This window comes from Xiphophorus maculatus, chromosome 9, assembly GCF_002775205.1.
Source record: "Xiphophorus maculatus strain JP 163 A chromosome 9, X_maculatus-5.0-male, whole genome shotgun sequence".
Classification (NCBI taxonomy): Eukaryota; Metazoa; Chordata; class Actinopteri; order Cyprinodontiformes; family Poeciliidae; genus Xiphophorus; species Xiphophorus maculatus.
The window spans coordinates 26,482,821-26,626,999 of NC_036451.1; the positions used below are offsets into that span (position 1 = coordinate 26,482,821).

The 144,179-nt window shown below is 39.9% G+C and overlaps 1 protein-coding gene across 1 annotated transcript; it reads right to left on the minus strand.

The window, feature by feature from the left end:
- Positions 1-12,675: 12,675 nt before the first annotated feature.
- On the minus strand, positions 12,676-109,435 carry LOC111609660. The gene is made up of 5 exons (XM_023339122.1): positions 109,020-109,435; positions 100,828-100,949; positions 90,083-90,130; positions 23,244-23,449; positions 12,676-14,442 (listed from the first exon to the last, which is right to left on the minus strand). Exons 1-5 carry the CDS (start codon positions 109,075-109,077, stop codon positions 14,250-14,252), a joined length of 627 nt encoding a protein of 208 aa, XP_023194890.1. The 5' UTR covers positions 109,078-109,435; the 3' UTR covers positions 12,676-14,249.
- Between the last annotated feature and the right edge of the window lie 34,744 nt (positions 109,436-144,179).

Here is a 144,179-nt window from a genome sequence, read left to right on the forward strand (position 1 = left end):
CTGGTGGAGCGCGTGCGTGCGCGCGCGCGGGTGTGTGTCAGGCTGGTGATGTTAGTTAGCTGCCTCTGAAAAATATAAAGTGCATCATATTGATCAATGTCATCGAGCGCTGCACTGACTTAGATATTGAACTGAGTGCAGTGTGCTAACAGGCGTTAGAGCGCCATCAATACAGGTAGTGCTCTTTCTCCGGTCCTGTTCATCAATTATGATAAATGCGCTGAAGAGAGCCTTGGATGGCATTCTGAGTCTGTAATGGTGTCACTGCAGGTCGTGCTCAGAACAGGGTGGTTTGCAAAAGTCTCACAGAGTCAATTTGATTCAGGTTTTAACTTTGACTACGTTATATTAAAGGGGCAGTATGCAAAATTGACTTTTGAGCTACTACATGTTAAAAATGTTATTCCTTCATCAAAAGCATAAAGTGCTGCTTTGATTCTTTCAAGCACTTTTGAGAAATCTTTTAATCTCCCATGGCAACCACATAGCGACCTGGGTGGACCTAGCTCCGCTCTCGAGGACGAAGCTCCTCCCTCCTCTGAGTTGCAGCATCCCAGCTTCCGCCCCACAGAGCGCCCCTCCCTCAGCTCCTTCAGACTAGCCAGCAGCAATTAGCAAACACCTGGTGGAGCTGCACATTAAGTGAGCTCCTTATAGGAGCTTCTTCTCAGTGAAATGCCTGGAAAATACATAATACTGCCCCTTCAACACTGATCTAAACCACTGCACTGTATCTCTGGTTGTGAGTTCAGTGTTGTTGTCCTGGTGGAAAATAAGGGTGCGTTCACAGCAGCCCTGTTCAGTTTGTGTTAATCAAGCTCTACTTTATTTGACAAGAAGGTCCGGTTCATTTTGTGGGTGTAAATGCCTAAACAAACTCTGATTTGGACCAAAAACACAAACTCTGATCCACCTACAAATCTAATTCTCGGTTCGAATGCATATGTGAGCACCAAGCGGAGCTGACACCGCTCCAAAAGCAGGAAGAAAAATAAATACATTTCAAGGCATTCTAGGTAAATGCAACCAAAACAAAGATGCGATTATAGCAGTTGCGTGAGAAATGGCTCATGGTCTTTTACCGATGACAAAATAGAAATCCTACAACCACTAAAGTCTGACGCCACTCCATTTGTGTTTACATTTTGTGAAGAAGGAAGTTGTGCTCAGTGTCTTTGGAGCTTACTGGATTACATCTACTTCAGAGGTTTCCATGTTGTTTCTTTCAGTGATTCCTGGTGCAGCGCCACCACAGGCGAGGAGGGGAACAGGAGGTTCAAAGAGTTGGTTCGTTTGACACCGAGTGAACAGCACCAGCGGTTCACTGTGTGAAAATGGATCAAACGTTGCAATTTTGGTCCCCAGTTGAACTGAATCTACCAGACTATCAGGTGTGAAAACAGTCTAAAGCTCTGACACAGTTTCAGGTCTTCATGAAATGGGTTTTCTTCTAGCTATCAAATTTTTATATATTAAAAGGAATCATTTATAAAGGGCATTATAAATAAAATTGATTATTATTATTTAACCTCCCTATCTCCACAGTTGATACTGCTGCCCCTCTTTCCACCATTGGGGTGGTATGTTAGTTTTCTGCCACATGAGGCAATTTTCATGTCGACCCAACAGTAGAATCTTGGCTTCATCTTACCAGCATATTTCTATCACTTGGTGTGACCCCAACATGGCTTGTGGTAAAATACAAATTTGACTTCTAAAGATTTCTTCTTTTTTTTTTTTCAATCTAATAAAGGCCAAATATTGTAATCGTTCATTTAAACTCAATTCAGCTGTGTAAACAGTGACAATTTACAAGAGTTGTCATCTCAAGGCGCCTTACAAGACAATCAGAAATATATGATCGAATTAATCCAAACACAAAGACATTTTGGCTGTAGAGCTCACTGGGAGCAGCCATCTGTCACAACCGAGGGAGGGCTGACTGAGAACACAGAAGCATCAGTCCAGGACCATTTTCTATTGAATTATAATGAGAAGAGTGATCTAGGTGAGAAACAACTAAACAGATTAGCTCTAGACCAGTGGAAACATCCATGGCAGCAATAGCTTCTTTAACTGTTGAGAAACAGGATTAAGCCCTAAAAGGAAGGACCAAACATATCATTTATACAAAGCGAATGTGAAGTCAGCCCAGTCCATTGGCGTCTTGGCTGCTTCTCTGATGAATGCTCTTCTTGTCTGGCCAATTTAGATGCATATCCGAGTCTTCATGGGTTTACAACTGTGCCATGCTCGATTTACAAGCTGCTGAACTTTTTAAAGACATCTGCTTGTGCTGGAGTTTATTCGACGACAATACGCATAAAAGAGGCTGAATATAAATGCACAGCGAACTTGTCAGGTTTTGGTGTTTAAAAAAGCTCAAAGAACCATGGTATATCAAATAGAACTATAGGGCCAGGACTTTATGACATTTATTTGAATAAATTACTTGCATGGTTTTTAAATTTTAATGCAAATAATCCCTTTTTTTTTTCTTGCAAAGGTTCCGGTTGGATTCAGTTTCAGATTGAGAAGTCTGAGCCGGAGCCCAGAAGGCAGACTTCTTAGTCTAAAAAGTAACAGGTACAAGCACTCAGCAATTTCTCTCTTTAATGCAGGACTCGGTAAGGGGACTCGCACCTGATTGTTAGTGTTCGTAGCAACTGTCGGTCAACAATGATACGCTCCTGCTCTTTCTGAAACTTCAGGAAGACAACATACACTGCCGTACTCTTACCATTATGTATTGAACCTTTGGACCTTTGTATTTCCATGTTTCTGGTACTCCTGTCAACCAATCAATTTATCTATCAATCAATCAATCAAATTTTATTTGTATAGCACTTTTCAGCAGCAAGGCATTTCAAAGTGCTTTACATCATAAACACAAAAACACAAAGTCATGCAACATAGAATCAACAATCAAAACATGACATTAAGTCAAATGCCATCGTTAAATTCGTAATGGATTAAATCTGACGTACAAGCGACATCCTCAAAATGCAACGGACGACAAATCTGCTTCTCTTGGCCAACTGGGAGTTAATTTTTGCTTCAATTAATGATCTGATGGGACTCTGGAAAAAATACTATTCAAGTTGTGCTAAAGGGCGTTAGCCTATCAGTGAAGCTATTGAAGCCTAAAACAGCATCTCAATGCTAAACATGTTGCAGCTAGCACCGATGTCCCCCAAACGTTGATGTGAGCGTCCACAGCCCACATTTCTAAAGAATTTTTTTTTAAAGAAGTCCCATTAATGCAGCGTTTCTCAATTCCGGTCCTCAGGCCTCCCTGCCCTGCATGTTTTAGGTGTTTCCCTTCTGCTACACACCTGGATTGAATCTATGGGTGATCAACAGGTTTCTGCAGCACTTTTTGGTCATGCAATCATTTGAATCAGCTGCTCTGGAATAGAGACACATCTAAAACATGCAGAGCAGGGGGGCCTGAGGACTGGAATTGAGAAGCACTGCATTAATGAAACACTGGAAGGCTGAATGGGTAGAGTAACATGTTGCAACAATCTCATGGTTGAATAACCTCAAAGTTGAGCTCATGTGTCTATTTATCCTATAAATTAGCAGCAAAAACAGAGTTTTGGGATCGAACATGTTGCTCATGTGTCGTTTCTGACCGAGATGTGATTAGTTAATTACAGGCCCTGAGCAATTAACTCGATTAAAAATTTCTATCAAGTCCCATCACTAAACATTATCGGATGTGAATACTTTGATAATCAGCGTCTGGATGAAGACGAAGCATCTGACGGTGAATGTTTGTCAAACGTCCTAAGAGCTATACTCCCCTAATCATCGCGCTTGTGTGGATGATATTTTCCCTCCCTTTCTGTTTTGAGGCTGGATCCTCTTTATACCAGTTCAGCCGAGCAGAGCTGCGATTAACTTTCAAAGGTCATTTAAAATAGCTCTGCGATCAAACCTGGTCGAGCGTCTGGAAATGACGTACTCACCACCACCACCACCACCATCAAGCGAATACACTTCACGCCCCAATACCAACCCATGCCGATGGCGAGCAGAAATCATCCAGGCACATGTATCTGCAGACACACACACACACACACACACACACACACACACACACACACACACACACACACACACACACAAAATACAGGCCATCTCAAGCCAGCATCAAGATCCCTTTAAATGAGACTTACCATGTGTCCAATTGCACCTTTCTTGACCTACCTCAGACGCAAAAAGGTTAACCCATGACAGGGTTAAAAACTTATCTGGCCTTGGTGGTCACATAACATCCCAATTACTTTAACAATCTCATGTTGAATGGAGGCGGCGGTGGTGAAGTGAATAAGGTGGGAGAAGTGGGGGGGTGTATGCGTGTGTGTGTATGTGTGTGTGTGGAGAAGGACAAGAAGGAAGGGGAGGGGGGGGTGAGTTGCTGCGCAATGAGATGGGGGAAGAAGAAAAATACAATAGATAAAGTCTGTCTCAGAGTAAAAGATAAGTTCTTATCTTAATCTAATGACTCCACAGCCTTAATTTGTCAGACCTGGCTCTGCCGGAAGAAAGCAGAAAAAGGTGGGGTGTGTGGGGGGAATCGGGTTTGGGAGTAGGGGGGGGTGGGTGTTTCGGAGGGAGATTTTCTTGTACGTGGTGTTAATAAGGGACATCTCTCAAGTCGCGGTGAAAGAAGAAAAAGGATCATCATCAGCAGAACATTCAGTGGCAAGATGTGCTTCATTCTGTAGACGTGCTTTTTTCCCCCCCCGCTTTTTTTTCTTTCCTACTTGAGCTAACAGTCGCTAATTAGCACCTTATCACCCTCCAAGTAGCTCCATACTGCCGAGACGCCAAGCACACTAGTATTTATAACCCAGTGACTGAGGAGATAAACAGCTCCGCGTGGCCAGCAGCCAGATCAAGCGTTTCTTTGCTGTTCTTATGGAACTGTTTAGCTGCTTTACACCAGACAAAGGAAACAACGTTAATTTCCTCTGAACTTGGCGCTCCAAAGGTCACTTCGTACTCGAGTGTTCATGCCTTGACAATACGTACGTGTCATGTTTTCCTTCTATAAGCCAAACCTTTCCTGCCGTAATGATGCTGTGATTTTATTTATTTGCTCTATGGGAAGGGTCGACTACACTTTGAAATCTGGCTCTCGTGGCGACGCGCTCTGCTAACGGGACCACACAGGAGCAACCTGATGCAAGCATAAAGAAAAAAAACAAACAAACAATAACAACAAAAAACAAGATGAAGAAAATAACAAAAACACGGCTCTTGAGCTGCGGCTTCTTTGGTGAGAGAAAATAGAAAGTGAGCATTGTGTGAGAGCAAATCTCAACAGATTAATTTGAAGTGCTCACTGAATTGTGATTCCTTTTAATTAATGACAAAATTAACTGCTTTGTTAATGCGTTCCTGGAGGAAATGAGCTGCCGGCAATTTCTGCGGCGAACAAAAGGAGGGCACGTCTCTCTTGACATTTATGCAAGTTTGCCGGGGCCGGGATACACACGGCTCGTGGTGAGCAAAATTGGTCTTGAAGGAATGCTTTTGTTCGCTGTTTGGGAGACACGGATTTCAAGATCGCCGCTGTTTTGGAAATCAATAAATGCTGGAACCAATTTAAAAAATGTTTTCATGGGCCGTTGAGGGGACATGTAAAAAAAAAGAAAAAAAAAAGATGTGATATATGTAGGGAATAAAAATCCCTTCCTTCATGGTTCCTTTCACCTTCAACAGTTTCCTAATGTTCTCCAATGACTTGGCTAGACTTTAGATTTAGTCAAAACAACATTTGACACCATTAATCATTCCTTAAAATAACAACAGTGTCTACTTTATTGAACTTGAAAGTTATTGGCCTGTCTGTGTATGAGAACCCTGACGACAGATTTCAAAGATTTCTCCCAAGTTAAGACAAATTTGGTTTCATTTAGAAACCCCAAAAAGCTGTTATACAATTCACACTGACCTGTAAATATTACCATGGATTATTAATGTTCAGCATGGTCTGTATGGTTTATCAACTGTATTAATTACAAGCAGCTGAGTTTGGAGACTTAGACAGACTCTATTAAGAACTGGTCATGCTTTTAACATTTGGTTGCGTTTCATTGAAATAAAGTAGCTATTACGACATAAACGTAGGTTATAAAATGTCTGGCTTCAGGATTCTGAATCTTTAGCCATTTATTTATTAGTGTTTAAGTACTGCTTGTTTGTTTGCTTCTTGTTTATGTCGGTTTCATTTCTATTTGTTTTGGACCCAGCTAACATCAAACGTTCACACAGCGTCCTGCTGAACGTCGCCATCAACATTCGTCAAACATCCGCAGACGCTGTCCGTCGAATGTCAACATGAAACACCATTAAATATTCAGCAAACGTGTAACCAATCAGAAAAATGATTTTAGTCAATTAATATTAAATTTGATTCCTGATTCCAGTGCTTAGAAGTTATGGTAAATGGCTAGTACTTGTATAGTGCTTTATAAAGTTCAGACGACTCCAAAGTCATTCACCCCTTTGCACATACATTCATATAGTGATGGTGGAAAGCTACTGAATAGAGGCTGGCATGCACCAGCGCCACCTGTTGGACCCTCTGATGACCACCAGCAGGCAAGGCGCGTGGAGCATCTTGCCCAAGAACCCAACAACTTGGGACAGCCACAAGGTCGACACCTACCTCCGTCAACAGTCATTGAGAAATGATTCAAGATTATTTATAATTTGAAGAAATCAAGAATAATTCTGACTGTGGCTGCAAGGTGGTGCAGTTGGTAGCAGTGTTGCCCTGTAGCAAGAAGGTCCTGGGTTTGAATCCCGGCCTGAAGTGTTTCGGCATGAGTTTGAATGTTCTCCCCGATCCTGTGTGGGTGTTTTCCAGGTTTCGGTTTCTTGGTCTTTCTAGATTGCAATCTAGTTAATTGTGCATGGATAATTGTCCTGAATATAACTGTGTTGGCCTGGCAACCTGTCCAGGGTGTAGCCCGCCTCTCATCCAATAAATGCTGGAGACAGGTGCCAATGACTACGCCAAGACAAGCAGGTGTAGAAAATGGATGGAAAAATCTTGAAAAAAAAGACTGAAATCTGATGGGCATCAGAGTGGAAGGGTCTGATTATAAATGTGCACCACACTTTCTAGATTTGTATGTGTCATTTTTGGGTTGTTTTCTTTTCACTTACCAGCTATGCAGTGTTTTGTGTTGGTCTAAAAGATGCAATACCATTGAAATGCATTGAGGTCATTGATTGTGATATGATGAAACACAGAAATTGTGAAGAAGTGTGAATACTTTTCCGAGGTACTGTAAATCTCCTTGAAGCAACTCACAAATAATAATAATAATTTAAAAAAAACTTATTATTATTATTTTTTGCCTCAGTCAAACCTAACACCCAGCATTCTCAGAAGATGACGAGGCCAGGAGCGGATGAGCTAATTTATGTGGCCTGAGATCATCTTGTGCGTAGGAAGCACATTAAGGCAGAAATGTATCATTAATATTATGAGCACCATCCCTGCAGTGGTTCCTGAAACACGCTGAATTACAATGTGTCGATGACCAAAGTCAGTGTAAATCCAACCAAGACCCCGGATGAAGCTGGAGGAAGAGAGAGAGCGAGGGGTCCGGTGTCATTCGGTCCCTGGAACATTCTGGGTCGTGTTTCTCCGCTCGAGTTTTAGATCTGCATCCGTACTCCGAGCAGACTCCAGATGGGTGTTTACTCAGTAAAAGCAGCACGCTGTGCCCCCGGGGTGTTTAATGATAGCACACTGTGCTCTTTTAAAAGGGCAGGTGACGTGTGCAACTCCAAATTTCACCACTTTCAAGTCTTTTCTGATTCATTGGCAGAGACGTAAGCCCTTGGCAGAGGATTTGAACAACGGGCCTCGCCGAGCGTCGGCTGGCACGCGGGAGTAGGGGGTAAGCAGGCGCGCGCTCCGGTAAAATGTCACCTTGCGTTAGCCGTGCCTCCCCCCCCCACAACCCCCACCTCATCTCCCGCTGAAAACAACAACAAAACAAACAAACTACAGCTGCATATTTCCGTACCAGGCACCGGCCTGTCGAGTGTGATGTACGCAACCGACCGGTATCTTCCCCAGCAGAGCTCAGATAGTTTTGATATTTTTATTAAGATGTCCTCAATCATAAATCACCTCAAGGGGAGTGTGGGGGGGTGGGGGTGGGAAGTGAGGCCCTTCCCTTCCACTCTGCACAGCATCAGATTACAAGTGGAAAACGGAGTTATCGGACGTCTCACCACGTGTCTCCCGTTTAACACTTCTTCCAGTGTCAAGACTTAAATTCCGATTACTTTCAAACATTAGGAGGAGATAGAATATAATATCCATAACATTATGTAAATGGGCTCTTGTGTCAAGGGCTTGGACTGTAAAGCAGCCTTCTATCCTTCATCTGCTTTTATCAAAGCTTGAGGTAGAAACGGTCGGACAGGCCGGAAGCACTTCTTGCAGTGTCAGGGTTTGCTGTCATATCGTTTTAAATAGGACATCACTGCGTGCTATTGTGCATCTCACCGTGTTATCGCCTCAAAAAGGGGGCACGTTAATGCGTTGTTTAGGGACAATACCGTGTCCATTTGCATCACAATAAGGTTTCTCTTTCTCTCTCTCTCTCCGGACTCCTCAGCAGCCGCTCGGTGCTCCTGACTCAGGCCCGGCCGAGGCTTTCCGCCACCGCACACGTTTCCGTGTCGTGGTAACTTGCCAGTGTGCGCAAAACTGTCAGGCTCCCTTAAAGGCTCTGGATGCTATGTGTAATTCCTTTAACACGAGACTGTGCAGATATTGTTATCATTGAGGGGAATGGCGTGCTCATGCCACCCTGCATCCCGCGAGCCTGCACGAGGCAGCTGGTAATTCATTTAATTTATTCAGGCTGACCCGCAGTGTGCTTCTTCTGCCTGCGTCCGGGGCCGGGATGTACGGCCGCCTGGACGCTTGACCGGACGACGGCCGGGTCATGTGCCGGTTTGTGACAAAACAGAAAGTACAGCAGCATCCATGTTCCCTATCACAAACAGAACAAGATGAGTTATGATAATACGGATCAACTTTATTTAAGCAGGCTTGTCCCATTGAGATAAAAAAAATCTCTTTTACAAGAGCAACAACTTGTGGGCAATGAGATCTATCATGGTCTTAAATACATTCAGAGATACTAGTGTTCTAAGTAAGAAGTTTTGATTGCAAACTGTTCCAGGAGGTTGGAGTAGAAAAGCTGAAAGCGTTCTTCCCCAGTTGTGTTCTGACACTAGGAACGCTAAAATTTACAGTCTTGTGATGAGAGGCTGTAGGCCTGTTGTTCAAAAGGGCAATATTATGTATTTTCTAGGCATATAGAACCATTTTATAGCACAATCAAGTAACTACGTTACCTTCAGTTGTCATAATATGCAACGTATATCAGATATGACTTAAAATAAATTAGACTTTTCTAATTTAATGCCTTGAATTTGGGCCTCTAACAGTTTAAAAACTAATTTTCTTTCTGAAACTACTCCTTCCGTAAGTCATCACAACATGACTCCTCTGTGAACCACTTAACAATGTTTTTACCAGCATTGTGCTGAGAGGTAGCTCCTATAATGAGCTCAGCAGGTCTGGAGTTCTACTAGGTGTTTGCTAATGGCTGCTGGCTAGTCTGAAGGAGCTTAGCGGGGGCTGCTCTGTGAGGTGGAAGCTCAAAGCCTGGAAACTGCAGCTCCAAGGAAGAGCTGTGCCACAAAGGCGGGGCTAGGTCCACCCAGGCGTTTTGCACAGCTGAATGGTTGCCACGGGAGAGTAAAGGATTTCTTATACATGCATGAAAAATATCAAAGCAACACTCCAGGTATGTTTTTGATGAGGGAATAACATTACAACATGATGCAAAGCTAAAATAAATAATAATACTGCTCCTTTAGATTGAACAAAGATGAAAGAGAAGGTGCTGTCAACTTAACAATGGCTTTATAAATAAAAACATACCAATGGCCGATCCAGCAGACATGCGAAGACGGCCATTTTACCTTATCCTACAGTGATAGAGACGGTGATGAACTCCCACATCATCATCATCTGCATTGTGTCTAATCCTCCTCAACAGATAGTCAAACCCAAAGCGGATCCTCTTGGCTCTCACAGCCGACCACATTCGGCACTCTGACTTGCAGCTGAATGAGTTGTTGCTTTAAAGCGAACGTTACTGTTCCCATGCAGTCTGAGGGGCTGTGGGTGTGTTCCTCTGGATCTCCAGTCAGTGCAGAGCAGGAGCTTTATCTCCCCTCATGGATCAGGCCACTCATTATGAGGTGGACTCGTCTAATGAGCTACGACTCGACAAAGGCCTTGGCTTGGGTTCAATTCAATATGAGGTTAGGGGGTGATAATAAGGTCGAGTCGAGTTCTGTATCCGTGCTCAATAGGAATATGTTTTGCAAACTGACTGATGCGTGACAACTTGTGCATCTTTTATGAGCCTGTGTTTAATTATTTTTAATTTCTAGCTAATTAGATAAAAAACATCATGATAATCATAAAGACTCACATTGATGAAGAGAGTTAGATAAACTGGGAAACTCAGGCAAAGCATTTCTTATTATTTGGATTAGCCTACACTTTAGATAAGTGTTCTGTACTATGTATGCTTGAGGTATGTTTTGTAGTTTATCATTATAAGACAATTTAAACTTGGAGTATAACAAAAACACTCGCTAACACTAAGCTAATACCCAATCATATTTCAGTGGACTCTCGCCTGTTCGTAGTGGATTTTCTGTGGACCGTAACGCCACGTTGTTTGCAGAAAACTTAGCTATTTGCTGTTTTTTTGTAGCGCATATGTAAAATATTGACAATAAAGTGCAGCTTGACGAGCTAAACTACCAAGGAACAATGCTACTTGACACACTGTTGACTAGCATTAGCAAAACAGCCAATCCAGGAGCAACATGGCGTTGATTACCTGCATCTCCAAGAACGGAAATAAGGAAAAAAGTGAATGTTAGCTTCTGCTGTACTGCTGAGATGGTTTCCACTCTGCGTATTAATTCACCTTAAATTTGGTATTTGAACCATGAAAATAGGCCGATATGAGTGTTTTGTGTTTTTAGGGCGGCTGTCAAGTCTTGGTGGATCTTAGTTATTCGCAGGCAGCTGTGGTCTCTAACCCAAACGAATACTGTGTTTTACAGATGTAAACCATATAGAAGTTGCATATAAATATACAAGGCTGTAACCCTTGAGTTCAGGTGGAGTGCAGCAGATGTCACGGTCGGACAGCAGGGAAGCAGGGGGTGGGCTGTCCTGTCAGATGGTACGTTTCTTAAACCAAACACACAAAAACAACTTGTAAAAAAGCATGCAGGTTCAATGCGACCCCGCCAGACAGCACACAGGGTAAAAGGCTTCCGGGGTTCAATTGACCCCGCGGGAGGGCAAATACATTACAGCTGTCCAATACTATATATCTGATGCAATAGCATTTGCAATTGATCTTAAGCAGAGCAACAGTTTTAATGGAAAATGGAAAACAATGCTACTTCTGGGAGGTATGGTGGAAGAAAGATGTGCTTTGGAAGGTTTTCGTGCTTGAATGTTCCACCAGGAAGCCTACATTCACCTCAAAATGGGTGTAGGGCGTTGTACAAGGGCAAAGAATACAGTTATTTGAATTCATCAATGCATTACCTTTGATCTGTTCATTTTTCGGTTTGGGGCAAAGGTGGCGATGGCGTTAGGAGTTTGTCTTGTAAATGGTGGGTTGCCGGTTTGAATCACTGTGCTCTCTGTCTCAGTTGTTGTGTCCTTGGGCTAGACACTTCACCTGCCCTGCCAACTGGTGGGGGTCAGAGGGATCAACGGCACTGGCCAGCCTTGTTTCTGTCAAACTACAATGTAGCTCACTACCATCAGGGTGTGAATGACAATGTCATACGAAGAGCTTTCAAGTCCTCTGGACTAGACAAAGTGCTGTACAAGTACATTTTGGTTCACGTGTAGTAATAATAAAACGTCTTAAACAAAATGGTCTCTTTAAGTCTCTGTCGGGATTCAGAGAGGCGTTCGTCCCGTAGGAGATCGTAACCTTTCTTTCTCCTACTTGTGGTGAAGCCTCGTCGGCGGATGAAGGTACAAAACAACCCGGTGGAGGTGCGTTCTGCCCACATACCCACCTGTTTCACTTCCCACAGTCTGCTGCACCATGTGGACCCCCAGATGTAGCCTGCAGAATAATCCACATTTGCACACTCGTGAAAGTGTCCATCTGGCTGCGCAGGCACTCGGTAAGCCTCAGTACCACACAGGCCCGGTGGTCACTGTTGCCGTGGCATTTAGGAGAACACATCTACTCTGTCTCTGGAAAGGCCTGAAGTTGAGGTGGTGCCGGGCTAAGAGTGACCCGGTTGGTGACAGGGAGCTAAAATAGGGAGGAACGGATCAGAACTCGCAGGAAAAAAAAAATCACAAGAAGTGTGATTGGACTGCACTAGCTGTGCCTCAGGCTCCAGCTTGGCACCAGAGGCGCCACTCTACAGCTCCGCGTCACAGCTGCCAATGTTTAAACAATCAAAATTAAAAGTTCCCTTTGCAGAAGAGGATATTATTTCCTGTATCTTCCACTGACTGAACACAGACAGACCTGAGAAGCATTCAATGTAAACAGTTTTTATTTGTTTCCTCTTAGAAAAACTTTTCCACATAGTGGTTCAGCACTGCCATACAGAGAAAACATTCAACCTTTTCACAAACAGAACAACTTCCTATGCAGGTAGATTAAATATTCTTTTATAAAAGCAAACAATAGGTAATAATATAACCCACATTTTGCCATACATTCATCAATGGTGTAGATGACACATTCACATTGATTTTGGACTCTGAAATATCATTTTTTTCCAATGTGGACTGATAAAAGATGCAGCTTCACTGAATCTTAAAAACAAGAATTTTGTTCATTTTATGACTTTGGGTTAGTCCAAGTCGCTCTCTGAAGTAACCCATTCACTTACAAAATGTCCCACAAAAAAAAAAGAATCCTGTGGATTCAAGACCTGCATCCTTTGGAAGACCACATCATTCCTCTCTCCAGGTCTGGCGTATCCTTTAAATACCTCAGGATTCTAATCAGATGGCTTGTTAAAACTTTACTCATTTGCACAGACATGCTTTTTAATCTAATTTTTGCAAAAACTGTGTTTATTCAATCAGTTCTTTAATTAAAAAAATAAAAACAAGAAAAAAACCCTCAATCTTCTTCTTTCCCAGCTTCTGTTTAGAACTGTAATGGTTGCCAAGCGACACAATATACACCCAGGTAAGGGCGGGAAGACATTTACATCGGTCGACGAAGAACCTGGTCAGCCGGGTAGGACGCGTCCTTCAAACGTTTTAACCCCTGAAATAGGACACACCCTACAACGACTCCAAGAAAGTTAGCTTCAACTTCCAAGCTTTAGGCATCGGAAAAGCCGAACTATCTCTTTAACCTCAGTTTAGTGGGGAAAAAGTAAAGAATACATTGATAAGCCTTAACGGTGCTTGAACTGTGCAGCTACGTTGTTCCCATTTGATGGATAAAGACATATCCCAACGTCTAACCTGTTGCGTTACGCTAGGCTAAGCTAATACATTATTTAAGTATTTAAGTGAAGGCTAAGGAGATCCATGGAGCAGCAGCTACGCCCACCAAAAACTACACAGCAGCTGCTGACGCCGTAGCTGCTGTGTGAAGATAATCTGTAGCGAATCTGATGATAATATAACATGAGGGCGACTTGTTAGCACTTTTCTGTCTGTCTCATAATGGTTTATGTTTCCTCGGCTCGTGTCTCTCTGGGAAGCGTTCCTCTCATTTGTGGGGCAGCAGCGGGACAGACGTTGCTCTCGCCCCCGTCCTCGTCACCACTTCACGGGCTATTCAATTAGCACAAGAAGCATGGGAGATGGAGCCATAATGGAGCTGATGAGATGCACAAGGACAGGTGACACTAATCAGAGCGGCGCCCCATTGTCTCTGTGTGGGCATCATTAAGGAAAGAGAGCGATTTCAGGCTCTTTTCTCCTCTCTCCCAGCACGTACACACTTTCTCTCTCTTATCATCGGCTTGCAACTCGTGCAAATGTGCTTTCTGAACAAAGTGTGAGGATTTGACAAAGGAGAAAACAGTAAATGGGTGACGCTGTTTTCAGCAGGCGGCACCCAGAAGAGTCAGGGTTTTGTGAGATCCCTTTTGATTCAGAAGACGGCGAGGCATTCGCTCTTCACCACGTCCGGGTTCTTGTCGTCCCCTCCGCCGGTTGACATTTGACCCGCCGCAGCTGATGCTTCAGATTTTTCCCAGCATTCCCCCCGTCTGCTTCTTGGCTGAACTGTGAAGGAGCTCCTCTCTGCCTGCTGGTACCGACCGCTGAGGTAACTCGACAGACACCTGGGAAAACACCACGCACAAGCCATCAACGTTTCCACAGGGCCCACTTTAACGGCCACAACTTTCAAAGTACTTTCAATCGGAAAGACAATAAAACGTGACATTTTGAAGGTCTTGCAAAATCAGAAATGTGGTGTAAATTTTTACGTCACCTATTTAGTAAAGAGACTCCACCTGTGTTTGATGTGATCTCAGTTCTTTGAGGACTTTAGAGGTTTGTCCAAGAACATTAATGAACAAATAGAATGATGAAAACCACGGAACACAGCAGACAAGTCAGAGATAAAGCGTTGGAGAACTTTACAGCGATACTTTGTGATATATTGTTTAAAATAGGTAACTGTTGCTGTGAGAGCATGGCAAAGCCTTCATAGAGCCACAAACTCGTATACTGCTCTTGGAAAACATTCCAATATGAAACAGGCTTTTTCAGGAGCCGATATCCGACATTAAACTGCACACAGTAACTGCATTTAGTCGTGTTTTTGAGTTTACTGGCATTTATTGATGCTCTTGTGGAGCAAACCACAAAAAAAAGAGTAAAAAGTAACATTTCTGATCATATTGTCAGTTTTATTTTTTATTTCCCATCAATAATTGGTGTTTATCATGAGAACTATAAATCAAAATTCTTCTCAGGACAAGAAGTTTTTCACGATAAATGATAAACAACATGATAAATGCCCACCCGTAGCTGACAGGGCTGTCCAACTGGGACATATGCCTCCTCTAAGACCGCAGGAGGGTTAAAGGTATGAATAAACAGGAAGTCAACCAAAGACACAAAAGTTTCTTGTAAAAATCTGCATTTGTAATAGAATTTTTAAAAAATCCCATCCACACAGACACATCTTCCTCCTATTCTGCCGGTTTCCATTTCCCTCCGTTCCTCCCCAGAATGTGGTTTTACATTGTCTAAGCCCCAGCAAGGCAATGTATTTCTGTCTAATTAGCTACATTCAAAATGAGATCAAATGACTTTATTAGTGGAACAACATAATCCTAATCTTATTAATAAGAGTATTTCCTCTTATTGAGAGGGTCTTTAGAGTGTTTGGGAGACTCCTGCTGAATTCATTCTGCTTTAACTTGCACGATGTGGCCATTCAGTTGAAGTTACCAAATATTAAAGGAAACTGTGGCCATTTCCTTCTGTAAAGGAAATCAGTGCCATTGTACACAATGATCTTTTCTTCATTTGCTTTGTAGCTTGAGATTGAGATTGGTTTGGAAGTATTTCATTTGTTTAAATGAAATCAATAATTATCAATGTCGACTGATATGAAACGCTTACATGCTGATGTTTTTCAGCATATAAAACACATGCTGAAGGGTGTAGGGTAATGTTCTACCCTACACTGTTTACTTAACTTGTGGCCTAAAAACTAAAGCAGTAAAATCAGAATTAAAGCACGTAGGGTTCACTTCAAACGATCATTAAAGTTAATCAGTCGGGTCGGATCAGGTTGGATGTTTTAGGTCTGATCTGAACCGCACTGGTGTTGCGCGCCAGCACCAACCAGTGAAAGCAGATGAATGTCCACTTACCACCAACAGCACTTGTTTGGAACAGTGGGGGAAAAAAAGTCAGACTGTCTGGCGTATAACACGAACCAATAAAGGGCGAGGAAAATGATTGCGCGGTCGCTTCCACAGTCACAGTATCCGCAACGGAGGAAATCCGTCTTCAGTCATGATGAAAGAGCTCTGTGCCATTCATGCTGCTGCATACTAACTATCTCAGCAATCAGTTCATTATCATTAGGTCCATGTGACTGATGGAAGGGCTAATCGCGATAGCTTGACTCCGAGGTGGTCGAGCAGCAACACTTTGTATCGTTTCCTGCAATCAGCAGCCACTTAATATCAAGACATGCACCTTTCAGTGCTGCCTGGCACCCTGATGGAAGGCCGGCCAAATCAGGACTCATTATTTCCAACCGGACTATTTGAACTATGAGAGTTAATATGTTTTAATTTAACATTTTTAGGAGCTGAAAAGCACAGCGGATGAAGGCAGAGAGAGAGAGAGAGAAAAAACAAACTCCCCCGGTAGATTGAGAGAATGGATAACCTCGGCCCACATAGTAATTGGCTGCAGAGGCAAATCAATGGCCTGCATCAGAATTGAAGCATTCTGCTTGTTTACAACATCTATCATTTGTTCTTATCAAGCGTGATCAGAGCAATTTTCCCTCCCTTAATATAGGTTTGATGGCACAAAGAAAAGCTCAATTCTCCCAGAATTGGAAAACACATTTCTTGCGCTTTGTTGGTAACTAAACTGTCAACAGATAAGAGAGTCCACAGTATCAACTCGGTGGGGTTGGGGGGTGTACTGGGGGGGTGATTCATCTTCCAATTGCGCTGCTGTGTTTTCCTCTGGAACAGCTGGAAATGTAGTCCCGAAGAGAAGCCTTCGCTTCAGAGCGTTTCCGCTCAGAGTCGGCTCCAACTCACAAGGATGTGCAGTTGCCACTTGGAAAAGGCCCCCATTTTTATTTTATTTTTTTTTGCTCTTGCACATCTACAGAAGGGCGACCCGTCCTCAGGCGGCTCTCCAAACTGCTGGAGACAGTAGCGTGAGGTGAGAGAGCAGTGTAGGCCACTTTGTATCATGTCAGCGCTTGTGCTTAGACGCCGTCTCCACAGTGTCCCTTGTCACCAATCACATCCTTTTAAACCACCCAGGGAGCTCGACGCCACCCCACCCGCGCACACACACACACACACACACACACACGCACACACGCACGCACTCCTTATCTGTCAATGCCGCTTAAATAATGTAATTAATGACTTAATTAACATTTCCATAATCTATTTTAATAAATCTAACACGGCATAATGAGAGTTTCTAACCTCCGGGCGGTGGCATATAAAAATTCACAGCGCGGCGCTGCGCGGTCAGGGCACTGTCTCAGCGCCGCACACTCTCACCATGACAGCAAAGGAAGGAGAGGGCGCATATTGTGTGACAGCCTTCCGAAAGGCGGTTCCAGGCTGACAAATGTCATGTGACTCTGTGAATGTGTCCACTGGGCGACCTGCGGCGGGAAGAGGAGGGCGAACCGAAGGACTGGTTTGGAGGCACGAGGGCAGCCACGGCAAAAAAAAAAAAAAAAAGTTGCCGATGACCAGAAACTGAAGGAATGAGACGTTTTACTCTGAAAACACAGTTTTTTGGGGGTTTTTTAAATGCAGGTTAAACAGTAATCAGGAGTGTTTAATGTAAAGTGGTCACAGGAGTCTATTTTTAAGATGAAATGAAGAAAACTTATCCACATACAGAAATCAAATGTAACGTTAGCATAGCATGTTTACTTTTTAATTCAAATAAACAGCTAAAATCATATGAAGTTATGTAACTTTAATAAAAAATATATTTTTTAAAATATTTGTTCAAACTGTCACTATGTTGTGGCTGTATAATATCAGACAGATAATCTGTGAAAAAAGATCCAGGTCCTCGCAGAGCTAACTAGAAACAACCAATCAGAACCAGGAGGCGGGTCTTAGCGCTGTCAGTCACCCTCGCATTGGCCTGATCATTCCGGTTCTGATCTGGATCTTCCTGATAGCATAGCTTCCGGACGAAGCTATGTTAATTAGCATCGCAACCGATTACCACAGATAAACTGTTTTCCTGTACAGAGAGTACACAAGATTGATTGACAGCGCTAAGCCCCTCCTCCTGGCTCTGATTGGTTGTTTTTGTTGGGAAGCATTTCTTCAGATGGCAGTAGCTGAGGGAAGAGCTGGAGGAGATAGATCTTTTCACCGATCATCTATCATAACAAATCATCACCATGGTGATAATTTTAGGGAATGTGTAAATAAAAGTTATATACAGAAGCTTTAAAAACAAGTTAAATACTGATAGAATGTGATGTGTAACTACAGTAGGTCAGACCTTCCTGTGGGATTCTGGGATATCTGCAGCGTTCTTCCACAAAGTGTGTCATCCTGTGAAATTAATGAAGATATTTTCTTTATAGGGTGTTTAATTCTGTGTTGATTGTTTTTCAAATTTTAATGAGTTGACCCTTAAAGGCCACCGTAAACTTGACAGAAACTGATAATGCAGATCTGTACGAATTAATTTATCCACTTAAACAAAATCACAACAAATGTACTTGAGCATTAATCATGTTAAAGATGATTTTTAGCATAAAACCTCCCTATAAATGTGGTTTTTATAAAGTTTCCTATGTTTTGTGGAAAATCTGTAAGAGACACAACCCTGTCAAAGCTTCTAGCCGGATGACGACCACCTGAAATATCCACATGCTGTAAAAAGGAAATAAATAAAACAGAATGTTGTGGGAAAAAAAGAATGGTGTGTTACCTTTGTCCTCAAAACTCTTCCTGTTCCAGTAAAAAACTCAACTTTTACTCAGTTTGAGGTCAGAATAAAAGTGGGAATTTGGAAGTTTCTTCTTGTCCCTGATCTTAAACTCCAATATGGCTGCCTCTTGTCTCATAACTACAGTAATAAGTGGTTTAATTTGTGCATCTTATTGTTTGAAACACATTCAGGTTGGATCTGGTATTAAAATAGAATATATGATTCTTTTTTTTTTACATTTAATTAAATGTTTTACCATAAGGTCAAAACATGTCATTATACAAGATACCAGAAGTTAGTTAAATGTTGCATAAAACTTAAAATATAAAACAGAAAGAAGAAGAAGAAGAATTACTTTATTCATCCCAGCAGGGAAATTATTTCGCAGTTACAGCAAGAAAGTGCACTAACTGCACACAGTTGTGTTATTAAAGGAAATAGTTCCCATTTACTCATTTATAACTCATTTATATGCATAAATTGAGAAAAATACATTAAGCACTTGTTTTAAAGCACAGTTTTGGTCAAGAATAAACCTGTTGATAGAAGCAACTTTAGTTCTTTAAGAGCTATAAACAAAGAATTTAAAAACTTTTTGTTTCAGTCATAATTTATAAGAGCAGGAGTGACATCTATCCTGCTTTACATCAGTCGCTGTAAAGCAGGACTTTATTTTTCAGACAAAGACTGTATCTATGGAGCTGAAGTTTTAAACTACCAAGCAATTAGCATCTTAAATCAACTATAGCATTACATAGTTAGCTCTACTAGCGTAGCAGTCTCCATGTGTAGACCTATATGTTTTCTTTGAGATTTCCAAAACCCTGCCAACATTTCCAAATCTCATGTTTCATGAAACTCAGGGATTGAAAACTCAAAAGGTTTGTAACCGGAACAACTTCCGGTTCTAAAGCCAAAAGTGGTGTCGTCCAATCAGGTTTCCCTCTGACATCTAATGCTGTGTTTTCTTAATTTGTAGTTGTGCTTAATGTTGTGTTTTGAATATGTTGTTTAGGCCTGTCACAACAAGCAGTAAATCAACTAATTGCACAATAAATTAAAATGAGCTCAATAATTATCATTTTTCTCTTTCTGATAAAAAAAATCCAGTTTTTTTATCATCCAAAAACTGGATGATAAAAGTTCTCAGTCTGGTCTTCTGGTCTCCACCAGCCCTTCCTTTGAAGGGCAATTTTACTTACAATTCACAGTTCATTTTATTATTGTTTCTGTTTTGTTTATGTATTTTGGATATTTAAAATGTCTTCTAGTTCCAATTGTTCATTAGGATTTAAAGTTTATTGATCGTTGAGAATTTGTTCTTGCATCATTATGCCACTGAGACTTGAAAATGTTCTCCAAACAATAATATTTATCACAATAACGTCTGGGACAATTTACTGTCCAGCAAGTATTGCTATGGTGACAGGCCTATTGCTGTTGTGTTCTTCACTTTGTCGTTGCGTTTGGTGATTTGTGGATGCGGTTTGAACTCGAGGGCCACCGTCTGAACGAGTGGAGGACATGAGCAACAGCGAGGCATTGTGGAGGGTTTGCTTGTTGATCCTGCTCTCGTCCTCCTTTGGGAGATTAGAAGGCGGAGTGACGGGTGGGGGTGAAGGGGTCGAGGGAGGAGGGGCCGCTCCTTACAAGGCCTCCCAACCCTGGGGCTGACGTGTGATTGAGATACACACTGACAGGGGGCAGCAGGAGGCTGGCACATCCCAGGCAGAACGAGCACCACGCGGGGGCCACGGGGTCTTTAAAGACCACCAATCGTAATGAGGGTGTCCTATTATTCTGGTAATAACACAACAAAGCATCAGTCAGCGGAGAAACCTGCGCGGAGCACTTTATACAGAAGAGTTTCCCCCCGCTGTTCCCCCCAACAACCCTGAGGCTCTGTTCTTTTCCTCACAAGAAACTCAATGCTTTTTTGTTTTTGTTTTGGGTTTTTTTTTTTTTTGTCACGGATTCTTACAAAAAAAGAAGGTGTTTGCTTTTCAACTGCGGCACATCCTCGCCGCGCTCCGGGAGCGGCTAGAATACCTGCGGAGGAGAAGTGCCAAGAATGTGGCCTGTTGGAGGCGGCTGAACACGCTGTAAACAAACCCGTTTCCTGTCATAAAATTACAGCTCATTAGTAGCGTGGACAAGGCCTTCAACAACATAATGATGCAGAAGCTCTCCACCGCTGCCACCGCATTTATTAATTACCAGCTGACTTGCCGCATTCCTCGCAAAGGCAGTTAATAGGCAGAGAGGGAGAAGTTATGGGCCTTGTTGAGTTAATTACAAACAGCCTCTCTTCCTCCAATTTGTGACAAAACACCGAAGGAAGGACGCACGCACGCAGAAGACAAGTTTTAGTTCCTCTACTGGCACAAGAGGCGGTTGCAGTTTATCCGAAGGTCCTCTCTGCTGTTGCAAAAAAAAAAAACAACACAAAAAAAACATTAACTGGGGATTTTTTTTCACAAAGAGCGCCGCTTATCTAAATCTCGGCTATCGCTTGTCGCGGGGAAAGGTGGAGAGGTCACAACGAAAACATAGATTGATTTTCAAAAACAAGTATAATGAATTGAAGTTCTAAGTATCCCCACTGAGTAACTGAGAGTACGGCAATTACTGATTACATAAAACGTTTTTTTTTTCCCCTCTCTCTCTTTTAATCTGATTACGGCGTCCACCATATGTTGCTTTTCTAATCAGAGAGTAGATATCTAATGTAATATTTACGAGGCGGATGTTAATAAAAACAGACTGTTCATTTACTAATGGTGTACAGTACAGCAGGCATCAATCCAATTAGCGATATCATAATAAGGGAAACGCTAAAAATAAAGCGGAGGGGCGATGCTGTGGCTAGTGGTCAGAACTAACATGTTTTTGCAGTACTTTGGATGAGGAAGACATCGTGTAAACATAAACAAGCATGTTATTAATAAGTGTTCTTTACATAAAGTGTAATTAAGGAAAATTAATTCCTAATAATTGATTAGAAGTGTAACAGGATGAGATCGCTCTACATTAAAACATTGTATTTCTTGCCAAAGCGAAGTCTTTATTTGTGTGACTTTTTGTCTTTTAAAGTAATTGTGAGCTTGCATCAGTTTGAAGGCATGCGCGTTGTTTTAGGACTTTTATTTTGAAGTACGAAAGGAAGCAGCTTTTCGGTTGCGCGGAAGTTGCAAACCCATTCAAGGCCTCCTCCAACATCTTACACCATCTTCACTCAAATGCTTTGGGTAATCAGTAAAGTAAAATGTTCTAGATAAGATTGAAAACTGTCTGTGACGTCCGGAACACATTTATGTCGGCAGACATGAAGAAAAGCGTCTGACTCTGTTTTGAGTTACATCTATGCCAGTGGGTGATGCAGTGAGAAAAGTGAGAAACACCAAGATTCAAACTCTGGACCTTGTTGCTACCAGCTGCCTCATCCCTTCATTTCAGCTCCCAAAATAAGTTAAAGCAGCTCATAGTAGGGTTTGTTAAGGGATAAGGTTTAAAATTAGCCGTAAGGACAAACAATACAGGATTTGACGTCTTAATCGATAACAAAGAAAAGTTCCTGCTGGACTAAATAGCATTGGTGAAAGAAATAACACTTTCAGTTTTTAGATGCTTTTCTAAAAACATCTAAAAGCTTTTCTTTGTCTGTCGGAGACTTGACTTAATTTTATGAGCAACTTTAGCTGCTAATAAAGTTAAAGTCGGTAACTGTTAAGCCCGAGTCTGGACTGATCAAAATCTAAAGTACTTCAAACCAGAAAAAGATCATTCTGGACTCAGCAGCCAAGTTTTAAATCAGAGCTTAAGGTTTATAAAACGAAGCAACAAAAAAATGCCATTCTTCATTTTCTCAAGGCGATTGCTCATCTCGCAAGTTGAATGTGTAATTACACCCATATACGTACAATTAGAGATATAATAGTTTTGCTGTTTTCATTATATTTTATTTTAATTTGTTGTGACTTTTTATTGCCTGTTTCATTTAGTTTTAATTAGATTTTAGAATGGGCTTTTTGGTTTTTATTAGTTAAATATTGTTTCGTTTTTCCATGCTTCGGTTCATATTTAGGTGCAGAATTCAAAAAGGTCAAATTATTATTATTAACTGTCTAGTTTTTTAAATTACAGCCGTAATTTGCCAGCAGCTGCCTTAAACTGCTTGCGTTGGGACAAAAGAAACAAAAATCAATTTCCCATCAGTTCGAAAAGCTAATAAATAAATTCATAAATATGATAACAAAGGGCATCATATCGATAACTTCAGTATGTTTTAGTTGGTTGTATAAACACGATATAGTTCCAGTTAGCTACTGCTTTCCCCCGTTAATTACCGTATTTATTTCAGGTAATGAAAAGGTTTTCTCAGTTTCAGTCTTGGTTATTGGGTTAGCTTTGGTTAGCTGTAGTAGCCTTGGCTACTGTATGATAAAATACTCACATGATGAGCAGCAGCTCCGTCAGGAAGCCGAATAGGGCCGCTGCCACTTTAAAGGTGATGGGAGGTGAAGGGTCATGGAAGGCCGTCATCAGGCAGTGGACCACGAAAGGCGCCAGTCCCATCAGAAGCAGCACGATGATCAGGACCAGCCACGTCCTCCACTGGGAGCTGAGCGATCGCCACGGAGACGTCCTCTGCAGCTGGTACTGGAGAAGAGAGCAAGAGGGATCATCGCATCATCTCACATGTCTGATTTCACTAATCACCGCAAACTTTGTGAACTAAAGGAAGAATAACAAAAGAGGTTTTTAAAAAAAATGTTGTTAAGTTAGGGAGCCAATTAAATGGGGCTCAAAAATGTAGCTTCAAATTATTTAAAAAAATTTGTTTGGTGTTAACTTTGTTATCATTAACAAAATGTTTTCCAGTTGCTTTATCAGCTCCACCATACAGTCCTTACTCTTTAACCTCAGAGTAGAATGTAGAAGTTCATCTTGCAGCAGGAGAAATAATCTTAATATACAACCAGAACCACAGCAGAATGGTGTAGATTCTGTAATAAATGACTAAATATATTCATGTGTTAGAATCTAACTGAGAGGTTTTAACAGGACTGACAAAGTCTGACAAAGCTTGGGTTATTTTGTAAAGAACACAGAGCAATGACTTCAGTGCCTAGCAAAGCAAGCAAAATGTATTTAGCTCTGGGTCAAAGTATGCCACACTTTTCAGTTTTTTTTTTATATTGAAAACCATGTATTATTTTCCTTCTAATTCACAATGATGTTCCTCACTTCATTGGTCTATCACAAAAATATCAACTCAAGATTTGTGCTTTTTAATGTGAAAAAAATATAAAAGCTACAGCGATGTGCATACTTTAGCAACATTAGTTCACATTAGCCTTCTGCAGCTAACAGATTTAAGATTATAATAATAATCAGTTTCATTTATAATGCTTTTATATTTCAAACTGAGCTCTCAAAGGCCACATCCACACAATGATGATGGCTAGCTACCGTATTGCAGCCTATAAACATGCTAACATTTTTTGGTAGTTAGCTGTTAGCAGAAGCTATTTACATGGAAATATTTGTAGTTTACGTCCATAAATCTACTGTCACTTCAAGTCAACTCTAATAAGATGTAAACAGCTATTGATAAATCTGGAAACACATTAGAAATAGTGATTTATTTATCTTTTTTTTTAGCCGTCTCATTTAGCATACAGTTACAAAACTGAGAAACTGCAGGCAGAGATTCTTTATTAAACTACTAAACGTATCGCCTACCTACTTACAGAGCGCTTTACACAAATAGCTCCAGACCACTGGCCGTCTATATTTTTAAAAAACTTCAAACATCCGGTGCGCTGCAGCTTCAAACAGTAAACATGCTGTGAGTTACAGAGCTAAAGTGGAATATAAAGTTCCTATAAGACGACCTCCTGTTCAATGTAGCATGACCCCATGGTAATAAACCCCCATTGGAATAAATTTAAACTAACAGAACTTTCCTTTAGGTTTAGAATTGTTATATATAACACACACACAAAAAAAAAATTAAAAACACATACTCATGCATAAAAAACACTGAGAGATGCATGCAGTCATTAAGCCCGCCTGCAAACACCGCCTTAAGTCCTGGGCAAATATGGCTTTGCTCTGGAGACAAACCAAACCACTTAAACAATGTTTGATTAGCGTCTGGAATTCATCTGCAAATGCACACTCGCCTCAACCTCTTTCATGGCGGCTATTCATTAATTAGATTCTTTGTGCAACTGAGCTATCCTCAATGTTTAAGGTTACATCAGGCCCCACTAAGTGGCTGGCTGATAACAGAATGCATCCATCTTCATTACTCAGGCCGCTGTGTCTGGGCTTGCTCCTCCAGCAGTGCTCTGTGTCAGTGGGCTCTAAAGAACTCAAACATTTCATCGCACACGGATCCTGAACTTTTTGCCTCCTTGGATTTTAGTCACTCTGACTAAATTAGCGGATTGTAGTTTTTAATTCTTTTGATTCAGACTGATAAACAGAGGCGTTGTGTGCAGGTTGTTAGAAAAGGTGTCGTCCTTCTAAATCAGTGTTTCTCCAACTTTTTCCAAGCGAGGACCAATTGACCCGTCTAACAAACACTCACGGACCACCTCACTCGAAACTGCCGCTGCAACAACACAACATCTTAGTATGCAACCTGAAATTAAAATTTGAGTCTCTTAATGAACTTGTTGTTAATGAGAAGGGTGGTGCTGTTTTGTAAATCGGGAACAAGTCTACTGAAAGAGTGGAATCCAACAGTTTCCTGTCAGCCCAACGTAAAGAATGATTTTATGTTAGGTGTTACAGATAATCAGTCAGCAGGGGGCGCAGCGCTGCTCGCCGTCTCATTGCTGTCATATTGCTGCGCAGTATAGCCCCCCAGGGCTAACTGGGGTGGAAAAAAGTTAATTTACTAGGTGACAAAAACTGATTCGTTATATCCTGTGATCATCCATCTATATTGTTAAACCAGTAACACTCCCACTGCGAGCCAGTTCCTTGTTCTTTGGGTTGGCATTAGGGGAATTAGAGCACTAAACGGAAAATCTTCTTAATAGACCAACAGCAAAAAGTCATGAAACCAATGATATGACTACAATTCAAACTTTATGTGACATTATGTTGCTTTGATTGGTCGATCTTTTATAGGAGAACTACCACTCTTATAAAAGCGCAATTGAAATTATGAGCAGGATAACTTATTCCTGTAAATAAATGCATAAAATGTAACCCCAACTCATTACCATCACCATCAGTGTGTGCAGCATTACTATAAAAATTAAATGCCTAAAAGGTTTTAAAAAGTCGTAAAGCACAAATAATTGTATGGCGTTCCAAGAAAGAGTATATAAGGAGGTGGAGGGAGGTCGGGGGGGACATTATGTATGTTCCAGACACATAGAGTCATTTTATACCACAATGAAGTAACTGTTGCCTTCAGTCGTTGTGAAAATGCTGCATATATATAAAAAGCAACTTGAAAGAAATTGGACTTTGCAGAACATCCACATGCGAGGCCTTAAAACTGATTTGAAATTGTCTTAAAATGAAGTCCTTGGCTTTTCTAAAAACCCTCTAGTTTCATTTACTGGATCCGACGTGAAATGCCATCTGACTTTCAGACATATTTGAGATTTTAGATAGACTGCAGCAGGTAACATTTTCAACAGAAAATTCACAAACCAGATGAAGGCCAGCTGCAGAGGGGCCGATAACTGAGTGGATTTTCATGTTTGTTTGAATCAAAAATTCATGTATGTGAATTTCTCTGAACATGAATTAAGTGCTGTGGTGTTTTTCAGTATGTTTACAGTAAAATACTATTTGCCTTTATGCATATATTGAAAGAAGGGGGAGGAGGGAGGAAATGTCTCCATCAGGTAGACAAGGTTTTAATCTGAGCCTCCAATTGAGACTATTTTTACTGTTTTTACTGTTTTTACTGGGTTCACGTCAACGTTTGATTGCGTTGTAACAGACTAACCTTCACATTTTTAGCAATTCAAACTTTAGAAACTTGCCTTAGTTTCACCTTAAATATAACTTCAGGTTGTCTGACTTTTAGGTTTCAAACTGAGCCTCCAATCATATATATATATATATATATATATATATATATATATATATATATATATATATATATATATATATATATATATATATATATATATATATATATTTAAATTAACAAGACTCAAGTCATTGAGTACAACATTGCATATTGTCTTGAAGTTGTTCAAAATTCAAACATTTGAATTGCCAACCAACACACTTTAAGAAAGACTAACTCTGGTTCTGAGTGTTGCTGGTCATGTGGTTGATTGTAGTATTGTAAAGATATTTTAAATTTATATTCAAGTTGAAATTTAAAAAGTGTTTCCTTACACTAAAGTTATCTAAACCAGCATTTTCTGTCCTGTGACAGACGGTTAAATAGACTTACTTTCTCTCGTAAAGCAGGCCAGCTTTTGTAAACTCACTGCTCGGTTATCATGTTTTGTTGGTTTGTCTTTGCCATCAGAGGACTGTCTTCTTCTTTGCGCTATATTTTCCTCAGCTGAAGAAAACCAGAACAAGCCAGAACAAATGTTCTTACTGGTTGTGCAGGTAGAGCACATTCATCAGCTGTCGACTGGGTTTCACAGCATCTGGTTGTCACAGAGATCATCCCTGGACGCAGCTTGGACTAAACAGGTAACACGGTCGTGTTTCCACCCCCACAAATAAGTGTTGCAGATAAGGTTTTTCTCCTGAATCGCTGTTGCCTCCCAGATATCTCAGAGGAATCTTTAATAATGTTCAATGTTGCATTTGTTTAAATGATGGGTCAAAAATTCTGGCTGTGACTTTTTGGGTATAGTACTGTCTCGCCTTTGGTTTCACAGTGTGGCAGCTGCTGTTTATTAATGATCTCCTTTCATGTGTGTGCGCGTGTGTGTGTGTCTACTTCTGGATGAAGAGGGACTTATGTGGAAATATGCAGAAATTGTATTTGTGTTGCCCAACCAGCTATTAATATTGATTGTACATAGTGACCCCACTTTTAGAATATGTGGATTTAAACAAACCCAATACGGATTCTTCGCTCCTCTATTGATTGATTGGTTTAGTCTTTAAAGGTCAAAGTCACAAAACATGAGTGTGTAAATAAACAGTGTCGACTTTTAAAGTTATCCAAGGTTTTCCAATTATCGTTTGAATCTATGACAACCATAGCTCATATGACTGCTATCAATATACAGATGACAGGTTTTAGCAGGAAGGTTGAGAACTCAAAAATTTCACATTGCAGTGAAAAAACCTAAAATGACTATTTTGTTTCCTCTGACATCCTGACTGATGCCTTGATTCTGTGGAAAAATGCAGTTCTTCAAATTTCTGGAAACAATTTCCCTTTTCCATTCAGTGTAATATAAAACGATTAAAAAGCAATAGGCTACATCCTTACTTGTGCAGCTCTAATTTACTCTGTTTTGGCCTTGGTGTCACTGAAAGAGGTTCTGTTGTGTGATACAGCACCACATTTTTTCAGGAATGTCTTAAAAGGCTAAATTGCTTCCTAGAAAACACATTTTAAATACAAAACACAATATAAAGGTTCAGTCCTGGTAGAACATTCACTTCACTTAAATGCTTTCTTTTTCTTCCAAAGTTATCAGTAACTTTGCAGTATTTTTCTTTTTGCAAATAATTTAAAGGGGGGATATTATATAAAATCGACTTTTCTTTTTAAGCTTCACATCATGTTATAATGTTGTACATTAAAAACAGAGTGTTGCTTTGGCTCATGAATGTTTGAATCTCCACTGGCAGCCATTCAGGCGTGCCTTACCGCCGGCTCATACGAAGCACCGCCTATTTCCACAAAGCTCCGCCTCCCCAGCTCAGTTCATGCTCCACTCAGCTCCACCAGACTAGCGGCAGCAGCAATTGGCAAACACCTGGTGGAACCGCCCGACTCTTGAGCCAATAATACAAATCAACACTCAGTCCAACGTTCCTAAGAACAGCTGTAAACGGCCGAATGGAGAAGTACTGTTGTGATGACTCGCTGAAGGGGGAGTATTGGAAAAAGTAGGAGGTTCTTAAAGAGACAGGCCAATCTCCAGGTGTCAGATGATGCAAATATACATTTCTTTAAATATTGCAGCATTTTCACCACAACTGTAGGCAACATCGTTTCTTGATTCTGCAATAATATGCCACAGCTATTATTGTCTGGAAAACACATAATATGGCCATTGGTGAAAGGAGTTAAACTCTTTACCACTTCAGTTGGTTTAAACCTTTTGTTATCCACTCGGTGAAAATCTTTAAAACGTTATTTTACGTTATATAAAAATACAACTTTTTTACCCCAACTGTCTGATATTAAATCAGATTCAGCTTTTCTTGAAATCTTTTCCTTTATGTCCTTGGAAGTTAGTTTTGACTTGTTTCAAGTGAACTAAGATATTTGCACTAGAAAGTAGAACAAAATTACTTGATAATATTTAGTGTTTTTTCAGTGAGGACAAAGGAGGATGTTCGTAAGTTTGGGGCGGGGAGAGGGACTGGTGCACTTCACAAAATAGTTGGCATAATGAGGGAAGAACATGGAAATATTGAAGATACGCCTCAAGACCTTAGCCACAAAGCAAAAGCTTGGGCACAAATTGGTCTTTCAAATACACAAATACCCTTGTAACTCCGCCACATTAGTTATAGTGACATAAGAGCGACAATGTCAATGCTGGCTTCACAACTTTGAAATAAAACCTCTTCTTTTGAATTATACATTTTTGTTTGCTAACCTTCTAGAGTTAGAGAAAATTAGCAAACATGAGAATCTGAGTTCATAATGACCAAGCAGTTGTCTCTGTGTTGCCCTGCAACAGATTGGCGACCTGTCCAGGGTGACCCCACCTGTCGCCCGGAATGTCAGCTGGAGATAGGCACCAGCAGCCCTGCTGACTCCAATAAGGACAAGGGCGTTAGAAAATGGATGGATGGATGTCCATGCAGTCTGCTGTAAGGAAGGTCAAAGCTGTAGTGGCAACATATGAAGATTTTAAGCAGAAAATGTTTACAGTCCATGTTGAGCATACTAGGGATGATGCCGTGGACAAGTAGCTAAGTGAAGGACAGAGGACATCCGCCCAATCTGTTGTGGTATGGACAAGAGCTAAAGGCACGTCAACCGGTAAATAACGGTGCTTTTCAGGAAAAAAACCCAAGAAAAAACAAAAAGCCATCCATAAAAAAACACAATATTCCTTGAAGTTCCACATAAAATCATAGAAACATGGAGACATAATCACATAAAAAGTTAAAACGAAAATTGAACAAAAGACGAAAATCCCTGCAGTAAGAACATGATGGAGACCAATCATTTGAGCAAATTGTACAGAACGAGTGCTTTAAACTTTTACACGTGTACCACAATTATGTGCAGAACTAAAGTGGGGAACTCTATGTTCTGCCTCGCAACCTTTAAAAGTTACACATAAAACAAAACCAGAACGACACGCATGACGAGGATGGATAAATCAGAACATGAGGACTCTGTGCTATCATTAAAGTGTGGGAACATTACTGTTTCTCACTGGAATACAGTGATGTTTGATGTTTTTAAAAAAAGGCATCATCCAAATTTAAACCTGCAGCTCTGGAACATCTAACCAAATAAGACCAGGACGAAGCCTCGATAAATGCCGTAGGAGTCTTTAAGGCAACAAATCTGACCATACTGGATTACTGAAAACACCTGTTTTCAACACTTGCTAAAGCTATGCTACATGCTGCACAGTTTCCACTCATTAGCATTTTAGGCAGCAGACTGAAGCAGTTATAAAAGAATCCTTAGAGTCCAGTTGTATTTGACCTATCCAAAGTGTCAGTACATTCTAAGCAGAATGCTGAAACAGCACCTGTCAAGTAAATGTCATTTATTTTATACTTTTACTCTTCTGTTTTTATTTTGTAAGAAATTGTTCCGCCTCACTGTTTACTCTTAAAATTAAATGTAAGCAAAATAACAATATTCTACTCAGCAAAAAAAAGGAAGTCCATTCTAGAACTTTTACCAAGAAAAGCAGGAACACTATCAGTTTCTTTTAATTAAAAAAAAAGACCTCATTCATATCCTCAAGTGTAACCATGGGTTACTCCATCAGCAGAGATAACAACAGACCCGTCTCTTTTGCCTCAGCTTTAGCAAACCCTGGCTCAGCACTGTAGGAAATGGTGACACATCTGCTAATGTGCTCGTTCTTTTGCTAACTTTTCAAAATGTTTACCGAATCTAGCTTCCACTACATTCATTTACCAGATAAATTCTAAAGCAATAATTTACTTGGCTGTTTCCCAAACTTTCAGTTGAATAAAGTTCGACCGCTGTGTTGAAGTTTTGGTTTATCAACTGTTAAGAAATCTTCAGTCAGTCGTTTATATTAATGCTCTTACTTTGAAGTGGGTGAAAACTGTTTACGCAGCTGTTCCATTTCCTCTCCTCCGTTTCTCTCCCCTCCCGTTCTCAAGGGTTGGACGTTTGCCCTTGACATATTGTGTCAAGGACATAATAAGTCGTATTACCTTGATATCACACATGTAAGTCTACCACACTATACCCAAGAAAGCATTTCTTGTTACGGTACTTCTAACTACTTACAAAGATCCACACAGTGCCTGCAGTTGTGGAGATCTGGAACGCTTTTTTCTATTCTGTTTTGGTACTTAGTAACCTTTAACTGGCTCTTATGGGCATATCGACAGTCTCTTGTTAGATCTCCTGGTTTCAGGTGCAACATAAATTAACTGTGTAATGTGGAAATGCCAGGCCGCTCCTGAGACTCTTCTGTCTGTCTCCCGTGTACATGCCGTTTGTTTGCTAACATCAGGGATGAAGTTCCACTTGGACAAGACCAAACTCGAAAGTCTATTAACTTATTGAGATTAAATGCCTGATGCCTTTCCTTCCCATTTGCTCCCCTCATCCCGCGTGGCCACCCCTCCTGACCGGCAGCACACCTCCAAAGCAGAAAGGTGATTGATGAGACCCATCAGGCTGATCGGAATCTCTCCTCTCATTAGACTCCTTATGCATCTAAGCAGTTTCAACACACACGGGGAGTTGAAAGTAGGGGGTGAGGAGCAAAAGGTTCATCCGTTATTTGACTTTTCAGATGATAAGTACCCTTACTAAAATTTTACCCCACGTGTTAATGGAAGTTCACTTGAAGTTTTTTGGGGTGGAAAACAAGTAACAAGGCGTAAGATTTCTGCTTCCTGTGTGTCATGGCTGGTGAACGCTCTTTGTTTCTAAGCGGTTCCATGACGGTTGCGGTGGATCCTCTCATTGACGATCCTCTTGATGAGGGAAGGTACGTTGGAAAGACACAAAGGAAAGAAGACTTAGGAAGTTTATATATACGCGCAACGCTAACAGATGTGCTCAATCACATTAATGCAAGTGCTGCACATTATAATGAACTAATTGCCCAGGGAGGCTGGATTCACTACAGTTTCCTGGTGATTGCATCGCTGCAAATAAAGTGAGGTTCCAGCGCGTTCAGATAAATAACCTAATTTTATCTGACAATAACTAAGATAAATAGTCTGAACTGGAGCCCTTTATTGAGCGTGTGCTGCAGCTGTTTCATGTTTACTATTCAGCCCTTACCCCTTTAGGGTTTTATTTTTTTCAGGCAACAAGTTTGATGAATCTACTAGAGATGATGTTGGAGCAGCATTCAAACATTACAAAAAGAAAAACAGTGTGTAAATATCTAACTATTCACTGAACTACACAAAGTGTAGTAGGATTTTATTAGCATATTTCATTAGTTACCATCTTCTAGGGATGTGATGAGGCATCGTGGCATAAAGTTAAGAAGTTTAAGCTCGACAACTTGTTGCTGTTCACGTGTGAGAATCTTATTTTGAAGGAAAAGGGGAGTATTTCCTGTTTTACTGTGCTGTGTTGACGGAGCGTGCTCACAAAGCACCTCCATGGGTGCTGAAAAAGCAACCCAACTGAAAAAGCACTGGAGGCTTAGTCTTTATTCCAATATATCATGATTTCTGATGATTTTGATGACAACATTTGAAAAATGTCATGTTTTCATCATGTGATGTCATCATGCACCTTGAAATGCCTTATTGCTGAAATGTGTTACACAAATTCTCTTAACGGTCAGAGGAGCTCCATCTGACACGCACTGACCTTTGTTATGAGTAATTCAACAAAATTATTTAGCCATGTGGATTGTGTATGGAATATTGAACTTTCATCTGTATGACTAGGTATGAAAAACAGACTGATAAAGCTACTCTACTTCTCTACTGCCTCAAATCTTTTCCCAGCCTTGAATGGATCGCGGTTCAGTAACGTACACCATCTGGCCATTATAGAACAGAAGCATTTTACACCCATAATCCCAATATGCACACAAACACAATTTGAAACACAGTACCATCAGAAGTGACATGCATACTTTACAGACATACAAGGACTTTTTTTCAGACAATGTGCTGAGATCGCTGTTCAAAAAAAGAAACGGGATTCAGGATTTTCATGTCAGCTGAAGCTCAGTTTGTGATCTGAGTCTGGATGTGAGATGAGCAAAACGAACCGTAAAGAAATTATGTCAACAAACATGATGATGAATTAAAGAAAATGCCACTTATAATACTGGCTCATTTTAGCCAGTGGTCTGATTTTTGCACGCTCCCTGTTCAGCGCATCAACTATAAAAACTATAAACCCATCTTTCTTTCAGGAATAATTCTGTCCTGCCAGTAAAATGCTAACCGCAGACGAGACGCTTCCAGTCCTGCTTATTAGAAAATATATATATGTACAGTACAGACCAAATGTTTGGACACACTTTCTCATTGAATTCAATGGGGTCTGCTCTGTCCCTTCTCATAGACACTTCACTGTTGCGTCTCCTGTCCAGCTTGTTGTCCAGTTGAACACCGAAGTGTTTATATTCCTCAACCACCTCCACTTCTTCTCCCATGATGGAAACAGGGTTTGATCTGATCCTGTTCATTCTGATATCAACAATCATCTTCTTTGTTGGAAGAACATTTGAACTTGTTCATAATAATAATAACAACAACAATAAAAATTTGAAGTAGCAATAATAATAACGGATAACATTAGTATTGATATACTAGTAATAATACAAATGTTTTAATATTAGTATATTAATACAAATATTTAAAATTATTGTTATTACTACTACAAATTTTATTGTTATTAATAATATTAATAGTAAATTAATGCTAATATTAGTATTAATATACTATCATATATATATATATATATATACTGTATATATATATACTGTATATATATATATACTGCTTCATTTTGTTATGTCTTGACCCACATATAAAATGTTTTAACTGTGCTGAGCTGTATGTTTCAAAAACAATTTTTCAATTACAAATGTGAGCAAATCCTTGTCGGTATGCGGCTACCGTCTAAAATAAAATCCCAATTTTGCAATTGTGGTGTTTCCATTAAATAAAAAAAATCATTTTAAATCAAATGTGAATAAACTTGTTCACATAATAAGTCAGTAAGACTCATGGTGATGACAAATGTAAACACTTCTGAGATATATTCATAGTTCAGTCATGGCTCTTCATATATCAACCATTGGAGGTGACGTCGGCGTCTTATTCAGGCGATGGAGCGACAAGCCCCGCCTACTTGAGAACGGCTACGTATGCAACGTTCTGGACAAATTGTAGTCGGCGATTGTACAGGAAAGCTACGGATTGAACACTTTTGAATGACAAACTCAACTTTCGATGATGCACATTGTCCAAGTGCCTCCAAATAAGCAACTTGCTGCTGTGAAAAACCACCTCAACATTTTTTTTTATCAAAAAACTTCTGTTTTTTAATTGCTGTGTATCCACTGAGCAAAATTCTTAGTATTATTTTTTTTCCCCAATTTTGTACAATTTCATGGTCAATAGAAACACAGTGGACCCCACACCATTTTCAGGAGCGTATCTGAAATAAACCAAATACAAATGCAATGGTACTTGACAAGCTATTGGCTGTTGTTTACAAAGCAGCCAATGAAAGGCCGCCATTTATTTTCCTTGGTGCTAATCGGCTTTACAATCAAGAGCAGAGATGAAGAAGAAGACCATGCTAGCTTCTGAGGTAGTGCCAAGGTGGTTTCCACTTTGAGTGTTTATGCATGGTAAGGCAGGTTTGGTGTTTGACCTATTAAAAAAGGCAGATATAAGCATATTTAGAAGGGGTCTCATGTATTTGTGGATTTTAGCTGTTCACAGGCAGCGGCTAACTGCCATAGTACCGGGGATCCACTCTATACCTGCAGGCATTAGTGCTACCTGTCAGATCTGGATTAGGCGAAATATCGAAATCAGAGTTAAATCCGGCTGTTTGATCAATCTGTGAAGTGCACCGGTGCCGCATGGGAATATTGGCAGGGGTCCTGTTGAACGGACGATGGAGGCCGTGTCTGCATCGCTGTGGGAAAATCCAAGACAGTGCATGTGAGCAGAGCAACAGAGGACGCATTGTGTGAGGGGTTTTAGGTGTCGGAGACGAGAAGAAGCAGACTTTGTCTGTACAGGGTGGGGTTCTGGTCATCTGCCATCGGATAAGATATCCTGACAAGGCAATCGGAGGGAAACAAATTCTGCAGCCGCACGGGTTCAACGCTCTCCTTCCTCACCCTGATGAGCTTTTGAAAAATGGAGTGCGGCTGGAATTGGTTTTGTATGAGGGGCTTCGGATCTGTCTGCTGTCAGGATTATTGCCACCTGTCTTCATTGGCTGCAAAGGTCTTTTAATTAATCTGCCTCTCCTTCTTAGTGGCCAAAGAGGACAGAGTGAACGGCAAGCTGTCGGCTCTTCTCAGCACCAACGTGTCAGACCTGCTGCAAATAAGCACGTCTGGTTTAGCAGGAGACAACTGTGATGCAGCAACTCCAGGATCAACAAAATATCTCTTCTTTCATTTCAACAGCAGGGTGATAATTAGGTATCTTATTTAATTTAGGTAATTAAAGTGGGATTTTTTTCCCCTGTTTGCTGTATGGTGATTTACAATAGTGTATTAGGGCCACTGTAGATAAAAAAAGGAGTATATTTCTGCTAAACTATCTAATATCCAGAAAAAACAAGGAAGTTGAGTTTGAAACAACTTTGAGTTTGAAAACGTGAAAATTTGCTGGGAAAAAACCCCTCAAATTTTGACATTAATCTCAGAAATGTTATAGAAAAAACATGGAAATTTTCAGAGTTTGAAAAGTTTGCTAGAACAAACTGAAACTTTGAGATCAAGCTCAAGAAATTTTCCAGAAAACAACTTGGAGATTTGAAGTTTGAAGAGTCGCTACACAGAAGCTTGGAAACCTTCTACAAAAAACCCCAAAATATTTGTTTTGTTTTAAAAGCCTAAAATTTTAAACTTTTCAAACTCAGAAATTTTCAGGATTTTTTTCTAGAAAAATGTGAATTAATCTCAAAGCGAGTTTTTCCCTAAGAAATTTGTACTTTTCCAGACTCAGAAATGTCCCTTGTTTTTTTCTAGAAAGTTTCAGATTTATATTCAAATTTTTATCTAGAAATGTTTTGACTTTTCAAACTTTTTTTTCTTGTTTTTTGGCGTAAATACACTCGATTAAAAAAAAAAAAAAAAAAAAAATCCATCTACAATGTCCCTTACACACCATCGTAATAATTTCCCTTCTGGTCAGTGAATCTGCAAACGGAGCTCTTGGGAGATTCCCTTTCGTCTGAGCGTTAACATCTGCAAAATAAAAAAAAACTAACTATTTCTACGACATGTTTCCACAGGAAGGTGACCCCGATATCAGCAGATGTGAGCAGAAGCTGTGAGCTAGGAGCTACAGAATGAGATGTAGCGTTGATGGAAGGATGCAGAAGGATTAAAACGGTACTGGAAACCCACGCCAAGCTCATCAGTGTAAAAGTGTTATTACACAACCATCAGCTTTGTTGCTGGAGCAGGAGAGGGTAGATGGATTCACAAGCATGGAATACAGCAGGCATCAAGACAGGAGTGTGTTTGGAGGGGAGGTGGTGGGGGAGTGCACAGCCTCAATAAACCTCTTTCTTTTTTGTTCCTTGGGGCCCCGTGAGGCGGCTCCAGAGACCTGCCACCGGCCCCGACCTCGCACAGTGTCAGGTTGATCAAGAGTTTGTTGGGTTTGCAGGGGGGAGGATGAGAGAATCTGCACCTGTGCGTTCCTCTGAGCGTTGCGATCACTTCGGATTTCCTGGAGTGAAGTTTGAGCTCGGCTCGATGTCTGCGTCTCGGGGCATGCCCGGACACGCCCGACGGAGAGCGGTTTGTGTTGTACACACTCTCCGCCGTTTCCTGTGGAATGTAAGCTGCCCGCCGTACGGCGAGGCCGGGGGTTATGTTGTGGCGCAGGTGCAGTTTGGGAAGAGGGACTGGAAACCAGGTCGCAGCACGCAGGTCATTAAACCGCCTGAGAGGTCTCTCTTGGACTTTCGCCGCAAACACAACGGAGCTTTATGTTTTCTGAACGAAGACAATCGGATAAGTCTCATCGCGTTCTCCTCGCCCTGAACGCGTGCCAGAGCGCTCTTAATCAGCAGCACTTTTCTATACGTTTGATTAAAGCAAGAATGAGCTGTTGCATCTCTAAGGACTTCTTTTCAAGTGAAGAACACTTTTTCATTTGGCAGATGCTCGTATGCGGCGCAGCGCCGTTGCCGCCCACAGGTATAATCAAGCAGAAAATTAATAATCCTTCTGCAGGACTACAATAAATCACTGCGCTTTGGACAATTAATAAAGGAGGCGAAGCTCGGGGTGTCTGATTACAATAGTTATGATGCATATCATCAGGACTTAAATCCAGCATTTTACAGTGGAGCTTCAGACACCACTGCACATTACTGATGTTTAAATTGGGAATAAGGGAAGGTCATGGGCCATGAAGGATGTTGTGCATCTCCATCTTACACTCTGGCCAAACTGCATGTGTTTACCTCCTGCATATCTCATTTATAACCATTAGCACAGAGTCAAAGCACAGCGAAAGTATGTTGGAGTAGGAAACCACTGCAGAAGTCTCAACATACAAAAATACATTTCTACAGAAGAAGAAACATTAAGTTAAAGTTTGATCCTATAAAATATGTGAGGTAAACATTGTCCAAACAGTTTTAATCATGAGATTTTATTACTGCTCAAGCAAATTTAACCGTATTAGTTGATGATAACCTTGTTTAAACATCAATAAGTGGTGAGAGAGCATAGAAACCAATGAAACAGAGCACCGTGAACATACTGTCAGAGTTTTCAATACAACATGCATGGTTCTGTGTAGTGTGAAGACAGAACGTCTCTGCACAACACCAACTTTTAGCTCTAGGGTCATGTGAATTATTAAAATATCATAAATAATCTAATCTTAATCGGCAACCTAACCTGAAGATTTCCATAAAACAGCAAGCGTTATTGTGTTATTTTTTACTAAACAAAGATGAAGTCAGTATGAAAATGCAAAAAAGAAATTTTTGCATTTGATCTGCAGAACTTCAGAGGGGGAATATCAGCCATATGCTGCTAATAAAACGGATTTGAAAGTGAGACGTGTTGGCAGCTGCTTACCTGGAGCATACGGGTGGTCGATCAGTGCTGAAGCTGAAAGACATTAGCAACGACCTTCCAGAAGTAGTTACTGCTGTACGTCAACCTCAGAGGAGTTTTAGGGCCATTTTCAAACAATTTAAGAGCAAATTTCTATCTTGTGAAAGACTATTTAACAGTAAAATATATCAAACGGTTCCCGGGCCTTTCAGGACCGAAGGTCCCGGCATATTCACAGAAAAGCCGAGGCTGCACAACTCTCAGGAAATTAAAGTAAAAAGGTAAAGAAAAACAAGAGTTCTATTTTACACTCAGTTAGAGAGTCAACCTACTGAAGGTCAGAGTGAAACTCAGAACGGACGGATGAGTGTGGTGTAGATGTTGGACTGTAATGCACAGCTGCACGTTGTTGATACTGAAAAATCATGTTAGCAAATACATGTGACACCAACTCTTAAGCATGATAGTCGACGTGTAGTGATCCGGACAGTCATTTTTTCCATGTACGTCTCTGTCTACCACAGTTATCTCTTGCCATCTGCTAAACAGCAGATGGCAACCCTAAAACGACAACTGATCTACCACAGAATGAAAAGGACCAAGGTGTGACAATGGCCCTGTCAAAGTCTACACCCTCAATGTGATTGTTCGGCTTTAGGAGAGAGGAACATAAATGAATAAAAAACACATGGACTGTGTCTGGATGTATTAAACTGTTGACCAGTACATTTCTTACCTACATGAATCCATTGTTCATATTTCTCCTTTTTTTTATAAGATTTTTGTAGCTCTAGTGGTTATTAGTGGAGAGTGGTCAGACAGGAAAGTGGATTGTAAGAGACGGTGAAGACATGCAGCAAAGGTCAATGGGTCCGGACTCAACCCCTTGACGGCCATGTAGCAGACTGAGACCTCCATACATGCTTTACCCTCGTGCCACCGCAGCAATCCCCAAAATTTCTTCTTAAGTGGAAGAGTAAAAGGCTTCCACATACTTCCGCCGAAGTTGAACAGTTTACGTTCAGTTTTGCACCTTTCACACAACGGCACAGACCACCTGGGGGTGACCCCTCCCACTTCAGCGTACATCAAGCCACTAACCACCAGGGTTCCCACTACCCAACTTTCTGCAGACAGCCTCTACCATGGACAGCATGCACTATATTGCCAAAAGTATTTGTTCCCAAATGATCTGAATCAGGCATTCCAATCACTTCCATGGCCACAGGTGTATAAAATTAAGTATCTAAGCATGGAGACTGTTTTTACAAACATTTATGAAAGAATGAGTCGCTCTCATGTGCTCAGTGAATTCCAGCATGAAACTGTAACAGGAGGGGGATTATGGTGTGGGTTTTTTTTTTCTTTCAGGAGCTGGGCTTGGCCTCTTACTTCCATGCTCCCCACTTTGTGGGAACAGTTTGGATCCGGCCCCTTCATCTTCCAACATGACTGCACCAGAGCACAAACCAAATTCCATAAAGACATGGATGGGAGAGTCTGGTGTGGATGAGCTTGACTGGCCTGTCAAGAACTTGACTGGCCTGTCAGGTTGAGGTCAGAGTCCTGACTTCAACCTGACAGAACACCTTTGGGATGAATTAGAGCGGAGAATGAGAGCCAGGCCTTCTCGTCCAACATCACTGTGTAACCTCACAAATGCGCTTCTGGAAGAACGGTCAAAAATCCCCATAAACACTCCGAAACCTTGTGGACAGCCTTCCCAGAAGAGCTGAAGCTGTTCTAGCTGCAGAGGGTGGACCAACGTCATGATGAACCCTATGGATTAGGAATGGGATGTCACTTAATCTCATATGTGAGTCAAGGCAGGTGAGCAAATACTTTTGCTACTATAGTGTAGTTGTAATTTCCAACCAGGAGTTTTTATCCATTTGTTGATAGTCTTATTATTATCAAGGTTATTTAGTGAAAAATCGTACAAATGTGCATAATTCCTCAAAACTCTTCATGCCTCCTGCAGATACAAAAACCGGATATTGGAAGAGGACTAACTGAAGAGACGCATATCAACGTTGCTGTCTGAGCGCATTTCCACGTAACACATGGAAACAAACTTAATAACACAACACTTGGCACAGAGCTCTGTGGAAACAGTTCGACCCACGCCTGGTGTGGCAAATGGGAGGCAGATGAGAACAAAATGACGCAATTTTCGTCACCAGTCGACATCAACAAGAATCAATTTCTGCACTTCATATGAAGAATGCGGGAGCTTTAATGCAGTCTTACAAAAGCTGACAAAATGGTCTTTGAGTTTTCTAACAATTGCGTCACCATACGGAGCATAGTAGATTTAATGCAATTTCGCAACTCTCATTTCCACGACTCTTTCATGAGCCAAGTGTGCAGACATCTGAACATCTGTGAGGCTCTAACAGCAGCTTCCCTTAACTTTGACGTAGAGCTTTCAAGAGTCAAGGAAAAAAAAAAACCCACACAAGATTCAACACCTGAGCAGGGTAGTCATCAATGATCGGACATAAACTTCCGCCACCTGACATGTGTTGGGAACAGGATTAGTTACACACACGCATGCATGCCCCCGCACACACACACTCAGCCTTGGCTGACTCACAGTTTGTGGAATCACAAAGTAATCTCGAGGCACAGTCACTTAGGAGGCAGCTTGATGATCCCAGGCCAGTGATTTATTCATCTTAGGCACGTTGTGAGGCTGTAAGAATTTCTCAAGTTAGAATCCTAATTAAAACTGTTAATCACAGATTCCTGTTTGTTCAGCACTCGAGTGAGATGAAAAATGTGATCAAATTATTCATTGTGCGCTTTCAGACAGGTGAGCCGGCACAACCCTGGGCCACACGGCTTGTTTGTTTTTCCTTTCATCTTGAGGAGAGTTATCCTGACGTTTTAAGCTGGCTTGAAAACCAAAATCAAAGTTTTGCGTTTACAAGCCAATCGTTTGGATCTGTTTGGATTTGTCTCTTCTCATTGATTCCAGGCCTTTAGAAAAATGAAGCCTGGCCGTGCCGTGGTGGTGTAGCGGTTAGCGCGGCCCGTATTTGGAGGCCTTGAGTCCTCGACGCGGCCGTCGCGGGTTCGACTCCCGGACCTGACGACATTTGCAGCATCTCTTCCCCCCTTTCCTTCCCCGTTTCCTGTCAGTCTACTGTCACATAAGGGACACTAGAGCCCACAAAAGACCCCTGGAGGGGTAAAAAAAGAAAAAAAAAAGAAAAATGAAGGCTATCTGTAACGTGTTTGTTGAAACTTATACCACACTGTCACCATGTCGTGACAGAATGATATGAGATTGATAATCTGTGAAAAAAAAAAGATGAAATCAAGCTAATCTGCTTTCTCCCACTGCTAACTAGAAACAACCAATCAGAGCCAGGAGGCGGGCCTTAGCCTGTCATGAATGCTAAGGATAGTTAGCATAGCCACAGACGACAACAGATTAAGTTTTCCCGTAACAGTAAGTTGCTTCTCTGCCAATAGCACATTGAGCAGCAAGTACATGAGGTTGATTGACAGTACTAAGACCCTCCCCCCAGCTCTGATTGGTTGCTTTTGGTCGGGAGCGGTGGATTTCTTCCAATGGTAATAGCAGCTCAGGGACGAGGTGGAGGAGATAGATCTTTTCACAGATTATTGGTTGCATATTAAACTGTCACAAAACAGTGGTAGTTTGAACAAACATGTAAAAAAAACAAAAAAAACATGGACATTTTCAGAGTTTGAAAAGTTGAACATTTGCTAGAAAAAACTGAAACTTTGAGATCAATCTCAAGAAATTTTCAGGATTCTGATAAGACTTACATACTGCTGCTTTAACCGAATAAGAGTGGCATTATCAAAATGTAGTGACAGTGAGCCAGCAGCTCTGTAACGGTACACTGCCTTCAAAAACAAAAAAAAAAGCTAAATTCCTGTGGAACCTTTTCACCCTTTAAAATTCAATGTGATGTATGAGGAATGACACATGCTGTAAATGTCGTCTCTGCTTATTGTTTTTATTCCGCTTGTTTGTCTTATTGAATCCTTCAGTTTGGACTGGTCGAATATTTGCACATTTCAAACCCATCAGACTGAAATCACCACATCAAGACACCGCTCCAAGCCAAGTCCTGCCGGGAACTCTCCAGGGACTCCACTTTGGGACCGTGAGGGAGGTGAGAGGAAGGCATGTGGATGGGAGCAGTGGATTAATTGGCCTACTTTCTGCAGTGTGACATCTTCTTTCCTGTATTCACCAATGAGACATGGCGGGGTTTTTTTTAAAGATTTTTTAAAAACTGAACAAATTTAGGCTTGTTTAAGGAAATGTTGCCTCTCCACCACAATCTGTAAGGAAGCCAAACTCTCAACAGCAAGGACATGACGGGCCTCTTACTGTACAGCAAATGTATGTGACAGAACAGAGAGATACATCACGCTGTTCTATATCTGTGTGAACCACATATATAAAGGGTAATAATGGTAATTTTGCTGAAGCCCTTCATGTAACATTGGCTAAAAGTCATTCTAGTGAAATGTAAAACTGCACAAAAGAGCCAAGATTGACATAACTAGGTAAACCTATCTAGGCCATAGTGCGCAGTCACTATGCTGAAGAGCACAGGTATGTGAAACTAAATACAGTTACATCAGGCGCACTCAGTTCCCACGCAGGAGCCCTTATTTTGTCTAAGAATATGTCATTAGCTTGAAAAAGCATCAGACTCAAAACACGGTGGATTATTTCACGCTCACAAAGGTTCATGAAGAGGTAAAGAAAGTAAAGCTATGGCTTCTTAATTTGTCTTTTATTGTCATTTGGAAATCTTATAATTAGGTTAGCTTTGGTTGAGAGAATAACAAAATGGCTTTCCGGAATGCAAAGGTGCAAAACTACCAAGCGCCACAAAAATAACGCTTTTCTTTTTTAGAACCCTATATAAACGTTATCAGGTGAACTTTGTCATCATAAAATGTTCTTCTCTGTAGATCCAAACAAAACAAGTTAAACCGTGGAATTAGCCAACATCCTACAGAGAGAAATAACTCTCATTATAGTCAAAAACAGGCATAGCCAGCATGAGATTATCATGTCACAAGTCAAATAGTACAGTTTCATTGTATTATGGCATTAACAAAAATATCCTTACTGATCAGAAAAACTGTTGATTATAGTTATAATGTAGTTAGTTATAATGTTAATTATAACTAACTAATTTAGTTATAATTCACAGTTTAATATGAAAAGATTTCCCTTTTTGTGGATTGTTTTTGTGGAGCATGTCTTAAATAACCAGAAATAATAAGAAATGCCCAAATAATTAAAGTTTGCACTTAAGTGTCGGTTGATGCAAATGGGTAATGTGTTGCACAATCCACATACAAACATACCGCTATCTAAAAACACACGGAACAACGTTACAAAAATATCTATTTCACACAGATTTTTACCTCCAGTCTCTCAGATGGACTATTCTTTCGCACTCGGAAAGCTTCTTGTCCTCACACCTACGTGAGCGCTACATGTGCAGCCGCTCTTTATGCTGCCGGCTCCTCAAGCATCCACTCTGAGTGCTGTTTGCCAGGGGAGCCGCAGGTTGGTGCTTCTCCTCCTGGTGAATGCAGCCCCTGTAAGGCCAGGCTGGCGTTCTGAAGACCTGCAAACCAGACATGCTGGTTCTGTCGTTCCGCTGCGGTTCTGAACGTTTTCTGGAGATCACCATCAAAACTCACATATAATCTTATATAACTGTGTATATATTTTGCAAAAGGTTTTATGCTAAACCCTATTTCCACGGATTGTTGTTCTCATTCCCTTTTGCTAATTGACTATAAAGAAACACAGTAAAATGTGGGCAGACGACTGCTCTAACCAGCCTCACTACAAGCGACCTCCTGCTGTTGGATATTATTTACTGGAGTGCAATAAACAATGTCATTATTGAAATGATAAATTATTGCTTGTTAAAGTGTTTGTTAAAGTGTCTACAAGATGCTGAAGAATTAATGCATTGTTTGCAAAAAGTTTCCTTTTGGACATGAAAAAAGAAAAGGCATGTTTGAAATGACCAAAACAACAACAGAGCGACACGAGGCAGCAGTGAAACCAGCCTGCCAGCCTCCAGGTGACAAGACAGAGACCTTCAGGTTCAGTCTGTAAACATTTCACTCTATGGTTTTACAACATGATCTAAAACACAGCTCCCCTGGCAGATGTAGATGAAGAATTTGCCAAGAATTGACTTCTTGGCAAATTCAGTTAGCCAAGAGTTTGTTTCTGACCGGGAATGTCAGAAACAAAAGGTAACGAATCAATGGAAAAGGGATCAAGAAAAAAGATTTGTCATTGTTAACATTTTTATTAAAAACTAGATGTAGAAAATTATTTATTTCCTTCTCAATAATCAAACTTGTCTTTTTGCCATTACAGCACCCGAGTGCTGTATAAAATTGCTGAGCAGATGTTTTATCTGGTATTTGGATGATTTATCTTTTGCTTATGACCTCCAAGGTCAAAGGTAATCTTCAGCTCTCTCAAATATCACCTTAAACCCAAATCTGCCAGGTGTGTGAATAGTTCTGGACTGCGTAAAGGAAGGTCATTCATTTCTTCTATAGCTCCTCTATGGTCCTTTTGGTGACATGAATTTGAGTCGGAAACTTAACTCCACATACACTGTATGTCCGACTGTGTTTCTGATTTATTTTGCCTTTTCTCTGAATGTAAATGAATGACAAACATTTTTCTTCTGTGGGTCACGTTACTCCCAGAAGACGTTATTCCTCTCGCCCTCGTTGGCTTTTTATCGTGGGCATATTCTCACTTTCACTTGTTTTTTTTTCTAAAAAAAACAAGAAGCGGTACAGATTAAAAGCCATGAACTGTTATGACTTATAAAATGTCTGCAATCATTCCACTATAATAACCATTTTCATCCCTTCCTGAGTCCACTTATTACATGATTGGATAACAGACACTCAGCACATTAAAACCACAAAAAAAGAAAAGAAAAAAAAGGCTATAAACAAACAAATCAGTGATTACCAGAAATGATCAGATAAATGACTATGATATTGCCTCCTTAGCTTTATTTATTGCATATTTCTGTGTTAATGTGATGTTAGTGATGCATTTCAGCTTAATGAGCTGAGACAATGGCAAATTAGCTGCTAGTAAATTGATACATTGCTGTTCTTTTCTCTGAATTTCCCTATGGGAGGCTGCTGCTGCTGCCGGCGCCACACTGAGAGTTTCTAACATCATTTTTGCCCCCTGGGTTTTTGTCTCGCTTTTTATGGGAAAGAATGGGGGAAGATATTAATTCAAAATCTTTTAAGTCTAGCTTACCAGGTAAGACGTGAAGCAACAATTTCTCAAACGTATGAAGAATTCACCCTGTTATTAGTCTACTCAGAACCTGTGATGTGTAACATGAATCCGTCTTATTGGGATCTGTCGTTACTGATTTGGCGCGTCTAAATGATCCCTCGGTCAGTGCAGGTGTGTGATATACAGGTGCAGTTAGAAGGTTTTTCTTGTCCTGCTGTGTTTTCATTGACCATCTAACAGCTCAATTTAACCTTTCAAGAAGAGATTCGCAATTTTGAAAAAACACACTTTTTTCAATAAAAAGTTGTGGCGCTAGCATGAGGAGGGTTTTCTTATTTTTATCGAAATGTCTTGCAAAGTGTATTTCGCAAAACGTGAAGGGAAACACTTTTTTCACATCACACGAGTCACATGATCAACAGCCGGATGCTGCCGCTGGGAAAAACCATGAAGAAGAAGACGACAGGAAGTGGTAGGATGATGATGGCGCCGCATGTTTTTAATGTCTTATCGCGTAAACAAACTTATTCACATGTGATTTTAAGTGTGTTTCTTATTTAATGGAAACCCCGCAATTCCTCTAATGTTGTCGACATTAGAGGAATATAGACAAAGTTTTGCGCACATTTGTAATTGAAATGCCACTAATGCTCTACGGCCCAACTTAATGTTTTTGCTCGTTCCCCTCAAAAAATAACTTGGGTTCATTCAGATTTAATAGAACATATTTGGACTTTGTGAATATGTTTGGATCTGAACCATTCCCCTGCAGCTCTGACTCTAAAGTTCACCACCAATCCAGCTCTCTGAATACAATACAGGAGGCTGATGTCGCAGCTGCACAAAAGGTTGATCATCAACAAAGTGTCAGAAATACATTTTTTTAAATGTCAGAAATATGTTTTTGTTCATAATTCTCATTTAAACTATGAAAATAAAAAAAATGAGATGGGAAAATGTGAGTTTCTCATTTAGTTGCACAATAATTCTGCACTATAATAGTTGCCCAATTGTTTACATATAGATATTCTAAAAAAGAACAAAAATAAAAACCTCACTTTTATTTTCTTAAACATTCATTTTTGAGGTTTATTGACATGCTGTATTAACTGAGAGCGCTGCAGTTGGTGATTAATACAAGTAATCCTTAAAAAGTAAGACTTGCCTAATAATTGTGCACACACTGTACATTGGTCCAGTCTTTTTCAACATAAAAAAATGTGAAAAAGCTTGATGAGTTTAAATACTTTTGCACGGGACTGTATATGCTTTTGTGTCTTAGCGAAGCACAAATACTGGTAACCTTCTCCAAAATGTCTAATATGACAAGTTTCAACTGATATTTTGAATAGCAGTCAATACTGGTCTTCCTGTTTCCTCATAAACAACAGCTGTAGTTTTGTTAGCTAGTTCCTTCTTGAGAACCTTAATAAAACCAAAAGACGACAACAAAAAGAGCTTCGGTGAAAAACGTTCTTTGTTTTGGACTCTGTGAAAAATCAGCCAATCCGATCAAAGTTTGCCGTTGAAATCCAGGTGAAGTCAGACTTTGGGAATCGTCCAACTGACGAACGATTGCATTTCTGAATTAGCCCCGGCAGCTGTCGCTCAATCGCTCCTCATCTGTGTGCAAATATCCATGTTCTGCAGCTAGCTTAAGGTGTTCACTCCACCGTGTGACAGGCCCCTGTTGTGACTGCCCCCCCCAACACTCGCCCCCCCACTCTAAAAGCCCATCCAGACATGGATGTGCAGCAATGGTGACCTTTAATTTCATTCAGGCTGTGTACAAATGACTTCGGCATAGCCCACTTAGAGAGGGGGAAAGAAAAAAAAGCCTGTGAAAGAAAGTCTTTGCAAGATTGTAGCTACTCTGGGTTTCGGCACACTGGCATTATCTACTCCCTGGCTTTAATGACTTCCCGCCGAGAGGAGCCACGGTGAGAGCCACGGCAGTCAGACTAAGAATAGCATTAGACACAGGGTTATCTGGGCATTACACTCACTGTAACATGCAATTAACTTGACTCGTCCATTTTCATTACACAATTATTCATTAATGTCAGTTTAATTTTATGCATTGTTCTACATGACCAAAGTCTGATTACGGGGCCCTTGCACTCCAATATCCCAAGTTAACTGGTGCCAGCCTCACTCGCAGTCCGACTAATTGCAATTTAGCCCTAGACAGCATCTCCCTCTTTAGACCCTCCATAATGGAACAACTGATTCACAGACAGGTAACGATTGGAAAGACAAAGTGCTTCTCTCCCTGAATGGGAAAACAAATGCACCGCTGCTAAGCTGTTTTCTTTGTGATAGCACTGAGGTCTGCCCTTTGAATTCAGAGAGGGACAAGAGGTAATATGTTTCCTTAAATCCTATTTGTCTTCCAATTCCATCTCCATATAGAGATGAGAAGAGCGCTTTAAATCACGTGGGAACGTCTGTGCCGCGGGAGCAGAGGAATTAAATGTTCGGGACGGGAAACAGTTTGCGTCGGCAGCGTCGATACTGACGTTGTGGAAAGTTACAGCAAAAAAAAAAAGAAAGAAAAGAGTTTGGATAATTTGAAAAGCACACTTAAGTTCTGGTTCGTGCTGATAAGAGGAAATCATCCCTGTCTACAGCAGAGCGTCTTTATATAAGAAACATTAGAACTAATTTTGCTGGACGATAAACTGTCCTAATAATAATTGCAATAAACAATAATATTGTCGTTTCGAGACCGTTTTTGAGTACTATATTAACGCAAGTTTGCCCTCCCAAAGACCAATAGACTTTCATTTTGTAAGGAAGGCATAACTCTGGAACTGTGGAAGACATTTTAAATATCCAAAATTAAACACAGCAACCAAAAACAATAAACAAAATGGAAATAAAGAACAGATACAACCAAAACCATACATAAAATAAATGATAACGTCTCCAAAAAAATTGCCCTTTGAGAAAACAATCATCAAAAGGGATTTACTATGCAATTAATCGATTAAATGATTATTTCTTAGAAACAACTGCAAGATATTAGTGTCAGGAATTGTACCAGAAGGATGGTAAGACAGAAGGCCAAATAGTTATTTTACACGTCAAGCAAATTTATTGTCATTTCATTGTATTGTATCGAAGCCTACAACAAAGCAGAACAGTTCTCTGGGATCTATTACAGACTACCTTAACAGAAAACATGCAGATAAAAACAGGAAACATGAAATAGGCTGAATCAAGTTCATAACCTTAAAAGGAATTAGGCATTTTTATCCATGAGGCAGAGAGCCTCACTCTGCTCTGCAGGGCTCTTGCTAGCATGTCACACAACAAAGAACTGAGAGCCATTCACCAAACCGCTGCAGCATTTTACTGCATTAAAATGTTGGTAAAGAAATTAACTTTGTTTTTCTTGGAAATCTGTCTGCTTACTCGGGTCTGAAGGTCTATCGCAGCAGAGGAATGACAGTGATTAGCGAGGCTACACACATTACTGTCAGGCAGTGCGCAATCTGCTTCTCTCAGAGTTTCTTGGTAAAATGTGATGCTGGAGACGTGACCTTGGGATCTGCTTCAACACACACTCAGAGTCACTGTTTCTGAAACAGAAAGTCCAAAGAACCCCACCAATATGAAAACGGAGAGCCAAAGGAGGAAGGACACCCGAGCTCAGCAGACCAGACGGTACACTTTGATGGACTGACGAGAACGAGATGAGACGATTTACCAAGATGTTTGGCAACACTAGAAATAGAGATGCAAATATGTGAAATATACTGATCAATGTTCCATTTACTACTAGATAAAGGCAATGCTAAAACCTTCCAAATCAAGGCTTAGAAGCCTTGACTTAAAGGAGTAGATCCTGGGGGCAGATTGAGAACCTGCTATATAACTATATAACCTTTGTGGCAGGGGAACGCACAAGGTGGAGAGGGATCTGTTCTAAGAACTGTTATCTCTGTGAACCAACATCCAGGATATCCGCCAGAAAACCTGCTACACTCTGCGTAGCACTAGGGCATTCCATCAGTAACCCACCATGTTTTTGTGTTGAAAAATGTTAAAAGTTACAAAAATTCAGAGGTGCATGAGCAGGCATCATAATTATGGAAATAATAGAGAGAGTGTGAGGCCAGCGGGCTGGCGCAGGAACGGTGCAATTGGTGCGCACTCCATCACGCCCAGTTCAACACATCAACTATAAACCTAATCTGCCTTCACTGTCACTCGCTGTGTTTCAGCTACAAATGTGCACAAATCTTTGTCTATATCTATATTGAGTTTTTTCAAAAAGTGGCATGTTTCCATTGAGCGAATTCATTTCCATACTTTACCAAGATGTTAGACAAAACATCATGGTTTATGGGTTTCCATAAACCATAAATTTTATGGTTTATGGAAATGCAGCTATTGTCACTGCTGTATAATAACTCCATAAAAATATAAATGGTTGGCTGTTTTATTTCTATATAAGCATACTCTAATGTGCTTTGCTACCACCCATTGTTTGTAGAACCACACAATGCTTGGTACCAACCAAACTTCGTTGGTAAAATAACCAAACAACATTAAGCCTGATGGGAGGGCAAGTAAAGCCTGGTGGCCCAACAGGCTTATAATGCACATCTATATGTATCAATGTATTTATGTGTGTATGTATGTAGGGGTGGATACACTTGGGTGAAGTGGGTTAAATAACAAACATTTGTTAAATTTTCACCAAAGCAAAGAAAAAAAAAAAAGCCATCCTGGAAAAACTCATTTTTGGACTGAAAAGCTGGACTGATTTACAGACAAGCAGCACTAAAATCCCCAGAGCCGTTCAAGCTCTTTGGCTAAAAAAAGACTGGGACTGACCTTTCAGTTCCATCCATCTGATGGTAATTAGGTGCTACAATCCCAGTGTTTATGAAGGTATTAACACAACAACTGTTTGGGCTTTTCCTCCCATTCTGTCTCCGTCCCCGGCAAGGTCTTTCACAACTCTCAGTGATTTGTGCAAAAAAAGAAAAAAAAGGAAAAAAAAGCCAAATGAAAGGGTGGCTTTATGTTTTAACCCCCCCAAACTTAAAACTTTGCCTCAATAAAAGTTAAACTTAAAGCACCGCAAATCATGAGGGATGATCTTTTCCACACACCTGACATGGACCACATGATTAAAGAGTGCAAATTTGAGGATGACCCCGGGCCAATTGGACCTGTCTCTCATGCATGAAATCACATCAAAGAGTCTCAGGCAAGACTCCTCAAGGCGCACGTATGTGATCAAAGCGCTCTCATTTCTGCAAATTCTACTTTATGCTTGTTGTTCACATTTTCAATTTTTTTTTGTTTTAGAGTAACCGTACGATCTCACGGGATAATTGGAAGGGTAAAAGACATTTAATTCCTCGGGAATCATGTTTCACGCGCAAAACAGGGAACATAATGTAAGATAATGATTAATGTGGTTCTTTGCTGATTGACCATTGAAGAGACCACTCTTCTATTCTTCGGCTCAGCAGACTTTCTAAGCAGTAGGGCAGCAATTATTGTTCATTTTCAGACGGCGAATAATCACGGCCTTCAAAGGAAAATTTGATAATAAGCATATAAAATATGAAAGAAAGGGAGAGAAGGGGGAAAAAAACAGCCAACCGGAGTCTTCGCACTAAATAAAAGAAGATGTGATTAGCTTGGCCAAAGGTTTACAACATTTTGTTTGAATATAATAGACATAATTACTTTCATGTTGAATTCAATTCCCTCCATAACAATGTATCTGAATGAGGTGCAACACGTCTGGATTTGTAACTTTTTCTTGCTTCTCTTTGCTCTCGGTGAATGAAGACCATGTTGCGCTCTGTTGTTATTGTTCGTTTCACAACAGGAAAGTCGTTTCTTAAAAAAAAAGAAAAGCCTCCACCAATTAAACGAACCATTTTTTATCTTTTTTTTGCGCTTTCGTCGGCGCATATGTTCACACACGGCTTCGGCTCTGCAGAAAAAAAGACAAAAAAAAAAAAACAACAAAAAAACCGATTTGGTGCTTTTGATGCAAATATAACGACTTTCGTTGACCTCACAAGAGCTTCTGAGCTAATCAGCAGCAGGGCTCTTCAGAAGGGTGGGTGAATTTGCGGCCCCATCATGCATCTCATTATGGAGAATTCTTGTCATATGTGCACATGTGGCTCCACTTAAATTAATACGCAGAGTTGAGACTGAAGTTCTGTGCAGAAATCACCGTGCTAATGCGCCATGAGAAGCCGCCTCTCTCCTCCGGGAAGGATCTGGGTTGAAGTGCGAATGGCTGCAAATTTAATTTGTTTTCTTCATCAGAGTAATGATTTTCTAGGCAAACAAGATCACGCACTCAAACTCACGACAACAATCAGTAACTCCGCAGACAAAGACAATCTATTATATAAAATAAGAGCAGGTTGAAAATATGAATATAATCTAAAGAGTATGAAAACAACAACAAAATGAATTGAATAGATAAGTAAAATACTTCTGGTAAACATGAGTACACCGCTGCTGGTTTGGAAGACAGATCTTCTCAACTCAATGCCAAACATCAGATCGTAGTTTTAGAGAAGCAACTGCTGCCCTTGATCAATCTGGGAAGGGTTGTAAAGCCCAAACATTCATAAATCCATTATTTAGAGTTTGCTCAATGTTTTTTCGGAAATGGGAGAGATTTAAGACAGCTGGCCATTTTTCAAAAAAGCAGACAACCCAGAAAATGTGTCCTATAGTCAAACTGGGCATTAAAACAAAGATCTACTCCACGGTTCTCCATGGGCAAGAAAAGAAAAATATAAGTGGTTCAGTTCTAAACACCATCTGAGATCAGCGCTTTGTAGATTTAATAGATAAAACACACAGAGTTTGCCAGAAACACAGATTTGGACATAGACTCAAACCTTTTAAAAAAAACATTTTAAATCACCAACACAAGAAAAACGAGAAATGAAACTAGTCCTTAAATTACTGCCATGATGGTTTATTTTTAAATTGATACATTACAAAAGCTTGCATATAGTTTCTATAATCCTCAGCTGATTTGAATCAACTTTCTGAAAGTCCTTGCCCCATCAGGCCTGAAACACAACTGCAGCGGTCCTATAAAAGCCAAACATTACTCGAGGTGCCGAGAACAAGAAAATAGTTCTCTCTGGCAAGAACCTTTCATACCTTACTACAAAACAAGTACAGAACTCCTGGTAAATCCTGCTATGTCTCTCCCACTACAACAGTTTGTCAGCATGGTAACAACAACACCCACTTCAACTTTCTGAGCAATTTTATCTGTTGAAGAAACATTTAATCACCTTAATACCTAAGCTGAACAGAAAAAGTTATGCTGACAATCTTATTTTATTAAAATTAAGCTTATAAGAATGAAAGAAAACCTACTTTGCTTTTAAAATTAATTTTAAAGTTGAGAGAATACAAACTCTATGTGTCAGTAATATCTGTTGTTGCAATGCAAACTGCCAAGCCAAGCCATGCCGTGACAGCTAGCATGGAGCTAATTCATACTGTCGCAAGTTAGTATGATGCTAAGCCACACCGTGGCAGCTAACATGGAGCTAGGCTACATTGTGGCAAGCTAGTGTGATGCTATGCCACACCGTGGCAGCTAAAATGGAGCTAAGCTACACTATGGAATCTAGCATGATGCTAAGCAATACCATGGCAACTAATATGGAGCTTAGCCATACTGTGGCAAGATAGTATGATGCTAAGCCACACTGTGGCAAACTAGCATGGAGCTAATTCATACCGTGGCAAGCTAGCACGATGCCAAGCCACACCGTGGCAGCTAACCTCGAGCTAAGTCACATTGTGGTAAGCTAAATGGACTGGTTCATACTGTGGCAAGCTAGCATAAAGTTAACCCATACAGTGGAAAGCTAGCATGGAGCTAACCCATACTGTGGCAAGCTAAATGCACAATTTTGTTTTAGAAAGCAGCTCCTTGTCTTTAACAACTTAATGTGTTTTATTAACATTCATCACGTAGCAAGATTAGAATCATCATCATCTCACCAACATAATGATGAAGTAAGTTACTGCAGGGAACAATACACAATACAATACACTACTCAGAGTCATGTGTAGCATCATTAAGTTGTGTCTGCCTAATGATGACCATCAGTTTCACAAAGGAGCCATTATTTAACTGCCTTGTTTGATTCATTCACTCTGAGGCAAAGTCTTCTCTTTTCACTGAATTCCCACTTAAAAATGCACCTCTCAATAGTGGACACGGAACCACAATTTATCATTACTTTGAATTTCTCTGTTGTGTCAGTGGTAATCCTAGTAATTGTTTGCTTATTGTTAGGGTTCAGAGCTTCAGACACAATTTATGATCCTAAAACTACTTCTATTCCAGCTGGAAACAAGGACTGAATGTTTGTTCGACTAAATTTTCTTTCACTTGAGGAATAACATTGTATCTACAGAATGTGTTTATAACAGAAGGATAAAGTACCAATGCTGATATATTTTTATTTCTTGAATAATTTCCCATTTTGCTGTGTTTCAACCCCAAACAGTGTATTTGGTTGCGATTTCATGTGACTGACCAAAGATAAGGCAGTGAATAATGATTAAGTATAAGATAAATGTAGCATGGCCTTCAAATATTTTTTTTCATATAACAAGGTGAAACGTGTGATGTATATTTACAATCAAATGCCTTGAGTCAGTTGCAGCTGGAAGACTTTTAGAGTACGACCAGGGCTGCAATAAGAAGAACGTGGGCCCCTGGGCTGGAGCCAGTTGTGGTGCCCTCTACATAGACAGTCATATCTCCATGTAGTTCCCAAAACCTGATGTGTAGGTTTAAGACATCATTCAAACAGAATCTGTCTGACAGCAAGAGGCTAGAAGATCTCAAACAGAAACAAATCATCCCGGGATCTCAAGAAATTCCAGAACTGATGAGAATAAAATCTGGAAAGGATTACTAAGTGAAGGCTGCACACTGTAAAGTAAATATGTATACAGTCATCACAATATCAGTGTGTGCAATATTCATATCATAAACTTGCCTTGTACATGCTAATGGAGCCAGTTGGAGAGAGTCCAAAATGTCAAAGGTCAAGGTAATAGAAGTCGAGAAGAGAAAGAGAGGAAAGAGGACAATAGCCACACATCACACCTGATATTGTCAATGCAATATTTTCCAATAAGCACTATTAAAAAGTCTTTTCTAAGGCTGACAGACCCTGGTGAACTATACTGAGAGCCACTGTCTATAAAGAGGAACTTTTTGGAAGTTATGCCTCTATTGTAAATCTTGTTCCCTCGGGCCGCAGCTTTAGGACCCCTAAGGTCAGAACATGCAGGGTTTCATTCATTCCTGGTGCCATTGCTCAGCTTAATCTCCCTGCTATTTCCGGCACTAACCAGACTAGAAAACTTTTTAGGCCTTTGAGATAACATGCGTTTTATATTCTTGTTATTTGGGGAGCGCAATGCACTTCAGTGCACTATGTTATGTGCTGTTGTGTATTAGCATTTGAGAGTAGTACTGCATCATTGTCATGTGATGTACTAAAGGAGTGATGCATTCTCCGTTTTCAGTATTAACGATGCCTTTTGCAAACCAATTTCCCACTGGGATATCAATAAAAACTGAACGGAACTGATCAAAGTCGGGAGACACTTCAGAGAAAGAACATCGTACCAGTCATGAGGCACGGTGGTGGTAGCGTGATGCTCTGGGCCTGCATTGCTGCTACAAAACCTGGAAGGTTTGCAATTATTGGCGGGAAAGTAGAAAATCCTGAAGGACAATGTCCGGCCGTCATTTCATGTGCTTAAAACATAGATTTTAGAGTGGCCCAGTCCAAGTCTGGACCTAATTCCAACTGAGGTGCCATAGGATGGCTTTTAAATGACCATCCATGTTTGAAAAACGATTGAATTCAGTTGAAATAAAACAATACTGCAGGGGTAATTACTTTCCCACATTGTTTTGGACAACTGCTTCCCCTTAAAATATAAAAACCTTATTTGAAAATCGCTTTGTGTATTGTCCTCAAGTCTTCTGACATTAAAATTTGCTTCATGATCTGAAACAATGAAGAGCAACAGGAAACAACAACAACAACAACAACAAAAAAGCAAAAACAGAAGAAATTAGTGTGGAGCCAGAACTTTGTGTGTGTATGCTTTCATAATTGAAGACAACTGATCTTTTCAGACCTCATCCCCTCTGAGTTTTACACCATGGAGAGAAAACAATGGGCTCCTCTGAGATCAGAAAGCCTTCCACGTCCATGAGCAAACCGTGGCATGTCGCGCTCACTGAACTCCAGAAATTTATGCTCAAACCAAACATCACAGATCAATTTTTTAATAGTGTTCCTCCTTTAAATGGCACTGTGAGTATCAAATGAAGGACGACAGCAGTAGCGTCCGTATTAGCGGCAATGAGGAAACGCGTCAGTCAGCGCAGTGACGTGGCTCAGTAGACAGTCTCCTGAGAAATCTGTGCCAAGTTCTGAAGAACAGAAGAACTGCACATGAAGAGAGACACTGGCTTCTTGGTAAAGTTGAATTATTATTTCAGAAATGTTCTTCTGTCAAGTTAGATAGACATAATTATGTGGCTTTTTTTTTCTTTTCAAACCTCGACGCAAAAGTTACGTTTTTCCTAGAAGAGATTTTAGTGAGTGCAAACACACCTGTTAGTTATAGCAGTAATGGCTCTGGTGAGTTCGGGTGCCATGACAACGTCATCTCAAGTGCTTTATGCTGACCATTAAACGTCGCATCGCTGCATAAAAACAGCATCGCAGCGATTCTGCTGTTATACTTCGTCTTCGTCAATCAGCCTGCACTCCTTTCCCCCTCGTTCTGTTTACTGTTTGCCGTCATTATCTTTGCTGATTGGTGGGGACTGATTAACAGCTTTGATTACCACACACTCACAAACACACGCAACCTTTTTTTCTTTTTTTTGTCTTTTAATTAAAACCCAGCTCCCCTCACCTCTGGCTGCATTGTGTAGCAGTCTAATGAAAATGAATGAAGCACATCCCTCAGGGTAAGAGCACTCCACATAAGATTATAATTGTCAAGATGAAATTCTCCAAAAGCGGCTTTCAGCAAAACAAACGCTCAAGCGGGGGGTGGATGCTGTGTTCTCGCACGCAAAAGAACACATGCATAATTTTATTTTATCGTTGCATTATTAATTTGCACTTTTAAATCATAAATGCCTCTGTTGTTGGAGTTTTGGACAAAGTCCCATTCCCATAGATTGTTTTTCTCCGCCCTTGCTTCATTCATAATTCAGAAATATTTAGATGGAACAAGAAAGAAAAAAAAGGAATAGGAAATCTGTTCATCTTTGCACTTTTTCCTTTTTTTTATTTTTATTAAAAGAGAAACATTTTAACAATGCACTGTTCTTAAAGAACGGCTTTCTTTGCAATCAAGACAAAATGATAATTAGACCTTGAAGAAAACATTTAAGCCCATGTACAGCATGTCGACTTGTCTCTACAATCACAGGACATATGGGGAAACATTAGCGTTAGCGCAAGAGGCCCCGGGATGCTAATGGGAGGCTGAACTCTCGCTGTACCCCGAGTGTTGATGTGGGCCCTCTTGATTGTCCATTGAGAGTTGTTTACATTTCTTCAAAAGCTCCATTTAGTTCCCCGCCCTACCCCTGACAAGGTGGAATAAGTGACTCGGCCATGATGGATGACAGCACCTGTCCTAATGGTGGCTCAAACTGTGCCCACTTGTCCAAGGTACATTGATAAATTGACAACAGTTGGGACATGCTCCGCTGGCAGGCGGAATGAGGCTGCGAGGACATCCGACCGCACCTCGTCTCAGCGCTGCGGAACAATGTGGAAGTCCTCAAACAGCTGGGGAAAAGGCCGCAGCAATAATGTTTGATCCTGGTCAGAGATGAAAAGTTCAAATTTTGAACAGTTTTCTAGGTAAAAACAAATAACCGTTGAGGTGTTTTGAAGGGGTCTAAAGACGATAGGAATGTCCAAGATTATGATTTAATGTGGGCCTGGCTACGACAAAACCAGGATGAAGTGTTTTGAGTTATTTAAGCTTTCCTCATGACGCCAAACACAAAGTAATCAAATTAAATGTAGAAGATGTGGCCATTTGAATGGTGGCACATTGCAAACAAGATGAGTGAGAAAACAGGCCTCAGAGTTTCAGTAGAATTGCCTCCATACCTGATCAGCTAGCTGGAGGTGTTAACATTACTGTGTAAAAAGCCCAGCCTCTCAACATCAACATTGACTGCCTGCTGGTGGGACTAGGAAGGTGTGCAGACAAAAGTGAGCTTTTGTCTGGCTTATTTAGTAGGAAAGATGTTTTTAGAAGTTTTTAGGTTTTGTCCAATTTTCCAGTAAATCTGTGAGCCTTCGTCTTGTCTTAACTCTGAACCTTAGTGAAATTAAACTCCTGTATGCCAAAATACGTTATATCCCGGCGACAAAAAAACAAAGGCTAGAGCGATTCTGATGCGCCTCCACATAGACTTTGAATGTAAAGCGCCTGACGCGTGAAACACTAGATGCAGAGCAAATTGTCAAGCGTCTGGATTCAAAGTGTACACGCATCGAACTTGAAGCGTCGGATATGTTTTTGATGCGCGTAGTGTTTGGTGTGAAGGCATCGGATTTCATTTATTGTAAGTTAAGCAAAGTAGTTCTGTCATTATCAACATAACATTTGCAAATAACTGTCCTAAATACTCCGTATATTATGGCTCTAAACCAATCACACTTCACAATACCCTGCATGAGGTTAACCTAAAGCCCAAATCTCATTGGGCATCTTCCCTACTGTCTGTTTAGCCACAGTGTGGCAAAGGGTTTCCATAACAATCAGCAATGCCCTAATTATTTTTGGCACTTCAGATATTCTCTGACAGGAGAAGAGGCCAATTTAAGGCCTTTAAAGTGCTCTAACCTTACATTAAAGAGCCAATTATCGAACATTTCTACCTCTCACGAAGCTCTGCTGACACTCCTTATGCACAGAAACCTACTTTGCACAATTAATGAGGATTCTTTGCAGCTTGCACTCTCAAGTCTGTTAATTGCATTGTCTGTCAAGACCTTCATATGTGTCAGCATGCAAACCCCAGCCTAAATGCAAAGGCCCCGATTTCTCACTGTGTTTAATGAAATGAAAGCATCATCACAAACTTGGAACATACGGAAATGATCTGTAATAGCACGTCTCTGTGGACGCTGTGGCTGCCAGTGCTGTGCTTAGAAGCCCTGGGTGAATAAGATGGGTCAATTGGTTTGCACCCACCAAAATGAGACAGCTTGCTGGAATTAATTCGATTTGATCATGTTCTAAAACTTAAAGCAATGTTAAGCTGACAGGAAATTTTTTCTTTTTTAATAATAATATGAAAACATAACCTTTCAAATAAACTCACAAGTACATGAACTTAGATAATTTTTCTAACAAAAGTAGCATCTGCAGGATAAAACTTAAAGGGGCAGTATTATACATTTTCCAGTCACATAGTGCTATTTTACAGCACTTGTAACATTGCTGCAACTGATAGTAACAGAGTAACTTAGGACTTTAAAATTGGGCTTGTCTCTTTAAGAAATGTCTGCTGTTTCTGAAGCTCCGCCTTCAGGAAGTCATCCCAACATGGTTCCTCTATTAACCCTTTAACAAAGGTCTTACCAGTGTTGCACTGAGAAGTGGCTCATTTAATGAGTTCAGCAGTTCCACCAGGTGTTTGCTAATTGCTGCTGGCTAGTCTCAAGGAGCTGAGTCAGAGAGTCACAATCTGCAATGTGGAAGTTTAGAAATTGTAAGTCAGAGTAGGATCTTTGTCCTCGAAAGCGGCGCTCGCACACTCTCCAAAGAGTGTTTTGCACAGCTGAATGGTTGCCATGGGATATTAAAGGATTTCTCAAATGCACATAGAAGAATCAATGCAACATTCCAGGTATGTTTTTGATGAGAGAATGACATTATAACATGATGTAAAGCTCAAAAAAGTGGGTTTTATATCATGCTGCCAGTTTACTGTTCACACACTTAAGGGTTTAGTGATAGAAGTGAGTTTTCTCTGCTTTGTTTTGTTGCCAATTTTTAAAGTCGCCCTTACAGAACACGATATTCTACAGTCCATACTCTACACAGATTTTATGGTAAACTATTCCACCCACTTGGTCATGGCATTCCATGGATGCTTTGTCTACCAGCAACCAGTAGCAGCACTTATCCTTTACCCAGGTTATTTTACTGTGTACACGTTCTTGGTGACTTTTGACTTCCTTGTTCTTCCTTACTGACTTTGAAGCCAGATGAAACCTTGATGTAACCAAGGCGACCAGGATCTCTAAATGGTGAATCTTGAATCCTGCAATGCCACAACAGGACATGTGAAAACAAAACTAAATCACTAAGTCTGAACTAAAACGGGTCAGAATATTGTACACACAACATGGATCCATCCTTCCTTGTAGCTAAGGAGTCCAGCGTGGTAACGCACCATGTTTCCGAGATAAAAATCAGCACAAATCGATTTCTCGAGCAAGAGTAAACAATGAGTTTACAGTATTGCTGTGTTCGGGATTTTCCTGGCACACAGCTGGCGTGCAGTTCTCGCGTTTGATTATTGTAAGCCATTTTTCTAATTGACATGAATGCCATAAGGTCTGCTAGTGCAATTAAAACTCTTGTCTGTTTGTTCTGCACAGGTACAAACGTTCAGCTTTGCTACAGAACCTGCAACCTGCCAAGTCCAAGAAACCCTTGAGGGGATACACACCACATTTTTCTAATTAAAGTTCACTTTTCTGCTAAGGGTGTTAAAAGCTTTGATTTGAAGTAATTTTGTATAATTTGACCTTCATAGTCGTTATTGCTACTTTAATTGCATATTATGTCCCCCAAAGATACGTTTGTTAATTTTCATTGATCCTACTCAGTGGAAACTGTTGGAGCAGTAGCAATGTGGCAAGCTGGCAAATAATAATAATAATAATAAAGATTAAAAATAAAAACAAATAAGACTAAAGGAAACAATAAACGTCTGAAAGCAAACCTTTTCCATGTGGATCATACAGTAACACGGTAGAATAATTTTTGGCATGTTTTACAGAAGGAAGTGGATCATGTGACGTTGGCTTCTTGACAGCTATTGGACAAACTTCAACTTGTTAAAAGAAAAGCAGAAATCTTTCCCATATGAAATGTTTCACTCTCTTAGGCATAGTAGTTTAATTCTAGTTTTTGGTTTTGACTAATAATTCCTCATTGAAAATTACCTTGAAGAACTTTATTCTGTATAAAAATGACTAACAGTGAAGAGTAGGTGCCATTTCTTAAAGACCAGAATGCAACAGTTTAACCAGGCCTAGCGGCACGTTTAACATCACAAAGCATTCCACAAGTTGTTGTGGTCCCAGATAGGACAGAAGTTAGATCAGTTTATCTGTAAACTATTTCACAGTGGTGGGCAGACTTCCACTAATCTACCAGTGTGTTTCACTAACTTTGAAAACAATTAGCGCACTTAGCTTCCCCTAAATGAATTTTTCCAGATAATATCGAAATCGCTAAGTTACTTGGCTATTTTGTAAACTTTCAGTTTGAACAAGGTAAACCAAAACTTTAACACGTGTTAACAGTTCTGGTTGTTGAATTCTTCATATATGTTATTAAATGTTTGTATTCATGCTCTTCTTTGAAAATGGGTGAAAACTGTTTATGCAGCACTTCTGTTTCCTCTCCTTACATTCTCCTTTTTTTTTTTTTACTAAAGAAACTTTATTGAGCAATCAAACAAGTATGCAACAAAGAAACAGCTTTAATTGATTTAGCGCTTTATCATTAGCTTCTGCCATATGCTATGTTGGTTCAAGGTTTTAGCATTAGTGGAACATTCTTTATTATTGATGTAAAAAGTATTAACTCTATTTATAGATTATTTCACTTACAAGAAGACATCTCTCGCATGGTGTAAGTGAAATAATAATACTTTTTCAACAGTATTAAGGAATTGTTGACTTAAAATAAGCTCCTGTTTGTTGCTGAAAAGTTAATTAAAGTTTGTTTTGTCTTATGTCACTATGACAAAACATGCACTAGAAATGCACTAGAAACTAGACCAAAAATACTTACAGTTTTGTGTTAAAATACTATGCATTTCAAGAAAGTGTTGTACTTTGGTCAATGTTGCAGTACAGTGTGAACCTTATGCAAGCCAATGCCTACTCATGCCCAAAGAAACACTTAGGAAACCTGGTTGGGTCTGAAAAACCATTGATCAAGACCCTCTGGCATCTAGAAAGTAAAACATTAAACAATGCAATAGTAACACATTACGCCAGGGATTTGTAACAGAAGACTAAACAGAAACCAACAAACCTTCAAAAGTTTTTCAAACTGACCAACCTCAAAAGTTTGTCAGAGCAGGTGGTGTGTGTGTGTGGGTGGGTGGGGGGTTGTGCACCACAGCAAATAAAACTGCAGTAGCCTCATGTGACACTGAACCTGTGGTGACACTGAACCTGTGGTGACACTGAACCTGTGGTGTTTCCTTCCTCTAAAGGTCAGGGATGCCAAAATGTCACTTTGTGTAAAGAAAATAACTTAGTGATACGGGGCAACATTCAACCTGATGACTGGGTACTGGAGTTATGTGCTGTATGTACTGTACGTACGTACTTACAGTACATACAGCACATAACTCCAGTACTGTATGTACTGTATGTACTGTATGTATGTATGTATGTATGTATGTATGTATGTATGTATGTATGTATGTATGTATGTATGTATGTATGTATGTATGTATGTATGTATGTATGTATGTATGTATGTATGTATGTATGTATGTATGTATGTATGTATGTATGTATGGTTGTTGTCTTTTTTGAAGTATTGTTTTTATATTTATTGTTGTATTGCAGTCTTGCTCCTATTTCCTGGACAAATTTCTCCTATGGGAGACTAATAAATTATCATATCGTATCGTATCATATTGTATTGTATCGTATCGTATCTTCTCTTATCGGGTGATGTAGCACCACCATGATCCAAAGTAAACCAGTGTGCCCAACCTCTGTGTGGCTGAAATCAATCAAAGTTTTGTAGTGGCTTAATCAAAGTCTGGACCTCAATCAGATTGAGATGATGTGGCATTATCTTAAATGGCTATTCATGCTTGAAAACCCTCCAATGTGGATCTGTAAAGTTCCTTCATAGCAAAGACATGCAGAGATGGTCACTAGTGAGTGGTAGAGCACCTGCCCCTTTTCCTCTGGACCAAAAAATGTGCCCTTCTGAAAGCTTTTCTTTTTCCTTTTTTTAAAACAGCATTTCTAGACTTAAAATTATATGTGCATGCTTGTAATTGTGCTTCACATAATATTGCTAGGGCTTGCAGTTCATTTCATTAATCATAACTCTCTAAAAATAATTTCCATCATGTAAATATTAGTTTCTGTCATATATTCTGTCCCTGACTGCATGCAGAATTACAGATGATCCTCCTTTTGGACATATTTGCATTATCAAAAATATCTTTGATGATCCAAAACACTTAAATGTGACAAATGAGGCAAATAGTTTTTCATGGGACGTTTCATGGCGCAGTACGTTCAAGGTAAGGGATGACTCGACTTTGTGGATTCAAATCAAGAAATATGAAAAGCATCAGAGAAGTGAGCAGCGGTATAAACAAGAGTGACATATCTCAGTTTTGTGAAGCAGCACAGAATCAATCAAGCTGAGAGTGGAGGCCACAGCCTATCTCACTGATAGCTGCAGGGCCTCAGTTGTGTTGCAAAAAATCCAGCCAGCCAAAAAAAAAAAAAAACAAAAAAAAAACAGCACCTAAAGGCTGATCTATTTTCTCGTTTGGAAGTAATATGAGTTCCTACAAACCATCTTGTGATTTAAATCAAGGTCATTAACTGTGATGTGTTGGGGGATGCAGAAATTGGGACATTAATCCTGAGGAAATAGTTATCTGCCTGAAGAGGTGTGATCTGAATGCAATAGGACCGGATAGTAGGGGATGAAAAATGTGACAACAAGTCTCTGTCAACAGACATTATCCCGCACAACTTTTGCACATAACTCCTGAACTATTTAGGATGTGACGGCGAGGGACAATCTGCAGTCGCATCTGCTGTTCCCAGGTGCCTCATTTTCTTCCCAATGCTGAAATTCTCCCTGTTTTCTGGGCCTTTTTTTTAAGGTGGAAAGACTAACAGCTGGCTTCAGATTTTAGTCATGCTACTAGCTAAGTTATTTAAGTATATTTTTTTCATTTCTTGTTTTTTTCCTCCCCTTGGTTTCCTGTCAGGAAGATGAAAAGCATGTGGACGTTTCATTCTTAATTTGCTGTATATTTCTTAGTCTCCTTTAAAAATAACTTAAGATCTAGATGTTTTGATAAAAAACTTCTAAATTTCATTGTATTATCTTTTTACAGTTGGTTTCTTTTCCCCCATTTTCCACTATTGATTGATTTAATTACTTATATGGTGCTTAATAACAGCCAACTAAAATCACCAAAGGACTTTACAGTAAAAATTACATCACAAGCAAAAGAAAACACAAAAACAACAGGATGAACAAAGGAAATGCCACTATGCCACACGGTTTTAAAGCCTGTCTAAAGAAATAAGTCTTGTATTTTAAGTTGTATTTATGAAGCTTTTGTATTAAAGTAACAGACTTGCATCTTTTATGTAAAAAAATAAATCAACCCATCATTGAGCTGGCAGCATACTAGCATCACACTAGTATCTTCACAGAGTTGTCATCTTTGGGCAGGGAGGATTTCCAGTAGCAGTCGATCTTACAACAAATCTGAAGAGGCCTCTAACTGAATGCTGTTACTGTTCGACTTCCTCATGACTGTAATGACACGCCAAGCGCTCCATGTCTGGACAGAAGAGATGATATTCCACAGCAACGTGTCCTGGATGACACAATCAGTTCTTAGCAAGCACCGCTAATCCACCTCATTTGCTTTTGGTATGAATTTCTGACTAGAATTTAATTGGGCAATCCCACTTTAGTGTTTAAATCAATTCTTAAAAGTTTTTGGAAAACCCGGGATAGCAGTTGGTCGTCGTAGTTTTATGTTTTTACAGGAATACTTTAGCTTCAGGCTAAATTATTGTCTTAATAAATCTGCTGCTGTTCCTGTCACAGCAAAATGTCCGACCTGTGATCGGCGTATTTAAGGCCAACTTACAACTTTTTAACGTCTCATTTCTCTCATGAATTTAAGACTTTTTAAAGATTTTAAGGATGTGCAGAGACCCTGAATAATAATCATTTTTCATGTCAAGTATTTTGTTTGGCATTGATTCACAAAGCATATCTTCTCAAAGCATTTTGAAAGACAAACAGGATCCCATTGTATTTAGTTATATTGAGTCATATTTGACCCAAATTTGGTTTAAATGAATTTTGTTCTGTATAATACAATCCAGTCAGAAAGTAAGCACCAGATCAAAACACATGCAGTACACTAGAATTAAGTTCATTACATTCTAACCATAAAATAATAATCACACCTCTTAATAATTTGTAATTTTACTAGTGGTGCCCCAATAAATCGGTCCTGATTTTCTTGATTTTGGGTGATCAGCCGATACTCGTCTAAGAATCAGCCAAATTTTACTTCACATTATTTTAGCTATTTTGTTTATTCTAATTTGCTGCTGAGCCAGACCATCTTCAGACTCCATTCAAGCTCTACAAGGTCCAAATCAATTGAATCCAAAATGACTTGAACACAAGGTAAAAACCTTGTTTTTACCTTGTGCCTCCTCAAATGAACTGGAGCTGAGCTCCTTCTCTCAAGCTCATCTGCCGCAAACTTTTCGAGCAGCCTTACGTGTTTTACGTTTCGCATGCTGGGCAGCGGTGGGCGTGAAACGTCAAGGAGCAACCTGACGCGCTCAGCGTCCGCCGTTTAGATTTCCTGTGGCAATCCCATTTCTGTAAGTTACAGATCCAGATTTCTATCTGCCGGCAAAAAAAAAAAAGAATCAGGGATCTCTTTCCATGTCAGACTCAAACCCTGACCAAAAGGAGAGGAGTTGAGATAAAACCCAATCCAACTTCAGCTTTGCTCTCTCCAGTAATTTGCATAGCGGGCGGCTATAAGACAGGATGATTCATCTTTTCACACGTTCACAGATGGGTTCACTGAGGATCATCTGATGCATCGCCGCAATTTTTTTTTTTTTTTTTTTTTTGAGTTTCCTTTTTCTCCAGAATTAAGACGCTTTTGATAACGTCTTTATTCCCTTACTACATCATTATTAACTTTGATACCGACGTCCCATCTGGCAAATGTTAAAGCACGGGCAGATAAGAATTCCTAATGAACATGGCCGCCTCTGTGACAGACTGTAATAAAAGAAAAGGGGGCTGTGACAATTATCGCCGAGACAGAGCGCGAGGGCATTTGACAATGTGGCAGGTCTGCACGCGCTAATTGCAAAGCTGCTCCAACATTCCGGCTACCTCATCCGCCATCACAACGCCAAAAGACACAGGCACGTCTTTTGTTTTTATACTGTTATTTTGCCTTCACCTCTGAAATCCGACCTCTTCCGCACGAGTCACACTACGTATTTGAACAGATTGGATATGGCAGTTGAGCTCTGAATATTATATATATATATATATATATATATACTATATATATATATATATATATATATATATATATATATATATATATATATATATATATATATATATATATATATATATATATATATATATAAACGAGGGACCTATAACACTTCCACCACCTACACGCGGTGCGAACAAATCCAAATCGTTCTGTTTCGCAGCCGTGTCAACTCCTCCCCGACGCCACCTGTCATCGGGATATTTTGCAGCAATATCAGAGGGAACACTTTGGAGATTGTGCTAGCTGTGTGCTTTCATCAGTGTCCCTTAATTAAATCTACCTTTCCCCAGGCTCCCGCGGTGATCTCTGCAAATAAAATACAGAGTAAACACACCTAATTAAAGGAGTTAAAACAGCCCGACCAGGTTTCTGCTTCCATGTCAGCGCCTGGCGTATCCGCCGAGGATGCGATTCCTGCACAGAGCTCTCAGCCGGCGCGGGCAAAGAGAGAGAGAGAGAGAAGAAGAAGAAGAAGAAGAAGAAGAAAAAAAAATCATGTGTCATTAGGAAATTACACAGGTGCCAGAATGAGTTTATCATCCTGAGAATGAAAAGCTTCATAATAACCTAAGGAGGTGCTTCTAAAACGGTCCTATCTTTTAAGCTAAATGAACACGCCACACTGATATGAGATTATCCAGCTTTAGAGCAGACACTCCTGCCCCGAGGCCTGCAGCCAGTTTATGATGCACTATTTGCCTCTTATCTTTTTCAACCTTAACAAGCGTACAACAGGAGAGAAGAGAGAGCGAGAAAGAGAGAGAGAGATGCCGTATAGGTGGTGCTTATTTTGTGTTTCTTTTTCTATTTTTACTTCACAAACTAAGTCTCAGAGACTAATTCAAGGAGGGGCGGAGAGCGGCGGCTCTTCCAGGGACGTACGGAGGACTTTGATGCTCTAAAGAAGGTGTGTTATTAACTGATTTACCGTTTAGAGGCTCTGACGCTGACGATAAAAATAGCAGACAAGTTGCTCTAGTTGCAGATTAAAAAAAATATCAAGGTAGGGTCACGTTGTGTGGCATTACACCGGTAATATTTAACATACAGACAGTCCTTTAAGCGTTTAACCAATGGCCTCAACAATCTGTATGTCTGGTTTCAAAATAAAAATTGTGGTTGTATTGTTTTACATAGTTTGACATAAAACTCTCTTTCACATTTGCAAAGATTCCTCCACCCTCCCAAAAAGAAAACCGTGAGCAGAACCCAGGCTCTCACGTTCAAAACGCACCAAGAAATCAGCCGCGTTTCAGCCTGACCTGCCCTGAATGGAGCAATCAGTCACCAACTGAAAACATCTTTTCCCACTCGCTGATCACGCCCTACAGAAACACTATCAGTTCAGGTAAAAAAACTATTTTCAGAGTGGAAGTTGTTACTGAGAGAACAAGACTTAATGTTAGCTTTAAAAAAAAAAAATTGTTAAGGTGTTTGAACATGAAGTCACGCAAAACACGAAAGATGGAAGAAGTGATGTAAAACAGGGGGTGTGGTATTGGGGATTTTAGTATCGATCCTAAACCAAGTAAATACAGGACCAGTATCACCGATACCAATACTGATACTTTTAAAAAAAAATTATTATTATGGAATAACTGGGTGATTCAACTTCAATTAGTTTATTATGATTATAATAAAACACAGGACAAAGATTTCAGGCAAGTAGGAGTAAATAGAAATAGAAAACAATGTATTAAAATAACATAATTCCCTCATTACCTTCAACTACATACAACTGTTTATTAGAATAACTGATTCTGTAACTGTAATTTAGATATAACCTAAATATGAACACTATTTTTCCTTCAATACCTATTTAGCCATATTCATACTTAGGGTTTGATACTTAGGATACTTACTTAGGGCATCTTTACATAAGTTCATATTTTGGAGTTCCAGTAATCCTGACATTGACTTTATGTATGTTTTTGATTCCTGTCATAATTCTGTTACTTTAAATGTCGATATTCCAAATATTTGATTGGATATTTCTACCACAATCCAAAGACGATTTAAAAATCTGACTTGGTCTCCAAAACAATATACTGTTTGAATGTGGACCATGTGCCAACGTGGAAAAAAAGAAAAGAAAAAGAAAATCAAGCAAGACCTTAAATGTTGATGATTCAAACATTCACTGCTGCTTAAAATAGATACACTAATGCTTGAGTAGCAGTCTTTCCATTACAAATTTGAAAAACTTTATTGATATTCTGCTTCAACCCCCCCGCCGCCACAATTTAAATAAGAAGCGAAGTTAAAATCACACATGAATGTTTCACGCAATAAACTACATAAAACATGATCCTCCTACCACTTCCTGTCGACTTTGCCGTGACAACCTCTGGTTACCATTGTGTTTCCATTGCAGTTGTGTGAAATACAGCAGTTTCAACTCAGCAGAAAAAAAAGCACCTAATCCCAGCACAAAAAAACTTTTATTGAAAAATTAGAGCTTTTTTCGAAAGTTTAATTTTTCCATTAAGCTAATTTATTTTCTGAATTCCAATTTTTTTTATAGTTTCATGGACACACAGCTAGTGATAGAACCTTGTTTACTCTCTATCAGCTTCCAGACGGTCCTCATGCCTGCATCTGGTCCAACCTGTTCTTAGATCAGATATTTTAAATCTTACAACAGCACGCTTTAAATGTGCCATCAACATGTTTAATTACACCAGCAAATCACAGTAATCTAACCATAATTCATCCGCCCTGTAAGTCAGATGCAAGAATTAATAAAAACAACAGCGACTGCCTCTTGATGACATGTTAGCTTAGCACAATACAATCTACTCCACAGGCCTGAGTGCATATATTACCGCATGGCAGCTGCTCAAACATTGTCAAACACGCAGATAATTAATCAAGATTAAAAGACAAACGGCGGAAGGTGTAAAGGAAAAGTGTCGTCTAACCGTCGGATCAGACTTCCTCAGTCTGAACTTGGTGAAACAAAGAATTAAAAAAAAGGATTACAGACAAAGAGTGAGTTTCTCAGAATGTGGACAGCAGCTCTTAAAGTAACAACAGTTTTCAAGGTCCATGTTCTCGTCAACAGACAACGCAGTTTCTCAGCAGAGGATGGAGATGCATTCATGGCAGCTCTCTAACATGAAAACTCCTTAAGAAAGAGTTAAAGGTGACCTCCACTTGACCTCTGCCGTAGAGAGAGAACAGCGTGGATTAGCATCCAATCTATTCACGTTCTCCCCGGTGTCTCCTATATGAAACGCATTCAGAGAAAAGAAATGTACACGTTCTGTTTCAGCTGGCTGATTCAGTAGTTTAATATAAAGATTTTATCCCATCTTAATGAAACATTTATTTGCACAGAGACAATTAGAATTTTTTTGGAATTATTATTTCCGATTCAAAAAGGAACTTTACAACTACAAGACATGACGGTCTCCTAATTTTATAAAATAAATCTGTAATTACATTATTTCTATAAGCATTCCCAATAGTAGTGGGACTTTGTAATTGGAACATTTGTAATTAATGAATCACATTTTAATCAAAAACCATACAACGACAAAATAATTAAAAAAAAACATTTTCAATATCTGAAAACCACTTTTTTGCAGCTAATTTACTGAAAAAATTGAGCTCTATAAAAGTATCTATTATTTTTAATCTGTTATTTAGGTTATTCAAAGTGCAAAGTGTTGGTCTACCCATTCAGCTTAAAATGTTTTAGGAACCCCTGATTATTCATGAAACTTCTTTAAAAAAGTTTTGAAGAGTCAAAGAGAAATGTTAAAGAGGTTACTGTATATAGTCTAAGTCATACAAAGCCCATATTATTTGAAAGAAACAAAAACAAAACATGGCCAATTACTTACATAAACACAAAAGGAACACAAAAGATTTTGTGTGTGTGTTTTTTTGTTTTACTTTTTATGATATGCCTTTTGTTGTTTGGGAGCCACAAAATAAAAATAGTTATTCAATGTCTGCAATTGTACATCAATATTTCCCTACCAAGCATAACAGAGGGCAATGTTCGTCTTTGACTGGAACATAGTGAGGAGATAAACTACATGCCCGTTAACAACTGTTAGTCATTAGTTGAGTTTCCATTAACCATAAAATTGCGCAAACTGAAATTATGAAAATAAATTTGCTTTGTGGAAACATGGCAATTCCTCCCCCCCCCCAAAAAGGACTCATATTTTTTGTGCTAGGATGAGGTGGTTTTTCAGCCACATCAAAATGCACTTTGCAAAAATGAAATGGAAACACTTGTTTTCCATCACACAAGTCACATGATCAACAGCCGGATGTTACTACTGGCAGAAAAGACAAAGAAGGCGACAGGAAGTAGCAGGAGGATGATGGTTTGTTGTTGTTGTTTTTCTGACGATGTTCATCTGGCTCCACCAGAGCTCCAACAGCATCACACAGGTCATAAACAGTTGTGTGTCATTCTAATGTGTCAAATCTTCTGTAAAATCGCCGACTACGATTTCACCATGGCTGAATATTTAATATATCTCATGTAACTGTTTGCATCCGTCACTGTTATGATTTTTAAAAGCTCATTCATATTATTCATTTCAATTTCATTTCTTATTTAACGGAAACATCCCAATTGCAAAATTGTGGGTTTTTTTTGACATTAGCAGAATATAGACAAAGATTTGCACCCATTTGTAGCAGCTCCTGTTAATCTGCTGTGGCGGGGTTTTTGGTGTAAAGACTCAGACCTTCTTCCTGTGGCGCTGAGATTTCAGAACACTCAAAGACGATTAACGAGCGCCGACTGCCCTGCACACCACAGAGAGCAGGAATACACCTGGAAATGTCTGTCTGAGCAGCAGTTCATGCTTACAGAGTCATCCCCCTCACCTCCACCCAGCCGCCCCCTCAACCCCGACAACAACGAGACTTCACTGTTTAACATGTTTGTCAGTCCGCAGCGCTTCCACTTGCAAGGCCTTCCAGTATGTGGCTGTCTCTGCAGGAGTTATAGGACCTAATGAGAGCAGCCTGACAATGTGAGACTACCTGGCGCCTAAGGGCCTGATGGGAAGTGAGTAAACCATTAGCCATAGCTTCAGGCCAAATGGCTCCCAAAAAAAAAAAAAAAGTGGAGAGCTCTGCAACGCCGTCTCTACAACGAGTCTGGGTGCAAAGGCTGGCATGTCTTGCCACTGTCACCGCTCATTTCTAATGGCGTCCACCGCCAGAGCGCTGATGCGCCAAACAAGCAACAGTACACTGGCATCCAGGAGTCCCTGCAATCAACCCACACGCATTGTGGGTTTTTTTTTTTTTTTTTGCTTTCTTTCTTTCTTTCTAGCTTTTTTTTTTTACAAAGCCGCTGAGAATTGATGCGGACAGGAGTAATGGGTGTCTGCACCTGTAACATGATTCTGTATTTAGCGAGGAGGCCTGAGGACAGTTGGGTGTGCCCACTCTCAGTCCTCACCGGTTGGACATCGCTGTTCTGCAGCTCTTTGTCTTTGTGTGATGGATCGGACAGATAAATCCCCTTAGCTTTCTGTTTTTGCCAACAAGCACAGAAAAATGATAGCCCTGAGAGCTGATAGTTGGCGTCATATGATAAAGAAGCGGGGAGGACAAGGGGACGGAGACAAGGACTCTGTGCAGGCTTTGCTCAGATCAGCGTTCTCAGGCACAACCAACTCATACAAAAAACAAAAAAACAAATTAGGCAGTTCTTTTCTTTCACTAACTCAAAAATGATAGTCATGCAGTTCTTTATTTAAAAATATTTCTTGGTTTTAAATTTCTGGAAAAAAAAATCCCAAAACAACCTAATTGTGGTTTTTGTTATTTTTCTGTAATAATCAAATCGCCAGAAGTAAAAACTTGGAAGTATCTCCCTCTGTGTGACGTCCATGTCAGCGTTTGCCCCTGGAAAACCTGCTAATGGTGCTGAGGGAAGTCATCCAGCAGCCCACTGGGTTTTTGAGTTCAAAAATCTTTAATGTTGACAGAGAATTTGAAAATATCACTAAGTAATTATGTGATACTAGAAGACACTATTAACAATACTAAACACCAACTATAAAATCTTTTTAAAAAAAGGCAAACATAAAAAATCTAAATAGTTGTTTCATCCTAATTAAATTGTCCAAATGTTGTTAATCCTTTTATCCTTGAACAATGATAAATAAACAAACAATGCTCAGCCTGGCGGGGAGGCAAGTAAAGCCTGGTGGCCCGCCAGGCTTAGAATACACTGGGAGAAACCCTGAAGCAATATGAGTTTTACTTTTGAGTTCAATTTTTAAAAAAGTCTTTTCATTACTAATTTATGCAGCCAGAACCACAACACAGTCTGGAATAGTGGTTCTGTCAACACAAATGGCCATAAGGATAATATTACTGAGATATTTATTATTTTCTGTGTTTCCAGCCCGCTAAGTAAACCTCAAATTAAACTGAATCACTTTGCAAAAGCTCTGCGCAGATAGAGAACAGTGAAGAACTTCATAGCACCAAAAAATACCAGGAGCAAATATAGTTCTGAGAGGCTGGAGCAGATCCAGTGGGTAACAGAGCTGTTAGCATTTCAACCCTTAAATCAATAGAAGCTGTAAGACAAACCAACAGAAAGACCAACATCCAGTTTTTTTTTTTCTTTGAGGCTGATGCATGTGGTTCTTTTTTTTCAGTTTCTTGGATGCTGGAAATGTTTTAAAATATGTTTCCTCAGATTAGCATGAGTTTTGTATGAATTTGTTAAGACTTTAAATTCTATTGGAGGATGTTTGGTTTGATCAGTGACCGTGGAAACACAGAAAATTACTTTCTTCCTGACAGCAACTTCTATTGTTTTTTGTTGTTTTTTTTAACGTTTTTTTAGGACAATGGTGGCCATTTTTTTAATAGTAGATGGACAGGAAGAAGGGCAGAGAGAGAAAGAGAAGACCTGCAGAAAATGGAATAGTGATAGCGGCAGCCTGTGTGTACGGTGCGTCTGACCTCCCACTGAGTCATGTGAGTCAACAACTTCTAATCAAATTTCTACCATCACCTCCAGTCTAGAGTGAAAAAAATGAGAAAATACCCAACAATGAAATTTTGACACAGAAAGTCCAAAATCCAGTAATTTGGAGGTCCTGCATATTAGCTTGGCTGATTTTATGAAATATATTAAAAGTTATTTATGTTGTGTTTCCCCATTTAAATCAATCTATCTACAGATAGCAATGGACTGAAAAGAAAACGCAACACAACAATCCACTGGTGTTTCGGCAATTCTTTGTGTATTTTACACAAAACAGAGTTAAAATAGAGAGTTGTTAGAGAGATTTACTGAAAAGTAAATGTGTGCATGCTTTTCTAAACTTAGGGGAAGAATTGGACATCTGAATGCGAGGTTTCCTAAACTGAATGGAAAACTATATTTTTTCATATTAATCACAGGCAATCAGTGATTTTTAATTCCGCAACACATTTTCTGTCATTTATTTGCAAAAAATGTTCCATTGGTTTATAGTCTCTGAAGATTTCATTTTTTGTGCAAGTTTATCCAGCACACTTTTACCTTCCACTCAATTTTCCATAGACATAGGTGCTACTTGTTAATATGTCTACTTTTTTTACGAGTTTTTTTTCATAAATCACATATATCATATACCCTTCCCCTTCACAATAATGAATTACAAATCCACTAGCTTGTAGATAAAGAATCAGGGGAGAAGGACGTCTTGAAATGGAGTTGAAATCCTCACCCATGTGTGAATCTAACATTCCGACCACTGACGGATCCTCTGCAATACATCTTTTCTACTTTTCCGAAGCCTGATGCAGGTTGAAAGCTCGGCTAAACTTTTCCAAATCTGAAATCTATACGGCTCCTGGCCGCCGGTGAATAACTGCGGACTCTAGTATAACACTTTTTTTTTCTTTTCTCTTTTAAAACATATGAAACAATTCCAAACACGGAGGTGATTTATTACATTAGCGGCAAGTGGTGGAGACCAGCACAAAGGGAGATTGTATGAAGATTACAGTGATGAAATAGTCAAATTTATTATCTTGACAGCTGGATATTCCAATTTCTCTGCTGCTGAGCCATGTAGATTTTCCAGAGTGCAAACACGTTTAAGTACTTCTTCAGTCAATTAAATCTGATACTAGTTAAATTACCAGTTTTATTAACCTACAGGTTCATATTTTTGTAATTTTAATCACTATTGGTGAAGACTATTAGAAAAGCTTCCCTGTGAAGACAGAAATCAGGGTCACTTAGAGGAACGGCTGAATTAATCGCACAATGTCACTTCAAATCTACCTTTCAGTTCGCTGCAAACGTCGCTCTGTGATTTACACGTTCACGGAGAATTATCCGCGGTGAGTCAAAGGAGGGATCAGCGGCGACACTACCTCCAGGAAACTCCAAAGTCGGATTATTCAAATGAAGGTTGGGAGGAGGAGGGGTGTTTCAGACCACTGACAATGGGAACATTAACTATCCAAAGTTCAGCCGTTGTCAATAATATGCTACAAATCATTTGTACCTGTAGAGTGTGTTTCCCCCTCCCCAGTGTGCGCAGCATGGCGAAGTGTAGACAGTAAATAATATACCAAGAGAACATTAACCTTTAGTTGTGGTGTTAGAATGGAGCCTCAATTAACAAGAGTAAATAATCCTTGTCATTACTTTTGGCTGACCTTTATCTCATACATAACCCAATTAAATGGACCGTCCAAACATAAAACCACAACTAATCAAGAGCTTTACAGAGGCCCTGCTATAAGACTGTGGGGGATTTTAAAAACACGCCCACTCATGGGCGGCCATCCATGTGACCTCAGAGCACACACACGCCAGCGCACGCCCACGCACACACACACACACAAGATCTGTGGGCAATAAAGAGTTTTTCTTCAGGAATAACCTCTTGTACTGCAGTTAATTATAAGCAGAGTTTCTTTTTCCTTTATAAACCGTTTTTATTGGGATAATGTAGAATCGCAGCTAATTATTAAATATAAGTAATGTAAATACATTGCAACACTATATAGTGTGTCCACAAATAATGAAAAAGTCTTACGTTTATGTATCTAGAAATAAGTTCTTAAAATGTCTTAAGGTTTTGTATCTAAACTTGAGGTCTCAAAATTAAATACAAATAATTTAAAATCAAATGATTAAATATGTAAACCGCAGGTCTTAACTTCCGGTTTGGTAGGAACATTTAATCAGTTATATTATATGTAGTTTTCTTTTTTCATGCAGAATTTTGCTCTTGTGCTAAATTTTGCGTTTGTTACCTACTGCTAACTAGCTTGCTAGCTTTAGCCTTGCTAGTTCGTGTGTATGTTTGTTTACAATTTGTTTCAGACAGAAAAGAGAAAAGAATTGGAACGTTTACAAGTTATGAGTTGTGAGCTGAATTTAAAAATAGTTCTTTTAAAGATGAACTGGAACTACAATCGTTGCCATGGATCCCTTAGATATGGAAAACACTCTGGTACCAGTATCCCGCCTTAGCGACACCATATGCTGTAGCTAGGTGCTAATGCTTTGAAGTTTGTTTGTTTTTTTAGAAATTGCAGAGTATGAAACTTTCAGCCCAATAGGGTCAAGTGATCCTAAACTAATAAAATAAATAAAAACATAAACTGTTACGTCACTGCAAGAAGTATTACAGTAGTATTCTGTAAATTCTACAGCGTTCATCGCAGTGGACAAACACCATACAAAAAAGGAGGCACGTATTAAGTGGTGCCTATAATTCATCTAAACATTGAACATTTTAGTATTTTTTTCTTTGATAGAAGTCAAAACAAATAAGTTTTACATGTAATAAAGGGGAATATGACAAATGTTGTGGCCAATAAACAGCAGAAGGGCAGCTTTACACGTAGACTGGGAGAAAACTGAAGAATCAGTTCACTAACTTTGTTCCATTTTTATAGCTTAGTGCATTTTAATACTTAGCACTTGAATCATTTTAGGCCTTACTCACACATATTCCCAAGAAATGTAATCATGACTTAATAGTCTAGAGATTCTGCTGAACATGTACGAGTAATAAGCAGCAACGTTTTGAATTAAAAAATAATACATATAAACATGTTCAGTTTTATCTTCTGGTCAGTCTTACCAGACGAGCAGTAATTTCTTTCATTGTGATATTTTCATTATTAACAACTCATCAACTGTACTGCAGTCACTGCATGCTGCAGTTTGTGGGAGACTGTGGGAGATTTCATAACTAAATAATGCCTGATTAAAATAGAAAGTCCTGCTTATTGAGAATCGTGTAAAGTCTCAACTGGCATTCAGATTAGTTCTCGTCTTTAAAAGCATACATTTAAATGTCAATGCTCTGTGTGTGCAGGGAAATATTAGATAATAAAAGGAAACTGTCAAAGTAATATTATGCTGCTCCTCCCATGAAGGTATTATTAACAATCATAGACGGAAAGCAACGTATTTGTTGAAACGTATTGGATTTCAGCCACCGTCACAGTTTTTCAGCAAAAAACAAAAATGTGATTATGGTTTGCAGTTCCACATGTATACTATTACCAACTAATGCAAGAGGCGGCATGCGTCGTCAGCCAGAATAGTTCCTCACCAGTCGATCCGACGGACACTTGGACTAATCTGACGCCTTAGAGCGACGATGTTATGTTTGGCTTCATTATGCTGCATGTTGGGGTAACTTTAAATAGGCCGCGGGAAATTGATTCCGTTTAATCAGAGCATTGAAATGTAGACCGTGTAATCAGTTCTCGTTCGCATGTGGGCCGAGATGAGACTCGTGTTTGTGTGTGGAGGCCTGGTCCGGGGCCGTGGCCTGCAGCTACAGCAGCGCGTCTCTGTGTGCATGTATGAGCGGAGACGTCACCGGCCCTTCACTCGGGTCCCCCGCCCTGCGCCTCGGGATCCCTGTGTAATGGAGAGATGATCCGGGCATCGCACACAAAGGGTGGCCGCATCGCCTCAGGAAGTGAGCACAATAATCTCTGTAACAAGCCGAGGACTTCCTTAGCATTCGCTCTGAAAACAAGGAAATCCACTCTGCTGTGAACAAGTATTTTCCCCGCAACTCATTGCTTCTGGGTTTTTTTGTTTTTGTTTTTTTTTTTTGCTTCTTCACTGCACTTAGAAGTCTGACATTATTAGAGTACTTTTTAGACAACAGACAAAGATGACCATATCAGATGTAGAGCAGTGAATTGAAGATATTGAAAAAATACTAAAAATTCTGACTCTAATCTGAAAATCCTGATTTTTTTCACCTCATAATTCTGACATTGATCTATGAATTCAGAATTCCAACTTTTTTTTCTCAAAATTCAGACTTTTTTCTTAGAATTGCGACTTTTGCGAGAACTCAAATTTTTATTCAGAATTCTGATTTTCTTTTCTCAGAATAATGACTTTGAACTAAGAGTTTGATCTTGAGATTTATGACTTCAATGTCAGAGTTCTGATTTTTTTCTCAGAATTCTAACTTAAGACAAAGTTATTTGTAAGATAGTTTTGTCTTATATCAGGTGTACCAAGACATTTCTGCTTGAACGTTTAAGATTTTCTGTTTTTGCAGTGTAATGCTTGTTGTTGCAGCCTTACAGTGGCACAACCAGTTATGACTTTTATGGAACAATTACTTTTTCACATTAGAACAAGGTTGGTGTTCCATTTATAAATAAAATCAGAATTTGAAGACTGTATTTGTAATTTACTCTGGGCATCTTTCCCAAACATTTGTTTGCCTCAAAACAAAAGAAATCTGTAATTCTAACAGCACTGTCACTCAAAGAAGATATTTTCATTGTATTGTTTCAATCAGTTGAGGGAGTTCAGCCGAGGTCACCTTAAAGCAAAGTTATATCTGACATAATAAAGACATCCAACAGGAAAAAGGTAGCGGTACAATCCAATACGTGGATGAATTCTTAATCATTTGTATCTATATCTCATAGTTCAGCTCTTTGTGGTACTAAAGTGTGATGAAGAAAACTGGATCCGGAGTTGTCACCCGCTCCATAGTCCCTTTAATTACAGCCTTCCACGAGGACATATGTGCATACAAATTGCTTATTTCAAAAGTAGATGAGACAGAGTTCATTTAAAAAAAGCACAACAAAACCATTTGTTCCCAACAAAACAGCACTTGCTGTGTGACAGACGACGCTTCAGTCTTATGAATAATTCTCAAATTCCGAGCAATCAAGTTTTAAAGATATCGTAAATCTGCTCTAAATGGCCTTGTTCATTACACGCCAGAGATGGGAGGGATACTAATAAAGTGTTACGTCTCAGATTGTCAGCGGCCGCAAGATGCCCGGCGCTGCGGCTGATGTATGGCGCGGCTGACTGTATGGGGATGGAAATGTCGGCGCGGCCTCGTTAGCATCCCCGCCGTAACCCTCCAGCGAGGCGGTGGGGAGCGGGGGCCTCAAATTTACGGCTCGGTTTGGAAGCCAAAGAGTCAGCGCATCATGGCTGTGGGGCCCCTAATAATGAGCACAGTGATCCCAACTAGCGAGGTTCGCTGTGAGGAAAATATTGATTCACGAACGAGTGTGGGGAAAAAGGTTAGAGCGCAAAGAGAAGCCGGAAGCACTTTTTATTTTTTATAATAAAAATAAATAACCCTCCCCATTCATACAGTCCTTCCTTCCTGGGTACTCCAACTTCCTCCTACTGAGAACGTTCGATTAACTGGTCTAATATTGGCCTTTAGATCTGAGTGTGTGTGTGTGTGTGCATGATTGTTTGTCCTTTGTGTCTCTATGTTGCCTTGGAGATAGGCCCAGCACCCCATACATGAGGCTGCAAGGACCAGCTGGCATATACAATAATAAGCTCTAATCAAACCAAAATAATTCAGAGCAGCCTCTTGCTGGTTTTTATTTAATAGAGTCATGTAGCAAAGCTATTGCTCATAATAAACAGAGAATATAGAAAGTAGTTTTAAAGGGGCAGTATTATGTATTTTCCAGGCACATATCATTTTATAGCAAAATCAAGTAACTATGTTACCGTCAGTTGTTATGAACATGCTACATATCAAATATGACTTAAAAGTCATTAAATTGCAAACACGTTGCAATTTAATGCCTTTGAATTGGGCCTCTGTCTCTTTAAGCAGATCGTACTGTTCTTGCCTGCAGGAAGTCATTAAAACATCACTGCTGCATTATGATATTTACATCCATTTTCAGAGGAACATCACAGAGGCACTGTGACATCAGAGTCTCTCACTCTGATGTCACAGTGCCTCTTGTAAGGTCTTGGTTTAACGTAGAATTCTATACAGCATTTAACAAAGTGGGAAATCTCACTCATAAATGGAAGTGACCAAAATATTTTTTGATTAATTATCTTTTCCCTGAATGTTAAACTCATTACTTTTGGTGAGTGTATTTCTGAGACTTTGACATATTCCACAAACTCTTTGTATCCAATCCTCTGCCTGTCGTCTGGCCAGCAGCAGCACACCAGAAATAGAAATAATAGAAACCCCTTTTTTGTACTAACTAGTCAATATTTTTATTCTAAGCAACGGTCAGTGGCGAGCACTGCAGTTCTTCTATGAAAAGTTTTATAATAAATTTGAGTGAAAAAAATTATTGCCATTATTATTTGTTTAATTTTTCTTATTAATATCTGACTGTATTCACAGCTATATATACTGAACTTATGATTGCTGTGGTAAGCTTCTGTGCTTTTCTCTAATATCTAAACTTGAGCGTGCAGATGTATGTAAACTTCTGGTTTCAGCTGAATACCAAAAACAAAAATGAAACACAATACTGAATGTTCCCTAATATTCTTTAAATATATGATTTGAATTGAATTTGACTTGTAAGCCTTTCTAAATACGAAGCATATATTTAAAGGTGTACTAATGTAACAGTTTTGATCATTGTAATAAAAACAAAATAAACTGAAGAAGGAATCTGGACAATGGATGGAAATGTAAGAGACCTTGAGGAGTTTGGGAGAGAGGCTGACCCTGCTAGGACTGAGGAAGGAAGTGATGAAGGAGTCAGACTGGGGTCACATAGGGGTCAAATTGCAGCGACAGTCTGACAAAAGTGATTAAATTTTTTTTTTGACAAAGTTGAAACACTTAGTGTAAAAATCCAGAAAGTACATTCAGGTACTTTTATTAGATCCCCCAACAAATGAAAGCAGTTCATGCCCTCTTTGACATGTTCAACAAGTTCTGCTGTAGACCCTGAACTCATCAGAACACAGTCTCTCCACTTAGAGGGGAAACACTGGAAGGTATGAATTGACCCGTTGTTGGTGTGAAACATACCATGTCAAAATGTATCATTTTGTACCCAAACAAGTAAAAGAACAATGGTGGAACTTGGTAAAGAAGCAAAAAAACTAGTCCTTTAAAAACTTCATATTGTAAAGACACAAACAACAATGCACTGTGACATCAGAGTATGACACAGTGACATAACTGTAACATCACAGAGGCACTGTGACATCACAGAGGCACTGTGACATCACAGAGGCACTGTGACATCACAGAGGGACTGTGACATCACAGAGGCACTGTGACATCACAGAGGGACTGTGACATCATAGAGGCACTGTGACATCATAGAGGCACTGTGACATCATATAGGCACTGTGACATCACAGAGGGACTGTGACATCATAGAGGGACTGTGACATCACAGAGGGACTGTGACATCACAGAGGGACTGTGACATCAGATTCTCTCACTCTGATGTCACAGTGCCTCTTGTAAGGTCTTGGTTTAATGTAGAATTCTATACAGCATTTAACAAAGTGGGAAATCTCACTCATGAATGGAAGTGATCAAAATATTTTTTGATTAATTATCTTTTCCCTGAATGTTGAACTCATTACTTTTGGTGAGTGTATTTCTGAGACTTTGACATATTCCACAAACTCTTTGTATCCAATCCTCTGCCTGTCGTCTGGCCAGCAGCAGCACACCAGAAATAGAAATAATAGAAACCCCTTTTTTGTACTAACTAGTCAATATTTTTATTCTAAGCAACGGTCAGTGGCGAGCACTGCAGTTCTTCTATGAAAAGTTTTATAATAAATTTGAGTGAAAAAAATTATTGCCATTATTATTTGTTTAATTTTTCTTATTAATATCTGACTGTATTCACAGCTATATATACTGAACTTATGATTGCTGTGGTAAGCTTCTGTGCTTTTCTCTAATATCTAAACTTGAGCGTGCAGATGTATGTAAACTTCTGGTTTCAGCTGAATACCAAAAACAAAAATGAAACACAATACTGAATGTTCCCTAATATTCTTTAAATATATGATTTGAATTGAATTTGACTTGTAAGCCTTTCTAAATACGAAGCATATATTTAAAGGTGTAATAATGTAACAGTTTTGATCATTGTAATAAAAACAAAATAAACTGAAGAAGGAATGTGGACAATGGATGGAAATGTAAGAGACCTTGAGGAGTTTGGGAGAGAGGCTGACCCTGATAGGACTGAGGAAGGAAGTGATGAAGGAGTCAGACTGGGGTCACATAGGGGTCAAATTGCAGTGACAGTCTGACAAAAGTGATAAAATTATTTTTTTTTTGACAAAGTTGAATCACTTAGTGTAAAAATCCAGAAAGTACATTCTGGTGCTTTTATTAGATCCCACAACAAATGAAAGCAGTTCATGCCCTCTTTGACATGTTCAACAAGTTCTGCTGTAGACCCTGAACTCATCAGAACACAGTCTCTCCACTTAGAGGGGAAAACTAAGGCAACTCAAATGAGTTCCTGGAGTCTGCATTTCCTGCTGGCTGTGCTTTGAAAATGACAGTCCCGCTAATTTTTTCTCCATTCACACATTTCAACTGAAAGCTGTATTTCACAGCCAAGTCAGATACGTCCTTTTCATCAGATCGTGCCTCGTAAACACTGAGGGAAAATGGCTGCTCGCTGTTAAGAGTCTTGCTGCTTCCTCTGTTTACTTTAAAACTGCAACCAAATGCAAATCAGAGAGGCTTGATGAGATTTCAGTGGGAGTGAAAAACTAAAAGGCTAAAGTCTAATGGTCTCTTTTTTTTCTCCCCTTGCTGTTTAGCACTTCTGATAAACCTTGAATCTAAGACCTCACACATTTCAGACAAAGTCTCCGAATCGTCCTCGCATTCGCTGCTCCCTTGCTCAACTTTCGGCGGCTCATTCCTGGAGCGCTCCTTCCAGAAGGGCAGGAGATGTGCATTACGACTAAGCTACTTAACCACAATGAATTAGGGCCTAACATTTGAAAATTTGATACTGAAATTACTGTCATTATGGTGCATTATGTCTGAGCATAATGATTGCTTTGGCGCTGTGCGAAGACAAAGACGGACTGTGGGGGAAAAGAGTGTATTTAGAGGAAAGTTGACTTGGAGGATAATAATGAAGAGTGAACTTCAAACCTTCATTTTAGCAGCCATCATTTCCTGTCATTGTCCAGCTCATCTTTTGTTAGCCGCCTAAATACTAATGCCTCTGGAAGTGATTTCTCTCAGAATGAGCTCCTATTTTAGCCTCATGTTCTCTGAATAGGGGCTATTCTAAATTATACACCAAACAGGGAAATATATATTAAAGAGTCATTACTAATGTAAAGCAGTTTTTACTTGAATTTAGACAACAAGTAATATTGCTAGTTGGATCCAAACGTCTTGGGTAAATTGCAGCTTTTAGCCACATCTTCCTCGCTGCTCTGCAGTCGGACTTGGACACATAAAAACTTATTTCGGGTCTTTACAGTTGTTTTCGAGCTTGTAAATAGTGTGGAGACCAACGGGGGCTGTTATTAATTCTCCATCAGTTTTGGTTTGGATGCCTGAGAGGCAGTTAAAGGAAAACTTAATTGAATCAGCCTCAGGACCCTCCGGAGAAGGAAGCTAAATGAATTGTGTGTGGGGAGGAATGGCAGGAAAGAGAAAGAGGGCATAGAGGTTAAATAATAAGGGTGGAATGGCTGAGAGTTCCAGTCTTTGCTGGAAAGATTGGCTACGGGCTGGCCAGGCTGCCATGTAAATTAAATCCTGCTTGCGCTTGCAATGTTGTTCTTTTTATTTTTTTTATTTTTGCAACTAGACCCACATGTTTTAGTTGTATTGAACAGATTAGGTTCAATTTCAATTTCTATCCGATACTAGAACTCTTAAGTCTGTAACATGAAACCTGAGAAGTCCATATGGTTTTTCAGGGTTTTATTCATCATGACAGCAGGAGTTTGATACAGGAAATGATTCTGTTCATTGGTTTGGGGTTCTTTATAGAAAAAAAAAATCTTGTAAACTTAAACGTCTTTTATTAAAAACTAGCCCAGAATATTTAGAATTAGATTTAGCTTTTGAAATTAGACAAGTTTGTTGGATGGTAGAGGTGAGCAAACAGCTTATAGTGATAAATTAAACTCTATTACTAATATTAGTGATGGGACTCGATTAAAATATTTAATTAAATTAACTGAAGGGTCTGTGCAGTTAATTGCACTAATTAACTGCAATTAATCGCTCTTTATTGAAAACTGTAAATAAGTAATATTTTCAATTCAAAAACCCTGTTTGATGCTAAATTATTGAAAAATTGAAATATAGCTCTGGAAAACCTGAGACCACTTAAAATGATCAGTTTCTGTGATTTTACTTTTTATAGGTTAATGTTTGAATAAAATGAACATTGATCTTTTATTCTACAGACAACACGACTCCGAACTTCCAAGCAAAATTAAGTATGTACTTGCAGAAAATGAGAAATGGTCAAAATAATGGAAAAAGATGGCATGCTTTTAGACCTCAAATAATCATATTCATGTTCATATTTATTTAGAAACAAAAATACTAATGTTTTAACTCAGGAAGAGTTCAGAAATCAATATCTAGTGGAATAACCACAAGGTTTCCAATGTGGTTCAGTGCAGTGGGCTCTGCATTTTTTCTAGAGTTGTATAAGCCCAATAAAACTATTTGTTGTCTTTAATCTGTTATTTCGGTTATTCAACCCTCAGATTGGAGTAAAGTCATATTCTACCCATTCATCTTCCCAGAATTTCAGGAACTCCTCATCATTCATGAAACGTCTTTAGAAATGTGGACTGTGGACGCCGACAGTGATAAGGACGTCTGTGCTGCTGTTACATGGTTAGCATTGAGATGCTATTTTAGGCTTGAGTATCTTAGCTAACTCCTTCTAGCATAACTTAGCATAACAATACCATTTTCCAGCGTCCAATCAGATCGCCTTTTGAAGCAAAAATGAAATGGCTTTGTCATTGAAAGCTGTTGTTTGGGAATGTAGCTAGTGCAGTAAATTAATGGCTATACCAGCCATTAATTTGGGAACATGGGAATTCAAAGGTTCCGGCTGAAACATGTTAAGCACCACTTTGCGTAGTAACTATATGACAGTCCCTCCATCCTCTTCACTTACTCAACATTATCAACAGTTTCCACATGCTAATCTGTATTTTTAATGTTAATTCCAGCAGACATCCTTTGTGTTTCTGCTATGCTACACATTGATTCTTGCTGCCACCAGCACAGCGTTTGTGCTTCCATGTCCTGAGCCTTGAGTGGCTGTTGCAGGGTATTATGGGATATGTAGTGTGATTGCTGTGGGCGCTATATAACTGACTGGCATTAGTAATAAATATATGAAGTTTTCTAGAGGGGCAGGCACGATTGTATCATTTGGTTCCACGCGCCTTAAACTTGACATGTGGATTCAGTCATTTAGAAGCATGTTTGTTGAAAGTATTATATAGTGAAACTATTGAATTGAAATGGGGCTGCACAGTGGCACAGTTGGTAGCACTGTTGCCTTGCAGCAAGAAGGTCCTGGGTTCGATTCCCGGCCCGGGGTCTTTCTGCACGGAGTTTGCATGTTCTCCCTGTGCATGGTGGGTTCTCTCCGGCTTTCTCCCACAGTCCAAAAACATGTTAGGCTAATTGGTTTCTCTAAATTCTCTCTAGGTGTGCATGGTTGTGTGTCATGTCTGTCTTTGTGTTGCCCTGCGACAGACTGGCGACCTGTCCAGGGTGACCCCGCCTCTCGCCCGGAACGTTAGCTGGAGATAGACACCAGCACCTCCCGACCCCACTAGGGACGAGGGTGTAAGAAAATGGATGGATTGAAGGTTTTAAAAGCCACTTTCATATGTTTATTTTTGCTGAATTTTAGTCAAATAATCCTTATTTCCAAAACATCCAAAACATATTTAGTTTCACTTTGAATAATTATTTTCAGATCATTTCCTGATGTTTCTTTATTTGTTTTACTATTTTGATTAATGAATGTAGACGTTAGTTTCTTCTGTTTTTTTCTAATTAATTTTTAAAATTTTATTTATTATTATTTATTATAACTTTTTCACTCATGTTTTGAATATTATTGATTTTTTTTGTCAAGATTGCTGCCTCCATTGCTTCAATAAATATTTTGCTCTTTATTATGTATGAATTTGAATTAAATGCTCATTTCTGTGCATTGTATTTCTGTATTCTTACACGGGTTTATGTGAATGAAAAGTGCTCAGAAATAAAGGCTGATTAATTGAGTGACATTTTTTCTTACAGTTTATATTCCTGCCAAAGCCTTACACTCAGTCAAGAAATAGAGACTGAAGGTAAGAGCATGTCAAAGTGAATTTGTATTGATATAGTTGAGTGCTAGCATTTGTGTGAACACCTGTGAGGAAACACACACACGCACACACACACAGCAACCTCAAGGCCATGTTCCATTGTCCTGGGAAAGCCATGAGGAGGAATTCCTTTCATGTGTCATCTCATATCACAGCGCCGTCCTGAACGCGGGCTTAGTGACATCCGAGAGGCCTCGACAGAATGTCCTGCTTTTAGTCAAATGAAATGTCTGGCAGCTGCCACATTCATCCGAATCACACGGTAATCTGCTTTCCATATAAAATCAAGGAATTATTAAGAGTTTTTTTCTTCACGTTTTTTTTTTTTTTTAACGGAGGGGGTTTTGCAGATGGGAATGCCAGCGTCTTTAAGAAGACACTTGAGAGACACAGGGCGGAGAAGGTTTGGGTAAGGTGCAAAACCCTGCTGAAGGATTTCCCATTTTATGAATGCGTGGGTGTGTGTGTGTGTGAGATAAACCATACGGGTAAAAACATTGCTCTGTTTGTACTGATTCTCCAGTATTCTGATTTTCGCTGGTCATTCGTTTTGTTATGAAGCTCAAATGTGCAGCAAAGATGCTCTATGGACATTAATTAGGCTAAGATTAATGTCAATGTCAAATTTATTTATACAGCACAGGTTTAAAACTGTACCAAAATGATAATAGAATAACTTGATGAAAAGAGAAAGAAACGTAATACCAGTTTTGTAGTACTCCAGACCGGTCTTGGTCTCGAGAACATTTTTTGCTTCGCTTTCACGGACGGTGGGGATTACGTCTAACTTTTTTCGTCACTTAGAAAAGAAGCTCAAAGAAAGGCAAGCTCAGTTGACGTGATGTTAGCAAAGCTAGCTGTGCAGACACACAAGCATTTGTGATGAAAAAAAAGTCACTCACTGCGCTGAAAAAAACAGGTATGTCATGGGATCGGCTTCAAGAACTTTCCGTTTGCATGTAAAAGCACGAAACGAGATGAATTCAGTCGATCTCAAAACATCAATTTGAGATTGACTCAATTTGATTTATATTTTTTCCCTTTCTCTTTCGTCCATTTGAATTGAGCTTCTTCTTCTTCCTCCATTTTCCACCACTGCCTCCTCTTGGACCCCGGTTACATGGACCAAGGGCCATTAAACTGCCCCGGCCCTCCTTTTCTTTATAATTACACCCTCCCGGACTGACCGAGCACCAGCTAGACCTTCGCTATTTGTTGTAATTAGTCCAGAATGTGAGCTGTCAACATGCAAAAATCGCGCCAGTAGGCCCGCGACGCCGCAGCTGCCCCCACAGCACTCAAACAAACACAAGCACCTAGCCTTGGCCAATGGAATGCATTAACTTTCTGCTCTCTCCCCTCCCACCCTGATCCCCCCTCCCCTCGGCGACTCATGTCAAACCCAGGTCCCTCAGAACAAAATCTTAATAATTAACTGGCAAATTTTAACATGATTGCTTCTGACACACCTACTCTGGTAATTATTGCTTTGAGGCCATGTGCTAATGAAATTAATGCATTCATTGCCCCAACAAATTAGCATAACTCATACAAATGGCCCACATTCGAGACCCAGTTGCGTGGAGGCAAAACAACATACAAGGGGGGGGGAGAAAAAAAAAAAAACAGTTTTAATGATAAAAACGACAGCAAATGAAACGGCTGGCACATTGAATTGGAGACCATGAAGAGAACTGCTTGCTCAAAGTCTTAATGAGTAAAGCCTCTTAATGTTAACCAAGGGTGATTGCAGTAATGCATTACAGTGATAGCAGCGCAGCACCAAATGATTATCGCTACCATTAGAGTCATTGCTGTTCTGCGTATACATCTCTCTGTGGACAAATATTAAACGGCCTTGCCACTGCAGACATTAAAATGTTATTATACCGACGCATTAACTTAGTGCGGCAGAGTTCATATCAATATACATAGGAGCTCCCAAACAATCCTTCTCTAAATGGCACAGCCGCCACTTGCAGCACTCACCACTCACGCCACTATTCCCTGTTCATGGCTGTTAGGTCTCTCAGCGGGACGCCTCTCAGACACTTACTGTCTGGTATTAATAATTGATGATGATGCCACAGGTACAATGGGCGAAGACAAGTGCAACAATCAGTGCAAGATGCTGCAAAAAGTGCGAGAAACGTCCCCTCGTAGCTGCTGGTGGAGCGGAGACAGCTGGAGAAGCTTCAAATTGGGTTTGCCTGCAGCCAAACATGGTCAGGGTAACAGAAAGCCAATAAAAATGGCCTTCATTTGAGCCAAACTGCCAGGGATTATTACAGGCAGGTGACTAGTCTGCAGGTAGGCATGACAGTTCGGGGTGTTCGGAACCTTTTTCAGAGAACCTCAGTTTTCTACAGTAAAGTTAGGCAAGAGAAGGTAAGTTGTACGAATCTGGGAAGTCTTGTGTTTCTACTGTTTGCAATAGGAACGTACAGTGCAAGAGAGAAAACCACTGGAAACTAGCAAGAGATTTTCAAAACTCATCTGGAAATTTTCCAGGAATGCAAGATCATGAGATCATGAGACGTGCAAACTCTTCGAGCCTCATAATGGAAAACCCCATGGTTTTCCATTATCAGGAAAACCATGGGGACTTTTGAACAGACACTAGCAAAGTCTGGGCAACTTGGTTCAATTGGGAATGGATCTACCAAACAATCTCACACCTTCATTTGGTTTGGTTTGCTTTCAGGCTCCACGTTGAAACTCAAACCAAAATGTCAAATGATGTACACAGATGTACAACTGCATTTGCTGCAATAAACTATCAACTTAGGGTCGATGAAAACCAATGTCAAGTCAACTTTTGAGATTTTGTCTTGTAAAAATACATAAAAACTACAACTACTACCTGTAACATAAAAAAACAAATTATATATACACATAAAAACACAGTAATACACATAGAACTGGTTGTAACACGACAAAATGCTAAAGACTAGAAGGTCTATGAGTACATCTACAAGGTTGTGACAATAACCTACAGAGATCTGACTGACCAGTGTTTGCTTTTCACTTGACAACTTGATGTTTCCAATAAAAACAGTTTACATAAGGCAGTGAAACACACCTGCACCTGTTTGAAGATTCATGCTGTCACCCAATGCATAGTGAACGTAAAACGAGACAGCTGACATGTGTACGCGAGAACCCAAACCGAGAAGAACAAAACATTTCGGCCTGTTTGTTCTTTGAACCCGAGTGGAAACAAACAGACGTCCCTGATTAAGATTAAATAACAAGAGTCACAGAATACGGTATGGAGCCAGTATCAATGTGCGAACGACTCCGCGTTTCCCGAACACCTCAAACTCCGGAGAGGTCGCCGGGGAAAGGTTACTGTGGCATCATCCTCCGTCCCATGCATACACACGGGAACAGAAAACCTGCGGCGGCACGGAGAAGCATGCATAAAAACCCCCGACGCCACACTGTGACCTCCGAGACGGCCATGAATACGAGCAACACATCAACAGCAGCCATCCTAATCTGAGATGGTTAGTCATGTGGCCACCTTATCCAGCATGCAACCCCATCTGTGATGACACATGAGCTCTGGCGTTTCACAGGAATAAACTCCCAAACACGACCACGCAACATCCTGATGAGAAATTTCCATCGAGTTGGAGGGGTGGGGGGAGGATGTAACACAAGAAAGCGTGATTAATTTCTTCTCATGGAATGAATACAGATATTGTCATTACACGCCTTGTATCCTTTTCCAAATATTGTAATGTTTCACCCTCCTTTTTTTTCTCCCCCTCCTCCGCTGGCAAGAGGAAAAGAGGGACGACACGTGAGCGACACAACTGGCTGCTAGATGGGCTAAATCACGGAGCAAAACAAAGAGCTGATTGCTCATTAGTGTTATGGATCTGCTCGAGTTGAAGCCGTTTTTCAAGATGCAGACACTGTTTAATGGCTTAAACGGCGTTTGCTTAAATTCCCGCCGCTGACATTTTCAGACGGTAACGCCTAAACGATCGAGGCGTCCTCAGCCGTCTCGGGCGCATTTTCCGTTTGGAGTCCCCTCCTCGACGCGCACACCTACCTTGGCCTTGCAGATGACACATCGCAGTTCGTCTTCACTCCCACGTCCCTGCAGGAAAAAGAAACGAGATTTAGACGTAATTAGAAGCTTCTGAAGCCAAACTCGTCAGCCGGGGTGACATGAAAGAATATTTTGGTAATTGTTAATCAAAGAGTTCCCAATCATTCCTTCTTATTATGACAAATGAGCTAATTATGTTTACTTGGTTATATCTAACCCAAACGTGTGCTATATGGAGTAATGCTAATTTAATTAGACTGTTCAAAGCTTGCACTGTGCGGTGGCCTTGAGGAACAAAGCACAAGAATTGAAAAAAAAATTTAAATAAATAAATAAAAGAACAAAACAACAACAGCAAAAAAAAAAGAATCATAATTCAGACAAACGCAAGTTTTGTTATTTAGTTCTGCACCTCGGGGCAGGCGCAGCCGCACAAGTTACACACCGACTCAAACACACGCGGGGAAGAAACGTGTCGACAATCTGCAGCTCCAGACGCTAATGACAACAAAACCATTTGCACAAACACAAATCCGCTGCTGCAACGCGTCACAGGATATTCTGATAGATGTTAATGGCACATAATTACAGGACACTACTATTAGGAGCAGGACTTTTTTTTTCCCCAGTTTTTTTTCCCCTCTTTTTTAAGAGGATTGTTGCCCCCGGCGCCGCGGCCAGAGTGCTGGGAGTGTCGGGCTAATGAAAGTAAACCAGGTCTGATCGCAAGGATGGCAATTATCAACCGCTGGGAAACAAAGTCGCTCAGAAGGATTTTTTTTACTCAGTTCCGAATTAGAAAAGGAAAAAACTCGGATGATTAAAAGGCATTAATATGAACGAAACTTTTACTGCAATAGTATCATCTAGCTGTAAATATTCACAAATTCTTTGAGCAAATATACTCAGGATGAAATGAAAGCATTTCATATTAAGCAGTTATTTAGTTAGACCTGATCATTGGTATCAACCTCTTTATAAACAAAGCAACCAGTTCACATTATTTATTACTTATGCAGTACATTTTTAAGTGGATAAGAGTTTCTGGAAAATTCTAAAAAGTCATGCTAATGCTACAGACGAGGGATGTTCCAACACGATCACTGAAACGGAAATCGAGTCCGATCTCATAGTTTCTTAATCGGAACTCCGTCTGAATCGAGATTTACCTCCCTGTCAGGTATCGGATATGAATATGTATTTATTTTAAACCCAACCAGGAATAATAACAGTGAGTTAGTATCTACTGCTGTGTGGTGATACTTTTCAGCAGTTACTGCTGTAAAGCGAAGCGGAACAAGGCATCGGCTTGCAGTCGGAGAACTTGTCAACTTAGTGAGGTTGTCGCTGTATTTAGCAACTTTTCAGACGTAATACAATCAAAATAGTCAGGTCAGGCTTTTAAAGCTCAATATCTGTGATCGGCCTGAAAACTGCAATCAGAACAGTCCTACTGGTGATAGTGGCGGTAGACTCCTTTAAAACTAACTATTATTAATTATTACCTCAATTTGAGCTTCTCAACAGCAAACTCTGCCCATGGGTCTGGTTTCAAACATGTGGATATGTGAAAAAATATCTCGCATCCAGAGTTAAATATGGTGGAGGACCTGTGATGCTGTGGGCCTGTATGTGCTAAAAAGCAGTGTTGTATAGTAACGAAGTAAAAATACTTCACTACTTTACTTAAGTATATTTTGGAGTACTTCATACTTTCCTGGAGTATGAAAATTTTTGATGACTTTCACTTTTACTTCACTATATTTCCGAACTTAATTGCGTACTTTTACTCCGATACATTTTCAATGTGTGATTTAGTTACTCGTTACAAAAAAGCGAGAGAGAAACGCAAGTGTTTTGACCCCACCTACTGATTAGCAAGTAGCAAGCAGGCTACCGAACAAAGTCCGTAGCCTGCTTGCCTGGTCTTGTTCATCACCACCAATAGGATACACCTTCTTCTTCTTCTTTTCTATTATGGCGGATCACAAGCAACTTTAAGGTGCATACCGCCACCTACTGTACATGAGTGTGTAGAAGCATTACTTCACATCTATTAAATTCTATTTTTTAATTTTGTATTCTTAAGATAAATAAACAATGCTTTCCTTAATTTGTGAATATCTGTTATGTTTCCTTCATTTCCTAATATACCTTTAAGATTCCATTCATGCCCTATATTTCTAACTATTCTCTTTAATTCTTCCCTTTCGAGTTCATTTGACTTACAGTTCATCAATATGTGTTCTACATTTTCTTTCTCTCCACATCTCTCACATTTATCATTATTTTTCCTCCCTATTGTATAAAGCATGTCATTTAAGTAGGTATGACCTACTCTTAATCTACTAATTATTATTTCTTCTCTTCTGTTTCTTTCATTAATGCTTCGAATTTGAACTGACTTTTGTACTTCATATAATCTTCTTCCTTTCTTATCTTCATTCCACATTTTTTGCCATTTCTTGATTTCTTTACTTTTAATTAGGATACACCTGTTTCGCTTCTCCCATTAAACACAAAGCAAGTCTCGCAATCAGTAGCAGCCACATGGAAATTCTCTTACAAAAACTCCCCGTCCAACTTGAAGAAACACATCGAGGTAACGTCTTATGAAATGGTTATAATCCTCCTGTTTCAGTAACTATAGCTTGGTCACTAGGCACTACTGTATTGTGAAATCTTGACCATAAATGAACTTTGTTTGGCATTGTTTCAGTTCCACACGTGGTGTATTTAGCTTAGGCCTAATGTTGACTGTAGCAGGCTACCTAGACTCCTCTGTTCAAGGGGGACAGAAGCCATAGCGATAGCAATTTAGACTAAATTTAACGAATATAGGAAAGGCATGCAAGTTCAAAACCAGGTTTACAGATGCCAATAAGCTGCATTTCCCTCCCAATTCTTTTTTTCTTTTGCATAACGACCAGTTGTGTGCACCACCTACTGACTGTAGGATTGACTGATTCACTGATTTGTGAAGTAGAGTAATCGTAACAGCTCTTTTTCTTCATGTTGGCTGCATTTTCTGTACTATTTATTTTTCTCATTTTCAGCACTGACCTTACTTGAAGGGAAAACTTAAGGCTTACAAAAACTTTGTATTTTCTGTCCTGGAGGGTTTACTAAGAAGCTGGTTCAGTTGTAAAGCAGGTTAAGTTAACCTTGTGCTATAGGTAAAGCACCTAATTTTCTTAACTAAATGATGCCTGCAGGTATATCTATTAGCAGGTTTAATTTTGCCTGCACTTGGTTGGGTATATTATTTTAAGTGTATTTGACAAGTTTACCAAAATATAAAAAATGTCATTCAAACTGCATTTGCCTTGTTTTACTTTTTACTTGTACTTTTCATTACATTACTTGAGTACATCCATTTTTACAGTAATTTCCATACTTAAGTACAAGAAGTTTCAGATACTTTAAGACTTTTACTCAAGTAACATTTCAGTCAGTGACTTCGACTTTTACCAAAGTCATATTTTGGAGAGGTACTTGTACTTTTACTTGACTCTGAGATTTCAGTACTTTATACAACACTGCTAAAAAGTACTGGGAGGATTGTAAGATAGCATGGAATCACATGGAATCATGATTTGTTTTCAAATATAAGTATATATCATTTAAGAATATGGCCGACAGAAATGAAAATCAACCATGGACATCTCTGTCCACAAGTATCCCCCCCTTAAATGTCTGTACATGAGTTAAAGGTTAGATTTTTCTAAATGTTTCAAAATATGCTGATGTCTGTAATTATAGAACATTGACCAACATGTATGATGTGTATTGATGACAAAATATAATGTTGATTTCTGGTTTTTCACTTGGTGACTATGTTTTTTTTAATGACTTTGTATTTTTGTAAATCTGTCTTTAACTGCCTTGTTGCTAAGCAAATAAACTCAACTGGCTGATGGATGTAATAAATGGTCTTTCCACTTCTCTCTCCCAGCGCCGCCATCAAACATGTCCTCGTCTGCTCATTAAACTCCGCCCATCTCCCTCACTCTTTCCCACCTGCGTTGCTCGCTGGGGCTTCGCTCACTTGAGTCCCTGATTTTCTTTTAGTGTGTTCAGTTTCAGCTGGACGGCGTTACGGAGTGAAACCAGATGTGTAAAAAAAACCCGAATGAATCCATCAGGCCCAACGCTCCGCTTTACGTCTGTGGCAGTCAGAGGGAGCGGCGTTGGGCCAAACCGGGCCGAGCGCGCTCACGGTCCTCCTGCACCCTTGTGCTTTGAGCTTGCGGGGCTTCTACCCCTCCAGGAATGTGCCCTCCATAATGAGGGTCAGGGGTCAAAGTGCTGCCTCGCCTGCAGGCTGGGATCTCCCAGGCACACTCAGTCACTGACTCTGTCCCTATATTTAAATATAGGGGGGGCAGGGGGGAGAATGAGGACTAAAAAAAGATGCTCCATGCTGACTGTAATCATCAGCTGCAAACTCGGGCTCCAGCTAACAATTATATTAGTAATCGATTGCTCTGTTGATTATTTTGATGATTATTCGGATTTAAAAAAAAGTTGCACATTCTGCAGATTGTTCATTTAACCACGTCTGCCTTTTTACTTTTGTTTTTACAAAATATTTTATATACATTACAAAATGCAGTTAAGCAAATGATTCAATCATCTTTTTGAATAAGAAAAGAAACATTATATTGCTTGAAATAAAATAACATTTTATTTATGAATGTAAGGATGCATCTGCAGCTGTTAATACAGTGTAAGGCTGATCTGTTGACCTTTTTTCTTTTTTTTTTTTTTAACCAAATGTGAACCAGGTGAAGCTACAACTGCCACTTGAGTCCTTAGTACAACATATTTACAGACAATAAAATTGTTAACCTTAAATGCAGAATAAACATGTATTTGCACAGCTTTAACTTAAAGGGGCAGTGTTATGTATTTTCTGGCCACATGGTGCTATTTTAAAGCATAATCAAGTAGCTATATTACCTTCAGTTGTTATGAAAATGCTGTTTATATTAAATATGACTTAAAAGAAATTTTGGTAACACTGTATTTGACGGGTTGTAAATAAGACTGTCATGACACTGTCATAAACATGACATAACACCTGTCATGAACATGAATAAGGCTTCATGAATATTTATGACTGTTGTCAAAAAGTGTCATTTGGTAAATCATGACACTTTTAATAAAAAGTTGACATTATTCAAAATGTCTTTGTTATGACAACTTGACATTAACCAAGAAATCATGATGTGACATAAATTTGTTATAAAAGTATTACTGATTAAACTTTAGCTTTAATAACATAAAGCTACATATTTAAGTGTTACTGAAATTTCACTTTGTAATTTAATTTAACACCTTGAGATTGGCTCTCTGTCTCTTTAAAAACTCCAGCTCTTTCTGAAACTCCGCCTTCAGGAAGTCATCACAACATGGCTCCTCTACTAACCCTTTAACAATGTTTCTACCAGTGTTGCACTGACAAGTAGCTCCTATAATGAGCTCAGCAGATCCACCAGGTGTTTGCTAATTGCTGCTGGCTAGTCTGAAGGAGCTGCTCTGTAAGGAATTAGCTCAGAGGAGGAGCTGCGTCTCGAAGGTGGAGCTAGGTCCAACCAGCTGAATGGTTGCCGTGGAGATTAAGGGCTTTCTCAAATAAGCATGAAAGGAATCAAGGCAAGACTCCAGGTATGTTTTTGATGAGGGTACAACATAACATGATGTACAGCTCAAAAACGTTGTTTTTACATAACACTGCCCCTTTAATTGCTGCTCTGACTGTGTTGTTTTTTCAGCAGATTCCTATTTAACAATTAACCGATTACTAAATTGGTTGACAATTATTCCAATAATCAATTATTCACGATTAACTCAATTAATTGTTTCAGCCCTACTGCAAACATGATAAAGAATGTATTCCCCTATAAAACATTTAGCATTTTTTTGTTGATGCTAGAAAAACGTAGAAAGCGTCCATGTTTCCGTATGTGCGGCTCGTATCGGCGCTAACGGCCCCAATGCTACCGCTAACCGCTCCCCGGCCGGATTCCCTCTCCCTCGCAAGTCAAATCATTATTGGATTACATTTTCTGCTTTCATAAAATGCGGTTAAGAGGCACTTTGGACATATGTGCATGACCTGCTTTCCAGAGATGGCTATCAGAGCAAAAGTGACAGGTCAATTGCTAATTTCTGTTCCATAAAAGGAAAAGGCCTCCTACCCTGAGCACTCTAAAAGGTCACAAGCTCTCTCTGTCTGTCTGCTCCCCTCTGTCTCTCTCTCTCTCACACACACACAAGTTAAAGTCGTCCGCTGACACGAGAGCACGCTCTCAGCTGAGTGTGGCGCTGCGTGTGTCTCTGTGTGTGTCTGTGCGCGTGCCGGCTGCATCAGCCTGTGTGTTCGTATGTAATTGTATAGTGGGAAGACACACACTTAATGGAAGTGGCTCTTCACTCTGACAGCTGGGTGGTGCAGATGAAAGGTCTGCTGCGGCGTGTTGTCGGCCACTTGTGGAGTGTCCGGAGCGAGGCGAGGCGAGGCGCCGGCACACACAGGTTCTGCTGGTCAGGGTTCAGAGCCGCAACACGCACACTGAACATCTGCACGAATGTGGTTTTAAATGACTTTTAATGATAAATAGGATTGTTTGCTTTCGGCTTCCAAATGGATTTCAGATGTAATCTTAAAGAGACGACTGAAATTGCATATTTTATTTTTGATGAGGTAAACATGCCTGACTGTTGTTTCAGATCTTTTCAGATTTGCTGTTTTTTTTCTGCAATAATCAGACTGATTTGCTTTATTATGTAAAAAGAGGTAGAGGTTTTGCATAAATATATATTTTTTAACATTTGAAACGCAATAAAAAATATATATGTATATAGTTTTTAGAGCAAAGCTGGTAAAGAAACCTCCCACAAGACCTGCAGCTGAAACTGGAACTTTGGTGGCTCCAAAGAGAAGTATTGATTAAGTATTGATATATATATATATATATATATATATATATATATATATATATATATATATATACAGTATATATACAGTACAGACCAAAAGTTTGGACACACCTTCTAATTCAATGGGTTTTCTTTATTTTCATGACTATTTATAAGGCAATAAGTCCCACTTATTAACCTGACAGGGCAGGTTGACCTATGAAGTGAAAACCATTTCAGGTGACGACCTCTTGAAGCTCATCAAGAAAATGCAGAGTGTGTGCAAAGCAGTAATCACAGCAAAAGGTTGCTACTTTGAAGAAACTAGAATATAAGGGGTATTTTCAGTTGTTTTACACTTTTTTGTTTAGTGCATATTTCCACATGTGTTATTCATAGTTTTGATGCCTTCAGTGTGAAGCTACAATGTCAATAGTCATGAAAATAAAGGAAACTCATTGAATTAAAAGGTGTGTCCAAACCTTTGGTCTGTACTGTATATATATATATATATATATATATATATATATATATATATATATATATATATATATCAAAAGTTATATACTGTATATATACTGTATATAACTTGTAAGTTTTTAAATGAAAATATGTTTCTTTCCGCTTTACGTCTCATTTGCTCCACTTCGGAGGCCCAGAGACATAACTTCATGAACCCAAAGCTCTTGACACAGTCAAGAGGAAATGATCCACCTTCTGATTCATTTTGACTTGTACTTCTAACTACACCCTGAGTAAAGTTGTTGCGTTTTGTCCTCCACCTTTTAAAGGAAATACTGATCTATTCAGCATGTTTACCGGCTTCTTGCTAATGATAGGCCGCACTTTGGTGCCGACAGAGCCCAACAGGTGCTTCAAAGGCTTTTTACCAAAGACACATATCTGCTGCTTCTGAAAGGGATTTGATAAGAGGGGCGAAACAAAAGAGTCAAATTGCAGGCTGACAAAACAACCGTGAGCCAAGAGAGTCTAGAAAGCTGCACGGATCCAAGGGGAAGTTTCTTCTTTTGTATAATTGTTTTCTTTCTCACACAAGACATATTGGATGTCAAGACAGGAAATATGCAGGTGTGTCGGAGCAACATTAAACATGGGTGTGCTGCTTTTTAGCTTGGTTTGACCCAGGTTGTTGTTTTCGCTCTCTGTCTCTCGCGAGGCGTTTTTGTAGAATAGTCATGTGACTTTAACTGGGGCGTTTCTAAAAGTGGACAGAGCAACACTACATCGGTTTAAGCGAATCAAAAAACTACAACAGACAACTTTCATGTTGATTCATTGATTGACTGGTTTTCTTTAAATGGGACAGAGCATGTTAAATAAAGTATAATGCTGTCGTAGATCTACTGGATTTAGCAAAATAATCATTTCCGTCTGTAGTCCCCATGAAATATGACACAAAATACAAACATTCATACAATTTCATACATTAAAATAAGAAACACAGTAAAAACAAATACAAACTATATATATGGTCAGAAAAAAAACTATTTTAAGAGGCCTATATTTAAAAACTATTGTCTATTTATTGTCAAACAACAATAACTGGATTTAAATGCTAAAAATTGTTAAGAGCTATTAAATTTATATTTTTCATATGAATCCATCTCTTTTTTCTGTTTTAAAGGTTTATGTTAACACAGAGGGACAGTTGTAATCATACATAAAGATAAGTCACTTAAGTTTTTACAGTCTAAAACCGATTTCCATTAGACATGGACCAATCAGAGGTATGTATTTACCAATCTATGATTTCTGTAAAGTTCTGACTTTGATGTGGCACTGTCAAATTTTTTTTTTTTTTTCAATTTCCACTGGTCACGGCCAGTCATAGCCTGGTAAAAACGCTTCACTTCATCCAGAGGGCCTGGGCTCTCAGCTATTGAGAAATGATTACCGTACTTCCTGGAGGCGGAAGTTCCACTCTGAGGAAGTTTTAAATTTTACCCAATCGCTATGTTTGTCTGTGTTGCATGTAAAGTACCAGTTCAACTCTGCAAAGCTTACTGGAAATTGCTTGTGCCGCACACAACTATCCTCCACTGAGAAGTACCAAGCCGAACAAGATATTCAACATTTGTAAGCGTGGCCGACATGGACTGAACAGCTTTGTTCGCTTCCTCTGCTGCCATTGCTAAAACTACACATAGACTATAATTCTAAAACAGCGCAGAAAATTAGTGCCATCGTTCACAACTTCTTCTGGTTGCTGATTGAAATCCATTTCAACGGGAGAAATCCCAGACGGAGCGGTGAAGGACGACGACAGCTGAGTGGAATTGCACTGGCTGGATGCCTCAGCTAACCACCTGATTTCTCACTTCATCTGAAATTTTTAAGTTTGTTTTTGAGGGGTGACCTGCTAGATCCGATTTTAAACAACCCCAGTTTACTTTACAAAGACCATAACATTGGCCATGAAAGCTGCAGGACGAAACTTTTACAAAAAATAGTTTTTTTTTACATAGTTGTTAAAATTATTATTATGTTGTGACAGCATAAAATATATAATGTTTTAAAAAAATGAGAGCTCCTCTGCCTCCTCCAGTGCTCCCAGCGCTAACTGCAGAAATACACCACGCAGTCAGAAACAACCAATCAGAGGCAGGAGGAGGGGCTTAGTGCTGTCAATCACTCTCTTACTCACCACCTCCCCCTTGATTTCTACTATGCTACAGCTAGTTCACCACAACATAGGCTGCCACAAATGTTAAGGCTAGTTAGCATAGCCATAGGTGAATGTGGATAAATAGTTTTCCTGGAATGGTAACTTGCTTCTACAACATTAGCATATTGAGCAGCATTGATTGACAGTGGTAAGCCCCTCCTCCTGGCTCTGATTGGTTGTTTTTGACTGGGACGGCAATAGACTGAGATCGATCATTTCACAGATTATCCGTCTCATATCAAACTGTCATCACACGGTGACAGCTTAAACAAACATGGATTTTTTTTTTTTCCTAACACTTACATGCTATAGCTTCAAACACAAAATGCACAGTAGAGCTTGTTAACAGTAACAGTTCTGAATAAACTATTGCTAAACCCGGTTCTGTTTGTTGACGTGTTTCTGCACCAAAGAAGTAGCAGATTTCAGTTTGGATGCATTAACAAACACAGTAAATCAGTATTTGACCTGCTAATCGCCACAGAGAGGCGATCTGGGAAAATTGCCTCTACCTCTAGCCCTTTTTATTAGTCATGAACAGACTGACGGGTGAGTCACTGATCATACTCCGCCACAACACTCCTCTATCAGAGACGGCAGCAATTTGCGTTATTGCTACTATTCCCGGAAGTTGTCTGAAACAAAAACCAAAGGTAGTTCACCAGTAAAACTTTAAACTTTGCGAATCAGAAGAGCAGAAGACGCCGCATGGGCGTGTCCGGAGTTGAAACAACCACCCAGCAAACTCCGGTAGCCGTGAGTTCAGGGAGGACGGCGGGTGTTAATGAGCTGCTCGGCGGTGGGTGACAGGTGTCGGCTGCATGATAGCCTCCTGAATTTCTGCCAGTCTGTTACGAGGCGCCGCTCAGCGTCTCAGCCTCCGATGCCTTATCATTGTTAGCAACCCTCATTAAAAGTAATTGGGATTGCTATTTGAAACGTAGCTCATTAGGCAGCAATGTTTTGTCTCAATAAGGAATGCTAAGGAGGCAAACATATTTATTCACTGATAGGAGACTGGAACAGATGTCCCCCCCGACCCCACCCCACACACTCCCACACCACCTTCCACGTTTTGACAAGTGGCTGATGAGGAAAAACAGCCTAAATATCAGCTGAGGGACGTCTGTCTTACCCTCTGGATCCATGCGGACAGACACACGTGATGAGCCAGTAAAGTCTTGCAGTCGCAGAAATTCCTCAGTGGGTCGCTGGTTTTCAGTTCGCCGTCCCTGCATATGAAGCACTCTGACGTCTCTGTAGAAGAAGAAGAACAAGAAGAAGGAGGAAAAAAAAGATGTCAGGCAAGTTCACACTAAATCATAGGCTAATTCTGGATTTGCTTTAAGATCCACGTCAAATAGTCTCCTGTGTGCACAGCTAGCTTTTCCTGTAATAGTATTTAACTCGCGCTGCACATCTCTCCCCTGGGCATTCCACGTTTATTTGGTTCCCATGTGGAAACGTGGTGAAGTGAATATTACATCAAAGGTTGTTGAAGGAAGTAGATTTTTGCTGACGAGGCAATAATCGGCCTATGTTAGGTAAACCCACGTGCTTTTCATGACAGGGGTTCTGTGCACGGCCTCTGCAGCTTCACATTTACATTTTATATAACAAGAAATGATGAAAGACAAGCGTTGGAAGTGTTTTCACATCTGCCGATGGCGTTCGTGAGTCTGTGGCTTTGACATATTGTTAGAGTGGCTCTCTAAAGTGTACACACCCTTGTTGAAATTGCAGGTTTTTGTTATTCTGTAAAAATAAATTGTATTTTTTTCACCTCTTAATTTGACACTTTAACTGTTCAACTGAAAAAAACAAAACAACCTCTGTTTTTTTGTTTTTTTGGGGGTGGGGGCGAGAAATGCAAAGCCAAAATGTCAGAACATAAGAAGTGTCTGAAACTGCTTTGCTGAAGCAGATCTGAATTTATACTTGGCTAAGAAATTATATTAATAATAAATGAGAATATTATTCAAAATTTCGTTTACTTCAGTGGCTCAGGAGAAGCGCATTATAGAGATTAATTCCAGACAGACTGATGTCAGATTTTTTTTCCTACTTAAAATGTGGGGAAAAAAATTTATAACAAGTTAAATAATCTGCCAGTGGAATTAGTACTTTTTATTTAATATTAAGGACTAAAAACAAGCTTCTATATAGTGAAAAGTTACTTGTAAGCTAGTATGGTCTTATTTCAAAACAGAACAAAAATAGGTTGTGTTTTTGCATAGTCATTAGTCATATTAAAGGAAATAGATCAGTTAGCTTCATTTTACAAAATATTTTATTTTCCTTTGTGAAAGATAGCTAGCTTTTATAAAAAATTGAAAATATAAATTCATTTTAGTTCAACTTTCCTAACTTTTAAAATAAAACATTTCATGTACATATTTATGCATTTAGTACATATCATTCTGTGGCACCAAACACATTTTATTTTGTAGCAACAGCAGCATAAGAGGCTCTGTCACTTGAAAAGGTTGCTGACCTCTGGTCTGTCCCATAAAATCCATTGGAGTGTTATGCATTTTCCAGGCAAATAGTGCCATTTTATAGTACAATCAAGTAACTATGTTACCTTCAGTTGTTATAAAACTTCTATGTACATCAAATATGAGTTGAAAGAAATTTTTATTTGGAATTTTAACATCTTGAAATTGGGGCTCAGTCTCTTTAAGAAGCTGCTCCTTTGGAAACTCCGCCTTCAGGAAGTCATTAGAACATGTCTCCTCTATTTACCCTTTAACAACGTTTTTTCCAGCTTTGCACTGAGAATATAATGAGCTCAGCAGAGGTCACCCATTAGGTGTTTGCTAGCTGCTGCTGACTAGTCTGAAGGAGCTGAGTGAGGGAGCCGTGGAGGAGGGTTGCTCTGTGAGGCGGAAGCTCTTGAAACTGCAGCTGAAAGGAGGAGCTCTATCCTTGAAGGAGGAGCTAGGTCCACCCAGACATTTTGCACAGGTGAATGGTTGCCACGGGAGATTAAATGATTTCTCAAACATGCATGAAAGAATCAAGGCAACACTCCAGCTATGTTTTTGATGAGGGAATATTACAACATGTCAATTTTCCATAACACTGCCCCTTTAAAATGCCCCGACATTTAACGGGACACAACGTGGAAACATTCAGACGGTTTGTACGGAACTGTACATGTGGAGAAAATAAAAAATCTACATACTGACTGTTTTTATGTGCTGTTTATGCACTACATGTGGCCAGCACCTCTGGTTTAACTACAAACTTTTGCAATTTCTTCTTTGGCGATGATTGTGAAGCAGCAGCTTTGAAGCTAAGTGTTGGACAGTGTAGCTGGAAGGCAGATTATGGTGGTTTCATCCCATAAAAACACTGGGAGGAGGTGGCTCGCTGTCATCGCGGCGCTTCGTGGGGGATGGAGGATTGAAGTGCTGCCTCAGAAGCTGCTGTCTCTTCTGGGCGTCTATTAGAACCATGTTGTGCTTCAGGTGAAAATCTACCACCAGATGAAAAAGGCTCAATCAAAGGCTGGGCTTTTTTTTTTTTTTTTTAATGTACCCCGTCTCAATCTGCGTAAGCACATTTTATTACTGACCTGGCACATTTCTCCAAAACTTTAAATGAGTCTGAGACAAGCTGTGAAAAAAAAGAAAAAGGCGGATGAGGGGGGGGGGAGTAAAAGTTGTTTTTCTTTTTTTCTTTTTAATCGCTTTTTATTTAGTCCTACAAATGGCATTTTGAGTCAATTATGTGGCATCTGGCTTGCGTCTTGCTTTTCCCTCCCCGGTTGACACGAGCCACCTGGCCTCCACGACTTCCCCGCCAGTCGCTTCCAAAAAACCCCGCCGTGTCAAAATTCATACGTTTGCTTCCCTTTCGTGTGCCCGTCTCAGCTCCCGCGTTAGGTTTTTGGTCGGTTCCGAGTCGTTGTCAAAATAACTTTTTGTACGCGCAGGAAGATTTGGCTGGAAAATAATGGAGACGGACCGCAGAGAGTGACAGTCTTTCTAACAGGGAGAGTCTCTGCGTGTTTCAACAGCCTGAGCTAAAATATTTTCCCGAAGCTCCGCTGTGATGGCAGGTTCTCCAATTATACCCACAAGTCCTTTTTAGCGTTTCACTCTCCTGAATCCGGGCCGCTTTTACGATCATTATGGCGAGCCCCGAGGCACTTGTGCAACTAAATAACACCACTGATGCTGAGAAAGTAACTAGGAAACAACATTACAACAGAGATGTAAACACGCGGCGTGTCAATCGTAGCCGAGCTGACACGCCGCCGTGATCTGTGACTCCCATAATTAACTGTCAGCGGTGTCAGTGTTCGGCAGTGCTTCGCATGAAGGAGTGCGCTCGACTAACTGGCTGAAGTTGCACGATTTAACAGCTAACAAACTTCCTGCGCTGCAGCTGCAGTAGCAGCGGCGGCTCGGGGGCCGCGCCGCTCCCAGTCGGGGTTGTCGCTGATGAGGCAGCGCCGCAGCTTCTGTTTACCACTTTAATGTGAAAAGGTTTGAGAGGCAAGAGAAGGAGATGAAGACTCTGCCTGGCTTCGCCCTGGATCAGAGTGCTACAGTGTTCGTGCCAGAGTCGATTCAGAAAGAAAAATGTAAATCCGACTAATCGCTGTGTTTGACTTTGTAAGCTCGAAATGTAAAAAAAAATAAATAAAAATGTTTTCAGTTTTCTGGGTTTTTATATTCGGGAATTTTGTTTCAAACGTAATTTAGAAGTGTGGTTGTGCTGAGGCGGAAGAATAATTCATCGGTGCTGCCATAACTAGCGTGGTTTTGTCCAAACGTCCATCATAGTGGGGTTTTATTTGAAGTGAAATTTTCACCGATTTGTACCGCGGCCACTGCAGATGATTTTTTTTTTTCCCCCTTCAAAAAAATAAGAACTTTGGAGAATATTCTCAAAAATGTTCTCCAAAGTCATAAAACTTCCAAGTTTGTTTCTGAAACACTTCGGAGATTAATCTCAAATATTCAGAGTTTTTTCAAGCAAATTTGACTTTTCATCTGATTTCGCAGTTTGTTGTTTGTTTTTTCTAGAAAACTTATGAGATTGATCTAAATATTTCAGTTTGTTTGGTTGAAATTTACTATGTTTTCTTCCCCATCTATAAGGTAGAGTGGAAATGCGTTTGCCACTCTACCGAGTTGAGCGCAGTACAAGACTGTGTAACGCGCCGCTTAAGTAACAGCGTGTGGGTGAGAGGCTTTTAGGTCAAACAGGTAATGTGGTTAATTGTGCATTATTAGATTTTTTAAATTAATTACATATGTTAATGTTGATAATCCATACGCGTTGCATGTCTTGTGTTACAGGCAGAAAATGGGATTTTATGTTACTGACCAACACAAACCAGAGTTTAAATGTGAAGTGAAAGAAAAATGATCGGATGAATCTGAAAAGTGTGCCATGCAACTGAGTTGCAGGTCTTGACGGGGTGTGTCACTACTATTTGGATTTATGAAATGAAAGATTTTTTTTCACTTAGAACATGTAGAATGTCAGAAATAAAAATAACAATTAGACCTAAAAACAAAACTTTTATAAGGAGTTCAAAAAGGAGTCCGAAGAACCCAAAGCCACGTCAATCCGGCCCCCAATCGTCTCATCCAAATATGACCCACATTATCAATATGTACACATCAAATTTTTACTCCATTTCACAATTTCCACTCTTTCAAAATTATATCTGTACATTCAATCCATAATTTAGACTTTGACTAGGCCATGACTGCTCTTATCTAAACTGCCCCATTTCCACTCCCAAGCTGCTGAGGGTTGTTTGTCATGAACGGTGCGGTGAGGGGTGGTGAGGCAGACGCTGTAGACCCAGGTAAGAAGAATGATGATTTTAATCAAAAAGAAACAGTCCAGCAACAGGCAGCACGCACATTAGACGAGGACCCGACAAAGAACAGACACACAGGTGACACTAAATACACTGGGGGTAATCAGGGAACAAGAAACACCTGGGAACTAATCAAGGGGAGAACAGGACAACACGGAGACACAGAGACCGAAAACTCGAAATTAACACACAGAAAACACAGAACATGACATTGTTGTCCTGTGATCTAGCAACTTCTAACAGGTTTTCTTCCGCTTTTGCCGAGTATTTGGGTCCAACCTACATTCCATCAACTCAGTATAACTTCTCTGTCTTTACTTAAGAAAATCATCCACACAGTATGGTGCTGCCGCTACACTGTTTTACAATAGGGACGTCGTGTTCGGGCCACAAAAAGCCTTTGCCTGGAGGCCAAACATTTTGATTTTACTCTTGACCAGAATACATTCCTCCACATGTTTGCTGTGTTGCCTTTTATGACTTCTTATGTCTTTCTTTCTTGAAAACCATAGTCATTAATAGTTGTCCTGTCATACCCTCCCACCTGAGCTGTGACTCTCTGCAGGTTCTAAAGAGCAGAAACGATTAGCTTCTTCTCTGATTAATGCCATCTTTGCCCGGCCTGTCAGCTCAGGAGGGAAGGATGTTTCTCTGCAGACGTGCCATACTCTTTCCATTTTCCAATGACGTTTGGAAACTCGTTTTTATAAGCTAACCCAGCGTTAAGCTTCTCCACATTTTCCTCCCTGACCTGTCTGCTGTTCACGGTTCTGTTTGTTCTCCAATGTTCTCTATAAAACCTCTGAGGCCTTCGCAGAACAGCTGGGTTCACGCCGACATCGGATTACACACAGGTGGAATCTCCAGCTGCGTTTCCATTTACAAACTTTGTCGTTATTTCGCAAATGTAAAAAAACTAAAAAAAACAACCACAACTTCCTAACCGCTGTTTTTCCATTAAATAAGAAACACAATGATAAAAAAATCACCTGAATAAGTTTGTTCATGTGATAAGTCGTTAAAAAACATGACTTATCATGTTTTTAATTATCCTCCATCTACTTCCTGTTGTCTTCTTCCTAGTGCCAACATTTTTTCTCATTGGCAAATCAATGAGGGTCACAGGTTTTTACAACTTCATGGCTTCTAACACTTGAAAAAGGATGAGTTGACTAGACTTCAGGATTTCACTCACTCTTTTTATTTAAACCAGTGAACAGGAATCAATTAAGATTTGAAAAACCTATAAAAACGCAAACATTTTAAACATACATCGTAGAGACATTTGGTGATGCCGAACATTTTCCAAATTAGATTTTAACTTGTTATTTTTTTAAGAAATACAAATTTATGTGCATTAAATATCTTAACACAAGCAATTGCGGTGTTTTCATCAAAGAAGAAACAATTAACAATAAGTTTGTTCACGTGACAAGTCATTAAAAAACATCCCGCGCCATCGTCTTCCCACTACTTCCTGTCGTCGTCTTGCGCCTGTGGCAATATCCTAGTGCCAAAACCTTTTATGCCAAATTGCGCAGATGTATAATCAACAGAAATGCAGCTTGCGTAGGTGATGTTTCAAGGCAAACGACAGTACTTGTACGGTTATTATGCTGTTATATTGTCAGTTTGTATCTGTAGAACAATTTAAAAACCAAATATCATTTTACTTCCACTTAACAACAATGCTAAATATGTACTTATGCACTAAGGCGACCAGAAATAAGCTTCCTGAATATTTGGGTTTAATTGCACAACAGGCTGACCGGAGCGCGCCAGACAGACAGCAGCAGCAGTGGAGCAGAGCAGAGTTCATGTCCAACCAGGGACTTCATAGAACGTTCACGTCAGTTGGAACTGCCACATCAAGACGGTGACTCGTTATACACACGACATAATGTTGGTCAATCATTTCAAATAAATGTAATTATATCAAACAGATACATTTGTGGTTGTAAATGACAGAAGGCAAGAAAAGTCTAAGTGATGGAAGTATTTTTGCAGGCCACTGTGTGAACGCCATGAATAAAGATGTGTGTCATTTCATCGGACGCGTTTGGAGCAGCGAACAGCACAGCAGAAGTAAACATGTGAAGAAAATGCCAGATTTGGATAATTTAATTGTCCACTGCATTGCTAATGACCTCATTAACAGAAGAATGATGGGAAATCAGCGTGGTCTGGGCGAGGAACCGCCTGTGCAACAGCCATCTGGCTACAAAGGAGTGGGTGGCAGCGGCGTTGCAGGGGGTGGGGGGGAGAGACCAGTGAGCTGACACCAGGAACGTCACTGGTTTTTGGCAAAAAATAAAAATAAAAAATTGCCACCTACCGTTTACTTCCTTCATCAGGTAATCTGATAAATAATGTTAGGGCAGTAAACCTGGGATACGCAGGCACCTTTTACGTGATTAAACCCGCAAAACGTTTCAGCTGTCTATCAGTTTTCTAACAGCTCATCTAGCAACCTCATGAAGAAGACATGGTCTACCATCATCATCACCGCAGGGATTTTATCACAGTAATACAGAAGGGCTGGTCCATATTGTCATATCATAAACACTGAAGAAAATGAAAGACAGAAAGAACAGAGGAAAAAAAAACATTTAATTACGTGCTCCATTTTTACCTAAAGGTAAACAAGTAGGAAATATTGCCAGAGAAATCACCTCAAAATCCAATATGGCTGCCTCATATGTTCAACTTTTAAGAAAGCATCTTTAATGATATTTACCTCAGATCATTCATTCACAGTTTTCTGTGGACTCCTTCAGAGACCATTTGGATCTATAACCCAGTAGACCCGTGGTACCAGAGAGAAATAGGAACCAGAACAACCAGCAAAGACTGAAAATAACAGTTAATCCATGAAAGGTTCAGACTGAAGCAGATCTCCTTCCTCTTTAAACAGCCCCAGTTCACAACATCACAACGGATTATGGAAACACGTTTTTTTTATCAATCTTGAAACCAACATTTACTATTTACATAGAAAATGGATTCAGGAGGTGGTGCACCACCAAGGACCTTCCTGTGTTAAACACAAGCGAAACCAGCAAACATTAACTACTCATATCCTTCTAACACCACCTCACTTCAGAAATGCCAAACTGTCCCTTTAAGCATTACTCATTTAAAAAGAAAGACAAAAAAAACAACCAACAACTAAATGTCAGATCCAAATTGTGGCCACAGAGTCTTCAGTTCAGTTCATTGTAACTTAATCCTGTGAGAACTGCAACATTCAATTCTTTTTTAGTCGCATTGTTAAGTGACGGACCAAACCAATTTTAAATACCTGTCCGAAAGACTTTCAACGTTTATCATTTTGGAGTGAGACTGCTTGGTTGTGGCAGTAAACCACCTCCATAGAAGAGAAGAAAAAACAGGGAAAAGAGAAACTAATCTATTGCTAATTTAAACATTAAACTGTGGCATGCAGAATTCTCTTGACATAATGAGGAATTGGCACTTACCCACAACTACACTCCTGCACCATTCTGAAGAAGACAGTGGTTTGTACTCAGTGCCCATGTCTCGCTCTTTGTTTGGAGACAACTTCTTCCACCCTGTTCTGAGGTTTCTCTCTCTCACACACACACACACAAGCCAACACTTCCCTCTACTTCCCGTTTTGCACGCCTGCCGCTCTCTGCGGCCACACACACACACACAGATGAGGATTTATGGACTGACTCTTGTGTGAAAACAGAGCTTCTCACCCCTGCATTTCTGCTGGCACTTGCCATCAGCTGACAGACTCTTGTGTTTCTGTTTCTACGGAAGTAGTGAACGCGAGCAGCCAATCGGAGCACAGGGAACGTCAAAACAGGAAGCAGCGCTGAGAGGGATCTCTCTCTTTCTCTCTCTCTCTCTCTCTCTCTCTCTCTCCGTTTGTCTGGAAACTGATGTTGAGGCCTAATAAACTGATGATTCCGATCTCGCTCAGGTTGCTCGTTTTCCATTCCAGACAGTTTTGTTTAGGGTTATGGGGGATAATCTATAACACATTTATAATAAGGAACATAAAGCCAAAGAGGCTGCTTCTGGAAGCAGCGCTCTGCCCGCCTACTGCTGGGAAACGATGAGCCAATTCTGGGATTTCCCTGCACATCTTTCAACACCTTCTGCTGTGGAAAGTTCTGTTTGTGGTATACAGGCTTCCCAAGGAACATTCACAACAACTACACATTGTGTCTGACTAATGCAGAAAAAATCCCCCTCAGTGCTTGTGTGTCACCTCAAGAATGGATGGATGAAGTCAGTTCATTTCAGAAATACTTTATCTATCTGAAAGGGAAATGAAATGTTATCATAACTCGTATCATCTAAGTATCTTCAAAAGACGCTGTCAGTTCTTGGTAAGCTCTTCTAACCCACCTCATCTGTTCTTGCCACTTTCTTTAAAACTTCTTGTTCTTGATGTGAAGCAGGCAATGACCTTGAAACCCCAGAACTGAATCTCAGACAATGCACATCTCCGTTAGGTTGGTAAATGTTCAGTACAACTAGAAAATGACTGATCAGCTATCGACACGTTGCATGTTATCTTTACATCTGGAAATTTTGTGCATGTGCCCAAAACGCTGGAAGGTCAAAAGATGAATCTTTGATTTACATCCATCTATTAGCTCCATTAATACGTCGGAATTCAACACCAAAAACCCGGAGATATTTCCCAAACAAAGAACAGAACATCCACTATGTTGCAGTTTATTTTCAGACTTAATGTTGATTTTGCTATTATTAATAAGTGATCGCCTCTACTGACAATCTGACAGTATCAGAAAGTACCAAAAACACAAAATCCCGAAGCACATCTACATGCTAAGGTTGTCAAAGTCAAACTAGCAAAGCTGACCTATTTCTACTTCACTACTTTTTTTTCTTTCAGTTAAAACTTTCTCCTGACCTTGTTATCTAGTTGTCGTGGTGCTCACAATTTTTCTTTCACACATCACATGCACATTTAAGATTTAGCAAGTCATGTTGACAATTTGGCAGCTAAAACCAGTGGTAGTCATCGTCAGTGAGCAGTTTTTGTGTGACGTCACATTGCAGCGTGTTACAAAGGGTTGCCAGCGAACACAACATGGCTGTGTGACTTTATTAGATTTGCTAAGTTGAATTTACAACAACAGCTCTCTAACACTGTCTTTTACACAGATAAGTCTGAAGTGTAAATGGTTGGATGTAAAAATGAACGGTGTTTCTGAAAGTGGGGTACACTTAGTTGTTTTTTGTTTTTTTTTTTACAAAGAATTAGGTTTAATTTTTGTTTACTTAACAATCCCACTGTGATGTATGTTTGTGTTTGTGCATTTAGGATTAAATCATTTTCTAATTGGGTCACATTCAGATTACATCAAACTGAAATAGGGTGCACATTTTTCCCTTCTATATTTAATTTCACATTTATTTGAACTTAATTTTGGCAATTTTCCTGTTCAGTCGACCCTCCTGGAACAGAAACAGTAATTCTGTCTATATTGTTACATTTAATTCAAAAGCGCCGGATTACAGTGGTATTCTGATTGTGATTATACTTGGGAATGAATAGAATTGTCCAATTCACTTGGAGAGTATCTAAATATCATTCATTGATTTTTTTTTATTCACTGTTTAAATGTCTTTTGCTGTAAAGTAGTGATAATTATGTTGAATATTTATGTGGTAAGAAATAAAAATACTAAATGTACTTCTGTATATTTAAAAAATGAGAGTTGAGTCCAATCCAAAAAAACTAGCGTTATTATTCTGAACACACACCCATCCAGTTAACACTGTTCTTGGTTAAAAAAAAATAATAAAAAATTAAAACAAGACCCCAAAAGAAGTTGTTGAAAAGTTGAAAATATTCATAACAAGAAAATCCACGACATGCTGCAAGTCCAATTTTCCATTGTGAAGCCTTTGTTAAAACCAGAATATCTCATTCTGTTCTATTAATAACATAAAAACATAAAAAAAAAACAAAAAAAACCCTTCAAAATATTGTACTTATGAGCTAGGTCCACACTCTGGCTAATTAAATGGCACCTCTCCTACTATTCATGAAGAGCACTTATTAAAACAAGCATTCACATCCAATCCGCTAGATAAATGACTTTACACCGAGTGCCATAAAGCCATTAAATTGCTTCTTTAGAGATGGAGCTGCTCCAAACACACAATCAAAGGATTTGACTGGGATTATCTCCGATTAGAAACACTCAGGGACAAATGAGGAGATGACAGGATATCATACATCGAAAGGATAAATTAGCAGTCACATACCAGGCTAAATTTGTGATGGGCGTTGGGGAATTAAGGGCGATGGAAAAGATTGAGTGTTAAAAAGCAGACAAGCAGCACTTTAGTTTTTAAAAAGCTCCCTGCTACGTGGCAAATGTAGACCGCGGTAAAAGCTTTTCACTCTCACTCTAAAATCCCCTCCACTTTAAATAACGTCAATAAAAATTCGACAATCTCCATCTTTGCTATGAAACATAACATCTTCCGATATTTTATATCGCTACGTCTTGCTAAAAATGGGCGATCATCAATTCTTCACAATATTTCAAGACACAGAAAGACAAAACTGCTTCTTTTAGCTTGTTAAGCCTTTGGCAATTTATCTAAGAATTGCCACTTGGGAAAATTGCAATAACACAAACTGTATTTCACCAAATATGTAAAAATAGTTAGCAATGATTTATAAGAATATTTTAAAGAGCCTTGCTTTGGCTTGCTTTACACGGCGGATATTTTAGTTCTGCTTCAATTTGAATATTTTAAGGTAAAATAAAGCAGACATATTGCTGATAAAACACTTTTCATGAGTATAAATAATGTAGGCGGTGGTTAATGTTAGCATGGTCTGCTTTGCATATTTTAAAAGCAGTGAGAACCTCCGTTTTTTCATCTTAAACTAAGGCTTTTTCTTTCTTCATACAACGGTGAAAAGGTTTTTGGGAGGGATTGAGAATTTGAGAACTTTGACCTTTGAACTGTAAGGTAATCTCAGTCTTGTGCTCACTTGTCAGATTTGCCTTGACTAAACAGTATAGACAGTGGAAAGTAAAATCTTACCTGCTTGGCTTGCTAAGAGTTGAGAGGATTAGTTCATCCGCTCTTTGATTTCATCGTTCCTCAACGATAAATGCAGCGACTTACAGTCTGTCTTTGTGTAGGACTTCTTTTGGGACTTCTTTTGGGTTTCGCTTCCTTTGACTGTAAGTTCAAAGGTCCAATATGTAGCTGGGGAAAAAAAAAAGAAAATGTTAAAAGATGGTGCTGCAGCAACTGAATTATGCATTATGCCTTTTACTTAAACTTAGATTTGAAATCTTTCATCTTTAAAGCTAATCTTCCACTTACTTCAGTTCTTAAAAAACACAAAAAATGATTGACTTCTTTTTTTCTTTTTGCAAAGGCCAAGTATTCAAAGTTCATTGTATTCACCTTAGAAGTTGGACTTAAAATCTTGGAATGACATTGTGACCGACTTAGTAGACCTTATATGTGATGCTTCACCAAATTAGCATCTTCAACACACTTCACAGTGCATTCCACAAAATGAAGCATTTCAGCCAATTTTGGATGTTCACACTGATTTTATGTTCACTAACAGAGTTTATACACCAATTTGTGCGACTGATTGACAAGATACAAACTGTCAAGAGGTGAAAATGGATATTGTGACAGCTACCACTACCCCTCTACATGGTAGAAGATGGTGGTATTCATTGTTAAAATATCCAAAAGATATTCAACAATGAATATCTGCTGGATATTCATTGAGGTCGGTAAGGAATTTCCAGTCAATTTTTTTTTTTCCATCTCAGACTATGCTTAGACTTTTGCTCTAAAAACTTAAGACTAGACTGGACTGTATGGACCTTACCAGAGGGGCCGCTTTTCATTGGCTGATGCCCATTCTACGTGGTCACGTGCGTGGCCGTCTCACAAACACACTTAGCTTCCCGTTAGCTAAGTACAGCATAATGGCAGAACTGATACAACTTCTACACCTTGAAGCCTGTCTGCTACACAGTCTGACGTTAGCTAAACAGATCAATATACAACGTGTCTGTATCTGACATACACTAAAGATTTTATTTTAGCAGAAAAGGCTTTGGACTAAACTGTTACTCGTGTTAGCCACGTTAGCACCAAGTACAGCTAGTCAATCAACCATCGCTGTGTTCAGGGAAGCTGATTATTAATCGAGAAATAAATATCAAGCCTGGAAACTTGATATCATAACGGACTGAATGTTATGTTTTTAACAATCTTTGCTCGTCTTGCAGGGCGCAGACGGTTGCCACGGTAACAGGTGTGCTTAAACTACAAAGAGAGAGAGAGAGTAAAAAGGTAGGAGTGGTTTTGAGTTGATCACCTGTTCGGTTATTTTACCTTTGTTTCCCTTTGCTGTGGCTCAATACAGCCGCTGTAGTTTCTAAACGTCGGACTAATTACCTCGTTCGTTTGTGAGTTTACGTCATTCACAACAAACATCAAATAGAACAAATATATTTCATAAAATTTTAACAAACAAATGGCTTCTACCGCGATAATTATGTGAAATTAAATTAATTATATCCCAGCTTCAGAAGATTTGCCTTTACCTTTACAGAGCTCTTTGGTTCCTCCTATCAGTCTGTAGCTTCTCATATTGAGGTCAAAGTTCAGATCTACCATAACTGACTGACACCTGCTGGCCTCAGGTTTGCAACCAGCTTGTGACTGAGAAATCAGTAACCTCCTCCCAGATGATGACAGGAACTTGTTAGTTCCTCTTTCCATTGTAGTAGCTGATATATTGTGAAACTCCGGTAGAAATGATGCACTAATCAGTCATATTTACATAGAAACAACGTGCCGAGGCTTTGTTTGTGAGACTTGCGGTCACGTGGGTCGGTTGTGGGCGGAGCTTGGTCAGGTCCATTGCTGGTCTGAGACTTGAGTTTTATCAACTGCTTTTATCTGATGTAATGAAGAGTGAAAGGAAGTTGGTATTTGAGCTACAGGCTAAAGCTGCTTCACATTTTTACAGTGAAGGGATGAGCTTGATTATTAGCCAGTGACGTTGGTGAATTATGGGATGCTAATGGCTCATAACAATCTGTTCATGTTCGCAGCAGCGTCACAATAATGACCATATGTATGTCTGTAATGAATGCTGTATTAAATGCCTTTGTATTGCTTAGGAAAGAAACAAAAACATTTTTTTATTACGCTCCAACATTCTCTCACTGTTGAACTGTGGATACTTCTGGATAAATAGCTAAATAAAAGCAGTTTCCATTACATTACATGTTAAACACGCATTTATTTTGCATTATGTTGTAATTTCTATTTTAGATTTGAACATTTTTACCATTTTTAGAATTCATTTATTTTTTTCAGTATTATTAAAAGGTCTCCAGCTCAAAATGACAACAGCAAAGTTAAAAAAAAACAGTATTGATTATGATAAAAGTTTTATTTCTAAACCTAAGTCAGAGCACAAACCCTATGATAAAACACCTTTCCCTCTTCAGGACTTGTGAGTTCCCCGCTGACCTGCCCAACACGAGTCAACCTCAAAACGTCAAGTCTGGTCCCTTCCTGCTAGTAAAGACATGGCTGCCTTGCCTCTATCAGTGGACCCCAGGGCAGCTGTGGCTACTGTCCAGTAGCTTGCCACCAACAGCGTGTGAATGTGTGTGTGTGTATAGATGAATGACTAATTGTAGTGTGAAGCACTTTGCGGTAGTCGGGACTTGATAAAGTGCTGCATGAGGATTTTTACCATTTGTCTTTATGATGTCCGTTTGGTCAGTGGTGTTTTTAGAAACATCTAACGACGGGATCTAATTAAACACACTGAACGTTTGTGGTTGCAATGTGACAAAATGTGGAGCGGTTCAACAGCGTGAATACACATTCAAGGTTCTGTACATGAAACGCTTTTCTTTAGTGGTAGTGTAAATACATCTTTGTTAAAATCAATACGCACAGTAACATAAGCAGCACTAAAGTCACAGATGGGATTTAACAGCTGCTAACAACACACACACACACACACACACCCCTGCCTTCCCTCCAACCCCATCTGATTAATAGCTTTTGTGCTCTGAAATTGCTATTTCAGCACTTGTCTACACAGGTATTGTACAATAAAATTAAAGCAATGATAATGTCATTAAGAGCCAGGAATTCAAGTGCCGCTCCTGCAGAGGGAGGTGTGTGTGTGTGGGTGTGGGGGGAGAGGAGGGAGAATAAAAGTGGTGGTTTGTACACACGTTATCCTCCGTCTCCCCATAACAGTTTTGACAAGGTACGTCACAAAGTCTCCACTAAACAGTGAGCAATCTGCAGAAAATGAATTTTAATTTAGGTTTGATTTTTTTTTTTAAATACACCTCCCCACATCCCCCCTCTGTCTGACACTATCATCCTAAACACACACACACACACGCACACACAGGCCACGGCTCTAAATGGAGTACTGAATGCCTTTGATCATTCCACTTGATCGCAGCTTTAAGATGTCAGCTGCCTTTGAGACGAGGAGAATTTGTCACTGATGGCTCCTGCCAGCTTCCTCTCTGTCATCCAGTTTTATACTGGCCTGATTTGCAGCACGAGCTGACAATTTTAGTGTCAATGAGTGGGTTGCGCAGACACACAGCTCCAGATCTAACACCTTTAAATAAATAAATTGCTGAAGTACTCTGGGCTCCCCCCGGCCCCCTTTTTCTCTTGCTTTATTGTCCTCTGTTAATGAGCCTTAACGAGCACCACAGGGACGAAATCCTGATCTTTTTTGGATTAATCACAGCAGCTTCACCTGCATCCGATGAGGAAAAGAATACATTGTCACCGAGTCCTAAAGCAAGGTCAGATGTTCAACCGGGGCAACGCGGGTTTTAATATTCAGTCTAACGCATGTAAAGCTTCAGGAGGTAGAGCATTTTCACACCATTAGAGAAAAGGACTGGCATAATTATGAAAATGAGACAAGGGAGAATCAAAATGACCCGACTAGAAGAAGAAAAAAAAAAAAAGGAGGAAAAAGTCCTCCAGTGCAGAACTTAGTTTGATTGATTCAGAGCAGATGAGCCCAGGGCTCCACTGTTGGCAGCCCAGGGTTCATGCTGTAATGATAGCTTTATAATTAAGATTAAAGACCACAGAGCGCAGACAAGACACACAAGTGGTGTTGGGGGCTTCTCTGGAGATACTGGGAATAATTGGAGGGAAGTATCTACAAGCCCCCGTCTCCCAAAAGAGCAGGGGGACGTGGTGCGCAAACACTGGATGTGTGCGGACCGAGGTTTCACACATCATCGCCGTCGTCATCGACGCTGAAGCCTCAAGTCCCTTGGTTTGCTGCAGGATCTAAAGAAGGGGCGAGCTTGATTTATAACTCTCAGGGAGTCGTTTTCTTAAAAGAGAATTGAAGCAAAAGGCATGTGTTAAACAGCAGATTATGTGTTATTATCATGATTCACTCTTTACATGGGGCAGATTGGAAAGCCATCTGCGCAGCCATTATGACTGAGACAGACTGACTTCTGTTGCTAATGAGTTGGACGGCGTGAAATGAACAACGGCAATCTGAGCAGCATCTCCTAGCTCCTAGAACGCTGGAGGTAGGGGGGGAGGGAGGCGCCGATGCTTCCTGTTAGCGTTTTAAAAAACAGGAAATGAAGAGAGCGCGGCACAGCTGGGAATGTTTCCCCTACATCAGAAAACGAGGGCGGAATGACCAAGGTTCCTACGCAATCAGAGAGAGTTCTGAGAATGTATGGGCTTTTGTTTCAGTACTTTCTGGATCTGGAAAAGGATGGAGAGATGTTCTATGTCCAGACCTTATTCAGTATCTAGTTCTCAAAACATTTCGTCTTCCCTTGCCTCTTCCTTCCTCTTTGTTTCCTTGTGTCCTACCTTCTTCTTTCATCTGTCTATTCTCAGTTCCTATGGTAACTTCCTTCTTTGTGTCCTTTCATTCAACCCTTCCTTCATCCTTGTCTCCTTAGTCCATTCCCTACATGTGCTTTCTACCCATCATCCTTTTTTGTCTTTCCTTTGTCGTTTGCCTCACCTTTTTCCTTCCTCTTTCATCTGTCTATTCTTAGTCCCCAATTGGTAACTTCTTTTTTATCTTTCCTCCCTGTTGCCCTTCCTTCCTTTGCATCCCTCTTTCCCTATGTCCTTCCTCCATTCCCACCATGTGTTTTGTTTTCCATCTGTCCTTTCTTGTTTCCTTCATTTCTTGTCTTTTTTGCTTGAGTCCTTTCTTTTCATTCTTTCCTTCATTGTGTCCGCCATGCATTCTGTTCTGTCTTCCTTCCTTGCCTTTCCTCCTTTATTTCTGTTCTTTCTTGTGTCCTCCCTCCATCCTTGCATCATTCCTTCTATCAGTCCTGCTATTCTTCCTTGTGTCCTTCCTTTATTGTTATATGTGCTGCTTTCTTTTCTTTCTTTGTTCCTTTTTTGCTCCTATATTTCCTCAACCATCTTTCATGTACCCGTTTTACCTTTAATCCTTGGTTTCTTCCTTCTAGTCTGCTAATCCGCTGAAGGAATATCAGCCATAAAATCAGAGTAAACCTTTGTATTTCATAATCTGAAGTGGACACAAAAGACGGAGAACTCTTTGAGTTTGACTCCGGAAGAGTTTGGAATTGTTGCGTTGAAATGAGCAGGAGCCCCTTAATAACATTTTCAGTCAGGCATTAGCTGCTCAGGCATTTCCACCGCAGCTTGTCAGGGTTCGTGTTCAAAGTGGCCATCATTTCTCACCTTCGCTGACATCCCCTATCTGATGAGGGTGAAGTCAAGTCGCTTAGATGACTAATAATCATATCAAAGGTGCCATGTCATGCAGCAGATTTAAATAAGAGGGTTTGGAGGAGCATTTGCATGCATCTGTATGCCTGGGCTAAGAGGCTAATGTCATAAAATGCGGCGCAGACATGATTTAATGTAATCTGTCATGTCATATGCTAATCTGCAGTCCTCTCTGTAAGACACAGCACATCGGAGCGGGGAAGTTTCAAGGAGCGCTACTGTAAGTCAGAGGTGTGCTTCGGGAAAGCCGTCATTGTGGGGTTTTGCTGAACTTAATTAAGTCCATGCAGTTTTTATTCTTATATTATAGCGTGTGTGAATATGGATACATTTGCAGCAGTAAGGATATGTGTTTGGCTAAAAAAAAATAAATAAAAGTAAACAACCAAAACAAGGCTCCGCTTGAAGAAAATGCCCCCTGCTGTCGGCATCAGCTGCATTTAGGCCGTGCTGTGAGGGAATAACGTGATGCAACATTCATCAGATCTGGTCCACGTCGAAAATAGAACAAAAAAAAAAAAAGCCACAAAAAGGATCTGAACAAGGTTCAGTTTGTTTTATTTGTTTTGTTTGCTGTGAATGTACGTGCAGAAAAATAAACTAATAACAAAAAAATTAGGGTTTGTAAAATTATTTCAGTCTAAAATTAAGTGAAAAAAGAAAACATAACAAATCCCACAATGTCTTTTTTTTTTGTTAAGCAAAGGTCAAGCTTCATGACAACATTTAGATCCATCTTCAACAGCGATGCCTCCATGTGTTTTCTCTATGACCTATCAGCCTCTCAGTGTGGTAACACTTGCAAGTTAAGTGTTAACTTGCCGAGTTCGTATTGAGTCAATAAGTCTTGAATATTGTTCAAAACAAACTAGTTTCACGGGCAAATTTTTTCACCTAGAAGACATTTTTCCCATATTACAAAAAACAATATGGCAATGAAACTTGTACTTTTGATTCATAGTCAGGAATCATGTACTTAAAGGAAGCTAAAAATATCTTAGTGAAAAGTTACTTGTAAATTAGTTTTGTCTTATTTCAAGTGTACTTAGATTATAATAACAGCAAGTAGACGAAAATACTTGGTAAGATGTTTTTTTTCTGTCAATGTCCACAAAATTGTCCAGTTTAGCTTTAGGTTTAGAAGTCTCTAAAATCCTGTTATATTTTTACCACTGGCTCTTCTAGAGAGAACGGATATTCTTGTATAGGAGTATCTAGATGTAGCAACAACCAAAGAATAAAAAGTTAACTTTAGAAGGAATATATCAAGTGTAAAGCTATGTAAAACTGACAAGTTGCAATTACCAAAGTGTCCCCCGTGCTGTGCACAACCGTGCTGTGTTCTTTCTCTGTGGATACTCTGTAGCAAAGCCCTCCTTGATCTGTGTGAAGAGGGCGCCTGCTGCTGATTTGGTGACGAAAAGAACGTCAGGACAAAGTCAGCGCAGGACCAGTCCCTCGCAAACATCCTCCCCTCCGAACACACACGTGAAAACGTGCACAGCAGCAGCAGCATCTATCCGTCAGTCTCTGGAGGTGTACAGAAAAAAGGGCAAACTCAGTGAAAAAGTTACACACTTTGCACATTTCATCATAAACGAAGTAAAAAGAAAACCCACTTTTAGATCTATGCCGTAGATGCTGACATACAGAGTATATACTCGTCATCTAATAATATTCCAATTATTCATAGCCCGAAGACAGCCTGATAAATTGCCTGTGGTAATTAAAACGATTAAGTGAGAAGTGCAAAATGGTAATTCATCCATGCGTGACGGAGCTAAGCAAACCTGGTTATAAAACCAGCCTAATTAGCTCTTGTAAAGAAGAGCAAAGTGTTTGACCAGTAAGCATGTACCTGCAGGGAATCCACAACTTTATTCCTGACTTACCAGACAACTCCATCGCCCACTGTTTCCATCATCAGCTACAATGTTTTACATCCATGTTCGATTTCATTTTTAACTCTGGCATGGAAATATGGATTCATTTTCATGTCTTGTATTTGGCCGCAGCAGGACAGAAATTCAGTAAACACTCATATTGAATTCCAAAACCTGGCAACCTTTTCTTTAAGTTGGGATGAAACAAGTTAACTTAGCGTAAACGTGTCGGGTACCTTGGATGGTGTTAGATTTTCACATTATGATAACGCCGAGTTGAAACGTTACATTTTGTAAGGCATCTACAAAAACAAAATGATCTATAAACACAGGCAGCAGCTATTCCAGCTTCTGCTAAAATCTTAAATAAATTACAGTGGTTGTAATAATTCTATCCTAAACATAAATGCGATTTAAGACCAATAAACAGGTCACTCGTTTCAGTAAAAGTTTTGATATGCTATATTTTGAGGTTCAGCGCCATATAGTGACAAAATTAGCAACAAACAAATATTACTTGAAAACTTGTAAAGCTAGCAGCTTTCCAAGTTTTATTTTTAAAGAGTGATGTGTGTCTCTTTTTTTCATTTCAATTGTTCATTCATTCACTCAATAATAAATATGAAAAGTTCAATGTAACAACTTAATAAAAATCATGAATGAAAAGGAGCAGAGAGAAGAATAAACTTGCTTATTGGCTTTGCTGTAGTTTCCTCACCATGACTGTTCATGTTTTTTTTAAATCACTGACTTTTTATTGAATTTTTTTCTTCTAATAAATACAGCCTGTGGATGCAAAAAAAGTACTTATCTAACACAGGTACAAAATAATATACAGAAAAATAATTCCTACAAAGTAATCCCATCTACTCCCACCCAGGTCACTGCCCAGTAGGTCGACACACTGCATGTCTACCCCCGACAAGAATGGAGCACATTTGAATGAAAATGAATTGATCTGAAGTGTTGCTGTACACTTTGAAATGTGTCGAGAAAGGGGCCCCGTGTTTATTCAAATTTACCAGTCGAGTGCTGCAGAGACCATTTAACTTTTTCCAGTTTCAGGCACGACATGAGGTCATAGTATGACCACTGTTAGTGAGCCGGAGCAGCAGCACCTTTCCACCTGGTCAGAGCTGTGCGCCTCGCTGACAGAGAGCAGAACGACAACGCCTGTCGTTTAGAGGCTGGTGAAGGCAACTCCGCCTCACTGAAACCAAACAGGGCCAAGAGAGGGCCAGATGTTCCTGCCACTCTGAGGAACCTGGACAGAGTATGAAAAACATCTGTCCAGAACCGACCAAGACTGGGGACATGTTCATGTTTTAAGGGAACAAAATACATCCAGACAGCCAAATTTATGTTGTTTTCTGTTTTAGCTGAGGGAAAAGTGTAATGTGTTTCTTCCAGCCAGCTGGAAAATCTCTAAAAATCAAAGACTACAATTTCCCCAAATCGCCGCATACGTAGCCGCTCGAAAGTATATCTACATTTATATCTGTCACGCCAACATCTGAATGAAACGCCGAATGATGGCTGACATTTTTAGCGCTAGCTCAAGTAACTGTTTACATTTTGTGTCGTGATTTTAATGAGTTATTGCGTAAACATGCTTCCTCTTATGCTCCATCGCGCACTTTTTACATCGTTAACTAAAACGCTTTACATATCTGTTCAATTTCATTTTTTATCTATTCATTTTCATGTATTGTATTTACTCACAGAGGAAAAAAATGTTTTAATGACTCATCACATGAAGTAGCTAATTTTATGTGTGATTTTAATTGGATTTATTTAATTGCGAAATTGTGTTTGTTCAACATCAGCAGAATGGTGACAAGACTTGAACTTCTTTGTAACGGAAAGCTAGTGAAGAAAGGACCATGTTCAGCTTTTGTGTGTCGATGCGGTTACTTTTTATGCAAAATTTAGAAATGCGTTAGAAGGAACGTTGGGTGATTTTTCTTCATCTCTAATTGGACATATTTTAGAAAGTTCACCTTGAAAGTCATTACGTCTAATCAGTGGAAGACTTTCCAGTCGCACTGTAATCCGGTAGCTTCCCTATAAAAACAGAAAAACTCTTGACTTTATATCAAGTCAAGAGTTTATTTATGCAGCACTCCAACAAATGCTTTAAAGCACGAGCGAATGCCAGGGAGTTGAGCTGGGTAACTACATGCATCTGTCTGTTTTCTGATGTGCATATGTTTGGGTTAAGTGCCATAACAAAAAAATACTAATAAAATTGTGTGTAAGACAACCGAGAACACCTACCAGCTCAGGAATCCATAATGCAACACCGTGGACGTTCACAGTGCAGCCGGTGGTTTCTCCATTAAAAAAACATTGCCTGGGGTTGTCAGCACAGGAGTGTCATGTCCACCTTGTCTTTGTCACATTCATGGGAAAAAAAACTCATATTGTATTTTGTGTTGGCACATTTCTCCAGATGTTTCAAGCCCAAACCCTTTTAGCTCAAATCCAGAAACTGTTTACTTTTGTAATATGATTTCTATGGAGAAACTACACAAGTTGGACTTTTTAGGCCACAGTATTTATCCATTTCCAAATGGTGCCTGGGTTGTTTTTTTTTGTATCTGTGTCACATCTTTCATCTCCAGATTTTGCATGTTAACCTTATGATACGAACTCTAGTCATATCATAACCAATCCAGTATATTTTAGTGGGATAGACAAATGCCAAATAGTACATAGTGTGAAGTGAAAATAAATGACAGTTTTTAAAGAATTCCATAGAATGTATGCAATTAATATAATCTGAGAATAAATCTAGCTGTGCTGTGAACACCCCAGTTTTTTAGTTTAATATTTAGACTAGCAATGATCATTTTTGAAACCCGGATCCAGACTGGATCTGAATGCACGTTTTATGTTTCCATGTCCCATGCGAGCCAGGTCTCTTTTTTCTTTTTTCCCCCCCGATTTTTAACAATAATGTTGAATCCTAATCTCCCTCTCTCTCTATCCCGCATGTGTCTCAATCTTCCAAATACCAAACATGGCTTTTTGTGTGTGTGTCTTGTTCTGTGACATCGTTACATCGCCACCGATTGGCCCGGCATACCTACTACACCATTTTATGTGCTTTCTTGTGTTTTTTTTTTTTTTAAAGGGGCAGTTTAATATATTTTCCAATCACAAACACAATCAAGTAACTATGTTACAATAAGTTGTTATAAAAATGCTTTATATCAAAAGCGACTAAAGAAATGTAACATCTTGAAATTGGGCCTCTGTCTCTTTAAAAACTCCTCCCATTTAAGAAACTCCAAGAAGTCGTCCCAACATGGCTCCTCTATTAACCGTGAAACAACGTTTTTACCAGAGTTTCACTAAGAAGTAGCTCCTAAAATGAGAAAGTCATACTAGGGCTGCCTGATGCTGATTAAACCAGAGGTTTGTATCCGTTCGTATATTAAGAGAACACATGTTCTGACTTTCAAAATGAAAATGAAGTAATGGCCTAGCAACGCATGGAAGGAGCAGAGAGTAGAAACGGTAGAAAGGTACTCAACTTTTTCTACTACTTTTACACGACTTCACACGCCCTCGCATACAGGTGCTGGTGCGAGGGCTTTCACAGGCCAGGGCCTTCACATGCCTTCGCATCCAGGTGGCGGTGCGAGGGCCTTCACAGGCCAGGTCCTTGAAGGATCCCTGGCCTTCACATGCCTTCGCGTCCACGTTCGGTGCGAGGGCCTTCACAGGTCAGGTCATTCAAGGATCCCTGGCCTTCACAGGCCCTCGCATCCACGTTCGGTGCGAGGGCCTTCACAGGCCAGGTCCATGAAGGATCCCTGGCCTTCACAGGCCCTCGCGTCCACGTTCGGTGCGAGGGCCTTCACAGGCCAGGTCCATGAAGGATCCCTGGCCTTCACAGGCCCTCGCGTCCACGTTCGGTGCGAGGGCCTTCACAGGCCTTCACATTACCACGTGGTCATCTTATTCAAGCACTTCTGAAGGAACAGCCTGCGATGTCATCGATGACATCACGTTCGTTTTGTCGGTCTGATGTCATCAGTGACAGTCAGGGACGGACGTGATGTCATCGATGACATCGCAGGCTGTTACCTCAGAAAAAATGTTTTTTATACCTCTGTTACATGTCTCAGCTGTATTGAAACAGTTGTAACAATTGATGTTTGTTTTGTTTTGTCTCTTCTTCTCCTTTCTTCCGAGTGGGAAGCCTGTAAACAAGAACAGCTTTAGCGAACGAAGAACGACCGCCGTTTTCTTCCCCAAACTCTGTCTGTTTTATTACAAATTGTCAAAATCATGAAATCATGCAATCATACATTGAACATTCCTTTGTGCATTCATGTCCATGTGTCCTTCCGTTGCTCCAAAACAACCATATTCCATCTACTTCAATAAACAACATCAGCCCACACATGCTGTGACAGCATCCATGGGCCAAATCAAAACAATTCAACAATCGATTTAAATCTTAAATCGATTTAAATCGATTTAAATCGATTTTTCTTACACTTTTGAGGAAAACTATTCCTCAAGTTCAGTGAAATTGTAAGGCTACTAATTTCTTTGAATTGTAATAACTCTGAAAAATGTAATATTATTAGTTATATAATTTAATATGGGCATATTTAGAGGACTAGATCTAGCTTAAGCTAGTACAGTAGAATCATTTACAGGGTAGTAGGGGAAAAGTGATAACGTCTATAATAAATGTTTGAAACTGATGAGAACTGATTTCCGGTACATGTAACAGAGTAACTTTAACACTTCCTATCAAAAGATAACACAACCCGTCAGGATACCACCGAAATCTTAATAAGGTTGGGTCGGAGAGTGTATCGAAGTTTAGATACATGTAGCAAACTTCTATAACGGCTGTTTTACGACCGTTATAGCTACAAACCGTAATTATGAAACAAAATCACTCTTTTTCCCTCGAACGTCTAAACACATCTAGCAAGTAATTACGAAATCAGCACCGAATGAACTTGTAAATTTACATTTTAGCGGGGACAGTTTCCACCAGCTTCACACTACTAACCTGTAAACAAGAACAGCTTTAGCGAACAAAGAACGACTGCCATCTTTTTCCCCAAACTCTGTCTGAGGCGCAAGGGGGAAAGGGGCGGGGCTCCTCACTCTAGGTCTCCTGGTGAAACGCTGTCTATAATTTGGCTCTAACAAAACTGGAAACATCAGTATGAGACCTGAAAGAGCGTAGGGACACCCTAGACCAGTGGTTCTCAAATGGGGGTACGTGTACCCCTGGGGGTACGTGGAGGTACTGCAGGGGGTACGTGAAGCTTTTCAAAATATCTTTAAAAAATCAGTAGGCTCCTCATAATAAGTCTTGGGAAAAATTATTTTGTGAAAAGTTCGATAAAATATAAATGTGTGTTCATGCACTGAATTTTATATTCAGTATTTAGTTTCAATATCCTTTAAAATAAAACGGTTTGACTGGTTTTATACCTTCCTGGTGGTCTCCGTCTTCTGTTTTCTTTTTTGTTTAACCATGCAATGTTTGCAATATGGATGTATTTGTCAGGTTCACTGATATAAGTTGTTTGGCTTTAATAAATCAGACAGTGATTTTACAGCACTGTACCTCTTTTTAATTCCAAAAATGTTTTGCCCGTGTCAGGGGGTACTTGACTAAAAATATATTTTTAAGGGGGTACATCACTGAAAAAAGTTTGAGAACCACTGCTCTAGAGCAACGCATGGAAGGAGCAGAGAGTAGAAACGGTAGAAAGGTACTCAACTTTTTCTACTACTTTTACACGACTTCACACGCCCTCGCATACAGGTGCTGGTGCGAGGGCTTTCACAGGCCAGGGCCTTCACATGCCTTCGCATCCAGGTGGCGGTGCGAGGGCCTTCACAGGCCAGGTCCTTGAAGGATCCCTGGCCTTCACAGGCCCTCGCGTCCACGTTCGGTGCGAGGGCCTTCACAGGTCAGGTCATTCAAGGATCCCTGGCCTTCACAGGCCCTCGCGTCCACGTTCGGTGCGAGGGCCTTCACAGGCCAGGTCCATGAAGGATCCCTGGCCTTCACAGGCCCTCGCGTCCACGTTCGGTGCGAGGGCCTTCACAGGCCAGGTCCTTGAAGGATCCCAGGCCTTCACAGGCCCTCGCGTCCACGTTCGGTGCGAGGGCTTTCACAGGCCAGGGCCTTCACATGCCTTTGCGTCCACGTGGCGGTGCGAGGGCCTTCACAGGTCAGGTCATTCAAGGATCCCTGGCCTTCACAGGCCCTCGCGTCCACGTTCGGTGCGAGGGCCTTCACAGGCCAGGTCCATGAAGGATCCCTGGCCTTCACAGGCCCTCGCGTCCACGTTCGGTGCGAGGGCCTTCACAGGCCAGGTCCTTGAAGGATCCCAGGCCTTCACAGGCCCTCGCGTCCACGTTCGGTGCGAGGGCCTTCACAGGCCTTCACATTACCACGTGGTCATCTTATTCAAGCACTTCTGAAGGAACAGCCTGCGATGTCATCGATGACATCACGTTCGTTTTGTCGGTCTGTTGTCATCAGTGACAGTCAGGGACGGACGTGATGTCATCGATGACATCGCAGGCTGTTACCTCAGAAAAAATGTTTTTTATACCTCTGTTACATGTCTCAGCTGTATTGAAACAGTTGTAACAATTGATGTTTGTTTTGTTTTGTCTCTTCTTCTCCTTTCTTCCGAGTGGGAAGCCTGTAAACAAGAACAGCTTTAGCGAACGAAGAACGACCGCCGTTTTCTTCCCCAAACTCTGTCTGTTTTATTACAAATTGTCAAAATCATGAAATCATGCAATCATACATTGAACATTCCTTTGTGCATTCATGTCCATGTGTCCTTCCGTTGCTCCAAAACAACCATATTCCATCTACTTCAATAAACAACATCAGCCCACACATGCTGTGACAGCATCCATGGGCCAAATCAAAACAATTCAACAATGGATTTAAATCTTAAATCGATTTAAATCGATTTTTCTTACACTTTTGAGGAAAACTATTCCTCAAGTTCAGTGAAATTGTAAGGCTACTAATTTCTTTGAATTGTAATAACTCTGAAAAATGTAATATTATTAGTTATATAATTTAATATGGGCATATTTAGAGGACTAGATCTAGCTTAAGCTAGTACAGTAGAATCAATTACAGGGTAGTAGGGGAAAAGTGGTAACGTCTATAATAAATGTTTGAAACTGATGAGAACTGATTTCCGGTACATGTAACAGAGTAACTTTAACACTTCCTATCAAAAGATAACACAACCCGTCAGGATACCACCGAAATCTTAATAAGGTTGGGTCGGAGAGTGTATCGAAGTTTAGATACATGTAGCAAATCAGACAGTGATTTTACAGCACTGTACCCCTTTTTAAGTCCAAAAATGTTTTGCCCGTGTCAGGGGGGTACTTGACTAAAAATATATTTTTAAGGGGGTACATCACTGAAAAAAGTTTGAGAACCACTGGCCTAGTGGGTTGAACGATTTGGGATTTATTTTGCAGCAAGAAAAATGATTTCATCAGATCTAAAGCGGCATTCAGAACGAAAAGCCACAGTATGCTTGTTAGCAATGAGACGCAGCAGGGCAGACATAGAAAATCATACAAAGTTTTCGAGGTACTTAAAGATGCAACAAATTTACAAAAAAAAAATAAAATAAAATCCACACTAATTCAATCTCGACCTCTGTGACTAACATACTGCATACCTGGCAGTGTGCAGCGCATACTTGGGATGGATGTGTGTTGTTTTTTTAAAAAATATATCTCTGAACAGTTATTGCCACCACTCCAACAGCAGTCACACTAATTCCCCAATCAGCCGGCGCATCGGCTAAGTGGAATTCAGCAGTGATTTTTACCCGCGCGCCTCCAGCTTTTAAAAGCCACTGCGTGATTGATAAACAGGAGAACTGAGGAGACATTTCGACAAGGATGAGGCCTCTCTCATTTAAAAAAAATCAAAATAAAAAAGTGGCGTTCGTAATGAGGAGGAAATAAAATTAGCAGCGAGAGGAAGGGAAGGGGAAGCGAAGCTGCTGTAAATATTGTAAAGACGGATCGGTAACTTCCTCTCTCCCAGCCGCAGCCCAAAGTCATTACGTCGGGTTTGGGATATAGGTTCCCCATGACCGCGTATTTATTATCTATCTAAATAGAATCACTTACCTCCGATGCTGCCTCTGATAGCCAGTCACTACAAATATCAGCTCCTCCCGGTGCATCTGCTGGCAGTTTTACATAAGGCCCCATGATTATGCGTGCAGCCAGATAGGACTGCATTTTGTAAACCCGATTCCTGCTTTCCAGAGAGAAATAACTGTTTGTGGGGGGAAATGTTTTTTCCCCCCTCCCTTTAAGAGTCTAAATTCAATACAGTTTAGCATCTTTCATGGTGGCAAATGAGGTCGGCAGTGAGAGAGTATTCCTCTTTAGGTTACTGAGGAAGCAATGCAACAAAGTACTTGTTTTTGCAACAGTGTCCAAAAGTATTGGTCCCCCTTTTTTTTGTTTTTTGTGATGGGTCATCAATGTAAATTTACAGATACGTCTACCTGAACTACAGCTGTTTGGAAATGCTGATTTTATTTATCAAAGGGGCAGTATTATGTGTCCTCCAGGTACATGTTGATATATTAAAGTACAATGAAGAATCTATGTTAAATTCAGTTGTTATAAAATGCTGTGTATATCAAATATGACTTCAAAGAAATTTGACATGGTAATTTAACGCCTTGAAATTGGGCCTCTGTCTCTTTAAAATCTCCTGCTCTTTCTTAAACTCTGCCTTCAAGAAGACATCATGACATTGCTCCTCTTTTAACTGTTTAACAATGTTTTTACCAGCGTTTCGCTGAGTTCACATGATGAGCTCAGCAGTTCCACCTGGTGTTTGCTAATTGCTGCTGGCTAGTCTGAAGGAGCTCAGTGGGGGAGGGCTGCTGTGAGAGGCAAAAGCTCAGAAACTGCAGCTCCAGGGAGGAGCTTTGTCCTTGAAGGCAGAGCAAGGTCCAATCAGTTTTGAACAGCTGAACGGTTGCCATAGAGATTAAAGGATTTCTCAAACATGCATGAAAGAATCAAGGCAACACTCCAGGAATGTTTTTGATAAGGAAATAACATTATAACATGATGCAAAGCTCAAAAAGGTCAATTTTACACAATGCTGCGCCTTTAAGACTGACAAAGAAGCAACAAAAAGAAGAAAACTGTAAAGGTGCAAATACTTTTTCACAGCCCTGTATGTTACCGTATGCTTATTCACTCTGCCGTATTAGTCCCTAAAGTGTCCTTCGACTGTGTTTTTCCTTATTTGCACTGCTATTGCTGAGGCAATAGGAGTCAAGGCAACAAATAAATGTATGATGACGAGGGATGCTGCTCCATGCCTATTCATGAAGGAACATATTCAGTGCTCAAGAGCATGTATGCACATAGGTATCGGCCCATTTGTCAAGCCAGGAGAGCTAATTATCTCATACTGTGTGATATTGTTTTTCGAGCCATGCATTTCATTTTGCAACATTAAAACACACGTGGCCGCGGCTTCACAAATGGTTTCCATGAGCATGAATGCATTAGGAAATTTTGGGAGGGGACGTCGTATTAGAACTCCGCAGGGAGATCAGCATGCTGCGCCTTCGTCATTCATCTTCCTGCGCGAGGGCGGAGAGAGCGCACCGGTGGGCAGTGACGCCTTCAGCCAACTTGGCAGGTTAATGAAGGTAATTTGATTTCATACATAATGGCCGCCCATGCCGCGCGGGGCTTAATTGCGCTCGGCGTCTGGTCGCGGTTCCGTGGCACCGGCCGAGGCCCGGCGTTATTTCCTGAAGGTTGTGCGCAGGCAAACTAGTTCCTGATTCGGGGGGGAGACAGAAGCGACGACTCGGGTTCATCTGCTAATAGTTCATCCTCTCTCCGAGGCGGCTGGTCCTACGCAGAAGGCGGAGGAACGCGTTCAGTGAATCAGGCCGGTTCGTTACCGCGTGGCAAACAAACACGTCAGTGGGCCGCTCAGAATCAGCTCACGCTGGCTTGTTTGTTACACCTTGATGTGATTTTTATCTATGCTAATGCTAGCTATTGCACTTCTCATGAAGTGTTAAAAATAGCATTTACATTTCAGGAAATATTATTATTACTATATTCACGTGTCTTATGTCGTAATACAAGGATCAATTGCTGTAGCATTTATTTTTGCTCTCTGCCACCTTTGGGTTTTGTTTTTGTTTTAGTTTTAATTTTATGTATGGACTCATTTAACTGCCTTGCGGACACACAAGTTTATGCACCAATAGAGAGTGATGCCAGGACATTTTTTTTGTTATTTACTGTATTATGTACACATTTAGATGACTTAGAAGTCAAATGCTTTGGACCTTTAAAGTGCCACTACAGCACAATCAAGCAACTACGTATGTTACCTTTAATGTCAATGTCAAATGTATTTACTGTATATAGCGCTTTAAAAACAGGTGTAAAACTGCACCAAAGTGCCGTACAAGAACGACAATAAAATAAGTTGATGAGAAGAAAAATAAAAAAAAGTATCAAAACAGAAGAGCCACAGCGTCAGGCCACAAATGAAAGCCAAAGAATAAAAATGAGTTTTAAGAAGCGATTTAAAATGACCAAGGCTGTGAGCAGATCTAATCTGGAAAGGTAGATTATTCCACAGAATAGGAGCAACAACAGAGAAAGCCCGAACTCCCTTTCTCTTAAGTCGAGTCCAAGGAACTTTCAGTAGCAGCTGATAATTTGATCGTATAAAGTTCTGGACACAGAAAGAAATTTCAAAAGGTCCCAAAGATAAGGAGGAGCTAACCCATTTAAAACTTTAGAAGTTGATAAAAGAATCTTCAGTTGTAACAAGTCAGCAAGTGCACAGTGTCACCAGGTGTTTGCTAATTGCTCCCGGCTAGTCTGAAGGAGCTGAAGAGGTCAGTCGAAGGGGAGGGGTGTCTCTCGCTTTCCACGCCGGCCTCACAGTTTCAACCCGGGTTCATGTACATCATTCTACCGCATAGGAAAAGTAATACTTATATGCTGTAGATTATTATTTTTTTATCTTAATAATCCTGTGAAAATCATCTGAGAAGCCATATGCAGGATCCTTCATTTATTCCCAAATGAAGTCACACAAATGTTAAGCACAAGCCATCCTGGAATTAATGTCAGTTTTTTTCCTCCTTACCCCATAATTGGATCCTAATCAGAATTGCTAATTTCCTAAGACCCCTTCATTTGATCATTATCTCCAAAGCTCGTGTAGATATTACAGGGCATATTCCTTCATTCTGCCATAACATCTTAATGGATCTTGTCTCAAAGCTTCAAGCGCCGTCTGTGATGAGCTTGACTCGACTGAACATGTCTGATTATCTACAGGCATATCTGTAAATATCTAAATGCAAAGATCAAAACCGGCTCGTGTCGCGCTGATTAAAAACAAGTGTTTTTGTGCACTTTAAAGACAATTAAATATCATTATGGATCAAAAGTAGTGCGGCTTGAGCCTCTTGTAAGAGTCAACTATAAAATGATCATAAAACTAAATGGTTCTGACCACATCGGTCTTAGATCAAACAGGGAGAGAAAGAACATAGCCAGCATATGATATCCATAAAAATGGAGAGCCTGAATTTTCCGGACTAGGTTAAATAAATATAGATTAAGCTTTAATGTTGTTTCACAAGCGTGCCGTGAGAAATCATGAGTACGGGGGCGAAGGAGTAAATTCCTGCCATAAGACTAAAATTTTGAGGTTAAATTCTGAAATTTTCTAGAACAAACAAGTTAGTCTCTGAGCCCAAATTTAAAACAAAGTGCAAGAAAAAATTTTGAGGTCAATTTTGAGGTCAAATGAACATTTCCGACCTTTGAATCTCCAAAAACTCCAATTGGAAAGTTTTTTTCTAGAAAATATCTTAGGTTAATCTCAAAAGTTCAGATTTTTTTTCTGACAGATTTTTAGAACACATTTCCATGTTTTTCTTCTGGAAAATTTCTTAGATTAGTGTCTAAATTTCTCAGTTTTTTTTTGGCAGAATCCTTTTTTTCTATCTACAAAAACTCTTATACACCTTCGAATCAGGTGTGGCAAGGAAAAACATCCAGTTTCCCCTGACTGGTACTATAAGCAAGATTTGAGAGTTAAAGGAATTGGAAAGTTTATCTTTTTAAAAGAGCAAAGAATAATCATCATGGTTGCGTTGCCATAGTTACAATCTATTGCTGAAAGTTTAAGCTTTTCTTTGTGCTTGAGCTCATTTTATTCACAAATACATCATAGGAAGAATAACCACTTATCCATAATTGATTTTAAACTGAGCCGATTGAACTTGTCCCTCTCTCCCAGATTCAACCACATATGTATGAAAATCCTGGACGGCGGAAATATACTCCTTCTGTGGTCGCAAATTTCTTTTGTACTTCATCTAGAAAGTCTCTGATATTCTGTTCCAAAATTTCTCAGCGGCAACTAAAAGGGACAAAACACAAGATGTTATTGTTTTGCCTCTGACATTAGCCACAAACGCTGAAACGCTGTGTTCAGTGGTAGAGCGAGTTTGTTTACCGAGGAGCAGAAACAGGAAGTCATTGGAGCCGAAGTGTGGTGAGCAGAAACACTCCTACAGCTAACGGCCCGGTTCTTCATCACAACACCGGAGGCTTGAACAAGCGGCTGCGCAATTAGTAAGAATAAACCTTCACACAGAAACATTCCTGTGGTGGGACCCAGAGAAGTGGTATAGATGTACATTACCAGCAATACAAAAATATGAGCTGAACTGAGAAAAAGGGCTTCACATATGAAGATGAGGCGGAACAGAAACAATAAATGAGTGCATAAAGGCAGACTGAAAATTACGTTTAAGGCTGCATGCGTACACACCGGCCCTCTTTAATCAAACTCTGGGTCATTTGTACAGAAAGTCCGGTTTGTCTGGGGAGGTGTGAATGTGTAATCAAACTCTGATGTGGTACAAAGAAAGCCAACGATGGTCCGCCCACAAATCTAGGTCTTGCTTTGGTTAAAGTGAACTCTGGTGCGGTTCCAAAGCATGTGTGGGTCCCAGCGGACCGGAGACCGCTCCAAAAGCAGGAAGCGGACTACAGCACTGGGCATTCTGGGTAAATACAACCAAAACAAACATGTGCGTGAAGTGCCATGGAAGACAAATGGCTCTTGATCTTTTACCAGAGACAATAGAGAAATCCTATCGCTAAAATCTGAGGCGACTCTGTTTACGTTTTCATTTCATGAAAAAGGAAGTAGTGTTCAGTGTCTTCTTCTGTGGCTCTTGGTGCAGCGAGGGAGGGGAGAACGTTTGGATCGTTTGACACAGTGCAGTGTGAAAGAGAACCACATCAACTGAAAGCCTAACAAATGTTACATTTGTTACATTTGGTCCTCAGTTGAACAGATTATTGGGTGTGCTGCAGTATGCAACTTTTATAAAGAATATGGATTTGGCATGTTTGCTAAAACTGTCACCATGTCATGAGAGTATGTTAACAGATAAAGGGAGAAAAAAAAAACAATCTCCTCCACCTCTTCCCTGAGCTACTATTGCCGTCAGAAGAAATGCACCGCTCCTACCAAAAACAACCAATCAGAGCCAGGAGAGACTTAGCGCTGTTGATCAATCTCATGTACTTGCTGCTAAATGTACTAATGGAGAAGAAAAACTGTTTATCCATCCTCATTGGTGGACATGCTAACTAGCCTGAGCATTCACAACAGGACCTGCCGCTGATGGGGAAAAAGGGAGGGGACGAGCAGCGCCACATGAGCTAGTGATTAACAGAGGTATGACCCGCCTCCTCGCTCTGATTGGTTGTTTCTAGATAGATAGGCAGAGGAGCTTGATTTTTTCACAGATTATCTGTCTCTTATACTGTCATGACAGTTTAAAAAAAATGTAAAAGTTACATTCAAACTTGAATTGATTTAATTTGATTAATTACTTTAAAACTCCCATTCAAACGTAACATCTACTGAGCTACAAATGTTTGCAGGAAACATCGAAAGAATAATACATAAAAATAGTGAAGCACGTCTCTAGCGGCAGAACTTCCTAACATTTTTACTCTACTTCCTGGAGCCCAGAACTGGAGAATGTATAACAGAACTTCATCACAATTGTTGCATTGTTACCAACAATCATTGTCAGATATCAACAGAACATAAAGAATCTAGATGGACAGAAAGAGTTTCACTCGACATCCTGATAAGCTTGAATTTCTATTCACCGTTTAATTCTGTTATTGGTTTCCTGTCTTTTGAACAAAAGGTTGGAAGCAGTTGCTTTAGCTCGGCATTAGCTCTCAGGAGGGCTGTTCGTTCGGCAACAAACCACGGGAATCAGACATCCCACTCTAGACCAGAGTAAAGGACTTGAAAATTTTAAAATCTCATTCTCAGAACAGTTAGGTTTTAGTCCATGGACACTAACCATTCCAGTCCTTTGCCTCTGCTGCCCTGCTTCGTCCCAATATCCTATTTGCTCTTTTTAAAAACGGAGAAACTTTGCCTTTTCTAAGGTCAGCGTTCAATGCCTGTTTGACTCCATAATCTACCATAAAAACCAAATCCAAAATCCACTTCTGAAAATGGCTCATTAAGATTTTGATCAATCTTGTGCTTTCACTGAGACAGACTTAGGAAATGCCATCAGAAAATTGCATTTCCCAATGACATTAGGCGCCCAGTTGACCATCCACTTCCATGCGTTTCTATTGAGATGTTAAGATCTGATATCATTTTGGTCAGAAAACCTGCTTTTTTTTCTCTAAGTGGGGCAATTAAATTTCCTTGATGGTCTCTGAGAGCACTTAGCTTAAGAGAATACACTTCTAAATCAAAAAGCTTTCAATCATCCTAAATCATATTTGGGAGAAATGTGCCCCGGAGCGCAGTGTCACATGCAATGCTGTTGAGCATATGACAGACACGTGCCGAGACGAGCGATGCTGGGAAAGGTTACTGTCCATGTCTCCTCAGGCTGTGGCTGCTTTGTCAGATGAAAGTTGAAAAGCAAACAGGACAAGACGAGATGAAAATATTAACTTAGGGCAGGCTTTACAGATGAAGAGAATAGATCTGAGGTTAAATAAACTTCTTAGGAATTTGTTTTTTTTAACACGTGAGCTGTCAGAGAATTAAACTCCGGTGGCATATTAGGGCCACTGTAAATAGGATAAAATATATTTATGTATGGTAGTAAATTTGTGGCAAAAAACTTTGAGATTAATCCCAGAAATGTTCTAGGAAAACAAATGTGTATATTCCTGAGTTTCAAAACTAGAAAATTTCCTGAAAAATACTAAAATGTTTACATTTTTCTCAAATTCTCTAGAGGGAAAAAAAACATGGCTCACAAAGTTTGGAAATTTTCTGAGTTTCTAAAGTGGACAATTTTGAAAGTTCTTGAGTTTTCAAACTTGGAAATTTCCATGTTTTTGTTTTGTTTCTTTTTCAGAAAATTTCTGAGGTTAATCTCAAATTTTCAGAATTTTCTTCTGGCAACTTTGTCCCACAAAACGTATGAGATTAACTTCAAAACTTCTGAGCTATTGTCTGGAAACTTACTACCATTTTTTTCTCTTACTTCTTCTAATGACCCTAAAATGTCGTCGTATAAAACAGTCTGTTAAGTCATGCAACAACATTTTATGTCAGGAACCTAAAATCATAATTATTTGTTGCGTTCATGTATTTCTGCATAACATTCTTTTAGCCACCTTGTTAGTACAGGATTTAGCCCTTTTTGCCTTAAGTACTGCCTCAGCTCTCTCTGAACATCCCTGTAGCAAATCTCCTGTTCTAGATGTGTTCTGCTGGATTGTTATTGCTCTATTTCAAGACATATAAAAGAAAAGAAGCTGTCAACTTCTTAAAATAATGGCCTAGGTCATTTGTTTTCTGCCAGAAGTGATTTTTGCAAGAAAAAAAAAAATCAGTTTGCTGATTGGTTCATTAAAAAAAGTCTACTGGTTGGAATCTAAGTGAATGGGAGAAAGCCAAAACGGTGCTGCAGGAGAAGTTTTATTTCAGTGGAATTACACAGGATGGCAGTGGCCAGGCTAATACTCATCATACCTGGGCTGAATATTAATGTGTGAGGGTTTATTTGTAAAAACCTCTCACTGTTTTTATACTGTTGCCAGTAAAGTTGCTCATCGTTGTTACCCATACATCACGCATCGTCTCGTCTCGTTAGCTGTATCATTCCACCTCTAGTTAGGCGAAGGCTGTGCAAAAATCTGATTTACTCTTTCTTCATATCTGTATTGATTTTAGTTGGCGAAATCTTCTCTGCCTGTGAAAATAGCTGCATATGCAATTTTGCTTCCCCCATGTAAAAGTCTTAAGTTGCCCTTTTGACAGTTGAGACAGAGAGTAGGTGTAAATGCGCACCGATTTCTACAATATTTTCTCATTTGGGTTAAACTTCCATGTCCCAGTATTCATAAACGATTTGTGCTTTAGAGTTTGTGAGAGGGGTTTGTGTGGGTGGGTGTTCTTGTGTGGAAAAAAAAAAAACGAAAAAACATCTCATCACATCTAATTTCTCTCCTCAAATGAGCATCTTTAGAATTTCAGCAGACATGAAGCATTAGGGAGACTAAAGGAAACCAGGGAGCTATGTCATTGATTGACTCTAATAGGTTACGGTAAATCACATTCCTCCCCCCCCCCCCCCCCCAACCCCCTTCGCATCAATTACTCTCATTTATTTAGTGGACCATAACTCTGTTTCTGAATGAAAATCTTATTCAAAAGACAAGCAAAAAAAAAAAATTAGCTCACGGTTGCCGGATTGTTGGGGGGGGAGAGAGAAGAAAATGAGGTGTCTAACCCAAAGTGACATTTACAAATTACCTGTTAATTTCAACTGGGTTGAGGGATGATAGGAGTGAATTACACTGACAGGAGGGGTAACCGGGTAATGAAAGTCGAGTCTGTAGTGGCCAAATAAGTAACCTGCACTCAGAGAGAAAGTGGGTTTGTACCTTGCAAGGCACCTCGAGTATTTTCAGCTCTTTTATCTGGACTGCGTTCGGTCCACACCCACCCGCCTGCTTCCCTCCCTGCCCCCAAACATCCCCCCCTTCGCAATCTACTTTCGGTCCAATTAAGCGGGAGGCCGGATGATGAATAGTTATAATCAGCCTTGTTTTAGGCCTGCACTCGGGAGGATGCCGGCCAGCGCGCCGGAGAACATCCAGGTGTCCAGGTGCAAGGTGAGGTGGCGGGACTTTTACGGCGGTGTCACCTTGCATCTGTTCCTGGCTAATGTCAGCTGAAAACTCCTTCGCAGGAAAAGGGGCTGCAGACACCGCCGTCCCTCCCCTCTTCTCCTCTTTCCTCGCATGCCCCGAGCAAGCATTACCAGAAGAGAAAACAGTGCCAAGTGTAAACGGGTGACATTTGAATGGAGTACCTCAATAATGGATGCCATCTCCCTGCAACCTCCATTTAGCTGGCAGAGCCGTGGCGGCACAAAATCAAGACAGGATCCCTCAGGTCAGTGGAAACAGAGGACGCTGGTTAATGATGCCTGCACTGGTCTAAAAGCAGCCTGCTGGATGCAATGGGGAGGATAAAAGCCTCTGCACCTATTAGCTGTGGACTAAATGCATTTTCCTTTGAGTCTAGATTTACACATGACTATAAACCCTTCATTCTGTGTTGTCAAGTTGAGAATGTTCCGTCTCCTTTTTGACGCTCTCGGTCTTCCTCTCAAATCAAGACACCTAGGAAACAGCGTACCGGCTGATTTGGCCTTATGAAAGGTCACCGAAGCCTTTCCAGAGTTCTTCTCTTTGCGGCGTACCGGCTGTGGAGGCCTTAACGATCTCTGTCGCGGCTGCCCACACCCCACCCTGACCTCCTTTAGAGAGGCCGGCCTCGGCTTCTCCCTCATTCTCGTCTGACCGGAGAGAACTAATGAGTGCGAGGCTGTGGGTAAAAACCTAATGGGGCTCAGTAGTTTTTTTTTTTTGTTTTTTTTTTTTCCGCTCCGGGCTGACTGCTGAAAATGAACATTTAACCACAGCTCGAGTAATTGAAAAAATGACAAGCTCTACATACAGGCCATCGCCTCTGCCCACACACGCGAACGGGCTCGCACGGCGGGCCGAATTATTCTGATTGTTCGCCACTTGCGGATTTGAGGCGCCTCGCGGTGCGGTCACTTCCAGCGGCGACCAGCAGCGAGCGTCGAGCAGGACGCGCAGGAAGAGGGGCAGGGATGTGGAAGTAAGGGCAATTAAAACGGGGCTGTCAGCCTCTGGGATTTGGGTGGTGTTATCTACGCCTAGCTGTGTGGAATACTGCCTGTACATCTTACTCGGAATGTTGCAGCAGCACATGGCCCTCTCTGTTGTGAGAAAGGAAAACTAGCTAAATGTAACAAGTGTCGCTCGTGAGCTTTACTTTGCTCACAGCTCCACCTGCTTGTCATTTATCGACACTGACGTCTTATGAAGGGCAGACTGAAGGGGTGGAAGTTGTTTTCTCCAGTTTTTGCATTTTTTTAAAGTTACTGTGTTGAAGCTTCACATTAGGCCAGACTTGCAGTAAAAGTAACAAAAGCACTGCGTTGTCTAGCCAGGATTACAGAAAATGCAGTGATAGGAATGGAAACCTCAAACAAACAGGAACTGCTGTATTTTTCTGTCTCTGTGTTAATCATTTTGATTTGTTCTGAAATTAAAATACCATATGAGGGAATCGTTTTCTAACTGGAAATTACTGAGATTTGAACACAGCATTACAACATTACATGGATTTTTCCCCCCAATTTGATAAGGCATTAAAAGCAAAAGAAAAAAACCCTACTTCTCATGATTGTTTGAAAAATGAAAAGGCAACTAGTTATTCATTCTATCTAAAAACAGAATGTGACATTTCTAAGTTTACAGTTTGAAAAATGAAACAGAAAGAGAAAGCTTCTCACCAACCTGGATCCCAGACTCCAAAGCACGGAAACGTCGACGACAGACCAAAAGACTGCTTTTTACTCCTCCAGGCCTGAAGGTGGCGCTCCACATGAGGTTAGCTGCAAACGCATCGAAAGAACAATAATGGTGAACAACAAATCAAGTCTTTTGTAGAACTTTGTGCAGCGAACATGTAATCCGCCAGTGTTTCCACGTATGTGTGACATGTTTGGGGTTGAAGGTCAGGTTAATCCGTCAGGGTTTTCACTGTCTGTATGAATACACAAGAACAAAAATTTCACTCTGGGGAAAAAAAAAAGTTTAGGCTCTACTAAAATGCCTTTTCCGTGTGGAAAGGTGGTTAAATCTTCCTCAGGCTCTAAATCTTCCAAGCATTCATAAATATATAACCTAATATAGAAACTAGACCAAAAGTACTTGGTGAGGTTTTGTTTTGTTTTGACATGTGAACCAAAGTTAAGTCGGGTTTCATGTCCCAGAGCTACAGGTAGACTTCAGCTGGAACCCTGCCTGACGCAAACTTAAATCAACATGGTGCAATCTGGTTAACTGACATGACAACAGGAAATTGTGGTTAAAATTTGAAAGATGCAAAGGTGTCCCTTAAAAAGACATCTAAATAAATACGTTTCATTCATTAAATTGATTAACCAAACCTGATTTTCACTGTATTTATTTAGGTTGCATTTGAAAGTCAACATACTTTTTCTAATCTGGGCTAAAAAGGCTGACCAGTCTTAAAAAGACTTGGGTTCTGGTTCACCGTTTAGCAAATCTCATCCACTGCCCTTCTGGTGAATCGAAGATCATTTTTTTGCTTGAAGAAACAACTCGTCTTTTTAGCTGTTATTACATATTATCTCTACATCACTGGTACATTTGCCATATTTGTCTTGTAAATAAGTAGTATCAAAATTTCTTGTGTGTACCAGTAAAGGCAGCCCACTGGTATTTGTACCACAGTTTGAGAATCATGGCCCTATTTAATAAATGTAGCATATTTTCAGAAAGGCAGACAGTGACAGCTCCAAGACAAGAAATTAACAGCATGTTTCATCAGTGAGCAGTAAATGTTGAAGACTGACAGATGGAGGAAATAACTAATTAGAGTCCTGCTCAGTGACCCTCACCGTCACTGAAATCAGAGTAAAAGCTTCCGCCGTCTTGAGATTCGGAGCTAGATTCGATCACTTGACCTGTTAATTGGAAACTTCCTGGATTCATTTGGGTGTCAGTAATGTTTTCTGACATTAAAAGTTCCCCGAGTTTGAATTTTTCACGCATGAAATAAGCTCATGGAGGCAGTAATAAAATCTGCTGAGATGAACAACCAGCAAACAGGAAGAGTCTGGCGCTAAAGCGAAGCTAACAGGTATGCTGATTGCAACGTTTTCTGTGCTTTGGGTCAGATGTGAGTGATATCAACATTATCCGCTGAACGCCATTAGTGAACAAGCAAGTGAATTCTCTCCTGAAGCTCCTCCACTTAGATACTTCCAGTAATGCTGATGCTGACGTTCGAGGACTGGTAGAGAGGGGCTCTATTCCAACAGCCATAATGATAATGTTACATGGATTTACTGAGCCCAGGCCATCTGTTTCATCACTGCAGAGCAGAGGGACATTGACACCGAGTCATTTATCCATGCGGTAGATGAGATTAATACCTGTATCCATAGTAACTGCAGTTTCATCCCTTGGAGAACATTTTTAAATTCAATATGCAAAAAATTAAGCTGAAACGTCTCTGAAAAGAAGTGACCTAACCAAAGTTTTTCAAAGCAAATATGCAGCCCATAACTTTGTTCATCATATTAATTATAACAATATTAGCAGCTATGCTATCTTTAAATTCCATATACAGTAAAAGCACAGCAGAGATGAAATAAGGGCTTTAGGGTCAGCACTCATCTTAAGAGACATCATTCCATTAAGTATTTTAATCAATGAAAATAAATAGCTCTCTAGACATTAAATAATAATAATAATAAAACGATCGGATATGCACTTCTTCCTCTCTTCTTTATCTGCACATTTCTTGTCTGATTACAGTCCATCATGGCAACTAGTTCCAGAAAACTGCTTTAAAAAAAATCCAACACACCCAGGTAGATACAGTATCTTCATAATTTCTCATTTTTAGCAGTGCTACACATTATGTTTTTAGCTGCATGTGTGTTTTAGCTGCTATATTGTTAAGAAGATAACACGAAGCAGTTTTGACCAACAACCAGGCAGCCATTTATTAAGTACTAAGTAAAGTGTTAGAACGTAAAAGTTTGGGTAAGGTTTTGTTTTATGTGAGGGAGACCGACTGGTAATTACATTTAGTGTATCATTTTGAATCAAATGGTAAATACTGAAGATATTCTTGTAATTTATACCTTAATGATAGAAAGAGGCCACTCAGGCGGAGACAGAAAGATGAAGAATGTGTTATAAAGGAGCATTACTGTCAGCCAGAAAATGGCTTTTTGGGTGCACTGATGAAAATTGTGTTTTTTAAAAGCACTCCTCACCAAAGCAATGCGAGAATGGCTGCTGGCCAGTTAAACTAACAGCCATGTTTTTGGATTGTAGGAGGAAGCTGGACTAAAACACCCCAGGCCGGGATTCCAACTCAGGTTCTTCTTGCTGCAAGGCTGAAAGCTTCTGTATAGCAAGAATGGTTTGTGTTTCTGCCTTTTTCTATGAGGTTTGCTTTTTTGCACAAAATAAACAAAAAAATTAATTTAGAATTCCGTTGTTGATATGTTTTTTATAATGTTGTACCACATCAAAGCAGTGCCCAATTGTTTTAAGGAATGCCTCCCCTTTAAAGGGGCAGTATTACTTTTAGCTGTTCATCATGTTATAACGTTATTCCCTTATCAAAAACATACCTGGAGTGTTGCCTCGATTCTTTCATGCATGTTTGAAAAGTCCTTTAATCTCCTGAAGGCAGAGTTTCAGAAAGAGCAGGAGATTTTAAAGAGACCTTGTGTTAAATCAGGAAGTAAAATTTCTTCGACGTTGCATTCGCTAAGTGGAGCTTTTTTTTTAATAACAATTGAATTGTTGTTTTATTGTGCTATAAAATGTCACTTTGTGCCTGGAAAATATTAGAAAATGTTCTGGTTTCAAGGTTTCAAAATCACTAAGTTTTAATGCTTTGCTAAAAAGACTGAACTTTAGAAATAGTATGAATTTAAAACTGCTTAGCCACTTTATACAGCTGAATGGAGTAGAGAAAAATACAGTGCTAGCCCTCCCCCACCTGTTGCTGTGCACAGCCAGCCCTACTATAATTTCCCTCAAAAAAGAAAAATTCAGGTTTTCAACAACAAACAAAACCCAAAAACTTTCCGGCCGGCAAAAACACAAACAGTCATAGTATGGAAACTGTAGAAGAGACACCTATAATTCTTGTTATGCTAATACTGTTTCAGAACTACAACTGGGAAGTGTCTGCTGAGGGACTGACTGCAGGCTGGCTACCTGAGCTGATAGCCCAACTAATTAACCAGATGGTACCCAGCTGTGATTTATGTGTTGTGTTTCATTATTTGAGTGCAATTAAAGAAGCCGTAAAACACATGACATATTGGACATTCAATCTGTGTACATATTCATATTTGGTGTTTTAAACAGATTTGTCTTCAGCTTTGGATCCCAAGAACCTCCAGGTCGTCAGGTGTTGCAGCTGATTTGGAATATACAAAATAATTCTCATTAAAGCCGAATTGTTATCTCAGACATTAACCAGATTGAACACGAGAACTGAAACTGTGATCCATCATAATAGTTAGGCATTATCTTAAAATGTCCAAAGGCTATTCCATTTATGAATGTTATGCTTGATGGATGGTGGCAATTAACAAAATTTAATCTCCAAAGAGTTCCCAGAAGCCCCCCCCCCCCCCCCCCCCCCCACACACACACACACACACACTCCCCAACATACACACACATTTGTGGAAAAGGTAATTCTTTGTTTGGCGTGCTGTCCTTCATATTTTCCAGATACTGTGATAATTCAAAAGGAATCTCTGTAAGAAACCATCTTAAGATTTACTTGGCTAAATCAGATAATAGTCAGTAAACTCAATAAGTTATGCATGTTTAAAGTATTTGTACTAAGTTACTAGATTTTATTAATATTATCCGAATAAAAATGGTTTTGTTTCTTTAATATATGTCCTGTGCTTTAGATGTTGTGCAAAGTACTTATTTGATATCAATATTAATAAAATACTATGTATTATATTAATTAAGCCCCACACGCTCTTAAGAGATGGGGTCATTCGAACCCCACCAGCCTTTTACTCTCTGCGCAGTCCAGCAGGGTCGCACTGACCCCATGTGCGATTTTAATACATTTCTTTTTTTTTTTAAATTTTAAAAAGTTTCTGGAACTGACGGTCTGATGGGAACCCACTAACCCCCCCTACCTTATTCCGAACCCAATTAGCTGAATATAACATGAGAAACTGGTGTAAAACCTGATCAGGATAGGAGGAAAAATGTAGCCAAAACGCAGACAGCAGAGTGGTATTGTCATTGGATTCATAATTTGAAAAAAACTTACGGATGGGTTTGTTTTAAAACCCAATCTAAAACTTTTAGCTTATTTTACACATTTATGACATTGAGACTTGATAAGAAAGGGACTGAAAAGTGCAGCCTCTAAATAAAATAAATAAAAGGTGTTTGAATTAACTTAGGATGCTTTGCTGTTTCCATATCCACAAAGAACTAACTGAACTGCTGGTGATTTCAAATATGGTATTAATACACACTGTAAATTATTCATTATGATCAAGCAGTAGCATGGTTTATGTGTTTGTTTTTCCCGTGAAATTTTCATATCAACCTTCATGTTGTAAATGGCCACACTAGCTTGTTCTCCATTTCCTTTAAAAGAAAAAGCTTTTTATTCAAACTTCTCATTTGTAACCCCTTTTTTTTCTT

Bases quoted from the DNA above. Each gene is read 5' to 3' on its own strand.
- LOC111609660 (XM_023339122.1), bottom strand. From the start codon at position 109,077: ATGGGCACTGAGTACAAACCACTGTCTTCTTCAGAATGGTGCAGGAGT. The intron at 23,450-90,082 runs GTAGGTGTGCGC...TCTCTTCTCCAG, and splicing joins GTGTCATCTGCAAGGCCAAG to TACCAGCTGCAGAGGACGTC. The intron at 14,443-23,243 runs GTGAGTATTTTA...GTGTTTTCCCAG, and splicing joins ACGGAGCTGCTGCTCATCAT to GTGTCTGTCGAGTTACCTCA.